The sequence below is a fragment of the Sebastes fasciatus genome, chromosome 10, assembly GCF_043250625.1.
Source record: "Sebastes fasciatus isolate fSebFas1 chromosome 10, fSebFas1.pri, whole genome shotgun sequence".
Taxonomy (NCBI): domain Eukaryota; kingdom Metazoa; phylum Chordata; class Actinopteri; order Perciformes; family Sebastidae; genus Sebastes; species Sebastes fasciatus.
The window spans coordinates 15741699-15863594 of NC_133804.1; the positions used below are offsets into that span (position 1 = coordinate 15741699).

The 121896-nt window shown below is 41.2% G+C and overlaps 2 protein-coding genes and 1 long non-coding RNA gene across 7 annotated transcripts; 2 read left to right on the forward strand and 1 right to left on the reverse strand.

Annotated features, from left to right (window-relative positions):
• The first annotated feature begins 18675 nt into the window (after window positions 1-18675).
• Window positions 18676-120649, forward strand: LOC141775285 (uncharacterized). 5 transcript variants are annotated; one of them, XR_012595575.1, is made up of 8 exons: window positions 18676-19111; window positions 27886-27944; window positions 34487-34535; window positions 91250-91360; window positions 94178-94281; window positions 94742-94842; window positions 116728-116962; window positions 117032-120649. It is a non-coding gene; the product is annotated as an uncharacterized LOC141775285 (long non-coding RNA). The 5 variants fall into 5 exon arrangements; XR_012595576.1 differs by having other exon boundaries at window positions 116728-116936; XR_012595573.1 differs by having other exon boundaries at window positions 116728-120649.
• On the reverse strand, window positions 71013-75946 carry zic3 (zic family member 3 heterotaxy 1 (odd-paired homolog, Drosophila)). Its single transcript, XM_074648488.1, has 3 exons — window positions 74466-75946; window positions 73230-73393; window positions 71013-72694 (listed from the first exon to the last, which is right to left on the reverse strand). Exons 1-3 carry the CDS (start codon window positions 75454-75456, stop codon window positions 72512-72514), a joined length of 1338 nt encoding a protein of 445 aa, XP_074504589.1. The 5' UTR covers window positions 75457-75946; the 3' UTR covers window positions 71013-72511.
• Window positions 82526-88078, forward strand: zic6 (zic family member 6). The gene is made up of 2 exons (XM_074648487.1): window positions 82526-84162; window positions 86545-88078. Exons 1-2 carry the CDS (start codon window positions 83160-83162, stop codon window positions 87180-87182), a joined length of 1641 nt encoding a protein of 546 aa, XP_074504588.1. The 5' UTR covers window positions 82526-83159; the 3' UTR covers window positions 87183-88078.
• Window positions 120650-121896: the final 1247 nt, after the last annotated feature.

The following is a 121896-nucleotide window of genomic DNA, read 5'->3' on the forward strand; positions in this document are numbered from 1 at the left end:
GACAGCTTTTACATTTGCTGGCTCAGGGAAACGTTACAGAGCCAGCCAGAGAACAGGTGAATCCTAGTTTTTGTGGTTCACAGGAAGGAGGCACTGTGGAATTTTGTCTTATGTATTATGGCTTTTACAATTATCTCCTGTTTTTTAATGCCTATTTATATATATATATTTTTTTTATCAGGGAATGTGTAATATTTGACATGATTTTCTACTGCTTCTTTGGTGTAATACTGTAATGTCTTGTCGGTCATGTATTGTGTTAAGCTGATTGCAGCTGTGTGCAGCACTAGTAAAATTTCCCCAGGTGCTCTAGTTAATTTGTTCTTATTTTTGGCCACTCGGATGAAGAAAATATACAAAACATGCTGATATAGATAGATGTAGAGCCCTAACATGCTGCTTGATGTGAAAGCAATAGGCCCTTTCACAGCAGCCCCTTTTGTCATGTCATTGCAAGGTGAACACAGGTGTATTTAATAACATTAATTATGGTCCTGTTTCAATTAGGTGGGCCAGAGCCAGCTGGTACTGTGCATGCTGGCTCACTTAATAGATTAGGACCCTAATCAATTTTTATCAATTACACCTGTGTTTACTGCCTATTGCCTAAAAATTACCTGCTCTTGAGAGAAATCTCTAAGTGTTTACCCTGCCCTTTCTTTCATAACTAACAATGTGTGTCTGTTGTTTGGTTCAGTGTACAGTAAGCAGCCTAGAGTTTGCTGAAAACAGCTCCCCTTGCTGCTGGTATCAAGAAAGCAGCAAAATGGCATGGCAACACAGCAACCAGTATCCAGCAGACAGATATTTCTTCCTCAGTTGGAGGTGACAGAGACAAAAACAGAGGTAAAAAGGTGAGTAAATGTTGAACTAACATTCGTCAAGTGGCCAAAAAGGGACTCCAAATTAGCTAACTAATGCTAACGTTGCTTTGTGTCTGCTGCATGTGAATGTACTAGATAGCTACTGGAAATTGTTTGCCAGCATGTTGGCTGTTTTGAATTTGAGCATTTTGTGATTTTTGGCCACTACATACAAGCTGGTAAAAAAACAGCCCTGACATATCGCCAAATAAAAATGTCATGGCTGATATGTTAGCAAACAATTGTCTGTTAGCCACTCCCTTAAAGGTCCCATATTGTAAAAAGTGAAATTTTAATGTCTTTTATATTATAAAACAGGTTTAAGTGCTTTATATAAATACTGTGAAAGTATCGAAGCGCTCAATATACGGAGAAATACACACAGCCCGTATTCAGAAATTGTGCGTTTGAAACAAGCCGTTAGGATTTCTGTCCATTTGTGAGGTCACAAATATACAATATTTAGATCATCACACGGTTTTAAACATAAACATTCTAAATGTGTCCCAGTTTATTTCCTGTTGCAGTGTATGTGAATGTCATTAGCTGACAGAAGTACACATGGACCCAAGCTGTTGCCAGGCAACGCAATTCTGTTGCAATTCCGTTGCAATTCTGTTGAAATGCACTAAAACGGAGCGATTAAGACAGAGGGTAAATACAGGTATATTCAGACGGACAGTATGAAGAAAATAAAGTGTTTTTTTAACATTAAAGCATGTAAACTTGTTCTAGTAGAAACACAAAATACAAGTTTGAACCTGAAAATGAGCACGATAAGGGACCTTTAAATCCCCTGCTAGCTACCTGAGAGACAATATTAGCCTGCTAGCATAGATGATCTTTCACTCAGTCTGCTGTAGCTATGGTAGCTAGCTGCCTAGCACCAAATGGCAGAGTAGTAGCCCAATTGCTGGGGACACAAAGGCTAATGTTAGCATCCAGCATGATCCAGATATCCATCGTTGATGGAGACAAAAAACAGAGCCATAGCTAACATTATATCCCAGCCAACATTCGTATGTGGGGCCCATGTGGGTAGTAAATGGGCTGAAAAATGGGCTCTATATGGGATTGTCAGTGGGTTCCATAATGGCCCCGTGCCAATTGCCCTTATGGGTTTCATGCGGGAGTACACTGGGTGTTATATGGGCCCAATCTGGGCAACATAAACCAAAACCTATCTCGGCCCCAGGTTTAAGTTCTATGTGGGTACTACATGGGGACTACATGGCCTGAAATATGGGTTGTAAGTGGGTTTGTCCACAGTTTCCATGTTGGCCCCATGCACTAATTTCCCAGTAGTGACCCAACTAGGACCCACACGGGTAGCCCACATGGGGAGCCCATGTGGGACCAACTTAGTTGACCCAAGTGGGGGCCATTTGTGTTGCCCATTCTGAGCCCACGCACTAATTTCCCATTAGTGACCCAACTAGAACCCACTTGGGTAGCCCACATGGGGAGCCCATGTGGGACCTACTTAGTTGATCCAAGTAGGCCCCAGATAAGATGCCCATTTTGGGCCCATACCCACTTGGTACCCAGGTACCCCACATGGGTTTATAACCCATGTGGGGCCCACATAACTATGTTGGCTGGGATTTGTCAAGTGGCTAGAAACATGACACCAAATAAATGATAATGTTGCTTCATGACTGCTGGATGTGAAAGTATAGGCTGTTTGCTAACATGTTAGTCATTTTAAATGTTTACTGCTTACCAGCTAAATGCTATAATAACACAGTCTGTCACTCTGCTGTTTATTGACTGAAGGCTATCTGTCAGCTTGTTTCAATGTTTTCTGCCCTCTGCTGGTCAAACATTCAGCTTTAAGGGTTTTTGTTAAGGACAACTTGAGCTTGAGTGAAGGATTCACTTCCTCAACCACAAACCATCTTTGTCCCTCTGCTTATGTCAGCAATGCAGCAGTTTGCATAAACAGTCAGAAAAAAACACCACTGTGTACCCAGATAACAACACCTGGCATTGTTGCAGGTGAGAAAGGGCCTTAAGTCTGTGTGCTTCTCTATTAGTATGCATGATTATTGCTGCTAGACCAAGGCACAACATAAAACAACAATATGATAATAGAAACGAGATCAAACATAACCCACCCTGGAGGGTAGCTTAAATTGATAAGAATGTAGGATAGGCATATATAAAAATCATGCTTCTGTCTGTGCCTTTTCAGCCATATTGAATTGTTTATAATGTTTATATTTATTGTATTGTGTGTTATGACTGAATAAAATAGTATTGCTAACATTGATTAACCTAATAATTATCAATAATAGAAATAAGTTGAATTGAAAATACTATTATTGGTATATATATACCTGCAAATTACTCATACACATACTATTCACACATGCACATATACTGCATTCTGTACATTGAATTTACAGTGGTATCATTAGACAGCTTTTTTTCTGTCTTGGCTGATTCCAGCTGAAGATGTAATATACAGATGTTTTTGCCGTTCCTGTATTTTAACACAGCAGGACCTACTCCTCACAGTTTAGTTCAGTTTTGGTATCTTTTTTTCCAGACATTTGGGAAATGTTTCTTTAACAGTGTGTATTTCAGCAGGAGAGTAAAAACACACTGTTTATCCTCTATGTGTCTTAACTAAAAATGCAATGTGTACATATTTTTTATGTTTACAAACCATGTTTTATTATCAATTTGACAAATTTGCCACAGAATCTGCTGCCTTATAAGATTAATTTAATGAAGTAAAAAAAAAAAGCATATAAACAAATCTTATATGTGTTTAATTCTTTTTTTTTATTGATAGCATGAGAAGTCCTGCGTGCCTTTCCAGTCAGACCCCACATGGCCGTGTCAAACTGACGAGATGAGCTAATAGTGAAGCTGATGTTGTGTACGTCTGCCTTTAACAGTGAAATCTGTGTGACTTTCCAGAGACCTCATTTTGCCTTGTAATGGCATTTCTTGACGGTATTTCTTGATAATTCTTGTATTAATTGATAATCTCTATATCTCACATACATGCACATACTGTATGAAACATGTGAATATGATGTAATGTTTGAAGTGAACCAGTGTTTTATTTGATATTTATATGAGATTGCAAGGAAAATTGAGGTTTTATTATGTCATTGGAACGGATTTAGAAATTACAAAGATTATGTCCTAGTGTCTCCGTCACAATTTCAACATTTTCTGATTATCAGTAGATAAAATAATTACCGGTATACAGAAAAGGCCAACAAGTTACATTAAAGTATTAATTAACTCTGACATATAGGCTACTTTTAACTGATAATGTCACAAAAGATCAATGTTCACCATCACAAACTAATATATTTCTTAATGCTTTGAACTGATGTAGAAAATAGGGGTCGCCGAAATGACAATAACCGTGATATTGAAAAATGAAACATTGATATTATGTTAATAATACACATTAAATAGTATTGTGTAGGCTAAATAATCCAGCGCCTCTTTAATCATTTTATATCTACAGTTATGATGAAAGACTCTCTCTCCTCCTCCCTACACTCATATTTTGAGTGTAATTCATTTGCCAAAAAAAGACAGAACACACAATAAACAAAGTTAAAGATGAATTTGACTAATACCATTAATTATTATTATTTTCCAATTGTCTATAGAGATCACGATAATATTATTGTTATGTTACCGTGAATTCTTTTGGCTACAATAATTGTGTAGTGAAAATCTGATATCATGAGCCCTAGTAGAAAATAAGGTAAATAAAACAGAAGTAGGATTTACTAACAAATATCAGTTTCTAATATTTTGTGTTGTGGATCTGGTATGTATTTTGTTATAGAATATGACAGTGCCAGCAAACCAAACCCTCACTACATGCACCTTAATCACTAATAAATGCTGTGATATTTTTCAGTGTTGGCATACTGTGGGACCAGGAGTTTATCTAAGCTGATCTACCTGCTCCCGACCCGGTAAGATAAATCTTTTACTAAAGCTCATCAAATTATCAATATGATGTGATGACATTCTTAGCTATGACAGTTTTAAGTAAGCATTAAGGTGATTAGAGCCATCAAAGTGGTGATAGAGTTGCCTGTTAGTGTTACTGAAAATCATACAAAAAAACCAACTGAAAGCATGTCTAACGCATCGTATACTCTTTTGAAGGTATTTATACGATACATAATATTTTAATAATTCAGCTAGAGGGATAAACATTTATAAAATTGCAACATTCATTTTGAGATTTGTAATTTAATTATAATTAAATATAATATAATTAGTATTTTCAATCGTACTGCTGTTCTCCAGTAATGCTCCCACACATAATGTGTTAAAATGGACATGTCATGTGGTAACAGAAATGAGACTTATGCTTGATCAACAAAAACTCTACTATCTCATCAGTGCAGCTCAATGAAATAGTCTAAGACATTCTTCCGTCATTCTTATTCAGAGCCCAATAGAGGATGAATACAGGTCTGGTTGAATGCAGGAATGTGCTCAATAGCTAACATAGAAATGGAGGGAACATTACACTTGTTTAACTGTGTAATGGAAATTAAGAGACTCTTCTTAACATTATAGTATACACAATGCAACGTGTCTCTTTGTAAGCGTGATGGATGTCGGTATGTTCTTTCTCCGATCAGGAATAAAGCTGTAGAAGTGCGTGAGGCGTGGACACACATAAACAACTAAAACACACACACATGCACACACATATATGATAAAGCATGGTTGTAGTGGGCAACTGCAAAGAGAAATCTCTGTAAACAAACAGATGACAAAAAGATTGAGAGCAACCATCACAGCACTGCTCTCTAAAGGGGAGCCTTTCATTTGATTGCACAATAGCAGTTGTCTCCGAAGCCCAAACAGTTTAGAAGTAATTACTAGTGTTTTCCCCAGAAGGTGATTATTTGCCACACTTGGCAGCCATTGTCACCGGCCGGGCACCACACTCATCAGCCCTACAAAGGGGAGAAGTGCTCGATTGATGATGAGCCCTCTGTGGCTCGGGGAGAATTTAAAAGTACTTGTATGAGGCTCTTTCAGGAGATTAACTTGCAATAAGGGCTACCTGCCATGGACACATTCCCTGTATTCATGGTGCCGGCACAAAGACTTTTTTAAGAGGGGCACAGCTGCATGAAAGCAAATGGTGAATGGGGATAATAGTCACAAAAGACAACAAACCTCAAGTGTAAAGAAATAAAGTGTTTTTTTTAAGATGGGAGGCTTCCATTCAAAGCCATTCCTTCTTTTGACCATTGAGGATCCGGCCACTCCACCACCCAAGGCCTCAATCTAATTATTTTAGGACAAGACATGTTATGGTGCAAAGTGGCAAAGAGAGAGCACTCCGGACCAAAGTGCACTTTAATTCAATCATTCTATTGGACAGATTCCCCCCCCTTCAAATGGACGTCACACACTAGTAGACTGGCACAATCGGGAGGCTCCTGGCAAGGCCTCGGGCCCTTTTAGACGACGTAAATAACACAGAAATCCCATGCACTTGTAGATATGAGTAAATGTATAAGTAGGTATGAGTAGATGTCTTATTTCCTGGTGTATTTTGCAAAAGAATACAACTGTGTAAGAAGGTTTGGGTTTATTTTTTTATCGGGGAAATTGTTGAAATCTTCAAAGGCAGATTAAACAGCAGCCACAGGGGCCCGGATCCGATCCCATTCATTAAGCAGAGAGAGAGAGAGAGCGAGAGACTGCATGTGTCCTTGCTTGCCTAAATGTGAAAATTGCTCATGCCATTATTTCAGATGAGAAAGTGGGAACTGAATGGATTTGCTTTAATATAACAGACATGGGATACCACATACAGAGAGACAGAGGGGGGGCCAGACTTCTTTGCTTTTGCTCACACAGTGGAAAGGCCCTGACAGGTGTGCTTTTGTATGCGTATGTCTATGTGAGGGTGAGGCAGATTGTGTGTGTGCGTGTGCGCTGTGAATTAACACAGACGTGAGGTGTGTGTGTGTGTGCGTGTGCGCTGTGAATTAACACAGACGTGAGGTGTGTATGTGTGTGCGTTTGCGAGGAGCGCGTTGAGCCTCTCCACGTTGCGCTGCCACTCCCTGGCGAAGAGAGGGGCCTTCTCACTTCTTCTTGGTCTGGTCTTATAGCGGGCCAGGATTCAATGCTGACCTTCATAAGGCTCACTAACTGATCCTGAGATGGAGAGAGAGAGAGAAATAGAGTGTGTGCAGTGAAAAGTCAGTGATAGCTGATGGAGAAAATAGCATTTAAGTAGCAATTAAAGTAAGTAACTTAATTCTTTACCACCATTTCGACGGCCTCTCTTGTCTGGATTAGTTCCAAAGTGTGTGAGAAAGTCGTCAATCCCAGTTTACGTCTCGGATCTTTGGTAAGGAAATTTTAATTGTCTGCTTTTAAAATTATTTAATATTTTATTTTGTTTTTTTAACTATAATATAATATCAGGCAAGCTATTTGTAAAATGTTTGTGTGATGCCAGGTCTTGCAATTTAAAAAAAAATGTTTTGTGTTGCCAAGCATGCCAGCTCACGCCTCCTCACAAACTTGGGTGTGAGGAAGCATCAGCTCTTTAATTTTGACGTCAGTGCCACGGTCAATGAGGTAAATGACACTTAAAGGTCAGAGGTCACCTCACCCAATTTAGTGATCAGGGATCAGAGATCAGGGAGTAATCCCAAAGCTGAATCTGGATAACCTCTTTGTTGATGGCCTATTGTTACGAATGTAAAGTTATATGTTTGTAAGTTTACATTTTGTCTATTTTATTAAGATTCACTGCTGAAGACAAAGGAAAAAAAAGTTTTCTGGCTACACTTTGCTTTTATTCTGGCAGCTGGAGACAGGTGCAGTTTTATATTTGACCACTAGATGTCAGGATTTGCCTAGTAACAGTGCACTGCACCCCCCACCCTTCACCAACACCTGAGGGGGAAACTTGTGAGTAGCCTACACATGGTGTGACAGCTTCCCCAGGAAGCTTGGGTGACATTTGCCTCACTTAATGACACAAGCTAATTAATCATTAGCTGTCCCAGAGGTATTGCTGTTTGAGAGGCTTTGTCGTGCCTCTCCCCAGTAGGGGGTCCCAGCCTCAACATGTTATGTATGCATAACTGCCTCATCCCACGCTACAACATCTTAATTCTCACCCGTTTAGCTAGTTTGACTGAACTACACTCGCTCCTTTTTCAACCCTTCAACTCGGATAAAGTATAATCTGCTGAGAGATATTAGAGCACCTTAATTTTTCCTCAGCCTCTTGCATGTGACACAGCGGGCCATGGAGTCTCTCCCTGTGTAAGGTGGGGCTTGGGACAGGGTTGTAGTTGTCTGCAGTGGTGAAGAGGAGAGATTTTATTGATGGTTGATTGGGCAGACAAGGGGATAGGGGGGTTTAGATTTCCTACATTAACGGTTTTAACCACATCACTTTATCGAGGCCCAATAGACACGTTCACAGACATATCATTTAACGCAGTGTTAGTACGAGTAGTGGTCCTATCTTTTTTAAATGATCGTCATTCGTTGCCCTCGTTCTCAAAGCCGGTGGTGGTTATTGTCATTGTCTATGGTCAGAAGATGGAAATGTAAAGGAAGATCACTCTCTAGCTCCAAGCAAACTGAAATGTTTTATTGTGGCTCTGCTAAGGTGATAAAACAAATCGAAATTTGAGTGAATGTGTATATGAACCCAAGCTAACAGGGCCGTGTGGGTTATGAGTAATTATCTCTCGTGGGGTGAAACCCTCTCTAGCTGGGCTCTGAGTCCAACAAAGATGTGCGAAAAGCCTTTGTGAAATATGGAGAAAATGAAATCTGCCCCCTGTATGTGTTTCTGCCCCTTCAGCATCATTACAGCCCCCCCCCACAGGGTCTCGGGCTAGTGTTGGACAGGCCGAGCCTGTTCGTCACGTACTGGGGGCTCCAGGTGATGCACTCAGGTTCCCCTTCACCCAGCAGAGAGGAGTTTGGGGTAGTGCATATGTGCACAGGGCCATCGGGGGCACTCGCTGATGAGGGCCTGGGCTGCAGGAGGGCTTTGAAAATGTTAGAGGTTTTGGGATGAGACTCAAGGTCCCCTTGGGATACCATGACCCCTGACACCTGCTCGCTGGCCCTCGTGCTTTGTTCTGTGACCTGAGATAGGGTGCGTACATGTGGAGAGATACCGGCCATCTTACTGCTAATCCAAAAGTTTCATCTGGACACACGTTGCAGTGGTGAATCACCAAATGAGTGCTGCACATTTGAGCACCGGAGGCGTATGTGCACTCTATAGCGGCATTATCGCCGTGTCTTAGGGCTGCAACTTATGATTATTTTCATTGTCGATTAATCTGTTGATTATTTTGTCAATTAATGGATTAGTTGTTTGGTCTATAAAATGGTGAAAAATGTTGATCAGTGGTTTCCAAAGTCCAAGATGACATCCTCAAATGTCTTGTTTTGTCAACAACTCAAAGATATTCAGTTTACTGTCGTAGAGGAGGAAAGAAACCAGAAAGTATTCACATTTAAGAAGCTGGAATCAGAGAATTTTTACTTTTTTTTCCTACTTACTCAAATTTCATTCATTAATTTACTCAAATTGATGCAACATATTGTAACATGTTGTTACAATATGTTTCTCTGTATTTGCATGCAGTGGTGTGGTTGTTGAGGTGGTTGTACTACTAAGTAGATGGGTAGTAGGTTACCGAGGACGAAGTGGGTATATTCTCCTATATATTCCAATGGCTGATAAAGCTAGAAAAAGAGGAGCGTATACCCTGTATACCTGCGTATACCTGCGTTTACCCTCCACTACACCACTGTTTGCATGTAACATTTACTGTTATTCACTGCCATCTGCGCTAATGGCAGCCATTACAAAAAAAGGAGTGGCAACATGTTTGGATGCTCTCTTCCAGTTCTATTTGTAATAAATTCTCTTTCTTGATGATTATTTTATATGTATTTCATCTGTGCTGGCTTCGCATGCGAGTTGTGGCTCCTACATCAAAAATAATTATTGTAGTCAAATACACACGTGGTTGAATTATTCCATTTCATGGGAGTGCCTACTTATTGATATGCAAAGGCGTGCCGGCCGAGGCTTCAGCTCCCCTACTCTGCCAGGTGCCATTTAATATCACTTGGATATACACAAGATCCTTCATTTCTACTCTAATCACGGGCAAGATTTCACTCTGCCATGAACCGCCATTGTAATTCTGCTAGTAGAGAGCAAACACAAGCCCTTTTACTGCGATGGAGACATAAAGTAAACTTGAGTTCTGATCCATAGTAGCGAGAAAGACGTCTGTAAAGCAAACACAGGTCCCTGAGTAAACCCATCCTCCAAAGATGAGGTGCATTTATATGCCATTATTGTGCTCTCGCTATGTCACCTTGATGAAGCTCTACATGATTTAATTTACTCTGTTAAATTTAAAATGAGGCCTGCGAAAGGAAATCTTTGTGCAAGACATCTAAGCCTTGACCTTGTGGATACAGACGCCGTAGCTTCCGCAGCGCTAGCAGGAGGCCTTTGGACACGACACATGAAGAGACAACAAGAACTTTCTGTTCTCTGGCTATAGAAGTATCTGCTGAACCTTTAAGATGCAAAGACGGATCTGCCGCCATGTTTGCCTTCGTCTGTGTCTCGGAAAACACCGGGGCGTATCCCTCCTCTGGGAACCCCATCTGCAGGCCTAAAGTGATGGCACCACCCTTTCCTCCACACCCATCACCATTCACTGTCAGCAAGACAAACACACGCACACATGGAACAGGCTGTGCAAATGTACCTGACAGTGGCAGCGTTTGTGCCCTGGAACATATTTAACAATGCACACTCCACACCCGTACCATCTCAGCAGGAGGCCACAGGAAAAAACAGATGAGGACTAGTCAGGTTGATCAGGAAAACTACATCCCACCTATACTTGCTGTGCACCGTGCTCACACTGTCGACCTCTGGGCTTATTAACAATGAATCAACGTAGTTTTCCATAGAAAGCAGTGTTCACACTTGAAAGAGCCTATACCATGAAGCTGAAGAAGGGGAGGGGGATCACTTGTCGCTCGGTGCAGATTCCCCCCTTCGTGATTTCCAGTGGGGACAGCCAGTCCTCCTGCATCCATCAAGCTCTGTGCATGAAATTACCCTTTTCCGAGTGGTGGATTTGAACCAGGACCTTTAAGATAACTTATTTACTAGCTTGTTTATTGTGCATCAAAGTGAAGCAAACTTTTCTGCTCACCCCCCTTCGCAGTTGAAGCTTCACAGTCCTTTCATGGTGTCAGGGGCGGGGCTAAGCGTTGCATGTGATTCTCTATCTCCAGGAACCCCGCAATTACATCTGGCACAACTCTACATGAAGTAACGCTTTATAAGCCTTTGTGCATCGCGGCTTTGAAGAACCGTGGCCCTCTATAAGTTTGCTTTTTGTCCCTCCTCTGTTGTACACCCGCCCCCCCACCCCAATCCCCCCATCCCCCAGCTCGGGACAGAAGACAGAATGTGATGTGTCGTCTCCCTCCCCACACAAAGCCCCAGTGCATTGGACACACCTTGGACAGCACAAAGGATGAAAAGCACGACGAGGCTTGGACACGCAGGACCACGCTGCCAAGCCCGATAAAGACGCTTCAAAAGTCGAGCAGCAAACAGTGGCCTTCTTCTCTTCTGCTCTCTTCTTTTTCTTCCCAGGACCTTGCAGTGACAGTGAGAAAAAAAAAAGAGGCTGACTGAGTAAAAAGATATTTTTGTCTTCTGCGTTTTTTAACCACATGAGACTTATGAATGCGATTTTGGGTAATGTTGTGTCTACAGCAAAGTAGTCAGTGTAAATGCGCGTGTAAACACCTAGATTAACATTTGTGCGTCTGCTTTTGGTAGGAGTACAGGATTAACCAAAAACATCCCGGCTTTGAAGCAGAAGGCCCGTAAATAAACTCTGCTGCCCCATCTCCAATCCCCTTGTCTCTTCAGCCGTCTGCTCACAGTGGCGAGCCACAGCTAGACCGAAACCTGCCATTTAAGCTGGAAATAGACGCCATTTTACCTCTTGTCTAGAAATAAGTCACTATTTGTGTTTTTTACAGAAAGTGTGTGTATATGGCAATCATTCACACCCAGTCATTAATTTACTTTATGGGCTTTTTTTTGCATCGAAAGGAATGGAGTTTTTTATTCTACTCGTTGTGAATTTAAGACAAGCAAGAGAGTTGCTGTACATTACTTTTTCTTCCACTTAACTTTGTCCCTTGTTAGTACACAAAACTGTCCAGACATCATAAAACATGACTTTTCACCGGTAACTCCCGCCTCCTTCCTCATGCCCGTCTCTCTCTCTCTCCCTCATTCCCTCATTGAAACAGATGGCGTTTTATGCTGGGCACAATCAGGACTATTCAGCGTCAGGCAGGGCAGGCCCTCCCCACCTGCGCTCGGCCCAATCACAACCTAATGAACACATTGGGAGCAGTCTGTTCCAAATTACTCCCAGTTGGAGCCAGGGCCACAGGTAACCCCCCCCCCCCCCCCCACCCCCTTGCCATCACCCTTCCCCTCCACCTCACCTCCTTCGCAACAGTCTCCCTGCCCACCCGCCCGAATTGATATTGGCTCCAGCGTTTAGACCCTCAACTCTGGCTCTTAATCAAATCAAGATTCATATCTCTGTGCTGTCAGCATTCCAGCACAGCTCAGAGGGGCTGCATGTGCAGCGACAAGCCTATACGTTACATGTGGGTAGATATGGATTGACAGCTAAGGTGTTTATGTGTTGGATCTGAATTGGTTCTGTTTGATATGTCTCCGAGAGCTGTTTTCCCCTATGTGTATAGAGATCCGGGCTTTTACTTTGAATCGTCTCACCCACCTGTGCACACACGCACACACACACACACACACACACACACACACATGCACATACGTACACATATGAAGGAGCAGCCAAGGTCCCTGTAAATGCTGTGGTGTTAACCACATCGGGCCCATACCTGTGTGCCTTATCAGCATGTTTCCACTGCTTCAAAGAGCATCATTTATGCATTTTTGTTCAGATTGTTTGTGCTCTGTTCCCACCATATAGAGAACAGTAGATTCTATACGTTCATGTTTTATTCATGTATTGAGCTTGAACAAAAAAGAGAGAAAATTACCTTTTTTCCCTTTTCTAAGGCACAGTATACCCGTACGTTACAACCACTTGAATGTCTTTTTTCTTATCGGTGCATGTGTGGGCAGGCAAGGGGCAGTTGTATATCGTAGGCGGTTGACATCAGAAGTGTGCTGTAGCCGAGAGCCTCTGACACTCTGATACACCCTATAACATCCCCAGGGACAAAAGAATGAAACCAAGGCGGCTGCCTCGTCATGTCCCATCAATTGCTATAGGACCTCAGAAACCGCAGGCCAACTACCAGCCCCCACGTGGGTGTCCATCACTGGGTTTGACAGGAGCACTGCCCCGCTGGCCGCCCTTCTTCACTGTCCCTCTGGTCAATCTGCACCTCAATTGGCCGTGCACTGGTGGGTGATGCCTGCTCCTTCTGCCGCATGTCAAAAAGAGCCAGGAGCCACAGAGGAAGTGCAAATATCCTCTAATGGCCTTGATCCAGATGGATGCGCCCATGACAATAGGCCCCCGTGCCTGTGGTTTGGGTTTTTGTCAGTGAAAAACGCAAGAGGCCACCACAATAACACAGCAAAATTATGCATGCAGGCCAAGTACCATTGACATGTTAAAGAGCACTGCCAGTTGCTATGATAATTAAGTTAGCTCATTCCAAGGCAGAGAGCTCTTTTCTCTTAACATGTCTTTAAAGGCACTTCGGGCACATAAGGCGGGCTTTAAGACAATGCATATAGGGGGAGAAATAATGGATTCAGTGGGTCACCATTTCTCTGCCCATTTGCTTAACATAGGGCTATACATCTCTTAGTGAATGCTGCTTGATGGGATTGCCTTTAGGGGGGTGTTTTGTGAGTTTTAAATTCTATCACTCAAGAGCCCGACACTGTCTATGAAGTCCATATGGACGTTTTAAGGATAAGGTAGATTAAAGGAGTGAGTATGAAATATTCAGATGACCGCTCTACTTCATGACAGTGACAAACTTTAGATTCTCTTTGTAGAGGCCTCTGGGCACAAATCGTCGCTCACAAGTGTGATATTACTTTCTGTAATATCACACTTGCCATGAGTGAACGCTGACCTGTTTAAGCAAGTAATAACATCAATGGAATCCCCCTCTGTTTTTTTTGCTTTTAACTGGGATGTTTGGTTACGTCACGGGGTGTCTGATCTCCCTATGCCTCCATAGGGTCTCGTTGAGAGTGGCCACTTTGTGTACAGCTGGGGCGTGTTTGGCCAGTAACGTAAAACCAGGAAGCCTTTGAAACTTAACCAAAGGAAGAGGTTGGAAGTTCACTCTTATTTGGAAACTCCAAAGCTTTCTCCTTGGACACACTGGGGTAGGTCAGGGACACCAGGAGCCACCTTTCTTCCTGCATCCATACAGCTGCAGAATGAACTCAAAGTCAGGGAAAGTATCTGTATCCTAGTGTTTTCTTCTCGTCGAATATGCCTGTGTCTCGATGGTATTCAACTACCAGCCAGTACATCAAGAATGGCTCCTCAAAATTACCCTCAGCGGTCACTATCCTGTTCATTCAAACCAGATACCCATGCATGAGGCGTGTACGCACTGCCACGTTCATTTTTATATTTCCTCTAAACGGTGCCAACCTGCCACAACAGACAGGCGCTGAGTGAAAAGATTTTAAAATGCGACCCCAGCACTTTCAAGGCAGGTCCTCTGTGTTAACAAGATGGTAGTTAATGGTTTTGCTTTTATGGCGGTGGTCGCATGTATAATTAAGCTGCTGTTGTATTTGTCATAAAAATCACCGGGGGTGCAGGAAATGTTGCAGGAGCCATTTTTACTTTGAGCAGTGGAAAATTAAAACCGTCAAACCTCACAATGTTGTTTTGACATCATTCCAATGTTTATGGATTTTCCTGTGTGCGGTTGAGGTTTCGGTATTAAAAAAACCCACTTAAGTGCCTCACCTTGTGTTTGTTGGGGGAACAAAGGTTGCAATGTTTGCACAATGCAGATTGTCACTTCTGGGAGGTCTTGCCTCCGGTGCTACTTGTTGAGAAACTTGTTGCATGTCTGCCATTAATGGATGTCTGGCTGTTACCTGCATTGTTCCTGAATCATACAGTTCATGTAACAATATTTGATGCATTCATAACTCCATCATACCAGGGGATTTGCTTCACTGGCATGTCGTGGGTCTAATGCCAGACCAACTCTTTAAAATGGGAGGGCAATCCTATTGAAACAGGTTTTGCAAAGCTACGCTGATAACCTCTTACCCCAGATATAAATTATCACCACATCTGCAGCAGATGTGTGTTCATGCACGCAAGAAGCAAAAACTCAAAGTAGCCTCAACAGCATTTTTAAAGTTGCGTTTCATTTCTGCGTTTTGGCGACAACTGAAGCCGTATTAGGAATGAATCTCTTACCAGGATTACTGAAACTTAAGGTGGCAGCTTGTTGGCAGAATGTCAGACGTATCTCAGATAAGCCTGATGTATGATTTACCTGCTTGGCCCCAGTCATATCTATGGAGATGAGTTGGGGTGTCGTGGCCCTGGTGTCACCTCCACAACACCATGTCCCCTGCTATGCTGATGACTGTATCTATGCTAATATGGGGATCAGTAGGGTGGAAAGCTCATCTGGCTCGTGCTTTTGCTTTATCTTATCACTCCGCTCCTTTCTTCACCGCATCACCACATACCTGGCATGCTGCGCACATGAAAAGAGCTCAGCCTCTCCTCACTCTTCTTCCATCTCTCACCTTCACACCTTTCCTCTATTTCACATTTCAACTTTTTCCTTTCACCGCATCAACTTCTGTGCTTTATTAAATTATCACCCACTGCTACCGTGCTGTATTACTGTATACGTGCTAGACATGGCATTGAAATTGCAAGAAGAGCTCAATGAGATTTATTTCATTTTCCTGATATCCTGACAAAGTAGCAAAGCTTTAGTTAGCTTCTCTGTGGGAGTATCATCAGAATGAACAAACCAAACAGTCAAATCAAAAGAATATCCTAAAAAGTTGTCATGTCTTTCACATAATTTTTTGGTCAAGAACGGGGCCGTCCAGACAGTAAATCCTGTCTGACTTAAATAACCTCCCCGCCTCGTCCCTCTTAGCCTCTTTGTCTCCATCACGCCCTCCCTCCCTGTCATGATTATTTCTTATCATGTATTTATTTGTTTAATCCACCCCTCCCCCCACAACACTTGGCGGCCCTCTCCCTATGCACGAGCTGCCTGTCTGGCAAACGAGGCCCCCTCATCCCCCCACCTCCTCCTACTTGTCCATATCCAGTCCCCATCCCATCCCCACCCAGCTCCAGCCCAGCCACAATGGGCGGATGTTGCTTCCAGAGCCTCGGAGCTTCATTCGGGGGGAAGAGACCCCCACCTCCTCACTTCATCCTTACATCCCTCCCACTTGCATGTGGCCACCACTAGCCAGCCTCTATGCACACTATAAATAATGGATGCATTAGCATGCATGAATATCTTTTTAGAAGGGGGGGGGGGGTGGGAGTGCCTTAATTCATTATTAATCCCCTTCAAGGAAAAAATGGGCCGTAGAGCTGGGCCCCTACTAAACCCTGCTTTTGGGACTTTACTTGTCCATGCTGTACTCCTCTTTCTCCCAAAATTGGTGACCAGCTCCACCCACCCAACTACCCTGCCCCCTCTTTAATCAAAGCACCTCCCTCTGCCCCCTCAATCTCTGCAAAAACACATCTGGAAGGGTGGGGTAATCTGTCATTTTTTTTTGGGGGGGGGGGGGCAACGTGTGATCCGAGGCCAAACATCTCCAAAAACAGCCTGGCTAAGTGTCAGCTGGTTGATTGGAAAAATGTGGACGCCACTGCTCAGTCAGCTGGTTTGGTTGTACTTCCCTAATATCCCATAGCAAGAGGCAAAGGGAAGCTCCTTTTTGAAGGTTGGGTAGTCACAGAGCTCCTGACTTTGAAGTTGCCATCAGTGCCATTTGGTTCAAGAGCAGGGCTTGGCTGTGGGAGGACGGGAGTACGAGAGGGTGGGGGGGTGTAAGGTGGAGGGGCTAGGAGGGTGGGCTGACATAACAAATGCGTACAAACCTGGTTAGAGAGCGTTAAGTCGTGTACGTGGGTGGGTTGCAGGGAATTATCCGTTATTTTTAAACCTGGAACACTATCTTGAGTATTGAGGACATTAGATCAAAAACATGGGTTAGAGGTTAAGAGCATGTGTTTCAAGGAGATAAATTACTACACAGCTAATTAACAAAGCATGTGGGTTTGATTGTGAGCGTGTGTTTTGCGTGACAGCGTGTCTATGAGCGAGATAGGAAGTGTGTATTTGTATGTGACTCCCCTCTGCCCCACACACCCCTCTTCTACCACTAGGTCGCACTGCCTGCCTCGCTGCCTCTCCTCCTGCTTCACCACAGCCCTCCGACTAATCCAACCAATGGTAGACCTTTACAACAGAGCCACATGAGAGCGTCTTCCTATCAAAAAATACTACACTGCACGCATGCATGTATACTTGTATACAGGCTGCAGCATGCACCCGCACACAGTCTTACACATACTGGATATCCGCCCGCCTTACTCACATTGTGTACATAATCCTGTTTGTTTGAATCACCGTGGCATATAAATATAACTAATCCATATAACAAAGTCAAACACAGCTTCATTATCTTTGCGTTTGAGTACATTTCTCTTTCAGAAATATTGTTACAGTATATGAGAAGTAGCACAACAGGCCAATACCATGCAGGCTAACAGGCCCCATCCACTTTTCAATAAAACAATCTCTTTGTAATGTTGCACTCACAGAGGCTTGTTGGATCTCCCGTCAGTGTCCTCTACGCTGCTGTCTGTCAGGCAGGGCGGTGGCAGCAGGGGTTGTTTTGTTGACACAGAGAGGACCTGGTTTCTGGAATGTTCTCCGCTCAGTGTTTGGATCTTGGGTCTTCAGTACGAGGCTGGAGGGGGGTGGGGGGACTGGTTGTTGGAGCTGGAGGCACCACACTGTGCCTCTGAACTTCACTCAACCCCTTAAATTCCTCTTTCCTGGGCAGGAAATTGAAATATTGTGCAGTATTGGCATGCTGATGGTCATCTATCACAGGAGGCCTGGGAGGGGACGGGGGTAAGAGGACACCCTCAGATCAGAGATGGGCTGCTGCTGGGCCTGGGGTTCAAAGGTAAAGAGGAGAGACCTGGGCGAGGAAAGAGGAGAGCGCTCTTAGCAGGAGTCAAACCCTCAGACCCTCAGCTTCCATCACCCATCCTGCACCTCAGCGTGCGTATACATCTCATCAGGACAAGAGCAATCAGTCTTGCAGGAAGAGAAATATGTGCCCTCATTATGACTCTTCCAGGCTGTGTTGAATGTGTGTCAAGACACTTAAAGCAAATGAAGTGAGTCATAAAGTCCAAAAACAGGCCCATTTTAAACTGAAAAACCTGAATTTAACTACATACCTCTTTTTTTTTAATGTATCATTATTCTAATGTGACTTCAACAGGTGTCCCAGGACTTTGTGAAACCTTTTTTTTTTTTAAAGACCCATTATGTGTTTTGATCGTATTGCTTTTCCGTGTTGTGATGTGATGCACCGTCAAAAAAACAGCCATAGTGACGATCATTTCATCATTACATAACTTTGCGTGCATGGCCGTAAAATGCGCACAGCGTACCAGGAAATGAAACTCGCCGGCGCACCATCCCAGGAGGGGTGGTAGGATGATGTGGATGTGACTGCTTATATAAAAAGTATAGGGGCGCAGTTGGAATGAGTCAGATGGGATGATGGGCTGTCATTTTTTAAAAGACTAACTCGGTTCTTGTCTGGAAATCTCGTGACCTCGTGAACTTGCCTGCCGCGTGACCTCGACAACTCCCCTCCTCGAGCACCCCTCTCCAACATTCATCCCCTGTGCTCATTTGTACAGAGGCTATTTATTACCCGAGCAGGAAGTGACATCAACGGGGTCCAAACTAAAAAAAAATGATGTCGCAGGACGGACTTGTCTGTAGGATGTCCAGGAAAACGGTGCCTCGCACAAAGTGATGCTCATTGAAGGATGCAGCAGAGAGAGCGCCACACAGGCGAGACAGACAGAGACAGACGCACTGGAGGCTGAGTGAGTCGCCTGCTGACTTGAGTGCTTTAATTCCGTCACTTTCATTCATTGCAAGTTCAGATACGGTGCCATACTTTTTGCCCCTTCTCTCTGACGCAGCTCATAGCGATACGACTTGTTGTTGTGAATGAATGCATTGTGTCTGTGTCGCTCTTATGATGATGGTGCGATGATGGAAGAGACTGTTTGGACTGTGCAGTATATAGGGAGGAGTGTGGAAGCAGCGCCGGGCTGCGGGTCTGTGTGCGCATTTGGAGACAGTAAACATTGTTTTAAAGAGCCGGTTGGTTATGAATAAACAAACAGGGTGTGATGAAGTTTACCAAGTTTGGATGTGTAGCTTTTTGTAAAGCGTCCTCCTCCCCAAAAACATGAATGAATGGCGTCTATTTTTATCCGTCCAGTCAGTGTGCGTGTGTGTGTGCTGCTTGTCGTCCTCACCAGGGAGGCTCTGACAGACCCTGCCGTGCATCCAGACGGAAAGTGCTGCAGTCACGTGGTTGTCTGCTATTATCCAGCCTCACGTCAGGTACAGCTGCTACTGCTGGGAGGGAGGGGTTGGTCCCACTATTAAAGGTTAGAAAGATGTTTGGGAAAAATGCGTAATACTATATTATAATTTATGCACATAGTAATATTATTACTAGAGGCAAAAAAAAACACAGAACAAATAAATGTATAGATAGATAGATAGATAGTAGCTTTATTGATCCCGAGGGAAGTTCAAGTTTCCAGCATCACAGTTCCATAGTGCAAAACATGTTAGTAAAAAGGCAGTAAAAAAGTTAGTATTAAAAAAAAAAAAAAAATTCTTGCAGAAATCTCAAAATGTCCAAAGTTTTGATACCAAATCACAGCATGGCTTTTTCTGTGGTGTTCCTCAAAGTCTTGGTGTCTTAATGTGGTATTTTGGAGGGATTTTTGATGATTTTTGATCAATTCTTAAGTGGTAAATAATGGTTAAATTTAGCACCAAATCTGTGTAACAAATGGTATCAACCCCAAAATTGCTGAAACAACTTATAAATAGATAGATAGATAGTAACTTTATTGATCCCGAGGGAAATTCAAGTTTCCAGCATCACAGTTCCATAGTGCAAAAACATGTTAGTAAAAAAGCAGTAAAAAAGTTAGTAGTACAAAGTACAAAAAATATACCAGATATAAAAATACAAGGAGATGAAGAAAACTGTTAAAACTGAATATAGTGCAGGGTAACAGCTGTGATACAGGACTATTAAAAAGTGCAGAAGAGACTGTTAGAAATGAGTATAGTGCAGGGTAACTCCAGTAGTTTAGTCTATGAAAGTGCACTGTGTGCATTATTATCTGTCCTGCAGACCGTCCTCCTTTGTCCCCCCCCCCCATCCCTAGAGAGGTGTTGTACAGTGTGATAGTTCTGGATGGCTTTGGTGGTATATATGATAATATAAAAGAGGTATAATATCTACACTTATAATCCAACTGCACTTCGAAAAATTATTTTTATTGATAAATGTACAACACTAAACTTGCATCAACATTAACCATCAAACACAAGGTTTTCATCATTAGTGTCCCGCGCATCACGTTACAATCAGCTGTTAGTTTGTGTCCCATGTTCACAACGTTCTGTGTCATTTTCACCGTACGAACGTAGTAGTTTTAACCCCAACCATGTTGTTTTTTCCTAAACGTAACAAAGTGGTTTTATTGCCTGAAGCTAAGCACGTGTTTTTGTGTACTTGACAACATTAAGCACGTGTTTACTGCGACCAAAAAGTGACGCCGAGGGTTCTGACAAAGCGTCAATATGTGACGAGTTGGGATGAGAACGCGTCGCCTCACCACCTTCTGTCCCGACTGCTAGGACTTAACGTTATGGTACGTGTCCTTTCCACGCTTCCCATTCAATGTCTGTGTAAGCAGCCGTGCAATGCATTCTGGTAGCGTGGCGGCGCGATTCGAGAGACGGAGCATCACGACAGCCGTTCCTCATTTGCATAAAGTTGAGGGCTAGTCTACTTTATGCAAATCACGGGCGTCCGACGCGACTCGCCGCCTCACGAAACTCCCGAGAATCTTTTTAAATAAACGTTGTCGATCCAAAATAAAGACAGATTCAGCAACTGCGTGGCCTCAAATGTTTTCAGAAACACATTTCGGTGAACTATTTCCGTGAAATAAACGAAGAAAGTTTCCAAACGAGCCTCCATACTGTTTCCGGTTTGAAAGCTGAGAGCAGCAGCCCACGGAGGGAAAGCGTTCGTCTAATCAGGTGCCGAGTGAGTTGTGTCTAATGGCAGCCCACCCAGCTTCCAATGCTGGGAAGCGGTGCGTACCCTCGCGATAAAAAACGCCCCGGTGGACACGTACCGTTACATGGGGTGGAGACTTCATAGTTTGCCTTTGACAGGTAATAATTATTTATGATGATATACAGCCACATCTTCAACTATACCTAGCTATTGATTTCTGTTAAATTAATATTGTTGCTACTGGCAGATGTTACATTTCTCCTTATAGTCCACATTTGCAAATAACCAACTAAAGCTAGGGTTGGTAATCTTGAGAAACTAGCAAGAGTATGCTAGATTTTGATCCAACGAAAAAAAAACAGCACAGTGTTGCTATTTTTTTTCAATGAAAGCTAGCTAGCATCACGATCTCCAAAAGTCCCTAAATGTAGCGAGACAGTCACCAATTTGGCATCAATGACAGTCCGTCCGTTCAGGCCTCTCTCCAAAACCACTCCCCCCAAATTATCATTATGAACAACAAACAAAAAACTGTCTTATTACAGTCCTGTGACAGCCACAGATACCATTTTTTTTTTTTTTTTTTTTTGTCAGAACATTTGATTTATTGATTGCTGTCGGGATGTAATGAGAAGGTGGCAGACGCGAAAACGCGAATGGCCCTCTCTAGAGCCAGTTGTTGTAAGAGTAAGTCATTTGGAGCATAGTCCATGCTTAGAGTGTGTGCGTACATGAGAAGTGAGTGGTGAAGCAAGAGAGAGAGAGAGCGGCGGCGACGGGGACGAGTAACATTATCGACTCCGGCCAAAGCAGGAAAAGTTAACAGTTGGTTTGTCCGTTCTTGGCTACTGTAGACACAAGGTGGTACAACATGGCAGAGTCCATGAAGTGGACCTGCTCCCTATGTAGATATAAACGGCTCATTCTAAGGTAACAAAAACACAACGACTATACATTAAAGAAAACATACTTATTAATATTATATTCCATTTCTGCCAATAGATCCTCCTAATTGTTACACACTGGTCCTTTAAATGTAGCAGTTGAACTGAACCTTTACCACATTCATAGGTATATTTACACGTATCCACGCATATATTATGTTGATGTCTTACAATACAACTATGCCCCATTTCAGTGCTGATTACTGTCTGCAAAGATACTAACAAATAAATCTCTGTTTGAGTCGACAGGACGATGTTATTTGAAGAAGTTTCCAAAGGCACTTGTGCAAAATCAGCGTGTAGTGGGGCCATGTAACTCTTCTTTGCACCTGGGCCCCTCTGCTTCTCACCTCAATGAACTGTTCTATTGTAAGATGATAGCGAAGCTAAGTTGAAGATACACAAACTCAAGGCTACTGAAGACCTTTAATTGGCTCTAAGCGAGTCTTCTGCAATGTGAAATAATGTATGAGCCATACAGTGGTGCTGCTACTGTATACGTTGGGCACGCGTGTGCAGCTGCCTACGGGATTACTGGTGTGTATAACTCACGCTGCTGTTGCCTGCCTGTCTGGAGTGATAGCTTCATTATTCATGGTTGCGTGTAGACAGCAGTGCTTAATCTCTGAGTTGAATGGGGCAGCCTGCGACTCTGGAAGTAAATGCTTGTGCTCGGTCAGCCTTATCTGGCCCTTGTTGAGGAGTGGAGGGGCACTAGAGAGAGGGAGGACTGCTGAGCTGGGCCTCAGGGTGGCAACAGCAGCTAAACGCCCCGTCCCGTCGTGGCGTTTGGGGCCGGTTTGAGGCCAGTAGCAATTAGCCAGACTGGACCAGGGAGCAGGGCCATATATTCTCCGTGGTGAAAGGGTCCGGGCAGGGGGTCTATTGGCGCTCGACAGGTGCAGCAGGAGGAAAGGCGTCAGGAGTTTAGGGAATCGAAACCAGAGACGAGGCCAAACGGCAGCGTCTCTGGCTTCTGGGGTCAGATGCTTTCTTTCACCCCTGGAGGCTCGAGAGCCTCTTCCTGCCCTGACATCGTATCTTTGTGAATGTCTGTGCATTAGTGCATGTGTGCACGGTTATCTTTGTGCATGTACAGGCATGTGTGAGTATTTTATGGGTATGTGACACTGGGGCGAAAATATCAGGGGGGCATGTTTTGAGTTGCGGTAATCATCTGTCTTACTTTATCTAGCTCACACTCGCACAAAGAACACTGGGAACACGTTTTGTTTCAACACCCATATGTCCACTAGTTTTATACAACCCTACATGTGGAGCTTTGATCGCTCAGCTGTGAGAGTGGTGGTAAAAAATAAACCTGCCATGATGTGTGTTTGACATGTTTTTGATGCCAAAAGTTTTAGCATTAATTCTGCTGCGCAATTACATTGAAGAGTACTACTCTGCACTGTAAAGGGGGACACACATGAGTCGTCGCACTGGCCGTTAAGAGGGCGCAAAAGCAGTGCCGGTCACGTCATGTTCTTTTTCTTGCTTCCTGGCTGTTCTGCTTGAACTCAATAATCCTGGATACAGCCATTACAAATCCTGCTGTCTTGACTTGAGACCCCAGACAGGAGACAGGCTCTGCAACTTGGTTTCATTTAGCATTCCTCTGGGCTTTACGGGCAGGTGTTTAACATTACTGGCAGGATATTTATTGGCAACTTTAAAGGCAACTTTTTTGCTTACCTCTCAATTAGGGCACACACACAGACAATGTGTGTACTGTAGATTGCGAGCGCACACGTACACGCACGCAGAAACGCATAAAAAACACACGCGAGGATGTTCCATACACGCAACAATCTAAGATTGGCAGTATGGATGCTTAATGGAGCATATTCCCACTCCTTTTTCCAACACTGTCACACTTTATGCCTTTTGAGGCACAGATCCACATCCGTAGAATCCACCCCTGACCCGTGACCATCTCTATCTCCCTGTATGCACCCCCCTTCCCGTCCACCCATTATGCCAGGTCAGTGTATGATGTGGGGTAGAAATAGGGTTGGAGGCATGATGGGATGTGTGGCCTGTAATTACCGAAGCTTAGCGGGGCCAGTGGCTGTGATGTGCAATTCTCAAATCAAGGTGCAGCCTGAAGACTCAGCCGGCCCCGCTGCTGCCCTCTGCTACTTGATTGCTGGCAGCTGGGTGAGCCATGTCAAGTGGCAGGCTGGGAAATGTGAAATCCCAGATAAAGCACAGAGCCCTAAAAAGCCATGAAGCTCCAGTAATGAGGAAAGTGATGGGGTTTGGGGTTTGGGCATGCTTAGCAGGCAGGTAGCAGCCGATGGTCTGTCTGTCTCTCTCTCTTCTTGGTGAGAAAGAGAGGCGAGGTGAAGGTGTTTGTATATTTGACTTTTCTAATCCTGGATTTAGAAGGATCCACCAAACTCCAACAATGCGGAAATGGCGGGTAGGTCGGCATAGCTCTAGATATACCCAACCTAAATCCTCCCGGGTCACCCTCAGACATAAATCATAAACCTACAGTACATCCTGCCTATGCTTCTCATGTTTTCCCATGGCCAGTTCCTTTTGAAAATCATGTTAAAACCCCTGTAACGTTCGCTGCTCAAGAGCAGCAGAATAATTCCTGATATTAGCGGCGGCAGTCCGATTTAGAGCGATTCCGGAGCCGCTGTAGCAGTTAAACACATTCCTAGTTTTGTGGAGGCCATTATTCCTGCTTCTTAATCACCCCCTCGGCTTTTATAACCTCCCCAAGCCTTAGTGTGTGGCTGGGGGGGAACCACATGTGGGCAGAGACCAGGAAATAACCGCACTGCCAGGCCCTCCCCTTATCTAAGCTAACCACCACTAACAATGCACAGGACACCAGCGCATATATCATCTCTTTGAATCATGTTATTATAAAGATTTATGTTTTTAATAAACCTATCCTCTTCCTCCTCACTTATTGTTTCACAAAGTGTATTTTTATTACTGTCAACAAACACCATGAAAAGACCAAAACCTGCGTGTCAGTCCAACTCTCTGGCTCTTAGTCTCAAGATCATTCGTTCCTACTGGAGACATAAATCTTTAAACAGGAATCACAAATATAGAGCTGTCCTCTACCAAAGACGTTCTTAGTCGACTAGCACGCATACGACTTTGTTGACTAATAGATAAGTTGATTTAATCGCCTGATCTGTAAAACTGAGTTGATCCACAAAGAATCACACAAAAGCACCACTTTAAATCTTGTGTTTACCAGAGATGTGCTCATAAGTTCATTAGAAATAAATCATTCAGCATGAAAAATGCATAAAAAATGACTAAAGGAACCTTAGTCGACTAAAACCACAATAACTTATTAGTTGACTAATCGACTAAAAGGGGGAAACCTTACAAATATATAGTTTCACTTTTTAAAAAAAGGCTAGGAAATTACCTGAAACAAGTTTCAGTTTTCAGCAAACGTTACTCAAACGGGAGGAAACTGTGCGTTTGCTGGAGACTATTTTCAGCCACAGATTAATACACAATCATGGACCATATAATCCAGTGCAATGGTGGTGCACATTGTTTTTAATAGTCTTTTGGGCTACAATGGAGCTCCGTTGCACACAGGAATAAGATATATCAGGCGTTGGCTACACAGACTTGATGACTTTGACTTTGATGAGCTTTGTAGATAGGGCTGCAACTAGCGATTATTTCCAATATTGAATAATCTACATATTATTTTCTCGATTAATCGTTTGGTCTATAAGATGTCAGAAAAAAGTAAAAAATGTCCATCCCATTTTCTCGAAATCCAAGGTGATGTTTTTAAATGGCGGTTTTGTCAGTCGAAAAACCCAAATACATTCACTTTAATATAAAACAGAGAAAAGCAGGCAATCTCCATATTTGAGAGAATGCAAACAGCATTTTCTGTCATTTTTGCATGGAAAATTACCTACAAATTAATGGATTGTTATTATTTTTCTGTCGATCAACTAATTGATTAGTCGACTAATCGTTGTAGCTCTATTTGTGGACAATTAGAAAAACATTTCAAAATCACCAACCGTATCCTTAAATATGTCTTTGAATTCTGTGCTGAAGCAGTTTGCTTTTATTTTGAATTGAACAGCAGGTACTGAACAGCTCCTATAAATAAAATAAAAAAGTCAGCCTCTTCTGATAAATAAAGTAACATATTGGTGATGCATCAGAAAGCAAGAGAGGGAAACAGACCCAGAGAAGATGGAGCAGATTGGACCTCATTTGCTCCCTGCTTCCATCCATCACTGTCTCCTTACCTGCTCCCAGGTTTGCAGAGCTATAGAGAAGATGGACAAGTGTGATCAGGCTGCACCGATTTTTCTGTTTTGTTTCGGAGCTGTTGTTCTTAGTGGATCTTCCCCTTCCCTAACAGTCTATTAAATGCAGCTAGCCTTTACCCTCCAGCGTCTAGTTGACAGTATGTGTGAAGCGGCTTGTCTGGCTGATGGTTTGGTTATAGTTGACTGAAACACCTGGGTGCTCAGACACCAGGCAGTTCACTGTAATGGGTGACACGCTGTCACGCCAGGCTTGATGGCGTAATTTGCCCAGGTCACAGCCATGCATACTGTTTAGCGGGGTGGGAATGCGGGGGGGCGCATAGAAAGTCATTGCTTGTTTACCCTGCGCCTGGTGACCCCCTGCCAGCAGCTACATCAATTATCACCTTGGAGGAATGTGGGACCCTTGTGTTAAATTCCCTTTGACCCCCCTGTTGGAGGAGGTCAGGAGGTGGGCGCTCTCCCCAGGGGGGACATGCAGTTAGTGGGTGCAGGGTGTGTGTTCATGGCTGTGTGGTGGTCCAGGGAGATTCCCTAGATCTCCATCCTCAGACCTGCAACCAACCACCATGCTTGCAGACCCCCAACATGGTAAACAAGATTTGCATGGTGTGTTTACAATGTAAATTGGTTTCTAAAGGTCTTAATTTCAGCTATAGGGACGCACCAAAGGTGGTCTGGGAGCCGGCTTCACGTATGATAGAGGGCTCCAGAAAAAGTTGCGTATAGTTAACTCTCAGATTTCTCCTCGTAGTTTTAAATGCATTATGTGAAAAAGCACAAGCTTTTAACAACTACTTTTCCCCTCACTGTTACATTTAGGGTGCCTCAATAAATTAGCCCAACTGCTGGCACACTTTGAAGACCTCAGCATTTGTGATTTTAATGTGTTTGTTTGTCTCAAGCTGTTTTTAGTACACAAGTGTAAATCACAACTTTACAAGTCAGCGTAGCGCACCGTAAAGGGTGGCGGTTAATGTGCATGTGTGTGAGCGAGAGAGAGTAAGTGAAAAAGGAAAAAAGAGAGAGCGGTTTCGACATAGATATATTATGTCTGATGCTCTTTACTTTAGAGGGGAATTAGATGTGAACATATGACATGTACACACACATCTTTTTTTTCCTCCTCCGTCTTCCTGTGCCCCATATCAAATGTCTTCGTGAGTGTGAAGGAAGTCGTTGGGAAATAGTATCATATGTGCTGTAGGGAGTGAAGACACCATGGAAATCGATTGCGTATGGAATCACTTTTTTTCTGACCATGATTGATGTTCTGAGCTTATGCATTTTTATCTTCTCCTTTACAGGCTCTCTATCACGGCTGTCTGCAGGATGTGGCGCTGTCTGCTATCCAGTTATGGCTGAGGTAAAACACCAGAATCACGAGCTTGTCTGCTGCCTTTTCTGCTTTAGATGACAGTGTTGACGTAATATATTGCTACAGTTTCTTCTGTGATGTATTGCTGAGGGTACAGTTCCGTTCTCGTAGCTTCAAAGGCAGCGGGGGAAGTGAGCGTCTTCCTGAAAACCTCTCGCTGATTTTAACCTCAGTTACCCCGGGACCCGCAACTGCACTCTGTCCTGAGTCGTCTGCGTTAAGCTGTGCATTGATTAACTCCTCCTTGAAGGCAGCCACCCTTGATATGTGAGCGCCTTTACACGTTGTGACAAACCAAAGTATCCCTGCAGTGTCATCAGATCACCTCGCCACTTCCAATTAGCGGTCATCTCGGACCCTTTTTTCCGCCATGTTGACAGGGCAGACAAGCAGCAGCGGGACAGACCGGTGGCCTAGCCCTGTCCCAAAGATCCTCTCATCATTTATTTATCCACACGCAGGCAGACAAAACAACACACGCCCATCCTACACCAGGCCCAACAGCTGCCAGCTAGAAGACGGTATAGCAGGGTTGGGGTGGGGTAAGGTGGGAGAAGGGGAGGCCGACACACACTCTCACACACAAGGCACAATCAGCACATCATCTGCACCGTCTTGTCAGCAGTTGAACGTCTTCAGAGTTGTCATGGCGACGTAATTTTCTCCTCCAGAGGGGCTGTTCTTCTCTGTTTCAAATTGCACTGTAATGCTGGTGGTGGTTGGAAGTAAAGGGAGGGAGGAGGGGGTGCACTTGACTGTACTCTGATAAGGAATTCTTTGAGGAGAAGGCTGAGATGTGAACTTGAGAAAGCCTTTTGATCTCAGTTTGTGTGCTAATGAATCGGGTCTCATGTATGCATTGTAAAGCAACTCTTTGTTTATTTAGATATGTGGAGCCTTTATCCTTCAGACATTATTGTGTCATTTGCATTACCCTCATTCCGAGGATAATTGCAGCGGTTGCAGGGTTTCTTTTAATTTGCCCGTGTTGTGTGTGTGTGTATGTGCAGGGGCCGACACAGCCCAACTCCTAACCGTGGCTTTTTTGCCTGTTTGATAGCCTGACTGTAAGTAAGCCCCTCTGGCTTTGCAGACTTCTGTCTCCCTCAGCACACTCGGCTACCGCAGCACTCATCCACGAGCAACACACCCATTCACACGCACTTTCGCATGACTACACAAATGCACAAACAGGACTTCAGCCTTGACTGGCTCACGCACACAAAACACACTCGCTTACTCACTCAGGAATTATCGTGGTAGTAAAACCAGAGAGGGAAGAGCGAGAGAGACAACGAGAGAGAGAGAAAGGAAGAGACGGGGGGAAGCAGAGGGAGGGAAAAGGAGAGCGATTGCCCCAACAGAAGTATTTTATCCCCGAGCATTTTTTTAAACGCTGCCATGTCCATGACCCAGTCATGAGGACAAGCCATTGTTCTCTCCTGTAGCTGAAGTAGCAAGAAATGAAAGTTGCAGTACTAAAGTGAAAACATGCATTTGTATATGCAAAGTCTATTCTACACACACTAATAAGAATAAAATGAGAGGTTTGTTGATCGTGTCGCAGGTGTTTTTTACTTTGAGTGAAAAGGCCGTACAGCTCAGCAGCTTACTCATGTTGTGCTTTGCAGGATGTGACAGACGTGATCTGGAGTGTGTTGTTCCGCTGCTCTCACTTTTTTCTCTCTCTGTCTGTACTTCCTCCACTCGGGCTGTGTGTGTGTGTGTGTGTATATATGTGTGTGTGTGTGCTCTCTCTGGTCCGCTGCTTTGGCACAAAAAGGAAGGCTAGGCCGCCCCGTTCTTTGTTTTGCTTCTTGTAGGAAACTAGCAGCAAATTGTGGCTCAATGAGGCGTTGCTGTTTTGTATGGTCTGATAAAGTGCAAACGAAACCGTCTGGGCTGCACTGGCCTGCTGCAGTGTTTTCCATTGTAGCTGTGAATGTAGGTCTGTGTGATGCTTGGTTAGTGTTGAACATTAGGTGATGGGGGGGGAGTGGGGGGCTGCTGGGGGTAGGGACCATTCACACAGTTTTAAGATGTCACCCAGTGTTTGGAGCTGCTGTCCGTTGAGTTTAATTGTGATGAGGGATGATTAGAGCTCTGCTTAAGACTGGAGGAGACTTTTCTGTCTTGCTTTGCTTTCAAAGGTTTTAAAAAATCCCAATATTGTAGAGTTCTCAGACAGCGCCAACATGACACACTTGTCAAAGTGATCAGAGCAGGGCATATGTGTGTGGGTGTATTGATGTTCATGTGGGAAATAGCCCAGTTTTTTACTTCAATGCATTCATCCAACACCTGCAGTAACTACTTACGTTGGAAATGAAAAGGGTGACTCACTAAATATGCAATCATTTCATGAAGATTTTGTACTTTTAGAATTTGAGCAAGCCGAGCTGGAAGCAAGCAACTATGTGACCTTAAGAGTTTACTTGATCAAGGAAGCAAGGCAGTGAAGTACGGACATATTATTGAATAGTGTGTACTTTTTAAGAAAAATGTGCGTTGGATTACACATCAATGCATACTAGGGTTACAACTAATGATTATTTTTATTGTTGATTAATCTGTCAATTATTTTCTGGATTAATCGATTAGTTTTTTGGACTATAAAATATTTAAAAAATGGTGAAAAATGTCGATCAGTGTTTCCCAAAGCCCAAGATGACGTCCTCAAATGTCTTGTTTTGTCCACAACTCAAAGATATTCGGTTTACTGTCATAGAGGAGTAAAGAAAACAGAAAATATTCACATTTAAGAAGCTGAAATCAGAGAAATCGATTAAACTGATTAATCGATTATCAAAATAGTTGGCAATCAATTTAATAGTTGACAACTAATTGATTTATCGTTGCAGCTCTAATGCATACTTCTACTTAACCAAAGTGATTAACCAATAAATAAAAGTGAAGGGGGTGTATACTTTTTGGAGCTGAAAAACACAAGAGGTTTGCATCTGAGAACAAAGTATAGAAAATCATGATCAATTAAGGGGGCCACCTTTGCATATTGCATTGATTTAACATTGTTTAACACCGCTGCTGGGATGCACGACGTACACAATGCTGCGAAGATCCACAGATCAAGTTCACTGAGTCAAGCAAAACAAACACATGGCTTGGGAGATAGACAAAGAAGGAGGTTCTTGGGTGTGCCATGGCCCTTGTCTAAAGCGGTTATGGGGCCCACATGGGCGTTCTGCTCTCCAGAGGCTGTTGGGGTAATTATCTGCCAGGGTGCACGTGTGGGAGTGTGTGTGTCAGAGCGGCCGTGTCTCTGCGCTCATGTGATGCGCATGGTGTTTTAGCGCTGGATGTTTCCGAGCATCTCGCCCTGCGTCCTGATGCTGTGGCCCCAAACAGGATGAAACGCCACTCAACCCTATATACTATACTTCTTCACGCTTGTGTGAGCTATATGTGCCCCCTGAACACACAAACACACACACACCCTTAACGTCCATCTTTTCCTTACATCCCAGAGTTGAGAGAGGGGATCTCAGAGGAGGAGCGTGCTGGGGGAAGAGGCTGAGGAGCCATCTTTGACATGGGGCATGAGGCCCGACGGCACAAAGCCCCTTTCCCTGCTCCTCCATGTGGAAAATGGCAGGAGAGCAAGAGGAGGAGGGGAAGGAGGCAAAAAGAAGTGCAGGAAAGAGGAGGAGGGAGCGACAATTAGTGGGATCTGCTAATCACCAGGGCAACACTCATTTAATTGACATGTGAAATTTGAATTCATCTAACAAGTCGATAGGCAGTACGACAATGGACGAGTCGACTAAGGTCTGCTGGTGGAAGCCAAGGAGGGGAAGCGACAGCTGAGGAGGCCAAGCTCTTTGTTACAACTAGCGGTGTTGTTGGGAGAGAAGGTTGTCCTCAAGGAGATTAGAACCCATTATTCATTTGACCCTGCTGGATAAGTAACTCCACGGCTGCCCTTAAACACTTTAACACACAGCAGACACACACCAAAGCAAAGGGTTGTTATGTTCTTGTTTTTATTTTCAGCAGAAGGCAGAGTGAGTAAACAAGTATTTTTATACCACAATAAATCTGACCCTGATAATTCCAATGCCTTGGAAGAGGAAAAACACAAAAGGAGGTGGGCAGGGAAAAAAAAAAAAAAACCTGCAGTCTGTCCATTCCTGCTTCTACAGAAATCAATAAGCTATTTAAGGTCATCAGAAAGCTGTCGTCCAGCTGCTATGGGAGAGAGAGCATACGAACTCTCACTGCCGCCTCAAGAAGTGACTTGGAAAAGATGCAAACCTTTACTCACAGCTCATTTATTCAGGATATTACAAAAAACATTTGGTCAGACTTAGTAGGATTTGTCGGTTGCAGTTTGTTAACACAACATTGAAGGTTTGCCCCACCTCCTCGTCTCAACGACATCAGAAGCGTTCACTCTACTTTTGGAACGGGTTTTTTTTTCCGCTTGGCATTGCGCGCTGATATGTTTGCATTTTTTCGGCGCTGTGTCCGCCATTTTCAAAGCTTCCTCTTGGATGCGTGCTTACGATCTGGCACGTGTTTGTATAGAGGTTGACTCTCAGAAATGTCCTGAACACAGCAAAATAATAAAATGCAGGTAGAGGTCAGGGTCTCTGCAGATACAGACGCTGCCACACACGTCTAGTGGGTCATAAGTGATGATTGAGGGGGATTATTTTTGTATCAGTCTATACATTGTTTTTAAGGAAAATCCTATTCTGCCTTTTAAACCACAGCTCAAAAGCCAAAGCAGAAAAGGTGCAAGCCATTTCCATTTATTATGAACCATGCAGACCTCTCGGGTCGGCTTTCTGTCCCCAGAGTCAAAACTAAACATGGAGAAGCGGCGTTCAGTGTTTACGCACCATATATCTGGAACAAACTCCCAGAAAACTGCAGGTCAGCTGCCTTTTATTTAATGATTTCTTACACTGTAACTTTTATTCTTGTATTTTATACAATATTTACCTTGTTTTTATTTTTCTATTCTCTGGGGTTTTTAATGAATGTTTTTAATTGTATTTAAATATCCTTTTATCATGTGTTTCTTCAGCACACGATGCTTTTGATGTTTTATGTAAAGTGCTTTGAATTGTTTCTGTAATGTGCTATGTAAATAAACCTGCCATTTCAATATTTAAAATCTAGTTCAAGATACAGAACTACAGAAGGAAAACAATATTTTTAAGAAAAGGCCCTTTAAGTTATGACCCTCCCCCAACTTCAGGAGATACCAATTAACAAATCAATGAAATCATAATAGTGATAGATCAGTTTCTCAATATGATACGTTAGTAGTCACCAAATCACATTAAACATGTTAAAAAGTGTAATCGGAACAAAATGCATTAAACATAAAACATAAACATCTCAGAGTACATTACAACCCCCCTCCACCTTTTACCACATCTGGTACGTTCCCCCAGGAACACCTCCATAAAAGCAGTCCAAATAGGCTGGCACTGGTTTGGCACTTCCTGGGTCTAAAACAGCATGTTAGTGCTGCCTAGAGGAGAGGTAAGAAAGTCAAACATGCTAATTAAAGAAAGATGTTAAATTATCACACAAGTTGTGTGATAATTTCCTGTTTAAGAAACAAAATGTTTGACATTGTGCAAACAAGTCCACTCCACTACAAACAAGACTAACACCAGAAGGCCTCAAAACAGTCATGATCAGTAGCAAGTAGTGGTGTGCTACTTACCAAGTAGCACACCGTCTGGACACTTTAATGTTGGGTAGATTGCATGAAAAGTGCCGGTGATGGGCAAGTACAGTGTGTCTTACTCAGATTAGAGCGCAGGCGGTTAAGTTTGATTCAACCTGGGTCACATTTTGGTAGTTGCGGCCTCCATTTTACAACCACAGGACACACATGCTGTCACTTTTGTTTTAAGCAAATTAGCCACACTTATTTGGAAGATGGAACAAAGATGAAACTGTCCATCACAGTTTACAGACAGACTTCTGCTGCCTTTTATTAAATTATTAAATTCTTACACCGCACTGTAACATTTATTCTTGTATTTTATAACTGTCTTATTGTATTTGAGCTTGTTTTTATTTAATGATGAGCAGTGAGAAGCCACAGTTTGCTGTTTAATGGATTGTTTAGGTCACTAATTTGATCTTTTATAATGTGTTTCTTGATGCTTTTAATGTTTTATGTGAAGCGCTTTTAATTGCCTTGTTGCTGAAATGTGCTATATAAATAAACGTGCCTTGCCTTACTGTACTAGCACGTACAGTTTTCCTGTGCAATAAGGGATTGTTAGCAACATATTGTGTCTACTCACTTTCAGATTCTCCTCAAAATAAAAGTGTTTTCGACGGGCTGGCTGAACTGTTGCCTTGTTTATAGCCTGTCTGATCGTTCTTGTGAAACTTTGTTATGGCGAATGTGCTGTTTTCCCAAACCTCAGCGAGTACTTTGCTAATCCAATGTTATCATAACTGATGATCGTAACTGAAGCCCCAAGCTATGAAATAATCTGGTGAAACTAATAATTGTCTTTTGCTCTTAACCCTAACAGACACCGATTGTCTTCCTGTGGCACGTAAAGTCTGGATAGCATCGAACCGGTGAGTCCTGTCCACACATTTAACCAACCATATCATGGGCAAATTATTCCAGTTTTCCTCATGAACATGCTCAGTCAACCCCACAAACTCTACTCATCTGCCTACTCTGCACCATACATCTCTTAATGTTTGATTTGGGACATTTGAACGACCTCCACATCACTACTTCCCAAAAGTACTTGTGTGTTTTTGATCTAACACTGTGCTAACACATAGTTCCATTGTCAGAGGTGACTTTGTAGAAGTGGCAGGGAGTCAGAGGAGACTTCCAAGTCTTTCAGCCAGTGTAATCCTCTTCCTTTATCTCTCTGGCTGATCTGGGCCAAAGCTCTCTGTGTGGGAATGATTCAATGACTGCCTACTTTTCTGTTGATCTCGGTCACGTTTTCTCTCCCTCCCTCACACACCGTCTCTCTCTTGTTCACTAACTCACACTCGTATTGTTCTGCCATCTTGCAGAGCGACCTGGGCTCTTTCACTGTTCACCTCCTCTCTGTTTTGCGTGTGGGCAACAACGATCGCTGATTCTCCTGTTTTGTTTTTTTACGATAGAAGATCATCTCTTTCGCACACACACACACACACACACACACACACACACACACACAGACGTCACCTTGCACCACACACCAGACAGGCAGCTTGGATTATGTCCAAGAATCACAGCTGGATTGATGTGTGTGTTTACTGTAGATATGTGTGTGTGCCCATGGGGGGTTGGGGAGTGGGCTGCATCTGGGGCATCTGATTGGCCCGCTGGCACGGGAGCCAGGCTAGATACTGATTGGATAGATGTTTGGAGACTAGCGTGCAGGTTTCTGTGTGCCATGTAGCGTTGCCTACCAGAGTGCTGGCCAATAGCTCCACATATTGGATGCATTACAGATTAGAGCCGATGCAACTGTGTGTGTGTGTGTGTGCGCGTGTGTGTGTGTGTGTGTGTGTGCGTACACGGCTCATCTGTGCAAGAGCACTTTCATCCTCTATGAGCAAATCTGCACCGTCTCCATTCACCGAAGTGATCACAAAATGCATTTGCCTCTCCCAGACTAATCATGAATTATTAACGGCAGGTTCGACTCCCAGATCGATGCAATAGCTACCCACCGTTACACCATTAGGACTTCTCTTAAATACATTTTCAAACCACTAAAATGCATTGAAAATTCCTTATATTATCAGTAGACAATTACAACAAGATTTACTGCAGAGTTTGTGAGCTCATTTAGCCCAAAGCAAGCCATCCCAACTCCGAATTTTCAATATAATTTGTACAATCAGATGAGAAAAGATTCACTGATGCAGGAATTTTAGCCAAATCTGTGGAGGAGTTGCTCAAGGGTTGCAGTACCTTCAGCTTTGATGTCCTAAACTCAGAAAATTGTGATAAAAGCTAGCCCAAATTTACCGTTGTTGTTTTTGTCTGCAACAGTTGTCATGGCGTAATCCTTTGATTGAATAATATATCAAAGTGTGGGAATATTTCATACTTTTACCAGATGAAATTCCATTTCACCTTCGCTGCCATCAAAGAGATTCAACATCAGCGTGAAACATAAAGTGAAATTATTAAAACCCCAATCCACAATCTGTATACACAGGGCCTCTTCAGCCACATTATTGGATGAGTCTACATGACTGATTCCAGATTGGGACTTTAAAAGAAAAAAAGTTTGGCATCATCCTTGACAGTGTGTCAAAAACTCTCTATGGATATGAAATAAAAAGTGGTAACAGCTCCACAGCGTCAAATACTGAGGCTTTGTCACGGCCGTCTGCGTGTGATACCGCCGGCACTGTTTTGCACCAGTGTGAGACGCACCAGGCTTTCCATTAACTACAATGTAAACCCATCTGCGGAAATAGTAAATGCTCAGAGAAAGTGTGCCGGGGAGTGTGATGACATAGTTTAAAGAGCAAAAAGACACACATAGGGCGGGTGGTGTGGTGGACAGGTCCAACAAACACAAGGCTTTCATCCAGGAGACCGCTGTTTGTGTCCCGGGAGTTAAGTTTCACTTTATAATCAGCTGTTCGTTCCTGTACCTTGTTATTATCCCATTTTACAAACATAGTAGTTTAAGCCAAAACATGTAGTTTTATTCCTAAACCTAACTAAGTGGTTTGGTTGCCTGAACCTGAAGTGAAGCCAAGGGGTGTGACGAGTTTGGATGAGAACGTTTTGGGTCTCCGGGTTATTCTGCAAGTTCTTCAGGTGCACCAACGAGAGCATCCTGACCGGCCGCATCACTGCCTGGTTTGTCAGTTGCACCACCCTCAACGAGAGGCTCTACAGAGAAGAAAACTGCTCAGCACATCACCAGAAAGGAGCTGCCATCCATGGAGGACCTCTACACCCAGCGATGTAGAAAGAAGGCCAGCAGGATAATTAGAGACCCAAATCACCCCAGTCTGGTAGACGGTACCGCAGCATCCGGACCCACAACACCAGGCTCAGGACAGCTTCATCCTGCAGGCCATGAAACTTATTTGATTTATGTTTATGTTTTAGCTTTATATTTTAACCATTTGTGCCTGAAACTGAAATCTGTTTTGGGAAAGTAGTGCTCAAATACTAGATATAGTATGATAAGAAAAATGACGGTATCTCAGAAACTACAAGGAGCACATTAACGTATTTGGTATCTATGAACTCATAGCAAGTTGAATATCAAAGATATGTACACATATGCAGTGTACAAAAAATCCTATCGAAGACATTTGATAAATGCAATGGTAGTGTTTTTCCTCATTTTAAAAAAAAATCTTGAATTTGACTATTAATAAAAGTGTGATTTTTCATGTGATCTAAAAAATTTAAAGTTGTACTTTTAGATTTCAAGACTTTTCTTTATCATACTAAATATAGTCTTTGGGAAAAAATAGGTTAACTTGTACTATTTTATGTCTTAGATTCTCATTTTGCTTTTACTTGCATGGTTTTCTTTTTAGAAAATACATATTTAATGAGCATTGTTGGAGGAAGATCCAAGATTTACATTGCAAACTTGAGCTGTGAGAAGCTCATCAAGCCTTAAATTGAATCCCGATGATATGAGTTAGCTTTTCACTGCGGTTTTCATCTTCTGTGACCTTTTTAACTTGACAACAGACGAGAGGAAAGAAGAGAAGTAACAGCCAAGAGTGGGAAAAGGCGAGAGGGGAAAGTAAGAGTACAGAGAGGAGAGAAGAAAGGAGACGTGAGGAGCGCTGACAACAGTAGCTTATATCCTCTCTGTGACAGTCCGGCCTATTAGAGGTCCTAACTCTGTCATTACACTTGTCAACACCATCCGCTGTAATTGATGCAAGTGCAGGGCTGAATCACCGAGGCTCACCATACATGAGACACACACGCACACGCATTGAAAGAATAAACAAAATGCGACCAAACGCGCACACACATACTTCCCATATGGACATACAACAGACACACATACATATTCACACACAAGAAATGGCCGCACCATCAGCGCGGCTGCACATGCCACACGGCAGGACACGCACACACACATAGGCGGCACTGCTTATTGAAAACATGGCAGCACCGTCAACCCCAGACGGCTCTTCTCTGCCCACCTGTCAAAATAAGATTCGGGAGGAGAATTCACCTGGCTGGTATCTCAATCTTCTCCGGCGCTTAGCTTAGCTTAGACCAACCATCTGGCTCAGCAGCCTCCCCCTCCCCCCCGCCTCCCTCTTCACCAACTCTCACTCTTAGTCTTTTTAAAGCGTGTCAGCAGTTACCCGGCACAGCGGTCTTAGTAAGGCTGCTAACGTGGCTAAGTGTCCCTGGGCCTCTTAGTTAGTGGTGCCGTCTTTCTTTATATGTGTGTGTGTGTGCGCTTCACAGATGGCAACGGGAGGGGAGGGGGAGTTGGAGGGGGTGATGGAGAGAGCTGTCTGAGGCTCCGGCAGCTCTCGTGTCTCTCAGGCAAGGCGGTCTGTCTGCGGGCATCTGCACCGGCAGCCCCCCCCCCCACCCACCCTCCTCCCCACCACCACGCCTCCCCCCTCTTTCTCCCATCCATGGGCGCCACAGCCACCTCGCCATCCAGCGCTGCGGCTTGGCAACAACCCACACATCCCTGAAAGATGATTCCCCTTGACCTCAGATGTGTCCCCTCGCCGCCAAGCTTCTCCGGTTGCCCCAGCGGATGATTATTTTGATAGATGATTGGAGTGAATTATACATCATGGGTTACATTGGGAGAAGATTGTGACTGAGGCTAAAAGTTGCTCAGGGAGTCTGTGCGTGCGAGCGCACGTCTGCGTGCACATCTGCATACGTGTGTGCGCACACGGATGCACATGTGCTGCGTCGTGTCGGCCCGGTTATTGGAGAGTCTTTGATTCAGAGCTGGTCTCAGGGTTTGTGTTGGGCTACGAAACTTTGAAGATGATTAGATGAGTTGTGTTTGTAGTGCGCCCTGTAAGATTGCTTCGGTCTCTCTGCTGCTGGCTTATTGATCACAGTGCAGCGAGTGGCAACATTAGATTTAATGACATGACTCCTCACTATAGGCTGTAAGGTCAAGATGCATTTTTTTCTTCTCACATTTTTCTTTGAACTTACAGCTTTAAGTATCTCTCACATTTCTCTATCCATTTGCTCTCCTTCTGATTTGTCAGACACAAAAGAAGCCGCTTGATGTGGAGTTTTTATACAGGAATCTAATGTAATATTTAGTGTTTTTTTTGTAGTTTGAATTGATCAGTTGAACCAGAGCTCACTGGATAGTTCTTTGAAATTGTGTGCAAGTTTGACCTCTTTATCTTCAGGTGGCACTTGTACAAAGATAAGAAAGGACTTGAATCCATTGCAGACTTTATCACTGACTGCAAAAAAAATACAGTAGTAGTGCTGCAACTAACGATTATTTGCATCGTCGATTAATCTGTTGATTATTTTCTCAATTATTCGATTAGTCATTTGGTCTATAAAATGTCAGAAAATGGTTAAAAATGACGATCAGTGTTTCCCAAAGCCCAAGATGACGTCCTCAAATATCTTCTTGTGTCCACAACTTAAAGATATTCAGTTTACTGTCATAGAGGAGTAAAGAAACCAGAAAATATTGACATTTAAGAAGCTGGAATCAGAGAATTTTGACTTAGGGCTGTCAAAGTTAACAAGATTAACATAAATTTGTTTTAAAGCCACTAATGTCTTTAACACAGTTTGCGATTTTGAGGTTGTAGCGGGCTCATTTTTAAAGCTAGAGTGAAGCTACTGGTATCATAAAAAACTGTCATGGCCATTTTCAAAGGGGTCCCTTGACCTCTGACCTCCAGATATGTGAATGAAAATGGGTTCTATGGGTACCCACGAGTCTCCCCTTTACCGACATGCCCACTTTATGATAATCGCATGCAGTTTGGGGTAAGTCATAGTCAAGTCAGCACACTGACACACTGACAGCTGTTGTTGCCTGTTGGGCTGCAGTTTGCCATGTTATGATTTGACCATATATTTTTTATGCTGAATGCAGTACCTGTGAGGGTTTCTGGATAATATTTGTAATTGTTTTGTACTGTAGATTGATTTCCAATAATAAATATATAGATACATTTGTATTTCCCATGTTGATACGTGTATTATATACTTGACAAATCTCCCTTTAAGGTACATTTTGAACAGATATAAAAAAAATAAGCAATTTAGTTTACGATTAACTATGGACAATCATGCGATTAATTGCGATTAACCTTTGATTTTGACAGGATGTCTGAATAAAAAAACATACTATACACCACTAAGCACACTCACGCTAATTTATGCAACCATTATCTTTGGGTAACACAGTTCTGATTGGCTCAGACGCTGCAGCGGCACAGCGTAGGGGCCGGCACAGTTGACACATCTGTTCCTGAGAAATTCATGGAGGTTTGGGCGCTGGAGGTGTTGGTATGCACTGATTAGCACAAGGCTGTCTTTACCCAACCACCGGGTTTCCTACTGGGCTTCCATAAACTGTTTACTAAGGAGTCTGTTGCCATGGTTTTCAGCCATGTTCCAATTTGACCACTCAGCTTTATTTATTCCTCTATGCCTTCTGCATCAACCAACTGTTGTTCCTCTCAGACCAATTGTTCTAAATCATGTATATACTGAATTTCATTTATCTGCAGGATAGGGGGGCTTGGATGAGGATTTGAGCCTGATTGGATGAGCTCTGGAGAGAGTCTTTACAAGCTGACACCTTTGGCTCGCGGGGTGGTTTTTGAAACAGAGGCTTTGATGAGAGAAAGAGATCACTATCATAATGACCTAATAACACCATGTTTTGTTCACGGGCTGGAGTTCTAGTTAGAAACGCATGCTAGCCATATTATTTGATCTCCCTTGAAAAACGCCATTTTAAAAAAGGAAAAATATGGTCGAGATGCGACAAAAGCGCGATAAGAAGACCAAAAGTCGTCTTTACTCTGACCCTGCATGCCTTTTCTTTCCTTCTTCCATCCTTTCAATTTCCCCCCTCTCTCTCTCCGTGTCTATCTTCCTATTTTCTCGGCTTTAATAACGAGGACAAAAGTCTTTCATAGATCTGACAAAGCTGAAGCAGCTCCTGGAGGTCAGGTCACACCTGAGGAGTGGGCTGAAGCATCAGTGTGTCAGTAAGGTCAGGGGTTTGTCTTCCTATAGGCTGTAGGCTGCATCTTTAGGGTTTAACAGTCTTGTAAGCTGTTTATTTCGACCCTTTGCACCTCTCTTAACAGGAAGCCGTATCCCTCAATTGGATTACAGCTAATTAAACACTACACACGTGTAGAGAGTCAACAGATAGAGGTGTCGCCTGCACTCCTCCACAGGAGCAAAGTGACAGCTGCACTTTAAGTTATTCCTTTACCTTGAAACATTCTGCTCGAGTATGAATTCGTAAACGTTTACCTCTCTCCGCCTTCACCTCTCTGGTTTCACTATGCTTTATGAACAGATTTCTGCAGAGATTGGTGAACAGTTTGGTACAAAATATAAAATGTTTTTGTAGCCATACAGAGCGTAATTTAGACAATGTGTATCCAAATCTCACTATGTAGCAGGGTCATGAAACTGTGTTAAAAGAGTTGTTCAGCATTTTGGAGAATATGCTTATTCGCTTTCTCGCAGAGAGTCAGGCTACATCCACATTAATACGTTTTTGTAAAAACAATCTCCGTCCAGACGACCATTATAGGGCTGTTCCAGAATTAATCTCCGTCCATACTACCATGCCTGAAAACGCATATCACATGACCAGTCACGTTTACTGGGCATGCGCATACCGCTGTAAACAGGAAGCAGGGCTGGACACGGGAATTGATGCAAAGCGCTCGAATAATAGCTTGCCTCCTGTGCATGTAGGCAGTAGTAGCATTATAAAATGCAGAATTTAACTGCACAACAGCTGCTAGGATAGACAACAAGATCAGTAACACTTGTAACTCGTTTTCCATGTTGAAATTACCCACTGGTGATCGAGGCAGATGTTGTTTGTTTTCTTCCGGAAAAGGTTCGCATGATGGGGCGAGACGAATCAGGGAAGGACACGTGATGACTGAAAAGACCCAATCAAGAAGCGAACGTGGGTGTCTGCGTCATTTGTTTTCAAAGGTCTTCGTTTCTGTCTGGCCAGACTGAAACGCAACTGCAGAGTTTTGAAACTAAAAACGGGGTCAGCAGCATTTTAAACGTCTCCATTTTGGGAGCTCAAAAACGCCGGAGTAGTGCGGACGCTAGGTGTAAACGTAGCAAAAGTTATGCGTTTTAACACAAAAACGTCTTAGTGTGGATGTAGCCTTAGATGAGAAGATCCTGGCGACCTCCCATTGATGACAAGACTTCAGGGAGTCACCGCACCCGGCCGTTGGTTGCCAATAAATAGTTATAGCATGTAACTCTTGTAAAACCACAACTAGTTGTTTTTATATTTCTCTTTCTGTACGGATTCAAAAAACTTAACAACCTGTTCATTGGTGAGGTTTAGAGATGCTGCATATTTTTTTTTAAATTGAGTATGTTCCAGTCTTTATGCTAAGCTTAGTTCATTGACTCCCAATTCAGCTCCATAGTTAACGCACAGAGAGTGATGTCGATCTATCTCTTGGCAAGAAAGTGAATAACTGTATTTTCCAAAAATGTTGAACTATTCCTATAATCTAAATAGGGAGACGGATCAGATATCAGGCCAATACTGACCCAAATAGCTGGATCCGGTATCAGTGACAAACGGGCCAATCTATTAAATTCAATATGTTTCTATACTATACACATTATAGACTGTAATTTTAAGTTTTGACCAATTTGTTGCTGCATTAAAAATATTTACACTTGAATTGTAATTCCTGTTAATTTTGAAGATGTTTTTTTACCAAGTTGCTGTAGTTGTGTAGAATTTATTATTTTTATAATAAGTAATTCAGTAAATGTATATATATGTATTTATTTGTTATGTTTAGTTTTACAAAGTTAGGAAAGCAATGTTTAAGTCAGGCCTGATGTTGTCCTACACATAAAAGAATGACCAAGTCACTTCCACGCAGCGAGGCATACAGCTTATTAATTATACACTGATATCAGATCGGTACTCGGTATCAGCCGATATCCAAAGCCCAGATATCGGGGCTGAAAAAGTTGGATTAGTGCATCCCTAAATCTAAATTTATATATTAGGAATAATGTGTTTGCCAGCTGCAAATTGATGTGGTTTAATAGGTTGGTGTTTTCAGTATACAATTCTACTCTTTGACCTCCTTCTGACCTATAAGGAATCTACTTTCAGTTCTTAGATTATCAAGTTATTTCCAACTGAATCTAGGTATTTCTTTTATCAGGTTGCCCCCGTTCTTCCCAGCCCCTACATTCATTGGCCAGTTTGTCAGCCCCGAGGTGACACAAGGTGACGTGTGACTGTTTGCAGAGTGTAAAGATAATCATTGGGCAATTAATGGGCACCAAAAGGAAACCATTAGTGACGTGTTAACTTGCGATACCTGCTCGGTGTCTGATGAGAGCTCGGAGGAGGAGAACGCGGAAGAAAAACAAACTTGGAATTTAAATTGCACCATGCAAATGTAATGAATGGAGACCTAAAGTTCATTGGTCTCTGGGGCGTGTTTATTTGACTGTATCACTGATGGCTGTATTTATCTGCTGAATGAGAGCAGCTGTAGAAGTCTGACGTGCCAGCTGTTGCACTGCTTTGACCTAATGTTTGTCTGCATTTGGTTCTTCAAAATTTACAAGATCAAATGAATGACTAAAAAGTTGCCTTTCACCCTTTTCACTAGGCCCTGGTCCTCCAAATGAACAGTGGTTTTGTGTCTTAATTAATAGTTTCAGTCCGATGTTTCAGCTTATTTGCTGCATTATCAATTAAGATGTATAAATGACACATGCTTGTTTGATTTGTTAGTATTACGGGTTCATAGGATTGGGGCTGGGCCTGTTAAGATGTAAGATAGGTAAGATAGTTCTGCATTCGGCATTCTATAATATTTTGTATGCTCATTGGTATGGATGGGTGACCATAGATGGATTGAGATGTCAGTAGTAGCTTGGAGATCTTGTATTAATGGTAGGCCTATGTTCATTCTGTGTGGATTTGGATGCTTGCTCAGTTTAGCTCACCCTATACTTACCTGGTCAGGTGGTACGTTCTAGTTAGGTGAACCTGAGAATATAAAATCCCATTCACTGGGGAGGGATAAAAAGGAGTTGTCAGCTTGCTGTGAGGCTGCAGCTTTCTAACTTTCTAAAGTTTAAAATGTAGTTTTATTGAATTCCCCAGGTTTTGTTTTTACCTTTTGGTTCAGTAAACGTTTGTTAATAAATGCCACTTTTTTTTTTGCACTACTCCTGCTGATTGACCTGCTTCTTCAACATCCCTTTTTAAAGTTTCAAGTGCCAAAACACCTCATTTGCCTTTTATATGGAGTGGCGGCACTACAAGGTGTTCTATATGATATCCAGAGCATTAATGTAGCAGCAAACAGCTATTTGCTATGTAAAGATATAGAGGAGTGATGTCTACCTGAGCAGTCACTCTCCCTTTGTGTGTGTTGTAATCTCAGCTTCTCTGTGCTTTGTTGACATCGCCTGTTCGTGCATGTGAGCGTGCTCCACTGGCAAACTCACAGCCACCGCTCCGCACTGCTCTCATACGGCGGTTACAGTTGATAACGCCGTTCCGATTGACTGACAGTGTTGTCGCAGAAGCGTAGCACCCACCCTCCGGTTCCTCCCACGTTAACACTGTTAGCTCTGTCAGCTCTGTTGCCGTCGTTTTCACTTTGAGTACTGTTAGCACCATGTTGAGAGCTTCATGAATGCAATAGCAATGCTCTTAATTTCTAATTTAGCACATTTAAAGTAATAATCGAGAATAATTTCACTTTAAGGAGCAGTGTGTATATGTAGTGTTTATATATTTTAATAATCACCCGAAACTAAAAATCCGCCATTTTTCTACAGTAAAACAAAACGGACAAACAAAACACTGACTCTAGGGAGAGCCTTTCACATTTTTACATTACCTGAAGGCCACCGTAGTTCTCCGACACACTTGTGAAACTGCGGTAACATGAGCCACAAAGTGCTGTTTTCCGTTGGTCCTAAAGTAGTGTTATTATGGTAAGGATGGCCTCTGAGCGAGGCGAACGACGTTACCACGGTTTTGCACTCGGCAGCTCACGTTACCGCAGTCTTGGAAAGGGAGGAGTGAAAAGGGGTACTCAGTGGTCACACCACTGGATGCCAAATCCTACACACCGTACCTTTAAATATATGTCTGTTAAGTCACTATTGCCGAATGAAGTAACACAATGGTGATGGAGCCTATGGCCCACTGATGAAAGCCCCTTGCATTTGCAGTATTACGAACTGTGACTGTGACGACATTCCCGGAAGAAATCACAAGCGCCGACCTCTGGGAAGTGAGATCCAAAAACACACCTGCAATTACCGCTTATCGGCAGAGTTTATTGCCATTTTCTACTTGCATACAGTGTTTTCCTGTGGAAGCCTCACCAGATTTCCTGCAGCTCACTTGTTCTCTTTTGATTTCCAATAACATCCCTGTTTCATTATTCAGTCAGCTAACTCAATGTGTTCTCTGTTTCAACTCTTCTTCCATCTTGGAAAAGGAGAAAAAATAAAAACGACAGGAAAGCGGTGAAATGATGGACTTCAACAATATGTTTTCCCTAGCAACAGTCAGCTGCAACTCCTTATTGTTTGCCCTTCTGGTTGCTGTGGTTGTTGTTGTTATTATAACTGGTTTGAATGCTCTAGAAAAAATGTCAATTTTGCCTGAATGGATGGAAGTGAGTGACAGTGATCACTGAGGGAAAGCACTGAATGCAAGAACTTCAAGGATGCTGGAAGCTTAAAGAGTCTTATCATCCTTCCCAAAACCCCTCCAATGGATTCATGACTTGCCTAGAACCATGACACACACACACACACACACATGCACGCACACGCACACACACACATGCACAGACACTCACAGACAAAGCCTTTGAAAGACTCAAGAGAGTTGTTTTCTTTTTTAAGTCTCTAAATCTTTTTATTTCCACCGCTGTTTCTGTATAGTACTCCTGAGTGTGTGCTGGTGTGTGTGTGTGTGTGTGTGTGTGTATTCTTCTACAATCAAAGGCATCTTATGTTACTACTGCCCTACATATCGTAGCTGAGGTGGAGACCCATCAAGGGGAATGTTTTAATTAACAATGCTGCCATTCTCGCTGACACCTCTATCTCTGGCAATATCTCTTCAACTTCAGCAGCATCCTCAACTCAAACGCATCCGTTCAACAGGGAATGCACAAAAACACACACAGGGTTAGGTGTATTCTTTGCTGCGAGGAATATCCCAAACACTGATCTAGACAGGAGTCATTTTGCTGCAAATATAGGACAGTACGGTGGTGGGGCGGGGGGGGGGGGGAGAAATGCAGGCAGGCAGGCAGGCAGGCAGGCAGGTTGCCACGAAGGGGAAATACACACAGATGGCCTGACAGACTGACAGACAGAGGATGAGAAAAAAGTAACGAACAGACAGACACAAAGACGCATACGTACAGGATATATGTGTATGCAGAGATATACCTGCACAGAAGTGTGAACACATCTGTGTATTGTGATAAATCCGTGCAGGATTTTGCATTCACATGCTCCACCTGTATGTGGGACCACTATTGGGTTTTTATTACATCTCTGCCATCCTCTTCTGATGGTCAGGATCCTTGTTTTTAAAATGAGCTTCTCTTTATTAATTTGTCACTTGTCAAGTAAATATCCCATCAAGCCTTCGCTGCCTCCAGCTTCTCAAATGTGAGAATTTGCTACTTTCCTCTGTTTTATGTCAAAGGGGATTGTTAGTGGATGTTTGCGTTTTTGGACTGTCGGAGACGTTTGTTTTTGGACTTTTTATGGGAGTTTTTCCACATTTGATTGGCATTTTATAAACTAAGCTATTGATTAATCAAACAAACAATTGGTAGAATAATTGATAATGACAATAATCATTGGGTACAGCCATAGTTGGTAAGGTAGGTGTACCACTAGGTAGAGATAGGTATGTTACCAAGGAGGAAGTGGGTTTAACGTTACTCTTTTAATATATTCCATTAGCTTTTTGGCTGATAGGTGGGTATACTGTAAACCGCCAGAAAAAGAAGTGCCTGTATACCTGCGTATACCCTTCACTACACCAATGTAGAAACAACATATTTGCTTTCAACATTTTGAATGTTCACTATCAATGTATTTAATTCCTTTCCCCTACAATATCTGCTTGTGGCAAGCATGATGACGAACATGTTTTATGGTTGTGTTGAGGCTCTCACAGCACTTGTTGTGTAAGATCGTGGTCTTGGTTAAATATTGAAAAAGTCAACAGTGACTTGAAGCACGAGACAGGACTTGTTTACCTTGTTGTGACTTGTAACTGAATCTACAATCTTTCATTAACCTTAAAGGCAGGGTTGGTAAAGATTTTAGAATTTTTTTTTGTTATATTAGTTGAAATTCTCATTACATCTCGACAGCAATCCATAAATCAAATGCTCTGACAAAAAAAAAAAATCCGGTATCTGTGGCTGTCGCAGGACTGTAATAAACAAGTCCAATCATTTCATTCAGCCCAAATGTAATGATTAGACGGGCTACCTATCTATCTATCTGCGCACACTCTGCCCAGGCACTCATTGTGCGTCACTGGAGTCTTCCGTAAGCTGCTAACTTGACAGCTGTGAGTACTAACAATAGCCATGTTTGTTGTTTACGTTCATTATGATAGATTTATGTTCTTATTGATCATTTTGGGGTCTCTGGTGTCAAGAACAAAGCTTTTGTTTCACTGGAAAACACATTGCAACTGAACATAATGGCACGAGTTAAATTTCCATTAAAATCATAATTGACAAAACAAACAATGTGAGTATATTTTTTCAGGAAACACGGTTGCCCTGCTATACCATCTACATAACTACACAGCAAACTTTGATCTAACGATGAAAGCCACGAGATGCGGAGAAAGCGTTTTGTTACATTCCGTACTACAAAATAAATCAACATCTTGCTTTAAAAGCTGCTATTTCTAAGATCATTTTTCAGGATTAAAATGGAGCCATTTTTATGACTTAATGACCTAAATGCTGTTTAGGGACCACTCACGAAGGAGACATCTTTAAGATTGTTTGGCACAAATGTAAACATATTGAGTATGAAAACAAAACATCAACGTTGAGTAGCTTCAATAGAACAGCGCTGGTGTTAGTTACATCTATAGACATGGGTTGGTGGCGGCCGGCAGGCCCCTGCTTGTGGTGGCTGATGTTCTGTCGAGGTTGGGGGGATGCTGGGCTGGATCCTGCTGGGTCTTTTGTCACCCCTGCTAATTGAGTGATCCTGGTGACCCTGTTGTCGCTGCCTGGTAACACGTCAGCAGGAGCCGGTGTCGCTGCCCTCCGCTTTAAGTCATAACTACACGTCTGGCTCCGTGATGGGCGGCGGTTGTGGGACGTACTGGTACGTTGATGGATGAAATGATGGAAGGATAGATTATAGATGAAGGGTGGATGTACCGGCTATACCATAGTCAGGAAGCAAGGTTAAGTGCGGTTCAGTGGCTCGGCATTGACGGTGTGAACGATGCTGCTTTGTCTCCTTGGAGGGGCTGACAGAAGATTGAAATCACAGTGCTTTAAGGCACATTGAATAAAAGCATCCAACTGGACTGAGACTTTATGAAAGTGTGGGTGGATGTATACAAGAAGTGTGGGGAGAAATAAACGTTTTATAGCTCCTGGAGGAGTTATCCTCGGTGCAGGTATGCAGGCGTAATGAAGAGGATGAAGGGATGGAGGGACTGTTAGACCGTTTTGAAATTAGTATGCTACGAACATATGAGAATAACACTTGACAGATGCTCACAGGGTGATACCATGCCCCATCTTATGATTTTTCATTAAGTATGCTATAACAGCTGCACTTGTACATCTCACTCAGCGGCGACAGTCGCAGCATGCCAAGTCTTCAAAAAAAAATAAATCACTCATATTTCAATGCATGCCTTTGGAATCTCTTTCAGTGAACATGTGACACTTTTCAGATAAGTGTTTTTGTGTTAACAAAATGGAAATCTTAATTTTGCTAAGCTAATTATAGCTTGTAGCCCGTTGCCAAGCAACCTAATGACAGGAGACAGCGGGGAGTCAAGAATCTAACCTTTGGCTGGATAGAGCCAAGAGGTGACATTTGGATTTCCTTCATATTACTTTCTATTGATGCTCTGCGTTCTGGCGGTGGCTGTATTGCACTTTAGAGCTGCTTTAAAGTAACTGTATTTTTTATATATAATAAGGGAAGAAAAGCTGTTTAAACACCAGTGAGATAATTGAAAGTATTCAGTCAATGTCAGGCAGCTTTAACAGGATGCTGTTATGAAAATGACAGCCCTTATATATATGGACGTGCATGAGTCATTCTGTAGAAATCTTTATTTCCTTTTTTACGTCATTGGTGGCGTTATATTTTTACTCATAGGGCATAAAACACTTGGTTAGTCAGAAAATGTATATCATCATCCTTCCCATTAAGCAAAATGGAAGAGGACTAATGGGCTGAGTTATGATGCTCTTCACGTCCTACTATTGGATTCAATTCTGGAGCACTACCATATGCAAAAGTAGCCACCATACAAGATATTTTTTAACCCTGACTCTGTGTTAGATTAATACTATATATTTAGAAATCCTCTCTTTTGAAGGGCTGCAGCAATAATGCACAAATAATGAATAAAGCGACCTCTGTTCTAGCTTCATATATATCATGAATGGATTTTCTGTGTCTGACTTGAGTTTTTGATCTACATATAATGCAGCGCACACATAATCTTTCCATCTGAGATCCCCCAAAGACGAGGTCTGTATGCTCTGAAAATTTCTTTGTGGGTGTCTGATTTTTCCTCCTATCGAGGGGGAGTATTGAAGAAGGGGGGGATCCATGGCTCAGCGCCAAAATAGTTTTGAAGTATCTGTGAAAAGACTCCTCTTAATCCGTTTTATTTGCTCTGCTACCTCCGAACCATTTGTCCGAGCAGAGCTCCCCAAACCCTCCGCTCCACCCAGCCATCTCAGGGATTTAGTGTGGTAGAGCAGAGGTGCAAGAGCCCACAGACAGTTAAAAAAAAGCCATCTGGCCAGGGAGGTGGTGGTGGGGGGGTTGGGGGGGGGGGTTTGGGGCGGAGGAGTCGTGCTGGGCAATCAAAATGACGGACAGCAGTGAGAAGTGTTTTGCGGGCTCCCACGTACATGCAAAGTAGCCCGACTTGTGAGCTTTCACAGCTCCCTATGGTCTCCAGGTAAACACTGATCGGCCGAGGTATGCGTGGTCTTTCCCCACCTCGGTGTGTGTGTGTGTGTGTGTTTTTGTTTGTGTATGGTAATAATGTGTTTGTTGGCTTCCTTGTGAGAGGAAAGAGTGGACTTTCTTGTGTTTACGCCCATGTCGGTGGCTCGTGTATTTGTGTGTTCTACAAAAAAGGCTGCCAGGTTTTATTTCTGTAGTTTTTCTTCTTTCTTTTTTTTGCCAGCGATGGTGTTTGGCCAGAGAAGTCAGGGTTAGCAGGTGAAATAAACAGCATCCATATTTCATGAAGCATCAACAAAAAAAAAAGAAATCCCTTCTTGGATTCGACACAGGCTCAGTTCTAAGGACACTGTGAAATGGGCGCACAATTGTTCCTCTTCGCTCTGAGCAAATATTATAATCCTATTCTCTTATGCTTTCCATCTTGCCCTCTCTCTCTCATGTTCACCCCGATGGCGGCCCCTTTCCCTGAGTGAAAACCCCTCCGAATGTGTGGAGGCTTCATTTTTCACTCTCCCTTTGGGGCTCTGTTGTCAGAGAGCAGCCCTTAGGAAGTCTTTATTTCTGCCAGGCAGGGCCTCTTGCGTTCCTCCACCCTCTCCCTCCGTTCTCATGGCTGTCCCCCCCACCTGCTGGGATCCTGATCCCAGCCGGGGCAGGGCTTCAGCGGGGGACAATTACTGCTGCTCCCCAGCTTTGATCATCTGACCACATGGAAGCATAACAGCTGACCACATGTTTCAACAGACAAGAAGACGAAGTAAAGAGAGAAAAGAGGAAGAGTTAGAATAGGCCGAGAAGAAGAAAAGAAAACCCCCCTTTGAATTTAAGTTCCAGTCCTCTTTGGACGCTTTACGGAGAGTTAGCCAGAACGGTCAAATCTGTGTTTCAGACGCTCTCCTTTGATGGTGATTATTTATTTGGATCAGGGCAACCATACTTATTACGAACTATGTCTGGCTACAGCCTCCAATAAAGTTCAGTTTCAATTTGCCACTCTTCTCTTTAGCCAGTGAGAGAGAGAGAGAGAGAGAGAGAGAGAGAGAGAGAAAGAGAGAAGCAATTTGAGGCAGCCCTTGTAAAAAGTGAGTGCTAAGTCTGCTGGTATTGTCGGCCAAATTGTCAGGACGCCAACTGGGCTCTGCTGTCGTGTTCGGAGTCTGGCTTTTTCGCAACCTAGGCCACATCCACACCTCAGATGATAAATAACAGAGGGGAAATAGCTACTAAGATATTGAGAGCAATGGTGAGAGAAATGTGTTGTCAGGCAGCCAAAAATTGATTCATTCATTCAGAATATCGGAACAAAATACAGTCAAAGTAGATGTTGTTTACGCAAATGGTAACATGAACAAACGGGGTGATGTTACACAGATACAGATAATGAAGAGTACTATTTTATGTTGATAAAAGTATTATTATTTTTTTGCTCTATGGATGTAGAAGTCGACCATGCTGGGGGGGGATATCTACTCGCAGGATCCGGGCCAAGGGGGTTAGATGGAAAGTGACGAGGCTGAGGGAGAGGGGAGGGAGCGTGCTTTGCTCTGCTTGTCAGGGATGGCCTCTTGGAGTGTCCCAATTGAGGAGGAGATCACTTTACCACATTAAGGGTGCCTCAAAAGAACCTCTTCAACGGCACTTTGGCCCAGCCTGGAAGAACAGGGCTTGTTTTGACTGGTCTGCCACCTTTTATTGTCACCACTCCGCCGCCCAACAGCTTGCTCCTGCCTCGGCTATACTGCCACTGTGGCTCTTTGAGAGAGACGCTCACGCAACATATGTGCACACACTTGTGCACAAACACATGCGTGGTGCTTGCGAGCGGGAATGCAAATGTGCGCATGCAAACATGCACATGGGCATACATACGCCCGTGTGTGCACAAAGCCACACACACACACACACACACACACACACACATACATGAAAACCCCAGGGCATAGTGGAGAGATTGGAATCGGGTTTGATGATAACACTGGTCAAATAAAGCATATGAACATTATCAACGTACTGGAGGGTGTGTGAGTGAGAGTGAGAGGGAGAGGGAGATCCACTTGTTACCTTATCTATGTGACGAACAAAATCATTTCATATATCATCAAAAAACTGCAGGACAAATTTTTGTAGTATCCTACAATTTTCCCTGTGTGATGTGTCAGATTAATACAAGGGCTGTCAGCCGATTAAAATATTTAATCAAGATTAATCGCAAATTAATCGTACATTTTTTTTATCTGTCCAAAATGTACCTTAAAGGGAGTTTTGTCAAATATTCAATACTCTTATCAACATGAGAGTGGGAAAATATACCTGCTTTATGCAAATGAATGTATATATTTATTATTGTAAATCAATTAAAAACACAAAACAATGACAAATATTGTCCAGAAACCCTCACAGGTACTGCATTTAGCATAAGAAACATGCTCAAATCATAACATGGCAAACTGCAGCCCAACAGGCAACAACAGCTGTCAGTGTGTCAGTGTGCTGACTTGACTATGACTTGCCCCAAACTGCATGTGATTATCATAAAGTGGGCATGCCTGTAAAGGGGAGACTCGTGGGTACCCATAGAACCCATTTTCAATCACATATCTTGAGGTCAGAGGTCAAGGGACCCTTATGAAAAAAAAATGTTCTTTGTCGAAATGTTGTGCTAGTTTGGAGCATTATTTAACCTTTGCATCAAGCCAGTATGACCTGGTTGGCTGGTACCAATGGATTCCTCAAAGTTTTCTAGTTTCATATGATACCAGTATCTTCATTCTAGCTTTAAAATTGAGTCTGCTACAAGCTCCGAAATATCGATTGTGTTAATACGTTAAAGAAATTAGTGGCGTTAAAATTAATTTGCTTTAACATGTTACGATCGCGTTAACTTTGACAGACCTAATTAATACTAATATTAGCAGTATTAAATGTTTGAGACACACAAATCTTTAGCATTTAACAGCCTGTTAGTGAGCAGTAGCTACATGATTAATTGTAGATGTCAGTGAATATCTGCCTTTTTAATGAGGTGAAAATGGTCAGAGTTAATATTTTTTGTACTTGTGATGACAACTATTTGTAAAAATGATCATGCTTGCATTTTATGCAAGAAAAAAAAATCAGTAGCATGAAAACTGAGTGGTTGCAACACACACACACACACACACACACACACACACACACACACACACACACACACTAATTCATAAAACCCCACAGATATTTCTCAGAAGGACTTTGTGTGTGTCTGAATGAGAGAATCACTTAATTAAATGCTTGTCTATTAAATTGAAAAGACAATTGGGATGACTAATTCCACTTATTGCTGTAATTAATATAACATGTCAGAATAAATTGAAAAAATGGTAACTCAATGTAATGCCTTTTCATTATTATTTAATATACCACGATTTAATGTAGATCCATTTTTTATATATATATTTTATGATCTGTTAATAACAGACACAAGCTTGAAAAAGCAGGTGTGCATTATTGAAAAGAAAATAAATTACATATTTCTGATCAAACAAGAAAAACAAACTAAAGTTTTTCTACACAGACGGATGGAGGGGGCGGGGGGGGGGTCACTTTATGATGTGGCCTCGACCATTTGTGTATCCTGCCTTACTTCATAATCATTTTTATCCGGCAGTTAAAAATAATTAACAAGTCATGCTCTTTTGTCGTCCACCATTTTAGGTCCTCGCTCCGGCAATGAAAGGCCTCTCCATCAACATGGTCGCGTAATAGTGTCAGGATGCATTTTAAAGTGCAGTAATTCAGCGGTTTACACGGCCTCATAAAATACCGACATGCCCCGATAATGAGAAGCATGAATGGAAACTTGGAGTTCCCTGTGGCCCCTGAGAGAGAGAGAGAGAGTGTGTGTGTTTGAGTGAGCGGGTAGATAGAAGGAAGAAAGGAAGCAAGAAAGAAAGGAGATTTTTCAAGCCACACAGCGTCTCTCTAGTATCCTGCTTTATGGCAAAATAAATGAGAACTATTCTCCTCAGTTAGGCGCATGTGCTCCCGGAATACAGACTGGTATGCAGGTTGAGACTGGCAGGACCGGGACTGAGGCGTCCCACGGTTTCCTCCTCTCTTGAGTGATATCATATGGACAAACGGCAAAGGTCACAGACAGCTCAGGCACATAACTCATCATCTTTCAGCCTGCTCTGACACTCTTTACGACGCCTGGACCTACTGACAGGCAGGCTGGCGTGTGCATTTATGTACTGTACATGGTAATATTAATCAAAAACAAGCAGTGTAGAGGCTGTATGTGCGCTTAAACGCTTGTCTTACATGTTTTTCTGCACCAGGTGATCAGTGTCAGGCATCTCGCAGAACGCGTCTTAATCTTACAGTCCCGTGCTGTCAGGGAATAAATCATGATACAGCGTGGAGGTGGTGGCAGGCAGCGTGAGTCAGAGAAGCAGTCTGCTTGACTTCACACTCGCTGGGGATCTGGTAACTCAGCAGGTAGTCCGAGTACAGATTGAAACTAACTCTGCCTTTCTGCGCTCGACGCACCCCGAGAGCGCTATTCAAGAGCACGACTGTTCCTTTATTGTAGAATAAATTGCAGTAGTTGTTTTTTATTGTGTACAAGTGGGGATAGGTTCAGGGTTTGCTCGGCTCCGAGTCATTTTCTCACAAGGTGTCAAAAGAGTTGATGTCATTCAGATTTTACTGGAATAACCTGTGAGACTGTATGAACTGTTTAAGTGATACTTGTACTGAATTCATGGCCGGGCCGGTGATTTGTTAGTCTCAGATGGTCAGTGGGCATTAGCGAGTTAATTCCTGGAATCAGCCTATGACCTTTCAGTGAGGTTACCACCACAAGGCCTGTTTTTCATCTCCCTTGTGTTTTTGTTAGCACTAACAAGATTGACTTATAGCAGATTTGCACTACTGTGCATGTCGTAACCGCTGACTAACTAGCAGTTATTCATGCGCCAAGCAGTATAGTACTGGCACGATTGTGGGACGTCTGATTTACATTAACAGCTCAGCAGTCACATCTGTGTTTAGCAGGCAACAGCTTCCAACGTGACTCAGCCAATCAAAACTATCTGTTTTCTTATATCTTCTCTTGCTTGAGGTAGTGTGTAAATCAGTATTTCTGTATAGCAGGCTGCAGTTGCTGGGGCCCGTGCCAATGAGTGTGTGAATTACACCCATGCATAAAGCTGTCCTTGTGTCCCGCTGGCCAAGAGCTACAGGGAAGCTGGAAATGATCGTAAATTAAGCAGCACTTGGCCGAGGAAATCATACAAAATCTGGGGATTGAATGGAACATTTGGAGTGATTACCAGAGACCATAAGAGGGGTTCCTATAAAGTGAGGAAGGCCGACAGAGGTGGGGCACGGGATGTGCGGTATCGGAGACTACATCACAGGCTAGTAGTGGAAGACATGGAGGAAAGGGTCAGATTTGGGATAGTAACAGTAGTAGTCCCAGCTGATGCCTGCCACTAGAGATGAATTATTCACTCGCTTGTCAAATCAATAATGACCCGGTCTTTAGTGGCCTACTCTCCCCATGCCCTACTTATCGGTTTTTGGGGGTGAAGAGGACACATCATTTTGATATTTTAGCAGTTTGCCTTCATTGTAGTGGACATGTGGCCCCTTGCTGAGGTAAATTGGTTGTCATTTTAAGGATTGTTTCAGGAAAGATTGGAACTTTGAATGGAGCGTTACAAAACAACAAGCTGGATTTGAAGTGAGCACACATGATTAATATGGCAGTTTTGTTGAAATGGAATGTGGCAAATGGAGGTGGGGAGGGGTTGAAGGGGATCCGGCGGGATGGGGGGTGGGGGGTGGTGTGTGGGGTGTTGCCATGGCTTTTAAGGGCATGGGCATGTTTGGATGGCACGGCCCACCCCCTGCCCCTCCGCCTCTGTTCATGTGTCACTCACTGTCTTCCAGCCTGTAATTTTCCATCTACTGTAACAGTCTGGGCACATCGCCACCCAGGGAACTTTTAAAATAAATAAAGAATTCATTAAATAATTAGTATCTCCACAACAATCTCTTTTGTTCTGTCAATCTCCGAGCGCTCAAAAGTCACCCTGAGAGATGGAGAGAGACAGAGGGGTGAGCGAGCGAGGGAGGGGGAGAGAGAGAGAGAGAAATTAGTGGAAAAATCAATTTAAAAAAATTAAAAGCATTGAATTTTTTTGAAACACTTTTTACTTATCCGCCATTGATTACATCTAATTGGACCTCATTTCCTGAAAATAAGTGTGTGTGTTTACGTGCATGTATGTATGTGTGTGTGTGCGCCAGCTTGTGTGTTTGTGACATTTCCTAATGGTTGGGTGCATAGATGATAACCACTTGGCTTGGAGACAGACAGATATGAAAGGCTGTCACTCTGAGCAGAGACAGCTATAATGGCTCCGTGAGTGTCTGTGTGTGCGTCTGTATATATGTGTGTGTGTGTGTGTGTGTGTATAAAAGGTGATGATAGGGGCCCACGCTTGGGGCCCGGCCATGCTTCCTAATCAAAACCCATCCGCTCGCTGGGTGCTCGTGCATCAGTGTGCTTGCTGTATGGTGTTTACATTGGGAGAGACGGAGCAGAACCACCTCTTTGTCCCCTCAGAGATTTGACATTGGCCGCCCCGTCCCCACCATATCCCCCCACCACCCTGCTGCCACCCTGCTGTATGTGGGGTTAGCAGCCTGGAACATCCTTGTATTTATTTAACAGCTTGCACACAATAATGTAAACCAGTCATAGAAAAAGGACTTGAAGTAACTTAATCAAAAAAGACTCCTTCAAGGTGGGTCATAACGTGTTGATTTAATCACATTATGTAATACGTGAAATAAGAAAGCTAGTCATTAGTACTTTACTTTTTGAGATTTCAAAGCAATATGAGACCACTTTGATTCCTCTGTGCCCACACTGAAGGTGAATTGGTTACAAAAACTGTTAAATTACATCATGTGTCAAGACACACTTTTTTTTATCTGTTCAAAATGTACCTTAAAGGGATATTTATCAAGTATTTAATACTCTTACCAACATGGGAGTGGACAATATGCTTGTTTTATGCAAATGTATGTATATATTTATTATTGGAAATCAATTAACAACACAAAACAATGACAAATATTGTCCAGAAACCCTCACAGATACTACATTTAGCATAAAAAATATGCTCAAATCATAACATGTCAAACTGCAGCCCAACAGGCAACAACAGCTGTCAGTGTGTCAGTGTGCTGACTTGACTATGACTTGCCCCAAACTGCATGTGATGATCATAAAGTGGGCATGTCTGTAAAGGGGAGACTCGTGGGTACCCATAGAACCCATTAACATTCACATATCTTGAGGTCAGAGGTCAAGGAACCCCTTTGAAAATGGCCATGACTGTTTTTCCTCCTCGCCAAAATTTAGTGTAAGTTTGGTGTGTTATTTAATCTCCTTCCTTGACATGGTTGGTATCAATGGATTCCTTAGGCTTTTTTAATATGATACCAGTATCTTTACTAGCTTTAAAACTGAGCCCGCTACAACCTAAGTTACGTTAATGCGTTAAAGAAATTAGTGGCATTAAAACAAAATTGCGTTAAAGCGTTAAAGCGTTAACTTGACAGCCCTAGATTTTTATCTAATTTTAGGAAAACTTCCATAGTATAAAGAACACACCACCATATACATAAAATCTGAGTTTAAAAAGTTGACTTTGTTATGCAACCAAACCAGGGTGATCTGCATTTATAACAGTCCCTGTAACATCCAACATTATAGCGCTACCTTTTGTGCAATCTGAGCCGCTGTCTGCCACAAATCTTTGCATGTAAACTATTAATTAGTGTCAATACAGTATCACAAAACATAATATGGCGATACTCAATTGTTAATCGATATTTCCTTACATCCCTAGCTGTAACCAACAGGTTAGTTTCAATAGTAAATAGTGACAATCTGCAAGCAGCTGAATGTGGTCCACCATTGTTTGCAATTGTGATAATTCAGAGTTAAAGACCTTGTTTACATTATTTTGTCTACCCTCTGAAAAACTGGATGAGTAATTGTGTACTTGACTCATCTGACAACTCAGATGTCAACTTTTTCCTTTCAAACTGCTGCGACTACACATGATGACCTCCGATGTAACTTTGTGCATCTACACCTCTTTAAGTGCTTCAAGTACCTTTAGTTGAATCTATTTGGAGAGATTTGTTAGAAAACTAAAAAACCAAAAGTACCCGAACACCCCAAAAGAAATGAGCTTTTATAAAACCCGACAGGACCATAAGTGGTGTTCCTGTGCACCCGTAAATGAGGCGTTTACAGGCTGTTTTTTCTGTCTTGTACTTATATTGAATGTTAAACATCACATTACGGTGTTTTATGTCGAGTTTGGGAATGTTGCCCTTAAACACTTTTTGGGCGACCGAAAGCACTTGTCGCTCCTGTCTGTCACTGCTGTCTTTTCATTTTGTGTAAGGCAACTACATCGAGTCGACATTTCGGTTTTTTTCCGAAATTAATGGGGAATTAATGATTCCGTTATTCCCCCGCTGTGCGAGGAAAGGGGGGGGTTTGGGATTCTTTTTTTTAATCGCCCAACCTCTAGAAACTGATTGGAGCAGAAAAAATACGCCCAGTCCCCTTCTGCCAGGCCTCACAATGGAGGCGCTGATTTTTTTGATAGGGTTCTATGCTGCCAGGGGGCCAGCTGGAATTAGAAGTGGATTAATAATTTTAAACAAGGCTAAACCGCTTGGACTGTCTGTCTGTCTGCTCTTTCCAATGCTTAGCCAATGGTCCGTCTGCTCCCTGACCACATCAAAACAATCCAAAAACACTATATCTTCCTAATGAAGAGGACTGGGTTTAGTTTTCGGGGCTTGCGAGTACATGAAAACATGCTTATTTAAACAGATTTCATGAGATTCTGAGTCTGAGAACAAGCTCGGATTATCAAGAAACATTTTTACATCACCAGAACAACATCCTTAAATAACTTTACTATGAGTGTAGGAGTTGTTCTGTTGTAGTTGATCAACTTTATATTCATTTTCCAAAGTTTTTCTTCTTTTACGCTTTTGATTAAGCAAATCCTGGACCGGCTTTTTAGCATTTATTATTCTTTTACTATTAGTTTGTGGTGAAATGTGATCAATCCTAATCTACCTGGATGCTTCTCTGTCTTGTTAATAGATGTATGGTGAAAAATGAGTACTTCTTGTGTCAGCTGTGTGCTTTAATGTGAGCCAGACTGTTGACTGAGTTGGTAGGAGTTGGTCCAGTGGCTGGAAAGCTAAGACCACCAGAACGGTGACCCCAGTCAGAGGAAAGATTAGGTTTAGCACCAGTGGGAGTGTTTAAATAGTGAGTCGCAGGGATTTGGGGGACGCTATTTGGAATGATCTAAAAGCAGACGAATTACCAACCGAATTTAGGTATAGTAAAGCCTGACAAATCAGGCCCTGCTGGTGACATCTCTGCACAGAACAGAACCATGTCTCAATAATCCCCATGTAATTTATGTGTGTGTTGGAGTACAAGTGTGTGTGAGGACAGACGGAAGAAGGGAGAGGTTTGAGAGAGTTTGAAAGTTCATCTCTGTGGTCATATTTGTGGGAGTTTTTGGAGTATAGATAATATTATTTGTTCTAGAGCAGGGTGAGAGAGGAGAGGAGGGGAGAGGAGGGGTCCGAAAGGGCCCAAAATGAGAGACCGCACTGCACAGGTTATTTTCCATTTTTACAAATGTTTAATCTAAATCTATTTACACTGCTTAATCTGAACAGGACAAATGCACCTCCTGAAAGCTAAAGCACGTATCAAGACAGGCATAAAGGGGGGAACCCAGACTATAGCATAAATCTATACTTTCCCCCCCTTTTAATTCAGTCATTATAAAAATGTTCTGTGAATGTAGCAGGGACATTAGCCCCCTTCTGAGCTATTATCCTGGCTGTCTGGTGTTGCAATTTCACACTCCACTGATTCCGACAAGCAAGTAGAGAGTCTGCATGCCACAGATTTCACCTTATTTAGGTAATACAGAGAAAAATCATTCCCAAGACAAGGTAAATTAAACTAGGTAGTGGACTGGCACACTGTTGCCAATTTCAACAGAATAAAGTGTCACACAGTGAGGGGAGAGATCTGCCACATAAACTTGACTGTAAAAACCTTCGGAAATGACATTTTACTCCTCTTCATAAACCTGAGTTATTTTTTTACTACTATTTTAAAACCAAAGGAAGTTTGTTCACTTATTTATTCATATTCAAAAATGTAAAAAAAAAAAAAAAAAAAAAAAATGAGGGCCATGTTCTTTATCTAATCTCAAGGTGTGAACTTGGTCGTTGAAGGTTGAGCCAGTTCCCAAATGTCACGTCTTATATCACCTTTTACAACAACTTTCCACCACCTTCATTTCTAATGCATGAACGAACGACGGCATATTAAATGTAAGTGACAGACAGGCTGAGGCTCTACATTATTTATGCTCCTCAAGAATGAAAACAAACTGTGCTGCGTGGTTAACGTTTCTCACTATTAAACTGTATTCTGACCCACACACAGCTTGAGTTATGCAGCCTCACCCTTTTGTTTTATTTACAGGAGAAATCTATCCAAATTGCGTTATCTTTTATTTGGCTCTTTTTTACGCAGCAGAGGAGAAAAAGCATCGCGTTGATTTTATTACATAACAAAAAAACATGAATAAGTCTACTCAGACAAATTAAAGAGTTAATACAGGTTTTGATATTTTTTTTTGTCCTGAGAAAAGTCGAGTGAATTTCGTTTCTGCCGACGCAACTCGGTGTTTAATTCAACTTCTTCTAATGAGGAGGTTTTCCTCTCCGGTGTACCGGCGCTTAAAGAGTTCCTTTCTATAGAAACTGGCTCTGTTTTCATTGAACTCGGGTTTGCTTGACTTCATTTGCGCCCAAAACCTTTTCAAGGATGAGACAAGTGGGTCGGTAATAATTAGAAGTGCGCACGTTTTGTTTTTTTCTGTTATTTAGAGTTGTGTGAGGCGGTGAGAGGAAGGTTGCTGCAGCTGCAAAAATGAGGCCTTGTATGTTTCTTTTAACATTAAATAGTTTTTTTTAAAACTATTAAATTAAAAAAGCATAAAAAATATAGTTGAAGTCAGCAGGATTTTATAAACAATCTGATTAAGTATAATAATAAAAAATGTGTTATTAATAATATTAATTAATTAATAATATGCCAATTCTATCAAGTTAATAATAGCAGTATTAATATTGGCAAAGTTGGACTTTTAGTCTGATTAGTATATATGATAATATATATATATATATTTTTGTAGTAAATATATTTGCCATAGAAATTAGGCAGATGGGTGCTGAAAAAAATTAAAGGGGAATAGCTTATTTAGAGGAAAAAGGGAACCAAAAAAAATTGATAAAAGTGAGTGTTATTGTCAGAGCAACAAGTCAAACTTTCCACTGACTTTGAGACTTTTCGGGGGGAGAAACTGTGGGTAGAGGTTTTAGGTTTCTAGCAGGCCCGCTGAGCTCCACTCCCTCCACCAGGAGGGAAATATGTCATCGGTCATCATAGCAGAGGATGGATAGGGTGTCTCAGAGATGCAAATGAAAATATTTGGCTATGTTCCTTTTTAACAAACAGGAGATAAGTTACAATGTCCGAAAGTCTCCTGAAGGAAAATGTGCAATATATTAAGGAGAGATCTGCCAATCACACGACCGTGCACAAACTTTGAAACAAGCACGCTCCCCTCTGTGGTGTTATTTAAAATCCCAAACCCACTGGTGTTTTACATGACATACTAAGATAAATTGTTCTCTATATGGTGACTAAGAATGTCTCTATACACCATGCACTTTTGCAATGGTTGTGAGAAACAAAGTCCCCTCCCTTTTGTTACTGGCCCTCAGAGCAGAATTGAAACAGGAAAAGCAATTATTGTAGAGATTGTCCCACAGGCATTGAAAAGCTATCAGCATGAGGGTTGGGATTGGCTTGGGGGACACCTATGGCCCCATGCATTATCCTGGCATGAGGTCGCTTTGGCAATCGCCTGCCAATTTCCACCAGCACCTGGCTTTCCCAGCCCCCCCCACCCCCCACCACCACCCTCCACCCTTCACCAGGCCCTCCTACCTGTTTCCTTTTTCTCCTCCTCCGCCCTCTCCGAACCCTGCACGCCTATTATTGTCCCAGGATGGTGACCATTGATAGGAAGAAAAGAAAATCTGCACTGTCCAGTGGCACAAAGTTGAAGACGTGCAATCACACCGTATTGTTTCCCATCATGACGGAAGTGATTGTTGATACTTCTCGGGGAGAAAATGTCTTTGACTCTTCTCTGTTGGTGTAGTTTTTGAGACAGAACCGTGAAAATACCCAAAAACCACAACAAAAATACTATGTCTAATGCTGTGAAAATATGAGCCGCTGGTATACTGTTTGGGCCAAAAGGCTCAGTGGGAGAGCCGAGTCTACATTAGTGGAAAAGTGGGAAGAAAATAACTGGTGCTATGTCTAACACTTTTTATTATGGCTGTTGAAAACCTGTATAACACAGCTGTTGAATATCACTCTCCTTTAGCAGCAGAGCCCCCCAGCACCCATCCTTACACCTTCCTCCTCTGCTGTAAGGCCCAGTTATCCAAACACACCTCATTACTGGATCACCCCTCCACCGTGGAGTAGGGCTGGAGCATCATTACATATGGAAAATCCCGGCTGCATTGTTGTTGTTGTTGTTGTGGTGGATTTACGCTCCTGTTTGCTATTATGTGTCATGCTTCCTCATCCTTACAATGGTGCCTGTGGCCATACACCGCAGATGTTAATACACACAGAAATATTTCTTATGTGGCTCCTAGCTTTGGTAAATCCCCCCGAAAGATGCTGAAAATGCACAAAGGGACACTTATTGTTTGTTTAAAAATATTTTTTAGTGATTCTTTAAATTACAGAGGAACATAACGAAACATTTGTGTGTGTTTCTCACTGGATTTTTACTTGTCTGGCATGTATTTTCAAGGTCAAATATGAGCCCAGCACTGATGTCCTCTATAAAGTAAATGTGGCATCCTTGTCTAATAGCAAACATTTATATTTTTTAATTCTTGTTTTTCGGGAAAGTAAAGAGGCATCATTTTACTTAGATCATCCTTCATTTTTTTATTTTTTTATTTCACATTCTGATGAGCAACATGCTGTGCAAGAAGTGTGTCTGCAGCGATGCTTTTGCACAAGACAGCACTTGGAAAAGTTTATCATGCAGAATATTTAGTCTCACAGAAGGTGCCAATATAGCACCATGTTAATCTGAATCATAACAGGTCTGTTCATCTTTCAGAGCTGTTAATCTTTTGGGAAATAATCACTCCAGTGTTCTTGGAGAAGGTGGCTAACAGTCGGTAATGTTGACTCTATTTATTTATTTATTACTTTTGAAGGGATTGAGAGTGTGTTGTAGAGGTAAATAAAAACGGTGCATGGGTAAATAGTCAAACTAATCTAAAAAATATTCTGTATTGCTAATGTAAGCCCTCTATTATCATCAGTGTGACCCTTTTTTCATCATGATGTGCTCCATAAATTTACATCACAAAGATTTTTTGTCACTCTATAAAAGTGACTGATTGTATTCCTTTAAATAAATAAATATATAAATACATAAACTAATGCAGGTCAACCCCCACCACCTGCTTGAATGGAAAGTTATAAAAAAAAAAACTTTACTATAAATGATCTTTCTTTTCTTTTTTTTCTGTGATGCCAGGAATCGCGCGCGCACGTGTGCAGGATCAAGCGGATTGTTATTCATAGTACTATCCCTGCATGCTCCTCATGCATATCCATAACGGATTAAAGATTGCGCAAAAACATTATGCAACCACAGCTCGCCTTTTCTCCGCGTTGATTGGCATTTCTGGGGCACAAATCGGAATTGTGCAAGAAGAGATATGGGCTACTTTTGTTTTCTCGCTGTGTCGTAGTAGTGACATATTTTTTTTTTTTTTTTTTTTGTGAAGGAACACATGCTATATAGACGGTTTATTTATTTATTGCTTATTCATTCATGCATTTGATCTACCAATCCACCCACCTATATCTATCCATCTATCGTTGTGCGCCACCACTGTGCAACATCTGTAGATATTAAAACACATGTGCGTCCCTTTCCTTTTCCCTGATGTTGCACTAACTTGCAGAGCTCTGAGCATTGCGCAAGCGCGGAAAAATCACCACGAGAGGCGATGAATGAAGTCTTTAAATAATGGAAAAGGCGCTTTCCAATTCTAATTCATTGTCTTTAGGAAAAAAAAGGGGGGGACATTAACGTCCCATTGTCCTCTTTATTTTGAAAGGCTGTTGAATATGTAATGTCCTGCTGTCCTGTCCTGTCCCCTCAGGGGACAACTCGTCCTGTGAGGTGGAGGGAGGCTCTCTCAGGTGAAAAGTTTGCTCTCAAGAGAGGTGTGTCCCTATACGCTGGCACTCAGTTACCAACTGTAAAAAAAGTTTGTTTTATGAATTTGCTTCTCCAAAGTGATGAAGTTCTTTGCATCCTCCTGCAGCTTCAAAATGTCTTTCTCTCTTTCTCCTTGATAAATTCTTGCTGCTCTTGTTCTCGCATGGATGGCAGCTCAAAAATATGTGTTCATGAGACACCACCAGCATGGTTCAATAGACATTTGAGACATACAGTACACTGCATTGGTTTTGTCAAGAAATAGTTTTTTAAGTTATATAACAGAGGAACAGACACTGTATTGTGGGAATCCCTCTTGATGGATCTGCAAACATGCTACTTATTTATACTTGCAGGTCTCATGTGTCCCTGTTGGCAACAAGCAACTTTTGCCAAAGAGACAGTTGTGCCATGGCTTTAATTAAAGATCTAATTGCAGATGGTGATAGTTTAGCGTATACTCATTGTTTAAACCTCAACAACATTACCCCTTCTCCAATAACCTCATAAAACTGCACTCCTTAGGGGGGACTTCTTGTTATTGTTATCTTGTTATTTTGGTGGAAGAGCAACGGCCCATTAAAAGGATGTCAATTGCTCATTTACCCATTTACCACCTCTCAAAAGTGTTGAAAATTATATCTGTCAAAAGACAAACGCAAAACACAATTGCCGAACATCTGCTTTGCTGAATGAGCCTTCACTCCTGGGACCTATTAGCGTTGATTCCTGCTCCTGCATCCGATAAGGAATTCATCAAGTTTCTGACACCCAGCCAGATGTTGGGGAATTAGCGCTGTCTCCTGTTGGACATCCTACTAATAGTTTGTCTTTCAGACCATATAGCATGAAGAGGAATATTACTTGAGAGAGGTGGATGTTATGCTGTAAATGATGGCCCCTTGGTGTTTTTTTTTTTTTTATTGTGCACATTTTGCACACTATGCACTGTAACATAAACAATGAATTTGACTGATCTACTTGCACTTCTGTCAAAGTACAGTATGAAAGCTTGAGGAGCTGAACTCAATTGGCTGGTCGACCACTTTCACTCACTTCCTTCCTCATGTGCATGAAATGCCTGCAGGCGACACTATACAGTATGACGGGGTATATGTAAATGTCTCTCAGGAGTCAATTGAAGAATAATTGAACTCAAAGACAAAGCACATTGTGTTAATCAGTTTGCATCACAAAAGCCATGAAACACGTTAAAATATAAAGAAAAGACGCACCGTGGATTAAGGTACTTTTTGTGAATGCATATTCAACACCCCGCTGGAGGTGAAATAAGCATCGATAATTGGCAGCCACATCAACTTCCGCGCAAATGGAAAGCCCCTCGTTTAAGTAATTATCAGATGTATGTTAGCTCTTATGCAATTACTTGTTTATCAAGCCACATTTTCCCTCCCTTATGATGTTGCAAATCCATCTCACTTCAATCTAATTGTCACGGTGCGTTTAGTGACAGGCTTAATGTCTTGATTAAAGAAAACATCGTGCCATAAATAGCTCCAGTAATCCACTATGTCAACTTGTTCCGTTGCCATATGTGGAAAGATAAAACCCTGCGTTTCACACACACATCATTCTCAGATGGCGGAATTAAGTCATGATTTTGGCAGCATCGTGTCTATTTAGGAGGGAAAACTCGAACATGCATGGTGTGTTGTTGCTCATGCGTAAAGGCAGTCTCATATCCAAAAAGATTCAGATCAAGTGCCCTTGATGAAGAAGTCTGTGCAGAGCCTCCTCCAGCTTTAATAGTGCCAAAATAAAAGCCCCAAATGTAAAAGTGCAGCTTTAACTTGTACACACTTTGAATTCATTAAAGGTCCCATATTATAAAAAATTGCGATTTTCATGTTTTTTTATTATAAAGCAGGCTTAAATCCTATATAAATACTGTGAAAGTATCGAAACACTCAATCCACAGGGAAATACACACAGCCCGTATTCAGAAACTCTGCATTTGAAACAAGCTGTTAGGATTTCTGCCCATTCATGATGTCACGACCCTTGACACAGTTTTAAACGTAAAACATTCTAAATGTGTACCAGTTTATTTCCTGGTTGCAGTGTATGTGAATGTCATCAGCTGACAGGAAGTACACATGGACCCAAGCTGTTGACTAGCAATGTTAATGCAATTCTGTTGCAATTCCGTCAAAATGCGCTAAAACGGAGCGTTTCAGACAGAGGGTAAATACAGGTATATTCAGGTCGACAGTATGAGGAAAATAAAGTTTTTTTGAACATTAAAGCATGTAAACATGTTCTATTAGAAACACAAAATACAAGTATGAACTGGAAATAAGCATGACATGGGACCTTTAAGATAAAGTCTGTGCGTCTAATAATTAGCCTGCCAAATTATGAATGGGTGATGAATTAGCCACTGTTTATTATTAAGATCACAGCCTGCGTTGCGGTAAATAGTCATGTAACAAACTAATCTAAAAAATTATTCTGTATTGCTAATGTAAGCCCTCTATTATCATCAGTGTGACCCTTTTTTCATCATGATGTGCTCCATAAATTTACATCACAAAGATGTTTTTGTCACTCTATAAAGGTGACTGATTGTATTCCTTTAAATCAATAAATACATAAACTAATGCAGGTCAAACTTCCCCACCACCTGCCTGAATGGAAAGTTATAAAAAAACAACTTTACTATAAATTATCTTTTCTTTTTTCTCTCTCTGAAATCAGAACATCCATGGTGTGTTGTTGCTCATGCGTAAAGGCAGTCTCATATCCAAAAAGATTCAGATCAAGTGTCCTGCTAAAGTGCCCTTGAGCAGAAGTCTGTGCAGAGCCTCCTCCAGCTTTAATAGTGCCAAAATAAAAGCCCCAAATGCAAAAGTGTAGCTTTAACTTGTACACACTTTTGAATTCATTAAGATAAAGTCTGTGCGTCAGTCTCATATCCAAAAAAGATTCAGATCAAGAGTCCTGCTAAACTGCCCTTGATGCAGAGAGAAGTCTGTTTAGAGCCTCCTTTCACTGTACAGCTTTAAATAGTGCCAAAATAAAAGCCCCAAATGTAAAAGTGCAGCTTTAACTTGTACACACTTTTGAATTCATTAAGATAAAAGTCTGTGCGTCTTAATAATAATTAGCCTGCCAAATGGGTGATAAATTAGCCACTGGGTTTATTATAAAGATCACAGCCTGCGTTGCGTGACAAAAGGCGTTTGGGAACCTGCTTGTGTCTCTTTATCCTCTTAGAGCGCGCTCTGCCTTCTTAGCCAGCAAATACTCTGCGACTGAGAAGAAGAGGAGGAAGGAGGAAGGTAGAAGGGGGTTGACCAATCAATCCGATATCAAACTTCAGCGACATGTGCGAGCCCGGAGTACAACTCGGTCCTATTTTTATTTTCCTGCAGAATACAAACACCCCCAGCAGCCCCCTATAGGCATGGAGAGATTATGGGCTGCTGCCATCCTCTGGGTCCGCACACACCACAGCAGCTCCACTATAGCAACCCATAAAATAACTGGAGATGAATGAGCGCTAACGTTATTCTTGCTGCAGATACACAGCCGCCAGTCTTCACACAACTGCATCCACGTGACCGTCACTGCTTTCTAATCCATTGAGAATCCACCAGAAAAGAAGCCTTTCATGTTTTTCTCTCTCTCTCTCTCTCTCTCTCTCTCTCTCTCTCTCTCTCCCACTCTCTTCTGGATTGAATGGCTTGCTCTGGTTTCCTCATATAATCTGGAAACGATGACATGTATTGCGCGTCAGCATAAAGCAAATGCATGCATATAGAGAGGAAACAGAGGAAAAGCACAAAAAAAACAATGTTTTATTTGCAGGATCCATTAGAATGACGCTATAACGCCTGGTGTAAAAACAAATAAAACACACATATGATCCACGTTGAGATGTATTGCTCGTCAGCATAAAGCAAATGCATGCATATAGAGAGGAAAACACAGGATAAGCAGGAAACAATGGTTTATTTGCAGAATCCACCCAGTTTAGAATGAACGCCTGGTGTAAAAACACATATGACCTACGTTGAGATGTAGCAATGTTTGCGTTTTATTTATTATCATGATCATATTTGTCTTCTTCCCTTTATGATGATCACCTATACTGCTGGTCAGAGCGCATGCAGCCTCCTCTCGGGTTTTAGATGCATGCGTAAACGTGCAGCCTCCATGTGAGCCCGCCGTGTTTTTGGAGGAAGCCGGGTCTCGGTTATTTGACGTCACGGTGTCTGAGAGGGGGAACTTAAAATGTGCGACTAGACGAGGAGGAGGAGGAGGAGGAGGAGGGTGAGATGAGGAGAGGAGAGGAGAGGAGAAGAGAGGAAGGGGGGTGAAATAAATGAAATCAAACGGAATGCAAAGGTTGCGCTTGCGCAAAAAATCAGAAAGAGAACTTGAATCAATATTCCCAAATCTGAAGGATATTGTGGGTGTGTGTTGGTTTGAAGCACCTTGTGGGGGGTTGGTGTAAAAAAAATGCTCCTCTGCTTTTAGAGAAGTAAAGTCGTCTCTTTTTACAGCAGTCTTTCAAATCACACAGTGTATTTTTGGTTTCCTGCATTCATGCGGATATGTCTTTATAAAACCATTGGGTGAATAGATAGTGTGTAATATTTAGAGATGCAGAGCATGTGCATGAGCCGTTGTTGTTGATTCCAAACGGATTTTTTTCGCCGTTTAAATGCTTATTATGGCGCCCATTGATGTGCGGTAACTTCCTTTGGTTGTTTTTATGAAGCGGTTCCTTGTTAATCGGGTATAGTGGGAGACGACGAGTCATGCAGCGATACGTTTGGCAAACGGATCCCCACTCCACTTTCACGGTCACACTGTGTCCTCAGTTGCCCGTCTTCCATGCAGTCTGCACGTTAAAGGAGCATCATTTGTGAGCGCTCGTTTATTATAATAAAATAGAAAAAAAACAACTTTGCATGTGCAACTTTTGCAGCCATACACGGATGACCCACATCCCCCCCAACCTAAACCCCCTTTTCTCTGCCAAGAAGTGGCTCTCTAAGTTGCTCCCCCCAACCCAATATTCCCATTCACACACACACACACACGCACACACACACACGCACACACACACACACACACACACACACACACACACACACACACACACACACACACACACACACACACACACACACACACGCACACACACAGCCAAGATACTAAGATGGCGCCTTAATCAGTGTCAAGTTCAAGTGACTCCTACTAGTCTGATACAAACAGCATGGCAAACAGTGTTGGCCAAAAGATGCAGGGGAGCAGAACAACAGGGTGATAATAATAATAATAATAATAATAATAATAATAAACCAACGTCGCAGTCTGAAAGTCGCTTTTCATAATGTTTTTTTAATTTCAGTCAAAATTATCCGTTCACATTTCTTCATAAATAGTTGGTAAAACAAATCAACCAACATTACAGTATAGCCTAAAAAGTACAAGGAACCTTTTGCCTCTGGTATAGCTAGATAGGCTAAACGCATAGGCCTGCTGTTGTATAACAGGGTTTGCCTCAATGTGGCACAGTGACACAGTTCATCAGTAAAACAGTTTTGCTCTTCAGGAATAACTTGGTAGTGTGACCCATTTCTCCCAGAAAGTGTTACAACATCACATTCTAGCTGTGTTTATAATACATCAGGTATTTTTCGCTGACCTCTGGACATGGGGGCAGAAAGGTGGTGGGAATAAGAAAAAGTACTTCATTTAAATTAAGGTATAGAAAATAGCATATAAAACATATATTCCTTAAATTATTTAAATAAACTTATTTCATATATCACTGTCACGAGGTACCGTTTTTTTACATTTTATTTTAAAAGTAGTGCTGGTGGTCTGAAATTGTTCTCGTATGAGTACAATATACTTTGTGTATGCATAATATTTAATTCTTGAGAATAGGTTACAATGCAATGCTGTAACTCTTTTTGCCACTTGAACGTATTCTCCCACATAGATCTAGAATTCCTTCCACTAAAATTTTTTGTTAAACACAAAAAAATGTCATCTTGACAAAGTTATTTCACACAAAACAAGCAAATGTGTAATCAAACTGCTCTATGCAAACACCACAACAAATAACACGCTTAGTTTTCACAGAAGAATTACATTTAAAACAATGCAAGCTGACAGACAAAAAAACTTTTTTTATTTTTGAAGATACTGTTGTTGTGACAGTTCCATTGTTGCCGATGCACACATTTAAACATACTTGCACAAAGACACTGCTGGAACTATAAAGAGAGCCATACTGGCGCATAATATCTGGGTGCTTGACCCGAATTTGAAATACTCAAAAATGCTGTCACCTTGATTTGGAAAATCATGAACTTCACACACTCGTCTAAGACCTGTATAGGAGTGCAATAGGCTGATGGGTTTATTCTTTTTTTTTTTTTTTTTAATCCAGTACTGAGTTTATGCTACGAATTGACATCTATTTCTGATTCTATAAACGTAAAATACACAAAAAAGTTTAAATTTTAAACCAAAAATAAAGATATCAAACAGAACCGTTTTATAGCTTCTGCAGCTCAACTGAACTCAGTTCTACAAAGTCAATGATTTTACATGTCAATGGTCTCATAAAGAAAAATAAAAGTGACGGAAATATCTGCATTATATATAGACAAATCCATAATATTCATATAGATGATTTCTTCGATCCAAATAAGACACATATAGGCCTATTGGTTAAAAAGAAAAAAAAAAGAAAAAAACAGAAGGATACAATCGCGATGTTGGAGCTTTAGAGTTTATCATTTGTTCAATGTTAAGCTGGTTATGACCAAAACTGTACAGTTCTTGTTAGAAAACATTTCCATAAATATCATTTAAGTTTCAGAACTCATACCCATAATTAAATTACAAATTGATAAATATGGCATCATGGATATGTATTTACAACGGTATTAACAAAAGGCAACGTTATATTCAACGGTAACAATCGTAACCTAATACCACATTTCTCCACCTGAAAACGGACGTTGACAATAGATTCGACCCCATCAAACAAGGAAATACATTCACGAGTATAATATTTATTTAGGATTTTTTTTTCTGTGTTCAAGTTCATGACAAAGACTTTGGCACGTTTCTTAAGACTGTTTGAAAGTTCCAACAATCAATTTGTAGAGAGGCGACAATTAGCGCGTCACCGTCACCATATAAAACAGCGTGAAATAATCTTTCCTTTTTTATTCTTATTTTTTTAAATAAAAATTTTGAGAAAATACAATAAAATGAAAAATAAAACAATTTTTTTTTCTGTAAACTAAAAGATAAAAAAAACATTTATTAATACTGAGAAAGTATTACGTTTTTATTTATTCGTGATTTTTTTTTATTATTATTTGATTTCCTCTCAAAACTGCAGGAATAAAAGTCAAATTGTTTCGTGATCCTGAGAACGGACGTGGCCTGCTTGGTGCTGGCTTTTGCTCTCATCTCCTGTTGTTGTTGTTGTTCCAATCCCATTTGTGTGTATGTAGGAGTGTGTGTGTGTGTGGTGTGTGTGTGTGTGTGTGTGTGTGTGAAGAGAACAGGAATAGTGTTTAAGGTTTTTATCCTCTTTTATCCTCAACCTCGGGTCCACATTGAGAGAGAGGCTTTTTGCTCTTCTGACTTCAAACGTACCATTCATTAAAGTTTGGTGCCAGTCCTTCGCTGTGGCCAGACGTGTTTTGAACGGCTAACGGCGGTGTTTTTGTCGGGTCTTCGGTGTTTGCTGAGACCAACACTGGCGGTGTGGACGACTCGTATCCAGAGCTGGCTGCTGGAGACGATTCAGATCCTTGAGACTCGTGTACCTGCAAAAAAGAGAGAGAGAATGAGCTCCTGACGCATAAGATGCATTACGCACCAAACCAAGTGGCTCATAATAGAAGTGTGTTGAACTTAAATGCGGATTAACTCTGGATTTCATAGAGCTACTATAACAGTAAACACACAGCAAAGTTGAAACAGGCACAATGCAAAACATATCCATTAATGTGTAGCTGAAAATGTAGTTTAAAAAATATGAATGAGGAGAGAGCATTTACGCATTTCTTTTATTTCTAATAAAAGGCTTCAAGCTGTGAATCAAAGAGTGACAGACATGTGGGAAATATTCATTCACTGATATATTCCACTTCTTTAATTAAAGAGTTTAAGTGTACTATTATAGACTAAATCACATCTTAAATGTTGTTTTTTTTGCTGTGTGAAAGTGCTACAACATCTTTAAGAAATGCCTGAAGTTGTGATCCTGTGTGTGTCAGTGGAGGAGGAGGAGGAGTGGAGTGTGTGTGTGTATGTATGTGTGTGTTAATGTGTTTAAGGAGTAATGAAGACGTTAATTACCTTCATGTGTTTCCTGAGAGAGCTGGGGTGTGTGTATGACTTGTCGCACACTTTGCAGATGTATGGCTTGTCTGATGTGTGCACATGCATGTGCTTTTTCCTGTCGCTGCTGTTGGCGAAGCGTCTGTCACAGCCATCAAATTCACACTTAAACGGCTTCTCACCTGCAAGGATTAAACACACACACACACCATGGTAAATACACACCCGATGGCCCGTTCGCACAAACAAACTCCTCATTGTAACACCACATGTAAAAGCACGCAGATGTAAATTGTCTGCAGTCTGTTATATAACAGGAGTAACCTACATTTTCGGGGCTCCACTACTCCACTCTGCTCTCTGCTCTGTCAGGCTTTATTTATTCAAGAGGCCTGCTCCTTCATGCTACTACTGGCCTGCTCTGTGCAGTCTGCTCCTATATAGTAAACACTGAATCAACAGGGCATCTTCTAACCTGCACTATATATGTCGAGCTGAACAAGAAGCTGATTCCTTTATATCATTATATAATTGTATACGACGTCCAGAAAGCACAAGAGTCCTAACTCTGCCAAAATAGCCTCAAAGCACCTTAAACTTCAACACGTGCGTATAAAGTACCCTATATCTTTATATATCGTACACAACTTCTTAGCATATAAAAGCTGCATTACCTCTGTTTACATTACATCTATTTTTATATTTTATACTTCTAGTGTAACACTTCTGCTTATATTTATTTATTACATCTACTTTACCTGTTTTATTTGCTTTATAACTGTGTGTTTTTACCTGTTATATGTTGTATCTGCCTTGTTTAGTCTTGTCAAGTATTTGTTTTAAAAAGCACTGACCAGAAGAAGTGGCAAACTGTGAATCTCGTTGTATTTGATACAATGACAATAAAGTTTTCCATTCCATTCCATTCTGTTCTATTCTATTCTATTCTGTAGGATATTAAGACAGAGTTGCTCAAAATAACCCACATTTTTTTGCATTAATATTGAGCCAACACTAATTTATAACTGTATGTAGAAATAAATCAGAATAAACTGCACTAATAAACAATTTGGAAACATGATACATGTTGGCCCACTTGTAAACAACAAAAACATGCACTCTTTTTTTGGAGCATTCTGAAAACAAGACACGTGATTTTTCCTCATTCATAACATAGTTTCACTTCAACTTCATGTTATTTATTACCATCATGATGATATATATATATATAATATATATACTCGGTTTTCCTACCTGTATGTGTTCTTTTGTGGATTTTCAAATTTTCCGATCTTGCGAATATTTTCCCACATCCGGGGAACGGGCACGGGAAGGGTTTCTCGCCCGTGTGCACACGGATGTGGTTGACGAGTTTGTACTTGGCCTTAAAAGATTTCCCCTCTCTGGGGCAGTCCTCCCAGAAGCAGATGTGGTTGCTCTGCTCGGGCCCACCGACGTGCTCCATGGACACGTGCGTGACCATCTCGTGCATGGTGCTGAAAGTCCTGTCGCAGGTCTTTTTGGGTCTGTTCATCTGGTTCTCGTCTATCCACTTGCAGGATAACTCTTGTTTGATGGGTTGCCTCATGTATCTGAAGAAGGCCCCCGGACCGTGATGCGTGGGCACATTCATCCCGTGCATGTTCATGTTGATGGGGTGAGTGTAGTTGTGCAGCTGAGCACCGTAGGGGTCCGTGCGAGGGCTCGCGACCGGACGGTACGGATCTGGTCGTCCGAAAATGTCCCCGCGTAAGCCGAGATGCATTTGGCTGTGTCCGCTCGGTGAAGTGTGGCTCACCCCCTGGTCGTGAAGTCCTGGAAACAACAGATGTCCCGGGTTATCGGTGATCCCCGGTGGCCCGTGGAGGCTCCCCGCAGAAGATGCAAAGATCCCATGCTGTGCGCTCGGTGGTGCGGACTCTCCGACTCCGACACCCCGGTTCCGGAAGAGAAAGTCCCGCGTCGAGTTGAACGCTCCGCCGCCGTACGAGCCCACCTGCCCGCCGTGAGTGTGTCCCAATGCGGCCGCATATCCACTGGCTTGCGGGGTGAAAGCTGACGTCTGGCTGGAGGCGATGTCGTGCGCCACGGGGCTGATTTTGAACGCTGCGGAGTGGGGGGAATCGGTGAAGGGATTGAGCCCCAGACCCGGGTCTCTGTTCCCGATGTCGTGGTGTCGCGGTGCCCCGAAGCCCCCCACTCCTAACGATGCAAACTGCGGACCGCTATCAAGCAGCATAGTCATGAGAGTGAAGCAAAAACTTATAGGAGATGGGGAAGAAAACAGAAAATAAAATTAAAATCCAGTGTAGCTGCAGACGCTGCGACCGAGATTTAACCACGTTTTTGCACACAAAAAAAATAAAATAAAAAACAAACGAGCCAGTGGAAAAAAAAAATCCTATGCGTAAAAAGAGTTGGGAGAGAAAAAAAAAACTCCCGTTGACTGCGATCCGTGAGAAAGAGGATCAAACTTCCCCCCCTTTCCAGGCGGATGATGTCCTTGGACTGATAAAGTCAATCACTCACTCCCAGAACATAAATGAACTCGGGAGGCAGTGCTACGTCAGCCAATCAGCGCGCAGCTACTCCTCTGACACGTGACCGCGAAGGAGGGTGTTAATTGGCTAGATTTCTGGTGATTGGCACAGTTTGCTATTGAAGATGGCAGGTCGTCTCAATTGGTTTCATTTGATTGGCTCTTACAGGCGTTATTTTTGCAGGTATAACGGAGCACTCTAGCGTAGATCCTGGATATGTTATAATGTGTAGCATGTCTTATTGCAGCCACCACACTCCTCAAGAAACTCACAAGCAGTTTTTTATAAATACAAATAAACAGAAGAAGGTGCATGCTATACTGCAGTTTTTTTTAACAACCGTGAACCTCAAAGTTTGTGTTATTTACAGAAACAGTTAACGAAGTTATTTTGCAAAATAAAATGCATTTAGTTTGTCATATTGATATTATTCAAATGCATTAAAAAAACTTTAAGGCAAACTTAACTTTTGATCTATCCATCTATCCATCTATCTATCTATCTATCTATCTATCTATCTATCTATCTATCTATCTATCTATCTATCTAACTATCTAACTATCTATCTATCTATCTATCTATCTATCTAATATATATCTTTGACTTATCTGTTATTTCTTTCTTTCATGTGGCCAGTTTGGCTCTTATTAACTGAAAACTTGAATGTACTTGGCACAGTTCCAAACTGTGGCTTTCTTGAAGCCGCTTGAAAGGGGAGGGGGGTATTTTTTTTTGTTTTTTTTTGCAAAAGCTCTATAGGGGTGTAAGACGGAGGAATAAAAGACAGAAAGAAAGATGGCAGTAATTGTAATATCCTGAGATTTTTTTCGCTCAGCCAAAAAATGTCGTGCCATTGAGCAAGTTTCACAGAGCTGCCGCTGACTCGCTGCAGGACACATAAAATCTGATCAAGTTCAGAGACGCGCTGAGTGCTTCAAGCGGCGCTTTTTAACTCCAAGCCTTTCACATCCTTTCCCCCCTCAATCTGTCCCAGGAAGGAGCTCACATTCTTTATTTTAGAGGGATCTGGACCCCAAAAAAAAAAAATAGAAAAAAAAGAAAAAGAAAGAAAGAAAAAAAAATCTTCAAATCAGTCCTCTTCATTCTGCTTTCGCCCTCATCCTCCCGCATTCACTCCAGAACATTTCCTCGAGAAAGAGTTATAGATTTGAAAAGGTGAGTTTTCTTACTTATCCGTCGTCTTCTTTCTGTGTTGGGGGGCCATGACGCAGGCCTGTGTGGAAGAAGAACATCTACACTTTATTATTATATTTAGGTTGCATGGGATTTAGTTTTCATGCATAGACTGCTCGCTGCTTATAGGCCTGTTACTCATATGGTAATTTAATTGTTGCAAGGACCTGCATACCTCTGTTTTGTTTTTTTGTGGCCGTCGTGCACATTAGTACAACACTTGCGCTTTTTGTACATAACCTCGACAACTTATCTTGGAGCAAAACGACGAATGAGATTCACTTCATCTCCTTTTCCTGCGTAAAGCTGCTCTCTCTCTCCTCTTCTCTCTCCCTCCCTCTCCCTCTCTCTCTCTCTCTCTTTCTCTCTCCCACCACTCACAGTTTACTCCTCCCTTCACTCTCACACACACTCGTCTTCTCACACAGCATGCGCGTGCACGAGCACACACTCACACACACACACACACACACACACACACACATAATCCTGCACGCACACAGTTTTGCAGTTTTTGCAGTAGAGATTTATGTGCGACCTTTGTAAACTTTCACAAGTGACAAGCAGCCTGTTAAGTTTTTCTCTGTATCCCCCCCCACCTCCATATTTTATTGGCTTGTTGAAACGTGAAGGCCCCGTACGCCACTTAAGGTTACGTTGCCGTGTATTTGCAGCTCATATTATCACAGTATAACGTGGTTTATAGATGAGTCACAAATGTTTGTGTGCGACAGAGACAGCAGCCTCGGCACTGAGGAGCTGTCATCAACTACATAGGCCTATAATGTAAAGCAACTGTTGCTCGAGAATTACATTTAAAACTACTGATATCTATTATTTAATTAATTCTACAAATGTGGCACTGTGAGCTTGAAACGAATTTTCTATTTATCTATCTTTCACGAGCATCTAAACAAATCTAGATTGCAAAGAATATTAGGTCATATTTGTTTTTATTTTAATTTCCTATAAGAAAATATATAAAAAATCGACCTCTTCCTGCCTGAAAGGAGCAGCTCACTGGCGCTCCTTTCCTACTATATTTTTACTGAACAATAGAAAATGGGGAAAGTTTAAAAGAAGGGGAAAGACAGCTTCATAGGCCTTTTTTTTTTTATAGAGCTGCACTTTTGTTAACCGTTTGTCTCACTCACACCAGACATTTTTCCCCCAGAATATTTTACACCGCTCCTCCGACATGCCCTTCACATTTCCACCTCTGTTTTTTTAAATATCTATTTTTATTTAATTCTAGTAAATTTTAAACAGCTAAATGTTCTACTTTTGCAACCACGTGATTTAATATATTTATAATAACCTTTAAAGATGTCCATTTTAATTGCATAAAATGATTTATTGAATATTTTTCTATTATAGGCCTGCGTGGTGCAAATGTCCCACACCGTCTAAAAATCGTTAATGATCATTTAAACGTGCGTAACGCAACGTGCTTCATTCTAGCACGTATAATTCTGCAGGACTATGTGTAATTTGGTGATTTAGTTATCTCTGCTGGGATTACCTCATTGGGCGTTGGGATAGCCCCATTGGTTATAACATAATCTTCTTCATACTGAGCATGCGCGTTACCTTAAAATATCACAATATTGTAGTGTGCATACCTCTGTGACAGTAGGCCCATGCTGTTGGAAAAGAGCAGAACATAACCATCAGCCCTAAATGGTAAACAACTCACATTTATACATTTATTCTAACTAGATGTGTGATTTGATAAATGACTTAAAGATGCATGATCATTATTTTTTTATACAAAGAAATGTGCCTATAGCAGCCCAATCGTCTGGATTTTTTTTTCTTATACAGCAATGTAGAGTATTTTTTTTGTAGTCCATGTTGTCTGGCCTGTCGCCTGCTTGGCTGCAGGCTGCTTGTGCTATAGAAGAGTTTGTGGACTTGAAGTTAACTCAATAGTGACCAGACAAAAGTGAAATCTTCATCTCCCGAGAACAATGGCAAAACCATAGCCCTGTAGTACTTCCATTTACCAAATACCACTTTGTATGAATGTGTTTCCATTTAAAACAGGCAGAAAATTGTCAATGCATCCCTACGGCACAGCTAAATGAACAATATCGTCATTCACTGTTTATTGTGGTGCAGTTTTTTGCTGTGGTTTACCTCTCAGACTATGTTTGATTTAATACTACATCCTCCATGACAATTCTTCCCAGCTCTCTGACATTCTGCAGAGCCCCCAACAGTATAAAGACTCAGCTTCTGGTCTGCATTCATGCTGTAATCCAGTAGATTTCATACATTCTCAGAAGAAAAATAGATTTCGCTCACATTTGTTTCAGCAAGAATACTGTTTATGCATGCAACATTTGCGTCCACTTATTTTTCTGAATGCTTTTCACAAAACAAGTATTTGCGTAATGCTTTGTGTTTTTCCAGCATAATAAAATGCTATTTTAGATTTCTGTGCAAGTGTAGCAGCTGATAATGACGAGGAATTTTCCACCATAGATGCTAGAGCTTTACATGACGAATGACAATTTAATTGTCTCGTAATTTGGAATTTCACAATGCAATGCATCGCTATCGGGCATATTTTTGTACTGTGTCTGCTTTTTGTTCGTCATCGGAGACACAGAAATGTTTTGTCATTCCGCATTTGCTTCGTATTGTTCGTACAGTACAAGAGTAACCGCACAGATTCGTCATCTACTGTATATTTCCTACATTATATGGTCAGCTGTGTGTTGAGTGACTGCTACAGTACCGGTGTTTGCCTTCATATGGCTGATGGAGAGGGCTAATTGACTTCTTGCTGTGATTTACTGGAGCATCTGTCTGCAAATGGACTCATCCCAAACCTGTTAATTCATCTAAATTTCATAAAGTCATGGCAAAGACTGTGCACTGCCATCCCTCATCAATTATAATATCTCAGCACTACTCTACACCAATGCATGCAGTTGTTTAAACAAACACACACATGCATAAACACACACACACACACACGCACACACACACACACACACATACACACACACACACACACACACACACACACACACACACAGGCATTCTTGACTGTACCACATATATGAACATATTAAATCTGTGTCTGTCTGTCACACACACACACGCACACACACACACACACACACACACACACACACACACACACAGATTTGGATGATATATTCTTATGCTCCCTATCTTTTTCTCTTTATTTTCTTGTGTTACATTGTGCATTAACCAACCTGGTGATTCGTATACACACTGGGAACCGTATATTATGTTTATCACCTTTTTGCAAATAGTTTTCCCAAAAAGGCGATGCACGTTATATATATTTTTTTATAAATGTATTTATTCATTTCAGGTATAATGAAAAACAAAGAACATTAAGGAAATGCAAGTTATTTTAAAAATGATTCTTCTCATCGCCATCCCAAATTAGCTAAATTTTCAGTCCAGTTTGCAACATGGCGTTACACTGTAACTCTGACATTTGTTTTCTGTTTCCTTCCATCCCTGTATATCGCCCTTTGTCATTCATTTGCTCCATATTCACTGCACTGAGAGTGGCTGAGGTCTTATGGATGTAAAGAGTATCCCCTGACATGAGTGTTTTGATAGTTGGGAGTGATATTTAGTGTGCAACAGTCACTAGGATTTTGTCCGGCCTGTCAAGCAACCAACATAAATGACCGAACTCATAAAGCTGGAGGGCTGGGAGGGACTGCAGATGTCAAAATGATAGAATTTGTTTCAATGTAGATATTTAAACTGGAGTTTTGTGTGTAGTTTCCAAATTAAATAACTGCTACGCTGTCACAGATTTTGCATATTTTTTATCAAGTTTAACAAATAATACTGGAAAGATGTTCTAGTAACACGACAAAGCCCTCGACTAAGTAAATATACAAATATACCTGTTTGCATGTCTTGGCTAATACTTTTATAATTTGATTGATTATCGCTGTGAAGCTAACCTAACATTAATCCTATGAAATTAAAATTTGGCAAATTCTAAACTTATAAATTTACAAATTAAATACATATGATGTTATTAGACTATACTGTATTGTAGTTAAATGAATAGACTGTTAATTTATGGAAAAACTGCTTATTAGGTTAATTAAGTTCTGACCACATTAAGGGTTGAACATTCAAGCAAATTTAGATATATGAGCCTTTAAATCATCTTAGCCCTTTATTAAAAAAAAGTATTACACATAAGCTGCAGTTATGAAATATATCACACACTTGCTGTGACTAAACAGAATTGCTGAATGAAATGATAAAAGAGAAAGTCCTCTTTCTTGTTTTGCAGCAGATGAGGAGCTGGACTGATTTGGGCTGCAGGTCTGTCAATTGCTTTCTGCTTTCTGAATGACAGATTGGAAACTTTGGGTTTATTGGCCTTTAACCCTCAATCATTATCGGAAATGCATCGGGTTAAAGGTTGACAAACATGAGCGTCCATTACAATCATGACGGAATTAGGCCAGTTCTGGGCATGTCTACTATTTTGCGGCACTTAATGTCAAGTGGGCCCCCTTGCTTTGTCTCTGCCTAGGATCCACTGCAGGTGACGTCAGCATAACAATGTGGAAAAAGGATTTTTTTTTTTTTATTTTAAGAAAAGGTTGAAAATTCTACCAGCTATTCAGCTCTTTTAGAAATAAGGATTTTTTTTTATTCCCACCTTAAACCTATAAGCTGCAGTCCAGAACCCACGCCACGTCGTGTAGATTTAAATAAAAGCAACAGATAAAAGTATTTGGCTAAAAGTGGAAGAAAGTGCGCTGATAAGAATCAAAGCAAAGCGAGGAGGAGACGTGCAGAAATCTGGTGTTCTGCTGCTGCTGCTGCACCAGAGAGCAGCGAGCAGAGCTGGAAGCTGCTGTCCTCACAGCACCCCAAAGTAAGAAAGTTTATCAGAGTTTCCCAGGAACAGTGGAAGCTGCTATATGTCACGTTTCATCATTTACATTTTTACATAACCAAATTTTACATTTGTGCTTTAGCCTGCAAGAAGACGCACAGTGCACTTCAGATGATTATTAATGCATTAAAGCTTAATGGGGGAAAAAAGGGTGTATGTGTAGAAATAGTTAGAGGTAAAATAGTACATCCTGTTCTCCCCAGTGACACATGCTGGAATCTGAAATAACTTTTTCCAATAAGATGATTATTATATTTTGGTGGTCCGGTGTCATGTTAGGACTACTTGTTGCATTATTAAACTTTTATTTTTCGTTGGTTATTAGTCCAAAAAGTAATTCCCTTGCATGAAAATAAATTAAGGTGAAGCAAAGATATACTCTTACCTCCCAGTAAACTATACATTGCATTCAAATATAAATATATATATAAAAAAAATATGAATAAATGCATTAAAACGTTGTGGTCATACAGGGTAATGACGCACAATTTCTTTTTTTATTTCAAATATTTAATTGTTAGAATTACTTTTCCTGTAACTTCCACTGTTTTCAAAACTGCCCTCAAAATGAAAAGTCTTGACAATAATTGGCCTGGACACGCTATGGACCAGCCTCTCTGTTATTCTAGTGGGACATTTTAGCTTTGGCAAGATTAATTCCAGCGATATATAGAAAAGACACCAGTGATATAGTCTTGTGTTTTTGTGCTTTTAATCACTTGACTGGTATATCAGATGATGAGTATTATTAGCTTACACATTAAGCTTTGCATTCCTCATATGTAGAGTTTTTTTTGGAGACCTGTGAGAAGGCGCCTGGAGTTTAAAGAGGCAAGCAATATTTGCAAAGTATCGCGGCACATTTCAAAGCGTTTTTCTCTGCGATATTTGAAAAAGGGAGTCGTGCAGTGAAACGCCTGCGTGTCCCTTTTAAAACAAACCCAGCGCCTGTCAATCAGCGCGCATTCCAACCAATCCCAAAGCTCCCTTTTTAAAAGCAGGTTTGCCTGCTGTGCTTTTATATTGCACCATGGCCTGCTTCGAAGCATTTTTTTTTTTTACTACCACGGTTATTGCCACAAAATCAAGAAGGGCAAAGTGAACGGCAATGGGACTCCCACCAACTTCTTTAACGCAATTCAGTCCTAAGAATTATTGCACATGATGATATAGGCTACAAACAAGGGAGACAAATGGAGAGAGTGGGATTTCTGGTTCTGGGTGCATCCTGAATTTGGTTTGATTTTTGCAAAAAAAAAAAAAACTCATAGCAAAACTCACAACAAAAAAAACATGACAAGCCTTTCGAGGTTTAGTGGCTGCCCTCTCTCTTGCGTCAACCCTGGAGAGAGCAATACTGAACCCAGCGTGGTGCTGCCACCTTTGGCAGGAGAGCACATGGGACTCCCCACTGGCACTTCCTTAAAACTCTGCCCCTCGCACAATTTGCGAGACTACCCCGAGACGAGGTCCAGTGCATATGTTGACCACTCCACTTTTGCAGACTCTGGATACCCCAGCCACAGCCCTAGGGGCATTATCATTGGAGCCAATCTCTCTGGAGCCGGCATGCCACCCGTCACTGATCAACTGGCATCAAGAGCTAACCACCAACATCATGGAGGGATTGCAAGGTATCGTGACTTTGCAGGCTACAGGGACAACAGAGCTTTTTTCTCCTCCAGCTACCAGGAGCAGCAGGCCCACGCCTCCACCACCACCACCATCACGGATGCATCTCGAGATTTCGGCAGCCAGATGATGCTTGGTTTACCTGGAGACCTGCTCAGCCGGACGCATGCACCTTATGGCCAAACTATCCACCCCAAGGGAAACAGCCAGCAGCAGCAGCTCGTCTCCCAATTCCTGGGTCTCTACAAACCCCTCAACATGGCAATCCAGCGTGCAGGAGGAGGAGGAGGAGGAGACGCGTTCCTCAGGTGCTCCTCCAAACAAATAGTAAAGCACGAGCTGGTGTGCAGGTGGTGTGATGATGGCCATGAAGAGGGGGCTGCTGGGAAGCTGCTGCTGTCCTCCTGCTCCAGAGCCTTCGGGACCATGTATGAACTTGTCACCCACATGACAGTGGAGCACGTCGGAGGACCAGATCACTCCGAGTATGTGTGTTACTGGGAGAACTGTGCGAGGGACAGGAAGCCTTTCAAAGCCAAATACAAGCTGGTGAACCACGTCAGAGTGCACACAGGGGAAAAGCCCTTTCCATGCCCATTTCACGGCTGTGAGAAAGTTTTTGCACGATCAGAAAATCTTAAGATCCACAAGAGGACTCACACAGGTTAGTTAAATAATCATAAATCAATTTTATTTTGATAATATTTATTATGATGAGAATAATAATAATATATTTTGTGATATTTTAATAAAAAATGCTGTCATTATTTTGCAACTTCCAACACAAACTATTTCATTAATATTTATTTATTTATAATATATGAGTTTTGCAGTGTTTATCTGTGTGAACACATATACAAAAATATATATTTTTCATTATTAAATAATAATATGGACGTTTGCCAATTGTGTCACATTATTATTATTATTATTATTATTATTATTATTGACCTATTATTGTTATTATAATTATTATTATTATTACACTGTGCTGTGTTATTTAGGCCCACATTGTTATAAAAATGTTGCTGCCGCCTCTGTTATTTGGCTGCATGTTTTTGCAGTAGTAGAAGCATGTTGAGGCTCCATGCAGGCACCAACAGATGAGTAGAGTAGTGAGCCAGTGTACAGGCCTAGTGGTTAGGGTGCCTCTCCCACTTCATTCAGTGAAATTATTAAATAAATGCTGGGACACCGGAGAGCTGTGACGTAGCCGTTACGCGCTCTCTGCCTCCCAGGGACTCATCTCTAGCTGAGCACATCACACAGTGATGTAGGAGGAAATAACAAGGTGAGCTGACCTCACTCAGCAAAATGATGATTGATTATAAATACAAACAAAATGAGTCATATTTCTAAAAAGCTGATTTATTTATTTATTGCTTTATGTTTAAATTTCCATCACTTTATTTGCCTTAAAGCACTTGTGCAATTATGTCATACAATGTATTTCATTTTAAAACTGTTTTTCTTTGGGCCTTTCCTTATATGCCCCCATTGAGCAGAATCTAATATTTTCTATAAAGAAAAAAAAAGATTTACTGTGCTATCTTATTTTATTCTTATTTTTTTTAACATAGGAATTGCAGTAGATCTCACAAGGTGTACTGATACTGAAATGCAGGCATTTCAATTGAAAAAAAAATAATTAACGAATGAAGTGAATGGCCCTCAGAGAAAGAGACAATATTAGGCGCTCCCTTTTGGTTTAACAGTTGTGCTGTTAAATTGTTTTACTAATGAAAGCAAAGAGAATAGAGACAGAAAAAAAGGGTTTGCCTTAATGACATTTGCTATTACTGCACATGCGTAGTGTGTTAATTAGACATAATTTATGTCAGAGAAATATATTAACATTTCTTTGAAATTCCAAAAGACAGGACATCCATTTGGGCCTGCAAAAAGGCTGATTTAACAGAAACTATTTAAGTTTTATTTATGGTGTCCAGCTCTTCCTGGCTGTCCACTACATCCATCAGTGTGTGTGTGTGTGTGTGCAGGAGGGACGGTGCGCAGCTGCAGGCAATTTAGTGCAAGAAAGATCAATTAGCATCTTGATAGCCATAATTCATTCAATGCATGATAACTCCCTTTAAACAAATCTTTGCATTTGCTGTCGCAGGTTTATCATAATGTAATGCATGTTTAAACTGCAGCCTTGTTGATCATCTAGTCCGCCTCACTTGTTGCGATCAGGACTGCGCCAAAGTTTCAGCAACTAGTTTGAACTCTTGTCATTTGCATTTTTTTTTTTGCACATTAGTAACAATTTGCTATAAAGAATGTGGCATTTTTAAACACGTATTGCAGAGTCACTGGTTGGAAGCTGATGGTTATAGATAGAAGCCTGGTTGTGCATTTTGTTTTGTTTTGCAGACTCACATTTCCACATAGTGATATGGAATATGGAGTGCACTAAGCTGCATCAGTATGAGCATATATATGGCCACAAAGAGCATGATGCACGGGGCCTGTTAAAGGTCCCATATTGTAAAAAGTGAGATTTTCCGGTCTTTTACATTATAAAACAGGTGCTTTATAAATGCTTTATAAATACTGTGAAAGTATCGAAGCGCTCAATATACCGAGAAATACACACAGCCCGTATTCAGTAATTGTGCGTTTGAAACAAGGCGCTAAGATTTCTGTCCATTTGTGAGGTCACAAAATATACAATATTTAGAGCATTTCAGGGTTTTAAACATAAACATTCTAAATGTGTCCCAGATTATATCCTGGTTGCAGTGTAAGTAAATAACATCAGCTGACAGGAAGTAAACATGGACCCAAACTGTTGCCTAGCAACACAATTCCATTGCAATTCAGTTGCAATTCCGAAAATGGAGCGTTTCAGACAGGAGGGTAAATGCAGGTATATTCAGGCAGATAGCATGAGAAACAATTTTTTTTTTAACATTACACCACGTAAACATGTTCTAGTAAAAACACAAAATACATGTATGAACCTGAAAATGAGCATAATATGGGACCTTTAAGTACTTTCGTAACTCCGCACGTCATTTCTCTCTTTTGCACGTTTTTTTAGGTGAGAAACCGTTTAAATGTGAGTTCGAGGGCTGCAACCGGAGGTTTGCGAACAGCAGCGACCGAAAGAAGCACTCTCACGTGCACTCCAGCGACAAACCCTACACGTGCAAGGTCAGAGGCTGCGACAAGTGTTACACCCACCCGAGCTCTCTGCGCAAGCACATGAAGCTGCACTGCAACAAGGTCACCAAAACAGGCGACGACGACGCGCGTCAAGGTGACACTGCTGCAGAGGTCACCAGGTCAACCCGAGACCCAGATAATGGAGCCCTCCACATCAGCCCTCCACATCAGCCTCCCACCACCTCGACCCAAGATGTCCCCATGTCTCCAGAGAGTCGAGACGAGTCGACCCCGAGGTCACGTTTCCATCACACAGTGTACACTGACAGTAGTTTGGACTACAGGTCGCAGCCTCTCTTGGAGCCTTTGCTGCTTCAGAGAGGCAGCTACAGGTCCCACCAGTCCTCCCAGTACCACTGCGGCCAGTCGGGTCACTCTTTCGCCCAGAGCTCAAGGACTTTCCCGTCCACTTCTTCTCCCTTTCAGAAAAGCATCGTGAATGGATGGTACACATGCCACAGCGGCGTGGACTCCTTCCCACCAAAGCAGTGTAACAACATCCCGTCTCTCTGAGTTCCTGTTGGGACACACACACACACACACACGCACACAAAGCTGGGCGACCTATTTTTTTTTTTTTTTTTTTTTCCTGGGCCTATTTTTTTTTCTTTTTCATGTTATAGCCTATAAACACTTTACAGCTGTGTCTCTTATTACTCTCTGTATTTTTTGTGAGTGTTGTATGAAATATTTTGTGACAAGTCATCCCTGTTGAAATGTTGCATTGCGCAATGTGGAGAGCTTTATTTGTTGTTGTGAGGCCTTGTTTGGTTGGTTTGGCTCTATAGCCACATGTGGGTTAGAGGAACTTTTAAAAAGTGTTTTATGCCTAATTGTTCGCTGTGTTGCGTAATTATTAAAGATATCTATCTTAAGGATTTATTGGACGTGTTGAGTCTTCTGAACTTTATAGGAAAAGTCAAAAGGAGATGTGAATGTAGCCCTTAAAGTTTATAGGGGTCTTTGTTGAATGTAAACTATAGATGTAATGTCGGGAAAGATAGAAAACATTATTCATGTCTTTATGTATGTTGGCTAAGATGAAATAAATATCAGAAAGATCTTTTTCTCAAGTTCAGTTTTGGAGTCCGTGATGGAGCCTGAAGCATGATTTGTCTGTAATTAAAATACTGCGAGGCTCAGTAGGTTTTTTCTTTTTCACTTTTTTTCGCCCCCTTTTTCCATTACACATTCTTGTTTGTATTATATGTATATTTCACATATCTGTGCAAAGTAAGACCAGTGTGAGCATAAACCAGTGTTCGTGATACTATTAAAAACGTTTAATTAGCATACAGTTCTACTGTACATAAGCCTACTGTATAATTAATTATGTATTCTATATTTTATTAAAGTGTCTATATTCTCTTTGATCAGGCGTGTGTGGTTAAACCCAATCAATGCATTTTCATCACTTTTTTTAAATTAATTTTTTTATTTCTAATTCTATACTTTCTAAAAAAGCACACGCCATATTTGCAGGTTTTGCAATTTTGTGCAAACTAATGCAGCGGGTGTTCTGATATTCAGTGTTTCTAGTTGTCAGGAACTGGTCACACAAAAAGGTATTGAAGTGGTTTATTGGGGTAAATCTGCTGTAAGTGAACAGCAACATGTAATAAACTACTGAACTCTGCACAACAAACGGCTCTCACGACAAAATAGCGTTACATTTTTCAATCTGATTTTTCTTTTTCTTTAACTGCGCCATGCATGCGCGTTTTTTTGGGGATACAGGTGTATTTGCCACAAGGTCATGCGCATTCTGTCCTTCAACGAGGCGCGTCCTCGTGGGGTTTTTGCTTCCTCTTCAAGAAAATGTTGCTGATTTTTATATCCTATTAATCATTTTTTATATATATATTTTCCATTCGATTTCTGTCCCTCTGTCTTTCTGTCACTCAACACTACACTTTAAAAACTTAAAGATAACCAAGCTGCAAACACAAGTATGACTCATCTAGCCTCAAAATATTGTATTGTCCAAAACACTAATAAATAAACGCTCTATTATTATTCCTACCACTATTCTATTCATACTACAAGCAGAAAAATAAAGGCTCATACATTCAAAGCATTTTTTAAGCTCCTCACTTTGAGTCTGAATTGATATTTTCTTAATTTCCCTGTTCAAAAAAATCACAATACCACCAAGATAGGACATATAAGTGGTGTTCTGTTTCCTTTTGGCTATTAATAAAAGTTGAAAAAGTTGGGGGAGGGGGGGAAAGAGAAATGTTAGTTTCCATTTCTGGATGCACACACTGCTAATAGCAAAATGTTTGCTCCACTCACCCTATAAGTTACAGTTTCGCTGACATATTTGTTCATGTTTTGCTTGTTTATTGTACCTTCTGGAATGTAAATTTCAACAAACACCTCATTATTTTAGAGGAATAAGCTGTGTAGGTTTCTGTTTGAAGCCTCGACAGAGCTCGAATTCAGTTTCACTATTAGTCCTGCATGGTGCAGAGCTGCAGTTATTATTGTCGTGCAGCTCATTCTCCCTGTTTCCTGGGTCTAAAAAATGACGCCTCTCTCTAACAATATTAGTTAGTTAACAGGGAGAGTGATTGGGAAGTGAGTGAGCAGGTTGAAGTACAGTTAATGGGACATTACAGTGAGGGTCTGTCTACGTCCTGCTCAGGAAAGTACTGCTTGATTATTGTGGAGGTCGTATGGGTCATGCTTATGATGAATAAGGTCATGAATGACTGCTCCACTGCCAGTAGCAGAGCTTTAATACTTTGTACCTGTATGTATGGATGTCAGCATTTTATACCTTTAAACATACGGATGATGACTGCCATTGTATATACCAATTTGCTTCACACATATCAAAAGGAAATCAGGTCAAAAGAGCATTAATTTTTACATCTCTTTGAAATGTATACTAGCTGTAATAAGGATGTTCTTTATTCCAGTGAAAGGATTTGATGGAGGGACAGTTGTCTGGATGGCCACTAAAATACATGAGGTGAATGCTCCAAGGCTGCATTAGGAGATGTTTTATTATATTAATACAATGAAGGTTCAGAGGACGCTGCTGTTATTTGCGAGACAAAATATAAGCAAGATAGTGACAAGACGCTTGTATTCATTTTTTTCCAGCATTCATCCTTCTATATTAAAATTAAAAAAAAAAAAATCCCAAAACAGTTTTAATCCTGTGTTATATTTACGAGTGAAACATTACGCTGTAAACACATTTTATGTGTAATTGTTCTGGAGATTTTGCAAAGCTGTGATGAACTTGTTTATGCGTTGGTTAGAAGTGTATGTTGGGATACATTTGTAGGGACAGTCTGATATTTTTCATGATGCATTTTTGCAAATCCTCTTTGAGGTTGACTGCAGTTAATTTTCACTTTTAGCTTTTCTTAAAGCCATCCGTAAGTTTCAGCATCTGGATTTCAGTTTTGATTAAGATTTTTTTTAAGTATTTGATTTGAGTAATGAATGTGTACCTGAAAAGTGCTGCTGCATGACTGCTGCTCAGGTGGATAAAGATAATAATTTAGTGTTAAGCGGTGTGATATGGTCTAAGATGGATCATTTAAAGTGGTAAAATATTTCAGTTGTGAAGTGCTTCTTTCCTGCAGTAAATTGAGGTGAACTGGGTTGTCTTTGATCAGTGTGCTTTAATGGTGAGATGACTGGAATTTATGAGACCTCTTTCTCTTGTATTGCAACCTTATCAATAGCTTGCATCAAATGCTTTTGGTGTAACTCCGCTATCAGTGTTTTTAAAGCGAGATACTCTATCTCAGAGCTCATCTTCTAAACCCCAACTATTGTATGCACCGCCACATTCTGCCCTTTTGTCCTCTATTTCTAAAAATAGTAAATCTCTCCACAGAAAACATAATAGAGGGGATCAAACATTATTTTGTGCTCAGAGAAGCCTCTGCGTTTGCAATATGGGGGACAGATTCTCCGTTTGTTGTGCGAGGACAGTGCATTTCTGCGACTACAGTATGTAAGCGTGTTCTGACCGAGCCCTGGTATTATTCCATAATCATTGAACCCTGCCACACCCTTCCCCCCAGCAATCACAACTGATTAGACCTCCGCTTCCCAGTTTGCCACTTGCCCGCCGCCATCTTTACTCTTGCGCTCTCTGCCTAGCAACAAGCGCAGGCGCCATTTTGGACAGGGTATACATCAATTTAATGTAAATAAATCCATTTCACCTAGGGATCCATTGAATTGCCATCTTGCCCCCCTCCGCCTTGCGTTTTCTGTTATGCCATACTTGGGTTGAGCTCCAGCTGTGTACCAGTGGGGGTGGGCTGCTTTGTCACACCGCATCTTTGGTTTTTATGCATCATCATAACCATGTATGACATCTTGTGTAACTTACACTGTGCCGCTTCCATACTTTTTCCAAAGGTTTAAGAGCTGGGGTTGGAGCGGCTGTGTCAGCGTTGACTCCGACTGACCAAGTGTGATTTTAATTGGATCTCTGGCTTTCCCCCCCCCCCCATCCTCCCCAGGTCAAGCCAGTGGTGCTGTTGCTCCCCAACTTGCTTTCTTTTCATCCACCCCTCTGTGCCCCCCTCCCCTTTTTTTTTTGCCAGGTCCTCTTGTTCCTCCGTCTCATCTATCTCTATCCCTGCAGCTCCTGGCTATCTTCACCCTCTATGGCTCCTTCATGACGGCCCCCTAATCTCTGCCAGTGTGGCTCCATGGTAAGTAGGTGTCCTCCGCCAGATTCTCCCCCCAAACATGCAACTTGACTCACATATCTGCTTCCCTCTCTCTGTGGACAATTGCAACCCCACATGGCAAAACTGGATGCAGCGGCACTGCTGCTGCTTTGAAAAAAAAACATTTCACATTCTCTTTCCAGTTTGAGCTACTGAGGGGTTTGGCTTCAATGATGCTAACAATGCACGCTGAGGGCAACTAACAATGAACAAAGATTGATTCTAAAGGAAGAGATTGAACTGTCAATACGCAGATGAAACGGTGGAGTGTGCAGCTCATGTCACTTGTTCTTCTCTGAGAACATTAGTAAGGTAATCTGTTTCATGTCTAAGCCGGTGTTAATTTGACAGCTCGACAATTAATAATCTTTTAAAACACACCGTCAGAAGCGGGGCTCTTATGTAAGACAATGCAATCATTACATGTTTAATGTGTTTACAAACCATAAAATGGTGAATATGCAGTCCCAGCGCTGTGCTATTATGATTTAACCACACTGATTCTTTCGATTTCTTTCTCATCTTCATCTGCACTGCAGTTTTTCTGATTTCAGCAGTGCCAGCCCCCTGTGTAGTCCAGCCTGTACCAGGGCTTATTAAACCAGGCTCCTATTCACTCTCCCCAACGGTCGCTCCACTGTCAACTTAAGCCCAAGCCCCTCCAACACTCAGCTCTTCCACTATTGTTGCAGAATTCGCCAAAAAACTGAGTATGGCTGAGCAGCCGATATGCAGCGGAATAGAGGGAAAGGCCCCGCCTCTCCTCATATCTAATGCATAATTGTCTTTTGATGCATTGCAATCTACCCCTGTGGATGGTTCTTAAAAAGATGTCTTTTTTTTTTCTTTTTCTTTTTCCATTTATTATCCATGCCTTACATAACAGATATTTTGACATTTTCTGATGAGCCAGTTTTCTGAGATATCATGGAGTCTTTAATCGTCTGCTATGAGCTCAGGAGGTATCTGACAATGATTTATCTCAATAACAAACTGAGAGCAGAAGTTTTTCAGATATGGCCTGCAGTATTTTGTTGTCGCAATGCAAAAAGGAAAATAAATAATGTTTGTAAAAGTCCACATCTTTCAAAAAATCATACATCCAAGGTGTTTTTGGGAGTTAGAGTAGGTTGAGTGGGGTGAGCAGACCTTTGAAGATCTTTCAACTCCTGTAAGCTCCAGGCCTATGAGATGCAGTGCCATCCTTTTAAGGGAATGACCATAACTTTGGTCCCCTTGCTTCTAATCCCTCCTCCAGACCCTTGTCATCAGAGATCAACCAGGGCTGAGCCTTAATGTCCTCCACTCCCTGGCAAGGGCAGCTGCTAGCTTTCATGTATGTGAAGAGCCAGATGAATATGCTTAAATCTGCAACGTTGGAGCAGGAATTGATGCCTTTATCTTCATCTGTGCTTCTTTACAGTTCTACATGATCTTTGAGAAATTATCAGTTAGATTTTTTAGAGCCTCTGCTTAATGATTTACTGAATGCATTTGAAGCGTTTGTTAGAAAATGTTATAAAGGCTTTGATCACGACGCCTAAAGAGGACAATGCCTTAGATTTTTACAAAAAAAAACAGTGCAAAGAGACCCTAAGTGCCTGTTGTCTTTGCCGTCTCTCAAAACTATCACATTTCATTAGCAGCGATTCGGTCGTGTTGTGAGATACTGCATTTGAATACTTTTTTTTTTATGATTTCTCAAATCTCTGTCGTTTGAGGTTGAACTTAAAAAAAAAAGAGAGATCACATTGATCACGGTCCAGGGTGTTTCAAAGCGGCGAGTAATCGCGAGTGTTTAATTTTATCTGTTGCAGTATGCATTGCAAGGCGGCTGTGTAATCAAGCCTGTGAACTCGACATCTGAAGGAAGGATTCTGTTTCTGATCACATCCCCATTGAAGTCCGTCCATTCGCTGAACACGGACGCGTCGGCGCGCTCCCGCTCGTACTCCTTAGTATGTGGCCGTCAAATTAACATGCACTTGACATGTGTGTCGTTTTCAGCCGATGTGCAGTGTCAGGAGCGGTCCTGGGGGCCTCACGGGGGCCACATTTTAGAGCGCTGTAAGTGAGGACGCATGGCGATCTCACTGTTAACCTCCAGCGCTACAAGAACACCCCAGGGCCTAACTCTACAATGATGGATGTAGGGTGGCGGGGGTTAGGGGGCCCCACACACACACATCCCAGGAATTCCCCTTGGGCCTTTTCAATTACAGTTAGACCGAGCTCCGCACTGTGATGATATGTTGCTTTAAGGCTGTGACGTTAATGGAGGGGACAAATGTGATTTGGTGTGGTGTTGACCCCGAAGTGCAAGACAGAAGCGCTCTCATGGCACGGAGGCAACAGGAAGAAATTACCTACTGTTGCTTTATTTGTTTACAGTCATCAATAAAATAATCCAAAGTGTCATTTAGGTCCCTCTGAAGTTTAACAAGTATTGATGGGAATAGTTTATCATTAGCCACAGGCTAAAGGGGGCATGAGAGAGAGTAATTAGCCGCTAGTGATGCTTTGAGGAGCCCAGGTAACGGATTTAAGAGTGGCTTCTTCATGATCAATGAGGCGGCCTAACCTTGTATTGGACGTATGCTATGATATGCTAATGGGATGTACAATGTGTAGGTGTGTAGCGCCAACGCTTTTAACACATTTAACATCAAAAACAGCTGCAGTGTTTTTGTCCCAGGATCAGTACTGTGCCAGTATCACTGCTGTGAAGTTTGCACTCTTCCACAGATGACTTTCAAAAAAGAACAAGGCAGAACTGACTGCATCTATTTCTGTCCGCAGGGAATAATAATCCTGTGTTCGAGGCATCTGGAAGAAGCAGGGGATCAAAAACCCATCACCTATGCAAAAATGAGTGTTTCATATAGCTCCTTTATATGGCTGAGGTAATTAGCACTTATCCTGCGCTCCTCTCCTGTACTGTATCTACACTATCTGTGCTGTTGTGGTGTGAATGCCACAGTGCTCTCTCAGTTATGTAATTGACAGGATTATGCAATCCACATGTGTAACTGGGGTGTGTCTCAGAAATATTTATCTGCAACAAAAAGAACATATTCCCTTGGAAATGCAACGCCTTCAGTATAAGAAATACAAAACTCTGCTTTGACAGATATCAGGTCAACGCCCAAACAAAGTCTGATCTCTACAGAAGAAGTTGTGTGGAAGAGAAGAGCTCTCTCTCGCTATCTTGCTTGAAATTGTACAATATCTAAAACTTTTAAGAGCACCAGCATAACGAGCCCCTGTTATGAATTAATCAGTAAAAACTATGCATTTGACTTGTATTATTACCACTTGATCAAACACATCATTAACTATGCTCTGTACATTAACTTAATTCAGATATACCACATCTGAGGCACCATGAATAATGCCAAGGAGCCTAGGAAGGGGGGAAAAAAACGCCACTCCCTCTCTCCAGCTTGTTACCACACAGCTGTACTGTAAGTACCAAGCTTTTTTTTTTCTGCATGAAATGTTGTACATTTACTTTCCTTTTTATCAGCACAAGTAAAGTAAAGATAACAGGCAGTAACATAAACAACAGGATCAGCAGCCAGCGTGGGCTGTTGGTAATACACACATGTGAACACGACACCAGAGGCAACGTGAAGTCACTGACATAATCATCTAAACACGTTTTATTATTCATCTCCCCAATAAAACAGGATTAACTGTTATTCCATGTTGTAAATCCGTCACTCTGGATGCCTATAGATGATCTCATCTCTCATATATCATATTATATATATATCTAGGGCTGTCAAAGTTAATGCTATAATAACACATTAACGCATATTCATTTTAACGCCACCAATTTCATTAACGTATTAGCGCAACTTGCTATTTTTAGGTTGTAGCGGGCTCAGTTTTAAAGCGAGAGTGAAGATACTGGCATCATATGAAACTGGAAAACCTAAAGAATCCATTGGTACCTTATTTCTTGTTGCGAATGAGGTTAAATAACACTTATGCTAAATTTTGGCGAGGAAAAACTGGCATGGCCATATTCACAGGGGTCCCTTGACCTCTGACCTCAAGATATGTGTATGTAAATGGGTTCTATGGGTACCAACGAGTCTCCCCTTTACAGACATGCCCACTTTATCATAATCACATGCAGTTTGGGGCAAGTCATAGTCAAGTCAGCACACTGACACACTGACAGCTGTTGTTGCCTGTTGGGCTTGAGTTTCCCATGTTATGATTTGACCATACATTTTTTATGCTAAATGCAGTACCTGTGAGGGTTTCTGGACACTATTTATCATTGTTTTGTGTTGTCAATTGGTTTCCAATAATAAATATATACATACATTTGCGTAAAGCAAGAATATTTGCCCACTACCATGTTGATAAGAGTAATAAATACTTGAAAAATCTCCTTTCAAGGTACATTTTGAACAGATAAAATAGGATTAACTAGGGACAATTATGCAATTACTACTATATATATCATATCATATACATCAATAATAATTGATGCTGTTTTTTCTATTAGTTCAGTTTAATATGTGGACAGCCTGAGCAGAGGCGGAGGCTAATAAATGTCTTTTATTGTCTCCTGAGAAAGCCAGATGTTGTGTGTGTGTGTGTGTTTGTGCGTGTGTGTGTGTGTGTGTGTGTGTGTGTGTGTGTGTGTGTGTGTGTGTGTGCGTGTGTGTGTGTGTGTGTGTGTGTGTGTGTGTGTGTATGTGTTTGTGTGTGTGCATCCCTCCAAAGTTGAACCTAGGCCGCCAAAGCAGCGTGGAGGACTGACGTCCCCCTGTATTCCAGCCCACAGATCACACAAGTTATGAAAGACTGCTCTTTGATCATTCCCATTTCTAAAATAATTTCCTTTGAACATTTCAAGTCACTTGTGCTTTTATTTATAAAGCCTATTTAGACAATCAAGGGGTTGAAAATAATTAGGCTCACGCGCACACACCAGCGTGGACATGTATTCCCTTTCAATCAGTTAAAACCAGCTCTGTTAATTAAAGTTCTGAGCTGTTACTCTGCCCAAATAATTTTCTTATTAGCTACTGCTTTCCTCAGATCTGTTGTCAGCAGAGCATATTTCCTTTTGGTTTGCATTTTTTTTCTTCTCACAGAAATCCCACTGACCCATATAGTTGATCTCATTTTTGAAGCGTATAATATAGATTTCCGAGTTAAGAGAACGCAGGCTCTATTATTAGTCCCATTTGAGTTGCACAGCCTCCTTCTAGGTGCTGCTGCGTGTTGCTGAATTCCCTGAGTGAAGGCATTACCATCTCATTTGGGTAAGGGTGAGATTACCTCATGCAACCGAGCTGTTTCATCACAGAGAATTCAGGGAGGCTGAGCTGTCGCCGCCGACTGTTTATACAGGCGGCTGAAGGTAGAGACGTTGCAGATACATTTCACAAACATCACACATGACAACTTGTGATGCCACCTCACTGATGTTTCCCTTAAAAGGTCTCTCACTAACAACAACATCCTATTGATCCCCAGCACCATTTTAACAACCTTCTCACACCCTCTCACACATACACACCTGAGTGGGTATAGATTGAAAACGTTAGCAGTTAGCAGGTAGCTTCACCAACACATCCATTAGTGAGGTTGTCAAATAGGCCCAGGCATTGTGGGATTGGCCTTGTGTAGGGAGACGGTGATCAGAATCATCTCTCTAGTGCTGCTTTAATATGCAATAACTTACATTTTTGTGCTGATTATAAGGGCTGCGGCACGCGATGAGCTATCAAAACAAGAAATAAACTACTCGGATTAAAATTCTGCTTTTAATTGGATAGATGAAAGGAGCAATTCGTTGCAGTTGAGTTTTTTTTTCTCACGTCAGGTCGTGCTCATTTATTAGGAAAAGGGAAAAAATAATAATGCATTTTTACCAAGTTTCTAAATTCATTTTTAGCCACTTTATTAGGCACACCTATACAATCTATATATTGCGATTCAATGCAACAAGATCTGCTATAATACATTGTATAAATTCAATTGTATGTTTATTACTGAGGTCATAGTTAAAGGTGGACTACATTATACTGAGGGGTGTCGAGAAGTCTAATCTCTGTCCTCACAGTTTCCAAACATGAGGGAGGCAGAATATTAGAAACACCTTTGAATATAATGCAGTCCAGTCTAACTATGACCTCAATGCTAAAACGTATAATTGAATTTACACCGCACCGCTGAACATAATGAGCATCATAAAAGCGGACTTCACGGCAGTACAGTTGTATTGCATTGCATTAGATTGTACAGGTGTACTTAATAAAGTGGCCACTGGGTGTATTTCTACATTACCTGTTACCTGAGGTTGAGGCGTAGAATACTGCATCCATTACAAAGTTGCAGCTACAGGTAGACTCGCTTTTAGTTGAGTTTCAGTTTATTGATAACACAGTTAAGATACAAGTTCATCATCATAAAACATTATGGAGATATGTGAAATGGGACACCCTGATAAGATATCTAAAGCTTGAAAATAGGGGCTCAGACACTAAGAAGATAGTAAACATACATTTTAAATACTAACACGTTGTGAATTATACAGTACGAAACACCTAAGACTAAACCAAAGACCCTAAAAATGAACTAACCTAACCCTAACTACTAAATGGTCCCAAAAACATTTATTCCATCAGTCTAAACATTGATTAAATCAGTAAGATACAATAAATAGAGACATATGACAAGTGGAAATAACAGTACAATTTAAATGAATTTCAGAGTAGAACTAGTTTAGAAGTCCCCGGCTGTTTAGGGTATTCAAGCTTTAACATATTTTTGTAGCAACTGCTGCATTAAACTCTATGACATGCACATACCAATCAGTTGCCAGTTTATTAGGTATATTGACCTAAAACTAATGCAGTCAACTGATGCAATGATACAACTTTACTTTAAGCATTTATAAGCAGTGATAAATGGTTTATAACACACTGTCATGTTGTTGTTAGCAGATATACGAACATTTTTAAATGTTGATTAATGTACACTATTTGGTAGGGCTGTGTATTGGTAAGAATCTGGCGATACGACACATATCATGTCAACATATAGTGCTATATTGCAATACTGTAAGCAGGGCGATATATTGCAACTTTTTAAATCTAATTTTAGGAAAACTGTTGTATAAATAGCACACCATCATATGCATAAAATCTGAGAAAAATGCCATCAGAACAGTGGTCTGTTTTTGCATTTATCACAGTCCCTTTAACATCCAACGTCATAGCACGACTTTGAGAGGGCACATATACTGAGAGGGCACATATCTTTGCAAATGAAATAAAATATTGACAGAGTTAATCTTTGCATGTAAACTATTATTTAAAAATTGTGGTTTTGAGAATCGATCCAGTATCACAAAAAAACATATCGCGATACTCGATATTTTCAACATTTTCTTCTACCCCTACTATTTGGCAACAATTATAACTTCTGCTCCGATGAAATATTTTATGTTATTACAACTGTGTTTTACTATATTCAATCATTCATTATCTGTTTATACAGGATCCTCCACTATGGGAGAGCCCATAGGAGGGGTATAGTTTTTGATAAATGCAACACGTATCTGCTTAGAGCTACATTATAGTGTGTTGTAACCCATTATTAAATGTTTAAGATAAGATCAGATAAAACGTTATTGTCCGTTCACATGAAAATTTGTTTTGCATCACATCCAAATAACACAAAAACATAAACATAAAACAACACAAAAAACCTCTGCTAGGTCACCCTTCAGCAACCATCAGAAGACACGACACAACAACGCAGCATCTGAGAAAAACACACCCTCATGCACACACATATATCCCACGTCCAAAAATACGATACGTATCACGATACAGGGGTTACCATTCAATATATTGTGATATATTGCAAAACTGTAAGTAAGGCGATATATTGTGATTTTTTTTTTAAATCTAATTTTAGGAAAACTATCATAATATAAAGAACACACCGCCATATGCATAAATCTTTTTTTATGCAATCAGAACAGTGGGATCTACATTTGCATTTATCACAGTCGCTGTAACATCCACCATCATAGCACTAGTTTGAGAGGTTTCATACACTGAGAGGGCGCATCTCTTTGAAAATGAAATAAAGTATTGACTAAACTGTAAACTATTAATTAAAAATCAATAATGTTTTTGAGAATCAATACAGTATCAAAAAACATAATATCGCGATATTCTATTTTTTCTATATTTTCTTCCACCCCTACTGCTTATGAATGCTAGAGTGTTACCAATGCAACTCAGTGGTCATATTGGAGGCTGTACTTTATGGTGTTATATAATTGTATTGCTTTTCACTGAGAGGTCTTTCTAATATTTGTGCCCTTGTTGATGTAAATGATGATATTGCAAAATATTAGAAACGCCTCCCTGTATAACTCAACAGCACCACAAACTACTTCCTCTGAACAACTGAACACTATAAGCTTCACGAAGTTAGCATTTACTGCAGCGATGTTGAATTACACTGAGTTTGAGCTTTGTGTACCTAATAAACTGACAACCTGTGTGTATCTGCTTCATGTTAGTCTTTTGAAATATCAAAAACTACAGGTGTAGTGAGCAGGTTGGTGATACTGCAGATAAACTGCTTGCTACTTTTCAGTGTCTCTCTTTCATCCTGTGCTAGTGGACAGAAAAAACGTCCTACTTGTTGTCCTCCATCCTGCTCAGTCTATATGTGTTACATACAGTATGTACTGTTTATTCTGTACATTTGTAGCCGTGAGGCGTTTATTGTAGATACACAGTTTCAAACGGGTGATGTGGAAGCTGCTGAGGGTCTGAGGGGCAGCGCTGCTTCGCCGTGTTAATATAGGAGATGTTTCCTGTTGTGGAAAAAGGGCCGAGATGACCAGTGGTGTCGTTGTGCTGTTGCACCGACCTTACTCATCAATCAGAAATCAAAGCTCTGACGGTTGCTAACATTAAAGGGCTGCTGCTGGCGTGTCCTGTGCCAAGAGGCCTCTTTCTGTTGAGCATATTAAATATACTGTAGGTCACAAGGAGGCTCATCATGAAGAGAAGGATGGCCAGTCAATATTCATACTGCAGTATACAGTCATCAAAGACCACTGACAGGACTGAAGTGGTTTGGTTTTCTTTTTTTTTTTAAATCAACCAGGACAAACAGTTGTAGAATTTTATTTTTAAAAAAATGGAGAGATCCGTCCCAGCAATAAATAAATAAATAAATAAATAAATAAATAAAAAAATATGTTCCTTATAAAAACAGATTATTTATTGGAGAAGTAAAGCTTCTCTCATTGTGGCTAGACTGTTTGCCTGTTGCCTAAAGGCCTGTAGACATGTTGGTATTCCAGGCTGATTCAGCTTCAAAAATAAACCTCACATTAAAAAAAAAAAATCCAATGAAAGTAACCATGATGTCACAGCTGCCAGTTTCAGGCTGCATCAAAAAACGTTTCATCCTGATTCAGGCAAGATGTCTGTTTATCTGAACAACCAGCAGAAACTTCAACTTTGCATTCAAATTGTGTCTTTTAAAATCTGGAGGAAGTCAGGTTAACAATCAAGCAAACTGCTGTAGCTCTCTTTGATCTGCTGCTTTAACCACACACATTCATAATCACATTAAGTTGTGTGTAATTTACACCAAACAGTAGTGTTCATTATTTACCTCTTATTCACTTTTTTTTGCAGACTCTGAGTGTTGTTTTTTTGACATTTTGGTTAATTTTGGAGTAACTTAAAGTATAAAATGTGTAAATGTATGTCATGTAAATTTAAAGTTTATTAGATTACTACTTCTATTAATGTGACTGGCCTTGCTGCTTATAAGAAATCTATATTTTTTCTGTAAAATATGTGCGCCAGAAAATACATAGCATACTGCCGTACCACAGGATCCATCACCAGTGACTAGTGCTGTTTTGCAAGGGGCGGCGTCTCTTCAAAACTGACATGGACCCACATAACGAATCCCCAGCTAGACAAAATATGCGCAAACATAACATGCATGTTTCATGATGTCAGTGACGAGACATTCTGAGTTGGCACCATGTCCCGAGCAATGTAGTTTATGCCTTTTACCAGCATTTAGAGTAACTTAATTTTTATGCAGAGACTGTGATTTAGCCTTTTCTGTGTGTACCAGGACATGTTTATGGGCTAATAGGCCTTTGTTAGTCGTACTCTATTTATTTAATACAATTGTAGTGGGAACAGAAGGAATAATAAACAGGCTGACTAAACATACGATTCTTCTTTTGGGCTGAGAAAACCCTGTGTAAGGACACAAAAGGGGGACGTTTCCACTGCGGAAAGTAAATTCTTTTGAAGTGGAACTAATCATCTGAGGGATGGTTCTCGTTGTCCTAACAACGCAGCTGAATTGGAATGAGCCTCCTTTTTTGTGGAAGATATGTTTTCTCTTTCTCATTCAGAACTGATGATGATAGTAGTTTCACGCCCTGTCCACCCACATTGTCCGTCCAAACTCCTTTGCAGATAAGTCTTCACTTGGAGACGCCGAACACACGGCGGGTGACTCTTGGACTGTGACGTCAGCCCCACTCCTCTGTCTCCCAGTCTTTACGCTTTTTAATGCCGTTAGAATGAAAAGGGAATCGCACAGCAAATCCTCTCCAATAACACTTCTTTCTTAGAGTGTGAAAAGATCAAGACTTTTAAACTACTCCTATATCATAATGTGCCAGGCACTCCCAAGATAACACTGCTCTAACGTTGCAACTTTTAACAAAAATAAGAGTTAAATGTGTACATTTTTCATCGTAGTGTAGAAAAGTATTCGCATAAAAGGCAAAATATTCCTCAATAAATGGCTTTAATGCTCTTTTTTGTATTGTAATATCTTGAATGCTGCAGTTAGAGCTGCTATTACAGGTCCATAGAGGGATGTTTGTGCTTTATTTACATTTCTCTAGTGAAATAATCTATACTCCTGGATCTCTCTCTCTCTCTCTTCAGCTGTTCTGCATTTTTAAAAGCAGCATCAACAAAAAACACAAAAAGCTGCAACTTTAAGTTTATTTGCATTCATGATCCCAGTTAACTAGAAGCAGAATTTACATTAATAAAAGAAAATAGAAATATATACATGATTGTACATCAATAAAAAACTATGCATTTATTCATACATACACATTTACAAATACAACCATACACATACATACAACCATGCATATATTTTAAACAACTCTAAAAAATAAGACTCTCTTTGCGTTGTATTAATTCCTTCTTACAAATCAAGAGCTTAAACTATTGTGCAGTTTTTATTTTTCTCACATTAAAGGACAGAACATGGTTGAAGGTGTAAAAGACATTTTCTTCTCCCATCTCAGTGTAATTAACCTCTTCAGCATTAACATGAAAATGACCTTAAAGAAAATGAAATTAAAGACCTGTTCACATTTGCATGCTTTGCACTCTGAATGTGAACCACATGATATAGATCTAAATTAAGTCTATGTAGAGGCAATTATTGCAAAGGCTTAGCCAATCATTTATAATAAAGGAAGTGAGCTATTCTTTCCCTGCATGTCCGTATTACTAGTTGTAAAATGTTGCAGCAAAGAGAATGCAGGAGACGGACTATAACGTTCTTATAGATGTCATTTACAAAACCAAGTAAGCAATTATTGGCTGAACTGATGAGCTCTCTGATTCACTGCGACAACTCCTTTGTGTGGGGCTGAAGGGACGTCACTGTGCGCTCCAGCTTGTCTCCTCATGCGCCCTCAGGGGATTGAGAAAGGTAACTTTGGCCGTCTGACCTCGGACTGAGAGAATTCCAATCTCTCACCGTTACTAAATCTTTATCTTCACACAGAGCTGTATAGCTGCGCCTCTCTTGAGTTATAAACTGTCGGCCTTTCTGCTAGTCCCATAGTCATCCAGCCGTTTTATTGTCTCAGTGGGGGTACAGAGTTCAGGCAGCAGTCAGCCCCAAAACAGAGGTGAACTGTTCAGGGAGGCGTCCTGGCTACTGTGCTCACTTATCATCCAGACCTGTCAGGAGCACAACACAAACACAGGGTGGACTCTTCATTGTAGACTAGTTGTAGATTTTAGATTGTCACCCAAATAAACAAAAGCTCTTGTTGCACTTGTTGAAAGTTGAAAACATTCACCTCTTTATAATCTATCATTTGAGACACCATCTTGATTATCAATCAAATCTAAATGAGATTTAACCATCATCAGATCAGGCCTCAAATATGAGCCATATATTTACTATTTCCATCTATTAAAAGCTTTCCTACTGTTTCCATGCTTATTATATATTAAAACTCATGATGGCTGTATAAGTCTACATTATTCATAAATAAATCCTCTCATAGATGATTTATTAATTGCTATATTGCACTTTGCAGAGAAGGGCACCCAAAGAACAATAGGTTTCACATTCATTTTATAATTTATTTATTTTTAAATCAAACATTTTTTTTTTTCAATCCTCCAGAATAGCAGCCTGTTGGCAGCGAAGTCCTGAATGTAGCCGGAGATTTGGCAAACAAGTCCGACCCAGTACGAGTCTGTGTTGATAACTGTAGTGAAGTATTTGTATTAGTGAGAGGCAGGTAGCAGCCAAATGAGCAAAGTCAAAAACTAATTCAATTCATACAGACTCGTACTCAGCCGTCACAAATCTACAGGATATTCAGTTAGCTTTTCACACACCAATTAAAGTGTGTTTAGACTGCTGATGCCGGATTTGGCGGCAGCGTGTTCACAGTGATGTCACACAGGCGTGGAGGAAACAATAACAGCAGGATTAGACTTTTTCTCTTTAATGGTGAAACACAATGTTTGTGACTGTCTGTCTGCTGTATTGTACAATGCCTTTTTTCTCAGCTGAAGCTTATCCAGCACACTCACTATTACTGACTGGAGCAGGTTAAGGCAGGACACAGCGGATAAGCTCGTGGCACACTTGAATGTAGGCCGTTTTAGTTCTTGGTGGTTAGAAAAAATTCACCCCTTTAGAGGATACAAGCCTCCATCCTCATATAACCTAATTTCCTCTTTCCACTTCTAGAAAATGCCTCTTTTAAAGCCACTGAAAGCACACCGTTCTCTATGAAGAGGCTGATGTTCAAGAAAAACGGTTAGCAGTGTTAGCTGTTTTTCTTAACGGAGCGATTGATCAGTTGTGTTGCATTATCTTCTCGTCTTCCAAGTATCCCTTGGCTTGCTTTGTCATTTCTACATGCCATGCGGTAGCTGGTTGCCATTGTCATCATCATGGCAGACTGGGAGCCGGGGAGAGGACGCCAGCGCCGTGCCAGTTGGCTCAAGTAGTGAAAACACAAGGCAGACACAGCGCCATTCTAATCTTTAGCGTTCCAGACACGAAGGTCACTTTTGTGGCGGTTGCAGTTTGTATGTGTCCCATTAGTCACGAGACAGATTACATATACGATGTATGGATCTATAAATCTATAAATCTACTTACAGTAAACCATAAATCTCACCGCTTTTCGTCACGTGTGAGGAGTTAAGTACACAATTTCACTATGAAAATGTGGATTTTTATCTTAAATTAAGAGAAAAATAGATTGAGGTGAAGTTATTCAGACAAGGTTATGTAATACTGGGTGAGCCAGAGCCTCTCCAGTGATAAAGCAAACAGGAAATATACAAGTCTATTATCAGGATGTAAACTACCTAGGGCTGCAACTTATTTTCATTAATCTGCCGTATTAAATTAATTAATACACTAATCATTTGGTCTATAAAAATGTCAGAAAATAGTGAAAAATATCCATCCCAGTTTCTCAAAGTCCAAGGTGATGTCTTTAAATTACGGCTGTCAATCAATTAAAATATTTAGCGCGATTAATCGCATGATTGTCCATAGTTAATCGCGATTATTTGCGAATTAATCGCATTTTTTTTTTTATCTGTTTAAAATGTACCTTAAAGGGAGATTTGACAAGTATTCAATATCCTTATCAACATGGGAGTGGGCAAATATGCTTCCTTTATACAAATGTATGTATATATTATTATTATAATGATCATATTTATTATTGGAAATCAATTAATAATACAAAACAATGCCAAATATTGTCCAGAAACACTCACAAAATATACTCAAATCATAACATGGCAAACTGCAGCCCAACAGGCAACAACAGCTGTCAGTGTGTCAGTGTGCTGACTTGACTATGACTTGCCCCAAACTGCATGTGATTATCATAAAGTGGGCATGTCTGTAAAGGGGAGACTCGAGGGTACCCATAGAACCCATTTTCATTCACATATCTTGAGGTCAGAGGTCAAGGGACGCCTTTAAAAAAGGCCATGCCAGTGTTTCCTCGCCAAAACTCAGCATAAGTTAAGCTAGTATGACGTGGTTGGTACCAATGGATTCCTTATGTTTTCTAGTTTCATATGATACCAGCATCTTCACTCTAGCTTTAAAACTGACAACCTTAAAATAACAAGTTGCGTTAATGCGTTAAATAAATTGATGATGTTAAAATGAATTTGCGTTAACACGTTATTATTGGGTTAATGTTGAAAGCCCTAATTTAAATGTCTTCTTTTGTCAGTCCAAAACCCAAACATAATCAGTTTAATATGATATAAAACAGAGAAAAGCAAGAAATCTCAATATTTGAGAGGCTGAAAACAGCATTTTCTGCCATTTTTGCTTGAAAAATGACCTTAAAGAGGACAATTATCAAAATAGTTGGCGATTATTTTTCTATCAATTGACTAATGGATTAGTCGACATATCATTGCAGCTCTAAAGCTACCATCAGAAATAGTAAATATGTAAATTCATAGCTTACTTGTAATATTTATCTTGCATTTTTCCCAGAATTATACCACAACGTCAGTACAGATGGTAGGAATGTTGTTTTTTATTTAACTAGTTACAGCGATTCCCCTATCCAGTTAAAAAAACCAACCTTTCTTCTTCGCTGTGCTGCGTTCACTGTAGCTTACAACAAATGAAAAAAAAAAGCGTGTGTACCTTATGTTATTGTATAGCTTTATCAGTTTCCATGCGGCTCTGCAGCCTGTGGACCGATCCTCCTGGTGGTGCTTTGCTTGGTAGACAATAGTCCTGCGAATATCGGGGGCCAAGTCATTATCTTCTGCTCAGCAGGTGTAGACATTATTGGAGTGTTGAACTAATGATATGTAATGAGCTCTCTGTGACACATGTCTAGCCACCCTCACTATCATGGGGCCCATTAATAGATAACAGCATCATAATTAGCTTCGTTGGGAAGCCAAACCTAAGCTTATAAATATAGCAAACTGCGTTTAAGTTGTGTGTGCAGTTTCACGTGCTGTGTGTTCCTGCAGCGAGCCAAAAAAGTGTATTTATCTCGCTTTTATTGTTGTTTTTGTGAATTTAGTTTGTGCAACAACACGGCGATGCTGTCAAAGCACCGATACTATGCAGCGTTCACAATAGTGTGCACATGTGTAATTGTCTGTAACGACTTTTTTTAAAACAAACACCAATAAATTGTATTCGGTGACTATCAGAGGGATGAGTCACGAGGCTATTTGTTAGTGTTTTCAGTGGACTCGGTAAATTTAAAGCCCGGGACACAAATACATGGCTGTCTTAAAAATTTATATTGGAAATGGTTTTGATGTTGTACCCCACTGCAAACACTTTCAGCCTTGTGCAGGTCTCCTAGCAACAGCAAACAAAGGCAGGACCCATCTCAAGTTTCCCGTGGAGCGGCCAGTCCGGCGTGCCTTTGATCTTGACTGGGAAAATAGCTGAGTGGGCACTACTCGCATTTGTCTTTCATTTACTCCAGCCCCCCCGCCCTCCTCCTCCCAAAATGTTCCCTGAAACAGCCAAATCTTCATCTGTCCCCAGCAACCAACACCCCTCCTGGATAATCAACCATAGCGAGGGAAGTCATTGAAGCACACTGCAAAGTTTAGTCCAAATTGGAAGTTTTCATTTTGGAGCGTAGCTGCTACCTTTTAGAAGGCTATCATTTGTGGTTCTTGGTGTTTTATCTTTTGTTTCCATTGTCTCAATGCTGCAGAATTTATCAACCTGTGTCCCAGCACTTTGAAGTGAAAGCCTTAATAAACACATAAAGAGCCTTTAACCCTGCCTTTGCAAGTGTTTTCAGCCTCTATGATCTTGGACCAAACTGAAAGACTTTTATTCCATAAAAGTCTCAGAGCCAACAGAAAAACTGGGCGCATGGTGCGCAGCTGATGTGTATTTTTAAAAGTCAACAGAGCGCTCTTGTTTTGAATTCTACGTTTAAAAAAGTACATAGAAAAAGAATATTTTGAGCTCGTTTTTTTCCACGTGTTTGTTAATGCTTTCTAAGTAAGACCCAGGAATCAAAATATAAATAATTCCCTCATTCAGTGCATAAACACGACTGAGGAGAGCGAGGGCAACGTACTGTATCTCAGGGCTATTAAATGTTATCTTACTCCAGTGCTCTGCTCTGCTTTTATCCAAAACAGCTCCGACAGCTCAGGAGATTTAACAAATTGAAGTGTTTCACACTGTTTTGGTGTAATTTACTGTAATTGATGTTTCTATCTAGTGCCGAGGCCTTCTGAAGCGATTGCTTGTGTTTGTAGGAAGACATGCAGCCCAGTGGGGTGTATTGACTCAGGCTGTTGACTAATACTGCTCTATTGGCATGTTTTAATGCTCTCCCATTGTTTGACTAACAGGCTCCTCTGTCAGGCTAAAAGCACACCTTGGAAAACTGCTTAAGACGGAGATCAGAGTGTGTTTTAGACTTGTTTTTTTCACACTGCTGTAGCTTTGAAGTGGAAGTTTTCTTTTGGTGTGAATGGGTCATCATGGGTGTCTAACCTGGTTCTGTAACCCTACTTATGATCTGCTCAATGAATTCTACCCCCTTTCTGTTGTTGATCTCAGCGATGATTGTAGTTTTTATAAGAAGAAGAAATATATATTATATTATAATATATATTGTCAAAACTCACATTGTACATTTTGACTTTGAAATGCAATAACCTTGTTAAGTGAAGTGGCAGACACAGTTCTTTTGTTAATGACCCAGTATTTACCACTGAGAGTAACCTGGTGTGTTTCAGCATAAGTTGATTCCATATTCACTTCCTTTACTGTAAAAGTAGTAGTAGTAGTAGTGTAAAAATACTCCTATTTTCATACTCCATCAAGTATTATCAGCTAAATTTACTTAAATATATAGCTAATATTTCCCCCTGAAATGAATTTGCACAAATAGAAATATTCAAGTAAAGTACAAGTACCTGTAAATTGTTCTTAAGTACAGTACTTGAGTAAATGTACTCAGTTGCTTCCCACCGCTGCATTATCAATATCCTGTATCCTACATGGGATTCATATGAGGTTAATTAAAGAGGACCTATTATTTCCATTTTCTGGTGCATACTTGCAGACCTTTTACATGCACAAAAAATATATATAACACACAAAAGGAAAGGGAAAAAGCATAATATGTCCCCTTTAAAGGGCCAGTGTGTAACATTTTGGGTGATCTATTAGCAGAAATGGAATATAATATTCATAACTATGTTTTCATTAGTGCATAAACTCCTGAAACTCTTCACGGAGTCTGCCATGTTGCTCCGCCATGTTTCTATAGTAGCCCAGAACGGACAAACCAAACACTTGTTCTAGCAAGAGCCTTTAGCGTTTTTACATTGCCTGAAGGCCACCGTAATTCTCCGACATGCTTGTGAAACTGCTGTAAAGTGAGCCGCAGAGTGCAAAACCGTGGTACCGCCAGCCGCTGTCTGACTTCCGTTGCTCCTAAAGTAGTGTTATTATGGTAAGGATGGCCTCTGAGCGAGACGAACGGCGTTACCAGGGTTTTGTATTCAGTAGCTCACGTTACCGCAGTCTAGGAAAGGGAGGAGTGAGCGGCGAGGTACTCAGTTGGTTGCAATCTGCAATTACGCCACTAGATGCCGCCAAATCCTACACACTGTACCTTTAAGTAAAGTAATTGAGTAAATGTACTCTTTCCACCATTGCATATTTAATATCCTGTATCATACATGGGATTTATATGAAGTTTGTGTATGAAAAGGTAGATAAACAGACATTTAAAAACTGGGCAGGTATCAGAAAGAGACCACAAGTTTCCTTCACCCAATTCGTCATGTAATAAGGGACTGTCATGCAACATTTGAGAAATCATGAGGAACTATATGTTATTTTATGTGGTAAAAATTTTTTTTTAATTGAAAGCTCAGATGTATCTAAAGCTGAGTTGAGATTATCTAATAAAACTGTTGTTTCCAAGATCAAGAATGAACTTCCGCTAAACATATTATATTCCGTATCTCCAAGCTATTTTGGCTTTGTTGCTCTTTCCTGTAAACCGGCTGTTTGCTTTTTTGCAACATGTCAGCTGCAATTTAACATACAGTATATTGCATTTCTGTAAAGATGTGCGTAAACACACACGCTGCAATTAGTTAAAAAATACTGCAAAACATTTGACATGATTCTGTTTGTTAACTCTATTCTGTGTGAATGCTATTTGTGTATTCTTCAGCAGCCTTTAGAGAGAAGCCAGCCCATATTTCATCTGTTATACAGATGCTTGTTTGTGGGGAATGCTCATCCTAGCTGGATCCTATTTTTGTTTGTCAAAGCAAAGCTGCAGAACAGCAGGTTTTTTACATTCTTTCATTATCCTTTTATGGAAGTCACTAAGGTTCGTTACATGTGAAAGAAAAAAACTGTCCCACCGCTGCAGACGCTTTACACACTGAGGAGTCTGACGTTCGTTACCTCACAGCATCCTATATAGTTTCATTGCTCAGCACAACACCCGAGGCACAAAGGTACACTGTTACCAGCGTGACACAGGATGATAAACAAAAGGTTGTGATCTACTACAGAGAATTGAAGTGCTCCGTACCTTTCAAGCAGTCTTGTGACCTGGAAAGGCCAAGAAAAGGTTTGCTTTTACCTCTCACCTTCAACAACTCTTTTCTAACTAAAAGGGTTCTTGTGGGAAGAAAAAAGAAACATTTGAAGCAGATTTTTTTTTCTCCCTCCCGTAAACCCATTGGAACCCATTTTAGCATATTTATTTATAGCATGTTTCTGATTCAGAATCCTCAAGTATCATCACATTACCCCTGACAAAAAATAAAGCATGTCTTCATGCTTGTCTGCACCCAAACCCCACACAGAGTTCTACCCCTCTGATAAAACTGCATGTGCCATCTGACTCTGTTGGGGTGGAGAGTGTATTAATATCCTCCTGAGCCCTAAGCATGCGCATTTACCTCCACCTTAATTCATCCGTTTATATGCTTACCAAATATAGGTGTCCTAAAAGGTACTTTATACTGGAACCATTTCAATATTTAGTCTAACAGCAAGAGGGTGAGGCTCTGAATGTTCAATCAAATACATTCTGCCAATATTCCAATTTGCTTTTAGATTTAGATTTGTTTAAAGGCAGAATTCACCTTTTTAAGAGAAGAGGAGGTTGATGTTGGCTGAGATCAGAACTGCCTCATCTGACTCATTGTGGAAATACAGACCCTTTTTTAAGAAGCCTGAACTGGTTAATGACACTGTAAGTAACAAAATATGACTTAAAAGAAGGGGGTCCATGAAATCAATGTATTAGATAGTGCATATAGTCATAGTCTGTTAACCCTTAGAGACCCACATAGACCCGTTTTTGTCTTTTTTGGGGGGGGCAGAGGGTCTTTAGGGGCAGATAGCAGGTCAATAGTAGATGTCACATATAAGTGGTGTACATCATCTGAAAGCTGGGAACCTGAAGATTAATTTGAGATTGGAAATAAACAGGAATTAATTCAAATAAATTGTGAAAGTATATAAGGCTTTAGAACATTACGATAGAAGTATATGATGGTCATCCCCATGCTCTATTATGTCTCATAAGTTGTTGCAGCAATTTTGGTTTGATACCATTTGTTACACAGATTTGGTGCTAAATTTAAAAACAAGTTTAACACTCGAGAATTGATAAAAATGGTCAATAATCCCTCCGAAATACCACATTAAGACACCAAGACCTCTAGGAACACCATAGAAAAAGCCATGCTGTGATTTGGTATCAAAAGCTTTTGACATTTGGAGATTTCTGCAAGAACTGCATTTTTCGGTGATTGGATTTGCGAGCACTTCTGTTGTGGAAACTGCTCAGAAACCCAGAAAAGCCATTCATCCTCTGAATGCCCTAGGTCTCTAGTTTGTGGTTGTAAAGTTTCATGGGGCTGGGATTATCCTAGAGGTCACAACAGGTCATTTTATACAGTAAGTTCAAGTTTTAAAAAAATGGTCTTACTAAAAATGAAATGGGGACTAACATCATCACACATGAATACCATTGGGCTCATTGGATCCACAAGAGTCTCAGCTTTGTGATACCCAATTTATGTAATTACAAGACTGTTTAGGGACCCCAGTATGCAGAAATATTCAAGTACACCATTTTTAGAATAGGCGGAAATAACACATTTATACTGCATACAAAAAACTGTTTTTTGCCCAAACTGCATGTGATTATCATAACGTCGGCATGTCTGTAAAGGAGAGACTCGTGGGTACACATAGAACCCATTTTCATTAACATCTGAAGATCAGAAGTCAAGGGACCCCTTTGAATATGGTCATTCCAGTTTTTCCTCGCCAAAATGTAGCCTAACTTCGGAGCGTTATTTAGCGATCTTTCCGACAAGCTGGTATGGCATGGTTGGTACCAATGGATTCCTAGGGTCTAGTGTCATACCAGTATCTTCATTTACAGTAATGACAGCGGCTCCGTAACATTTCACTTTTTGCTGCCATGTGAATTATAGAGCTTCATAATAACATTTGTATAAATAGGTCAATAATTACATAAGGATGCTGTAAAAGGTAATGTTATTTGAATATATATATATATATATTAGTAAAATTTCAGCATGTGAATACATTTTTTTTTCTCTTGTTGATCTTGATTTTTTACATTTTCTAAACTTTTTTTTCAATATACTGTTACTTTCAGCCACTAGTAGCACCACTGAAGACAAAGCTACAGAGCAGTGAAAAGTCACAGAATCTTTGATTTTTATAACAACCCTTTAATACACCCACACACTATCTTTTGACTATCTTTTTGTATTTCCACCAGATTTCATCTGCTTGGCTGAAAGTGTCGTCAACAAGTTCTTGTTCTAGCATAAGACTTGTTGAGCTCCAGTATGCGACCAGTATGACCAGTGAGCTCCTGATTCCAATCTAGTCCCATAGATTCCCCTTTAAATGGTTGGTTTAGCCAAATTAAAATAATATTTTTTTCATTTGCCTCTACTGGTGTGTAGTCATGCTAATATATTTAGTTTTATTCAGCCAGTTTTTAGATATCCATCTCATTTAATTTATATAAAAAAAAATCAATATAAAGCAATGTATTTTTCCTGAAACAATGTCCCCGTTACTCTGTGTAATCCACAGACCTCACTGTGAAAGGTATTTAATGGAACTACTTTATATTGAAAAAAATAATCCCGTTCAGACAAATTAAACCAAAACTATCTGCATTGCTGGATACCTCTAGAGGTTTTTCACTTTAACTTGTTGTATTCTGTCCTGGTCCCTCCGGGGTCCATTGAGGGTCCATATTGTGCCTGAGTTACCTCAATGTTTCTGCTCATTTGTAGATTATTTGGTCACGCTACCACCAGATTGCAAAAGAGCACAGTTTAATTTCCATCTGTGGAAGAGGATGTTTCAGTGTGGAGGTGTTTAAGAAGTATTTTGCTCGTTTGACTGGTGCAAACCCATCTACACTTTTACAATTTATCACAATATGAGTGTAGACCATTGTAGTGGCAGCTGTAATTAAGTTTTACATGTCATGTGTAACCTTTATTTATTTATTTATTTATTTATTTATTTATTTATTTATTTATTTACCCAGAATCCCCATTAGTTATTACCACAGTACAAACTACTTTTCCTGTAGTCCGTACAAAACCACTACAAAACAATGTAAAAACAAATATGCAATTAAAATCCAAAGCAGAAAAGGGGAACATAAGAAAAAACGAAACCAAAACGAAACCAAAAAAAACCAATAAAACAAAAACAATAAAACTTTTAATGACAATAATAACAACAAAATGACCCCAAGTCAAAAGGGGATCAAAAAACAAACGAAAAACAGGCAACCTGCAAAAAAAACAACACTAAAATCTACAACAGTTAAACTACTAAGGACAATAACAACAAAACAAGTACCCACACCTTAAACACATGCAATACAGCTTAAAAACAACAGCAGCACCATTAAAAAACAGCGTATACAGTTGCCGAAATATAAATAAACCAAGAAAATTCCCCATTAATGATTATATAGTCAGATATGAAGTATCAAAAATGTGTCATATTTGGAGAGGGACTGGTGTTCTGTGCCTTTTAAACTCTTTTTAAAAGCCGTTTTACTTGTTAAATGTGTAACTTGTGATGGCAAACCATCCATATATTCATTCCTCTGAACACACATTGCCTTGCATTAGTTTTTGAAACAGGAAGTGGAAAAACAACCTCTTGAGGCATGCCTAGTAGTAAAGTTATGGCCATTACTACAATATGAAAATTGGTGATATAGGACATTTAGGAGTTTAGACAATACAATATGTCTCATAAAACAGAGCAGAGAAATAACCGTCCTGTCCCTCACCAATGACGAACACAAGGTTGTGTACATTCTGATGATGTTAGTTCTTCTGTTACAGTTCAGAGTGAGGCATGCAGCTCTATTATGGACTATTGTAGTTTGTCCAAGTCTTTATTTGACACACTTGACCACACCGCTGGACAATAATCCAAATGCGTAAGAACTGATGTTTGAACAATGTGAGAGATGCATTGTTGTGTTAAAAATGTAGCACATCTCTTAAAGCTGGAGGAGGCAGATTGGAGCTAATATGATTAAAAAAAGTTATTTTTATAAAAGGTCACTATATCCTGACAGTAGTGCATGAGACAGGTAATCTGAAAAAAATCACGTGCCTCTGTGTCCTCCAGTGCTCCTAATGGCATCTGCAAGATTTCACAGACCGGAGGGAAAACAACCAATCAGAGCCGAGCTGGAGCCTGCCGTCTCTGAGGAGCTGTCAATCAAACTAAGCGGCGCTGATCAATTATGAATCAATATTCTGTTACTGTAATGCCTATTTCTCTCTTCAAATGTTTTCAGAAACATCTTGTAGTGTACTGTTTAGTTGGAAAATTAGAAAGTTTGTTAACCGACAGCCATGTTGGGATCGATTGAGGAAATACCAAGCACCGCCCACCAGCCGGAGCACAGCCAATAACAACGCTCTCTCTCTGAAATGACCTGTGATTGGCCAAGGTCTCCCGTCACGGGCTAGGTTTATTAAAGCCTGAAAACAGAGCCATGATGAGGTGCAGAAGTCTAGCTTTCTTTCAGAACACTTGAATTACAATATGCTGAAAGGTTATTATGGAATTTTTGCCCAATGATGCCAAAAACGTTCTGCCTACTGAAGCTTTAACGCGATAATAACAAGTTAACACAAATTTGTTTTAAAGCCACTAATTTCTTCAACGTATTAACACAACTTGCGATTTTTAGGTTGTATATGACATAATATAAACTAGAAAACCATGACCAAGGAATCCATTGGCACCAACCATGCCATACTAGCTTGTCGGGAAGGAGGTTAAATAACGCTCCAAACTTTTCAAAGACCTCAAGATATGTGAATGAAAATGGGTTCTATGGGTACCCACGAGTCTCCCCTTTACAGACATGCCCACTTTATGATAATCACATGCAGTTTGGGGCAAGTCATAGTCAAGTCAGCACACTGACACACTGACAGCTGTTGTTGTCTGTTGGGCTTGAGTTTGTTATGTTTTAATTTGAGTATATTTTTTATGCTAAATGCAGTACCTGTGAGGGTTTCTGGACAATATTTGTCGTTGTTTTGTGTCAATTGATTTCCAATAATAAATATATACATGCATTTTCATAGAGCAAGCGTATTTGTCAACTCCCATGTTGATAAGAGTATTAAATACTTGACAAATCTCTGTTTTAAGGTACATTTTTAACTGATAAAAAATGTGTGAATAATCGCGATTAACCATTTTAATCGATTGACAGCCCTAATGTTTGAACAATGTGAGAGATTCATTGTTGTGGTAAAAAAATAGCACACCTCTTAATAACCGCCAGACCTCTCTCCATAACTGCAACAGCTTTTTCAATCTGAAAATGGTTTCTTCTTATAGTTGAGGCTGAAGCGCACTCAAACATGCTAAACATGTTTCTCTTACCAAACTGAATACATTAACTCCAACTCTCAGAGGATTTAGTGTGCTGTTTATCGATGCCGTTTTCTGCATTTCTTGGGTTTTCTAGAAACGTAGGCTTCACCCACACAGAAACAAGAATACTACAGATTTTCACACATCACTGAGGTCTGCAGTAACTTTAACCCAAGAATATGTTTTTTCACCCGTAGGGCGCTGCGTTTCAGTTCCTCGTCCGTTTGAAAAAGTTTCCACCGGAATCTCTCCGGGTATATAAAGAACGAGCAAAGCCTGCGTGGCTATTTAGAGTGATGTTACACCATCTCAATCTGTGTCAGCCTATATGCTATGTACACTTGGAAGACGTCAGTGTCTGTTTGTGCCATATAGAATTATCACCTCTTAACTATATGACATTTCTGGAGAGAGAAAAAAAAAACAATCATGGCACAGACGGAGTGGGGGTGGGGTGGCATTTGTCAGTGCTCTCATTGGGGTTCAAAAGTAGAATGTAAAATGTCTGTCTTTGTCTAATCCAACACATTTTATTTTTGTAACTGAGAAATCTGTTCAGGGACCCCAACATTTTTTCCAACTGTCAGGGTGTCATTTGTCATAAAAAAAGTGAAACTCATTTCCCACCCCCAGTCCTTCTGTATGTTATGAGGTTATAAACACGCAAGGTGGGTGTGTGTGCACACGTGGACATGGCGACTTGTCACCTCAAACACACACACACACACACACACGCACACACACACACACACACGTTATTGTCATTTTGCCCTGCAGAAAGCACTTTGGCTGATCCCCTGACTTCCTCTTTGACACTGTTACGCCCTATAGCCTCGTCCTCCATCAGTGAGCGATGACTTTTAAGGAGCCAAAGCCGTCGGACTAGAGCGTATTGTCCCTCATGATTGAGATGTTAACCTTCAGGGCAGCCCCTTGCTCTTTAGTGTCTCATTTTTTCTTGTTCTCCTCCTCCTCCTCCTGCTTCTTCCCCTCTTCCCTCACCCATGGTTCCTCTCTGCCAGCCGCCTGCACAGCGAGGCCCGTCAAGCCATTAATGAGTCCCAGCACTGATAATGAAGCCACAGAGGTGGTCTGAGCCAGTGTGGCACAGGAGCTGGAGCACGGGGGGAAGGTAGATTAGGATAATTACCTGGCCACGGGGGAACGATAAGAAAGATGTCTCTCTACCTGCAGGCCTCGATCAACGAAGGAGAAAGTGCAATATAATGAGGTGCGGACACCCTTTTTCTCAGAAAGGTAAGAAAAATTAGCTCCTAATGATCAAAATGTGATTTTTATTGTGACAGTGATTGTCTGTTTTTGCAGGTGTCCTCCGCATCCCTTCGTATGCACGTATGTATTTGTTGTTTACGTGGCTGTGCTTTCGGTCTCTCACACTGTACGTAAGTCCTAAACATCCACACTCACGGAGACTTTGAAGAGCCTATGAGGTCAGGTTTTAAATTATGGTCTGCACCCACACCAAGCGTTCTCTCCCCACTCCTGTAAATCCATTTTCCACACAATGCATTTCAAATCAAAGCAGCGTCACCATAACACGCCTTAGGAAACATTAAGCCATAGTGCAGTACTTTCATGTATGATAGCATAGCCCCTGTATGCTTTGATGTGCTCACTTTTTTTAATGCTTTATTAATAATAACACACTGGCTCCTTCTCGCACCAACACACCAGCTTCTGGTGCTCCTTTCTCTCCTCCTGAACTACCATCCCTCACTCCTTCCATGCCACAGCTTCCTTCATCCCTCCCCAGCCCTTGAGTCGTGTCTCGGGATTGGCCTGTTTGTGTTTGGGAGGGGGGGATTAGAGGGAATGACACGGGCCTCGAGATGAAGAGAGACACAAAGACCTATCAGAGGGCAGAGAGTACGGAGCGCTGCATCACCATTGGTGGCTGTGGAAATCAGACACGTCTTCATTTCTTCCAGCCATCCTCTCCGAAGTGCCCAGCTTTCATTTCCACGCCCGGGGAGGGAAGCAGAGAGGGAGGGGGGGGGGGGGCAGGATTAGAGTTTCTGTTTGTGCTTTTAAGTGTGTGTGCACGTGTGTGTTTGCTTGAATGTTGTGCGCAGCAAACATCTTAGAGATACAGAGGGATGAGCGCACAGACACTAATAGCACTCACCTCCTCCAAAGCTGGCCAAAATACAAATGCTGGAACAGTGTGGTGTTGTTCTAGCTGAATGGGACGCCTGATTCATAGACATGTAAAACCTGCTTACAAATGTCTCACTGATTTCTCTCTGCACCCCAAAGCACACAATGGCTCCTCAGTATCTGCTGATGTTTTCCTTTCTGACAATTTCAAAGCGATGTCGGCAATTTACTGGATCACTTATAGCTGCCTCCCCACATTCACACACGCGTGTGCAGATGTGCACAAACATCTGCTGCATTAATTTCCTGCTTTTGTGTTTTCTTTGTGTCTGTGTTCCTTTTTGATGTTTTCCTTCCTCCTTCTGTTATGGAGCATCACTGAGTCTTGATTTTTGTTGTTGTATTACAATGTCAGCCCACAACTTCTGCAGCAGTTTCTCAAGTCATTTCAATGCAATCTGCGGTTGTAATAAATAAATATATTAATATACTGAAGCAGCTAATTTCCGTTTCTTTCAAAATGTGCTCCATGCAGCTACGTTAACCTGCATGTATTTAATTTGTTTAGCATGTATGCACACCAATTAGTCAGTGTTTTTATCTGACAGCATTCTGCAGTGGAAATCCTCGCTAAAGTTCTCATGTGATGCCTGTTGAGCTTGTTGTGCACCAGACTGTTGTCAGTATTTGCCTGCTTGTCAGGATGCAGCCAGTTGACTCTGGCTGTCTGAGCAGTGATATGACTGGGAGCAGTGGGGCTGGGCCCCAGCCGACTCCGCTCTCCTCCTCCTCCTCGCCCCCATAATAGATCTGCGTGGTCTGCAGGCCCTCTGGGGGCACCTGGCTCCCCTCCCTGCCATCTCTGGCCCGGATCGATCAGCGAGGCCGCCCCGGCGCAGAGACCAGGGGTCATCTTCAAAGGCCTCCTGCCCACTTCCTGCCACCTGGTGCTCCATATTCGGACAAAGGGTGCATTTCCTTTCCGTTCCCTCCACCCTCCGTTGCCCTTCTGCGAACAGGTTAAGGACATGGAGTCGGTACAGCTCCTCCCTGTGATCTCCTTCAGCCTGCTCCCCGGTCGCCCACACGGGGAGAGAGGGTGAGAGATCAGTCCCGTCCAAACACCACAATCACACACCCATTTCATGTGGAAATCTGTTTTTGATTTAATTACGGCCAAAGAATTCACATCTCTCATTACGGAGGTGATTTTGGTTACCTTTACCTTTGGTTCTTATTTTCATTAGACCTAAATATATAATCTAGATTTCTATAGTGAATCCATAAAATGTTTAAATTCAGTGACAAAAAAAACACATCAACTCAGAGCATTATTATTCATATACAGGATGTATTTTAATGACATTCATATCATGATACAGTACAATGAAAAAAAAAGTTAATGAAGGTAATGGTTTATAATGATGCATTAACTTTCTGGCTCTCACTTGAAACATGTTTCATTATTAACTGATCAACAGATCTGCTACGGTACGAATATCTCCATCTCTCTCTCTCCCTGTTGGTCAAGTCACAAATGGCAGGGCTATCGAACACACATTTTATCTCCATGAGGGCTGTCGGACAATTAGCTCCAAGAATACATATTAATCAATCGAGCTTTTTTTTAATCTGTTTATTAAGCCCAGCCATTTTTTCCCCCTCCAATACATTAGCAGATCTCAGTATGTCCGCTCCTCTTGTGAACAGGGATGAGAAGGAGATGGAGGGAGAGGAAATAAAGGTCTGATGAGTTTGGCAAAGAGAGGATGGAGGCTGAGACAGATGGCATGAAGTCTGCAGCACTCTGGCGTGGCTCGCCTGGTGCTAAAATCCTCCTCTCTCACATTCCAACAAATCCTACCAGGAGGCTGGGGAGTCTGTCACACCACTCCAAGGATCCACACGGCTCTCTTCAACCCCCCCTCCCCTCCTCTATCCTCCCCCTCCTCTGCCGCCCCGGCCCAACCGAGCCTCTGACCACTCTGCATCATATTTTATCCTCACATATGTATACATTCACACATCAACATGTATAGAGGTCGGCTATTACAGGCGTGCTATACGATAAGAAGCACCAGGGGGGCGCAGATATGACGAAACGCCGTCTGACTGCTCTTATGGAAAAGGGGCTTAATTGAGAGAGGTGGCCTTTACTGTCACTCCAGTGTAAGAAATCTTATTCAGTAAACACTGGGCCAAATCATGTGGGACTGTACAATCCATTTATATCAGAGGAAGAAGACATAAGAAGCTTTTTGATTAGTTTCACCACAGCCCGCATCAGCCCAACAGAAAGCCCAATCTCAATCCAAACATGCACTGCTCAGACCCGTGTTGCAAGGCTCCCTGTGGGCCTTACAGCCCAAAACGGATAGTAAGTGTAACCGTGATTACACATAGCACAAGACCAACAACTGGATCACGGGCACCACATGACATCTTCATCTCCAAACACTGTACTATTAGATGTCCTTTGAATCTCTGAAGCATGCTTTCTTGAAGCGGTTCATCTAATAAGAACAGTCTAATTTATTTTACACTATGCTCTCTCCCCATGTCTCTCTCTCTCTCGCTGTCTTTCTGCCCGCCTTCTGTTTGTTCTAATGAATGACTTCTGAGATGAGGTGCCGCTGTGAGGAGGTCACGGCGGGGGCCTCAGAACCACATTACTGTTAATGATAATAAAAAGAACAATCTGTGCTAAACCTCTTGGATGTCCTCTCTCCTCTCCCCATATGGAACGAGTGTTTTATCTGCTATTGTTTTTCAATGTTTGAATTGAAGTATATGCAATTAAAATGCACAGTAAATATTGTTTTTTTTTGTGCAGGCATTGTTTATTGGCTGATAAAAGGTATACAGTGGTGCACCATCTGGGTTGCAAAGTACACCACCGAGCACAACATCAGGCACATCTTAGCAACGTGGTGCTGCATGAGGAAATATATTCCCTACGGTCACATTTTAATGCATACACAGCTTCTAACATTTGGGTTATGGAGGAGTTGGGCTTTATTGATGTGACTTCAGCTTTTTACTGACAATAGGTTACAGTAGTTCTCAATTCTATTCAGCTTAAATGAAAGAAATTAAGTGGAATCAGATTTTACGTATGAAGCATGCATTTGATGGATGACAACTGTCCTTCAACCTGGTCTCATGGGAAGCCGCATGATGTTATGGCCAAATTTGCGCCAGGCCCATGCACATGTTTGGAACTGATGGCGCCCCCTATTAAGTGATTTCAAAACAGTTTTATTATACATGTGGTTTAACAATGTTATGAAATATATCCTGCAAGTTTTGTAATTATTAGACTAACAATTTCTGATTTATAGTCTGATTTGTGTTATGCCTGGCACATTGTTAACTTACGCCCTTTTTGTGGTTCGTTGGTCAATATCTTCAAAACACAATGAGATAACTTTTGGTAATGATAATCCACAGAAAATTTAATAGCAATCGGATGAACGGTTCAGGAGGAGATGTCATAAATTTGTAATTTGTATGCCACGCAACAAAACTACAGTAATGTCTTCAGTTAGGTTCAGGCAACAAAACCACTCAGTTTTAGGAAAAACGTCATGGTTGGGCTTAGAATAATACGTAAACTGAGAAAAAATACTTACGGAAACAACGTAACATAAGTACGGAAAACACGTACGTCACAAATGTCACTTACAAAACAAAACACCAGTCTCGATCACCAGTGTCCTGGTTAAAAGTCCTGTGTTTGTTGGACCAATCCACCTCCCAACCCGCCTGCCATACACAGTCTTTCTCACTTTTAATTCTACATCACTAGCTCTGAGTGTAGCATATTATACACGAATGCGACATGCCAAAAGCAAAAAGGCATCTTATTGCACTCTAAATGCCTTGGGCATTATTGTGTCATTCATACGCCTGGTTTACACCGACCCTAATAAGCACTGCATTTCTACAACTTACTATATAGAGGCAAAGTCACGCCCCTTCTGGTGGACCACCATGGGACCTTAATTCGAAAAAAATATGAACGGTAGTCAACGGCGAGCGACAAATATTTTTTTGATCCCCTGATCATGAAT

What these genes read in the sequence shown, in the direction of transcription:
- zic3 (XM_074648488.1), bottom strand. Translation starts at nt 75,456, where the DNA reads ATGACTATGCTGCTTGATAGCGGTCCGCAGTTTGCATCGTTAGGAGTG. An exon ending in CCACAAAAGAACACATACAG is followed by an intron (nt 73,394 to 74,465) that starts GTAGGAAAACCG and finishes TAATCCTTGCAG; the next exon opens with GTGAGAAGCCGTTTAAGTGT. An exon ending in CTCTCAGGAAACACATGAAG is followed by an intron (nt 72,695 to 73,229) that starts GTAATTAACGTC and finishes TCTTTTTTGCAG; the next exon opens with GTACACGAGTCTCAAGGATC.
- zic6 (XM_074648487.1), top strand. Translation starts at nt 83,160, where the DNA reads ATGACAAGCCTTTCGAGGTTTAGTGGCTGCCCTCTCTCTTGCGTCAAC. An exon ending in CCACAAGAGGACTCACACAG is followed by an intron (nt 84,163 to 86,544) that starts GTTAGTTAAATA and finishes ACGTTTTTTTAG; the next exon opens with GTGAGAAACCGTTTAAATGT.